This window comes from Rhamphochromis sp. 'chilingali' (genome assembly GCF_963969265.1).
Source record: "Rhamphochromis sp. 'chilingali' genome assembly, chromosome: 1".
Classification (NCBI taxonomy): Eukaryota; Metazoa; Chordata; class Actinopteri; order Cichliformes; family Cichlidae; genus Rhamphochromis; species Rhamphochromis sp. 'chilingali'.
In genome coordinates, this window is record NC_137929.1 from 54,504,274 (window position 1) to 54,648,452 (window position 144,179).

Sequence of the window (144,179 nt, forward strand, 5' to 3'; positions counted from 1 at the left end):
ACAATTGGAAGACAACAAAACAAGCAAAGTACTTTAATTTGTACTCTAAATGTTTTAAAGCGGCATTCTGGGAAATTAAGTAAATTGCTCAATTAAACAGAAGTGGATTAGGCATGTCTAAGGAACATGGGGGAAACAAACAAATTCCCTTAATTAGGGTTTTTCATCCTTCTCTGAACCAGTGAACGGCTAACTCATAATAAAGACATCCGGGGTGAATGTGTGAAATTTAACTTGTACGTCAGGTAGCTGATTTCCCAGCGGGAGCATTAAAGTTTCATCTCCTCCTATCCATGGTAGCTTGTCTTTGAAGTGTCTCCAGTATGTCACCTGAAAATTGTTACGCCATCCTCCTCCTGGTTTGACTTCTAGTGAGGTCTTGCACCTTTTCTTCCCTCTGAGCCTCACCACACTTCCTCCTTATTGACATTTTTTTTCCTGTACTTTCCTATCGTTGCTCATTTTCTCACTTCTATCATTTGTCCTTCAGCTCTGTCATTTTTTATCATTTTTTTCCCATCTATCCACCCATTAAAGCCCTTTTGGAGGAATACATCTGTCATCCAGGTATATTTTTCCCTCAGGATTTATACTATGCCTTATATCATTATTTTGATGCACCCTGTCCGACCATCCATTTTTCCATCTATTGCTCCCCTAAGGTCTGTTTGTCACTGACATAAAAGCAGAAACAACCCCAGTTACCGTGTCATCACGACAGGTGCATGTGTCTGGTAAGAGTATATGTACATACAGTAAAAGTATGTGATGTTTGTGAAATTAGCTGCATCCTGGGCAATGAATCCTTGTAGGGGAAAAGCAAAGCCCTGATCTATTTCCCCAGAGATATTTAAGAGGCAACTTAATTTTTCAGTAACACTGAATCAATTTCAAAAGCAAAATTTAAAAAAAAAAAAAAACAGAAAGGATGACTCAGAGGAAAGGTGTGATTTTGGTTTGTGGTTACTGTCTTTTTACGGAAAATAAATAAACCCAGGTTTAAACATAAACAGCCACCTTACAAAGACAGACTTAAATGGCTCATTTTTGGGGGCCAGAACTATAGTATTAGATTAGATTAGATTCAGTAATTCCATCGCTGATTCAATAAGCCTCCTTATAGGTGTAGTTTTACTTTCCTGTCTAAACCCTCTGCCATTTGTGTCCTTTCTTCTATTCATGGTCTATAACCTGCATTAAGAGCCCTTTTATCACTTCAGACCAGCAGAGAGTGATTTTTGATGCGTGGGCTTCAACTCAAACACAAAAGGTATTTTTCTGTAGTGGCTGAGAAGCTGACTGTTCCTCCTAATGTGCAGTTTTCAGCTTTCACCTTTTACTTGTCACCTCTGATCTCGTAGACTACACCTCTCCATCTCTGAGTTCTGTGGACTGGATTGTATAAACGCATGTAAAAAAAAAAATACTTGTATACATGATGTAGAATTAGAGTTTCTCAACCTGACTCACTCAGTCTCAGTGATTTTTTTATGATATTGCTACCAGAGATGGGCAGTAACGTGTTCTAAGTAATATGTCACTGTAATTCGATTACTTTTTACAAGTGCTTCAGCACAGCCTCTTCAGCACTTACAATGCCACTTGCTGCACATAGTGCACAGCTGTGATGTTCTATGTGAGGATGCTCTCCACAGCACCTGCATAGAAAGTCCTGAGGATCACTGGAGAGACCCTGAACTTCCTCAGTTGTCGTAGGTGGTACAGGCGAACATGTCTCACAGCAATTATTTGTGCACACACTGACCACATCATTTAAACATGTTAAATAGGAGCTTAAACCAATGTAACTGTGTATATATATATATATATATCTTGAGAGAGAGAGATGTAGCTGCCAGCAAAACAAAAAGTAAAACAATGTTTGTCATATAATTAATGCTACTGAAGGTAGAGATGCTTTGCCAAGGCTATAGAAGATGTAGATAAATTATGAATTCATGTGCACTGTATATGCAGCCAGCTCAGATTTTGTTTTTCCTCCTGCACATAAACAACCAGATGAGTGTACAGGCTGTCACCTGAGCTGACTCGGAACTGCATGCTGCTGCTTGTCAGGTTATGCTTCAGCGAGTTGGCTGCTTAGTAAGATCATCTGCAGATTGATGATTGTACGGATGGATGAGTGTGTAGCTTAAAGCCTCGTCATCTTAAGATTTACTAGCTGCGTACTGCTCAGGGCTTTGTGGTCATCAATCTGAAGATGACATGATGGAAATAAGTGATTTCAGTGCTGTGTCACATACCTGGCATCTTTCTGGCCATGCAGGTTGGTTCATTTCTCTTTTGTACAGCAGCTGTGACATCTCAGCGAGGTCACACTTCTCTCTGGTGTTACCGATTATGTTAAATCTATCAAATGTGATTAAAGCTGTCACAGATATGGAGTAATGGTAATCAGTTAACTTAGACCTAAACTTCTGGTCTCAGATTTGCTTAAAAACCTTTCATCTAATTAGAAATCCCAGTCTTCAATTAATTCAATACAAAATATTACATAGAGTGCACTATACAGGTCATCGGATGTTCAAGATGGGCTTTACGTCTACCAACAACTGCTCACACTGCCAAACCAATTCACCGGACAATTATATCCACGCTCTTTGGTTCTGTCCACCAGTTCAGAAGTTTTGGCGCGAGATATGTGAAGACTTATCGAAGTGTCTGAAATGTAACATTCCAACTTCCCCCTTAGTGTGTTTGTTGGGCAGCTTAGATAATGTCACTTCAGAAAAGAACATCGCCCATATGGTTTTCACTGCCCTATGCATAGCCAAGAAAACAGTCCTCATGAACTGGAAAAATAAAAATAATCTTAATTCTAACCAATATAGAAATTATCTATTAGATTACATTAGTCTTGATACAGCCTCTGCCACCACATCAGATCAATTGCTCTGGGCTCCTTTGATCAGCTCCATCACCTAGTGGGGGTGGGGGGTCATAGTTTGGTCCCGCCTTCACTGTTGTGATTGGTGTGGGGGTAGGGACAGGCTTAGGGCGTCGGGGGGTTCCCCGGAGGCATCTTCCTTGGGGGGCTCAACCCGGGGTAGCGGTCATGTCCGGTTAGGGGCTCTGTTGGCTCTCCGGTGACTGTTTCCTCGCGGCTGCGTGCAGCGGGGCTAGGGGAGGGTCTGTGCTGACGGACGTGGGTTACTGACCTGGTAGCCTGGCTGCCCCTGGGTGGGTCCGGGATGGGCGTGAGGTTCTGGGGGCGCTCCGTCTCTGGGCTGGGACCCGGACCGGGCCTCGGGGGCTTGGGTCCTGGTTGGTGTGTTGCCGGGGTTGTGGGCGGGTGGGTGCATGGGGGCCCAGCCCTGGAGCAGGGTGCCGCCGGTGCGTCGAGCCACCTGGGGGGCTCTTCAACTGGTGGGGGAGATTGTCACATCTTGCAGGAGCTTTCCTCTCCTCAGGAGCTGCCTCTGCAGGAGGGGGAGATACAGGAGAGGTGGAGGAAGATCTCAGCCTGGGTGTTTATTGTCTTATGTAGTCTGGAAGATGAGTGGATGGTGGGGTGGGTGCAGTTTTCTCTGTGGTGGGGTTGGGTGGACTGTCCCGGGCTCTGTGGGGCCGGGCGGCGCTGCTGCACTGGGCCCGGTCTGGATGGGCCTGGGCCCCCTTTCCCTGGCGGGTCGCGGAGTATGGGGGTGCCTACTGGGGTCAGCGGGGGAGCTGGCCCCAGGGAGGGGTCACTTGCCCCTCCCTTCCTTCCCTCCCCATCTCCAGCTGCCTCCCTCTTCCCGCTCCACCACAACCACCCACACATGCAGGGCCTTGGAGTAGGGGTATGTCACCAGGGTGCAGAGGAGGCTACCCCCCCCTCTGTCCCCTTCTGGCTGCCTCTGCCTCAATTTTATCCCACAACTTAGACATTCACATTACTCACACTCTCATTACACATACATATAGGATCTTGGGGGTGGGCACGATACACGGAGTCCAAAGTACCATCAGGGTGTACACCCCACCCCTGGCATCATTGCCCACCTCTCAATTTTAAATACACGTAGACATTGAGGGCTAGCAGGAGGGACCATGCGCTTACCTGCTGCTCTCTGGCAGGTAGCTCCAAGCCCTCCTGGGTTTTAAATGCACCTTAGAACACACATGCATCAACATTACAATGAGCGGGTGGAGGGAGGTTCGGAGTCTTCTCTCACCCCCGTTCTCTGCGACCTGCTGGAGCAGGGGGGCTAGGACTAGGAGGAGGAGTTGGCCGTCCGACTGCGGTCTGGAGTGTGGAGCCTTCCTGCTGCTGCGGAGTCAGGGCGGTCTGCCTCCCCCCACCGCAGGGAAAAGGGAAACACCACCTGGGTCTGGGTGCAGTTCCCCCCTCCAGGGGCGGGGGCACCTAGACCCGGTTTGTAGAGTACGCTTGGGGAGTGTGATCGTGTGTACAACGTCTCTTTATGTCTGTCTCCACGTTGGTTGAGTGTGGAGTAAGTGCATATGAGAGCATGAGGGTGGGAATGGATGTTTGTATCTGTGTGTGCCTGTATGTCTGTGTCTATATGTCAGGTTGGGTGTCAGGCGCCACCTCTCTGGGGACATCTCAGGCCCTCCAAGGTTTGGAGGCCTATCTCCCCCTACCACCACTTCCCCTGCCAGTGGCGGACCCCCTCAGACATCGGTGCGTTGGTGGTTCTTTGTGTCCGGGGATGGGCGTCCAGGTACACACCGGCTCACTCCTTGGCGGCCGCTTATCGGGGCCTGGAGCCTGGGGCTCGCTCGGGCCACTTCGGAGGTGGGGTGCCCCCGGCCTCTCGGCCTGGGGCTCGGTCACTCAGGCGCAGCTGGCTGCCGGCGGAGCTCACGGGCGCGTCACTGCAACTCCCCCTGGCTTCTGCTCCGCGGCTGCTGAGTGAGCCCTCATCTGGGACTCTCCTCAGCTCTTTCCGGGACAGTGGCGCAGCTGCCCCTCTGTTGGTCTTCCTTGGTCTCTTGTGTTCTGGGGGCCTCTGGATGTCTGGAGTTTTGATCTCCTCCACACCTGCTTCACGCCCTGGAGGACGGGGCTGTGGCCCCCCCACACCCTCTAGCAGATTATTACATGAAGGAACCTTTTAAAAAAACAAAAAACAAGCGCGTCCATGCTCACAGGTGTACACACGGGTGATCACACCCACAAACTACACCCTTTTTGGCTCCTACCTCAAAGCACACTGTGTTCTGTTGATCTTATGTGCTGCACAATAATGTTTAACATTTAGTATTTACTGTCATATTCCCATATATCATTGTGATGTTGTTTATTCTATTACTCTTGTTCTCTTCTGCTTGCTTTCTTTTTTCTTTCTCAGCAGGTGATCCAGGTGATTGATATATGCATTTTTTTTTCTCTGCCCGTTCTGTTGGTTTTTGTCTTTTGCCCTTCTCCCCCGTCCCTCTTCTCAGCTGTTTCTCTTTCCCTCTTTCTTTCTCCCCTTCTTTCCCCCAGTCAAGTCTGTCCCGTATTCAGTAAGTGAAAATAAAATAAACAATAAAAGGTGAATCAAATGGACCATTACGGCAAGGCTGGGATGGTCAGTTTGGTAAAGTAAATCCGTTGGGCATCTTTCTTTGCCTTTAGACAACAATTCTGATGGCAAAAGAGCCAAACGGGACAGGCCAAAAAAAAAAAAAAAAAAAAAAAAAAAAAAGATGTGACTGAAGCACAGACATGATTACAGCCATTTTTATACGTAGTCCCCCATTTTCAGAGTCTGAAATTAATAATTCTTCAAGTCTCCACGTGGTTCTGTGTGACATAAATCTGCCTGTACCTGAATGCTGGCAGCCAAAAGGACTGTTGGAGGCTGTCTGCAATGGCAACATGTACCCACAAATTTAAATTATGGATTGGATGGACTGGTATTTATATAGCAATTTATACTTGTCTTATTGGCCACTCAAAGCAATTTAAAGTACAAGCTATAGATACACATCTACACCCAAAGTATCAGAAGGTGAACATTATGCATCCACTTCCCAAAACTCCATTAGGTTTGGACGGGTGCAAGCTGGCTGTCTTCTCAACTAGAGTCTTCGGAAACTCTTAGGTTGCTTTTGTAGCATGCTTTGCACCATTAAGTTCTACCCGCTTAGTTTGGCATCATTTGGCTAAATCGGAGCAGAGAGTATAGAACTGCACACTTCAGCATTTATTTCTTTCACCAGTCACATCGTCAGTAAACACAAATGGCCTGGTCCCACCCGCAGCCGTAAATGCCCACGCTGTAACATTGCTTCCACCATGTTTGACAGATGATGCGGCATTCAGATCGTGAGCGGTTTCTCTAATTATCCATACGTTTCTCTTCCTATCATTCTGGTACAAGTTCATCTTGGTTTCATCTCTCCAAAAAGTTTTTCAGATCTGTGCAGGCTCGAGGATTTTTCTCTGGCAAGGTCTAACCTGGTCTTCCTGTTTTTCAATGCAGCCAGTGGTTTACACCTTGTTATAAACCCTTTGTATTTCCATTTATGAAGGCGCCCCTGTTTTGTAGACTTAAACAACGAGACGCTAACTACCTCGAGAGCACTCAACTCAAATGTTGTAAAGGGTTTTTCATCCCCTAGGAAAGAATTCTCTGATCACTCTGATTTCCTGTTTAATTCTCATCTGTGGTCTTTCCAGCCTTTTAGGGTTTCTGAGCTGGTCAGGGCATTCCTTCTCTTTAAGAATGCACCAGATTGTTGATTTGAAACCACTTTTTGTCATCTCTCAGCTCTGTTTTGGGTTTGCAGCCTAATGATAGCCTGCTTCACTTGCATCTTCTCTGTGGACCTCATAATGAGAGTTAAAGTGAAAAGCTACCCATGAGCTCAACACTTTCAATGGAGTCCACTCCAGCTCTTTTATCTGCTTAATGTGCCATACAATAATGAGGAAACTGATCTCACCTGGCCATGAAAGGGTTTATTATCAATTGTAAATTATCTAGTTAATTTTGAGCTTCTGAAAATGCACAGTATATAAAAATGGATATAATCCCTAAACAATCACATATTGATTGTTTAATTTAAAATCCACTGTAGTGATGTAATTCATGGACTTCAATGTATTCCTTTTGCAATTTGCTTGATGATAACATTAAATATCAAAATATGCAAATGCACTGAACAGATTTAAATCTTCCTCACAAGAGGCTCGACTTCATGCCTCCTCACGATGGTGCTTACAAAATAAATGATCAGAAAGTAAATGGAAGTTAACCAACTTACTGTGGAGACTTAGAAACTCAGAGGTAAATGGCAGAAAACAGGGTAAAACTAATTAAAGAAAGAAAAAGAAAAAAATAAATAAATAAATAAATCTATCAAATGTGATTAAAGCTGTCACAGATATGGAGTAATGGTAATGCTCTTGACAGAGGAGTTTAAGCTTATTTTTCTTATGAGGGAGTGGATCGGCAGAAAATGTAGATTAGATTAGTGAATGTATGGTTGAATGGATTGATGGCTTTATGTCCAGATGAAAGTAAGTAACGCCGCTTTGTTAAACATACAGTGATGGATGAAAGCTTGCTCGGATTAGAAATTTCTTTGGAGTGTGTCAGAGAAGATTTAAGATGGTTTCCCCATGAGTACAAAAAGGAACGAGGGAATGAGAGATGATGAGGACAGGAATATTTGTGATCTTAGAGATTTATATGTCGAGTTAATAATTAACATTCTGTAGCTGAAGAAAGGCAAAAAAGCAAGTAGGAAAAATAGCCACAATAACAATATTAAGGTTGTTAATTAGCACAACACTCAAACTACTACTGAGGCTAGTTTGAAAATATATATATATATATATATATATATATATATATAATAGAGAGAGAGAGAGAGAGAGAGAGAGAGAGAGAGATCCGCATGACAATAATACTAATCACACTGACATTGTGCAATAATAGTGCACCTGGATAGAAAAACACACAATAGTCCAGACCTGAACACTGCTGAATTAGTGTCGAATCATCCTGTTATAGAACAGAACAAAAACGACCTTTAAAAATCTTTTAAGAAGCCTGTAGAACTATTCCTGAAGACTGCTTAAAGAAATGACAAGAATGCTTGACTCAGTCTGTGCTGAAGAATAAAGGTGATCATACCAAACAGTGACTCTTAGACATAAAAGGGCATCTTTTGAGGATGAAGAATGGCAAATCATAGTGGTTTGGGCTTTGGTGAGTAGGGATTACATCTCAGCAGTGATCAGCTTCTTCTCCTTTGTGCCCATGCTGCTGCTTGGACAGCAGAGATTTTTAATGCAACAAAAAAATCCACATATCAGTTTGTCCACATATGAGTTCAATGTAATCAAAGTGAATACAAATCAGTAATGCTGAAGCATGAAATGTGGATTTGAGTCTTCAGTAAGGCAGATATTTATCATAGTCACACTGTTAACGGCATATGTAGTGAGGTTTTTAAAAAGGAGGCTGTTTGAACTTAAGCAAAATATAGAAAGTTGGTAGGAAACCAGTTAGAGTAAAGCAACATCCCAGTTGTGTTATTCTTTTAGAAAAACTTGTTCAAAGACTCAGATTCAAATGCCCCCTGTTGGCTTTTTTTTTTTATTGCAAACCAAAAGATCACAGGAAACACTTTTGCATTTCTTTTTGATTCAGTTTCAAAAACAGTCTGCTGAGGTTACAGGAGTGTAGTAATATTTCTACTTATCTGAGCATTATTAACATCATAACATTTTTCAGTTTTCCACATAAAGGGTGTTGATATACTCCTGATGCATCTGTTTTTCCCAGCCATATGTAAAACAGATACATCAACTTGAAAGCTATTCATTCAATCAAACTTTTTTAACTAGAAATAAGTGTTTCAATACTGGGGACTATTTCACTTTTACTATCTTTGAATACTATTAAAAGTTTATCAGTTTGTACTACATATATGAATTTCTATACAAGTTGGAGAACTACTGTTAATGACACCTTCAGTCATCAGTCACACCCTGTTATATCGTCTACATACTGTACACCTAAGTATAATGACACTAAAGTTGAATGTTAAATGATAATGTCTAGGTTGGAACTAGCTATTATGATTCCTGTTACTAGAGAAAGCAAATATTTTCATTACACATCTTGCCTGGTGTCATTACAAAGTTTATTAATGGCTAAACTAGCCACTGTTTGAGGTTATATAAAAGTTAGTACCTTGACTAAAGTTGGCTTGTGAAATAATTTGTCCAGCAAGCCAAATAGCATTTCCAACATTTTGATATATGATCAATCATCCTGGTAAAGAAATCCGAGAAAGCTGTTGTATTCCATCTGGATGTTGTGTTTTCAGCAGGAGAAATGTTTCCCTACTCATCCTAGTGACTTCATCAGAATGAAAAAATCACTTCAGTTAGATTTGATTCCAAAAACCAAACAGTCTCTGTGACTTAAATCCTTTGTGACCGCCAAATTCCAACATGATAAGATGTTAGCTAACATTGTTAAATACTCTCTCAAATTTTATCCCTTCTAGTGTAGTCTCTTCATGTGGAGTTTACAACTTAGTCTGTGTTGCTCAGTATCAAGAAAGTACTACCATCTGTCCATCCACTTATCGGGTCATGGGGGACTGCAGCCTATTCTAGCTGCCATAGGGCAATTGTCGGGGCACACCCTAGACAGCTCGCCAGTCTGTTGCAGTGGCTTAATATATATTAGTATTCTTCCCATCACATAAAAGTTCTTCAATAATCCCCATCTTATCTTAATGACCTTGTAGTACCATATCACCCTATTAGAGCACTTCACTCTCGCACTGCAGGTTTACTTGTTGTTCCTAGAGTAATTAAAAGTAGAACGGGAGGGAGAGCCTTCAGTTTTCAGGCCCCTCTTCTGTGGAACCAGTTTGGATTCAGGAGTCAGATACTATCTCTACTTTTAAGATTAGTCTTAAAATTTACCCTTTTGCTAAAGCATATAATTAGTGTGTTTTATTATGTGTTTTTCTTTCATTTATTAATTAATGAAAGAAAGAAAGAAAGAAAGAAAGAAAGAAAGAAAGAAAGAAAGAAAGAAAGAATCAGCACCTCCAATCTTGTTCGCGAGTGATGGGAGAAGGGAGCCGGAGATCGACAGATGGATTGGTGATGCGGACGCTGCACCGTTCCGTCGTGGTGAAGAGAGAGCTGAGTGTAAAAGCGAAGCTCTCAATTTACCGGTTGATCTACGTCCCTACCCTCACCTATGGCCACGAGCAGTGGGTAGTGACCAAAAGAACGAGATCGCGGATACAAGCGGCGGAGATGAGCTTCCTCCGAAGGGTGGTATTAATCTCAACACTTTACAGAGTTCTTTTGATTCTTCAGAGGCATCCCATGGAAGACAAAACACTGCTCAGTAGACCATTTAACACTTTAGTACTTCTAGAAGGGAGATGCGCCCTGCACAACACGCTGCCACGGATCTCAAAATGGTGGTGTGCCCCTGACAGTTTTATTCCAGAAGCTAAACAACAGCATTCCAGTAATTTTCACAGAAAATGGTTCCCTCTTATCTAGTGCTCTACATGCCAACGTGGGCGAGAGTCTACGACTGAAGGACGTCAATTCTAATGCCTTTATTATTCAGGGCTGTGTCCACTTAACACTACTTCTACATGATTATATGGCAGTTTTGATTAATATGAGATTAATATAAGGCACAGTAATAATGCACTTCAGGTAAGATCATTCCAACAGTGGCTGGTCTCTCCCTTAGAGATAGGGTGAGAAGTTCGGCCATCCGGGAGGTGCTCAGAGTGGAGCCGCTGCTCCTCCACATCGAAAGGAGCCAGCTGAGGTGGTTCGGACATCTGACAAGGATGCCTCCTTGGGCGCCTGGCATGTCCCCCCGGGGCAGACCCCGGACACGCTGGAGAGATTATATCTCTCGGCTGACCTGAGAACACCTTGGTGTTCCCCTGGATAAGCAAGAGGAGGTGGCTGGGGAGAGGGAGGTCTGGGCTTCTCTGCTTAGGCTGCTGTCCCCACAACACGGCCTCGGATAAAGCGGATGAAGATGGTCTAACCTCTTGTGCAAATGGCCAGTTTTTCAGAACTTCAAATATATTCTAAATTGTGATCTGATGACTGTTCACCAAACCACACTGAAATTTGATCAGTTAATACAAATCAGTCGACACACAGAAACCAGGAAGCTTCAGATGCCAAAACTTGCTTTCCTTTCCTGGAAATCTGCAAATTCATATGCAGTTTTTCTTTAAAAGATCTCTTGGGCACCAGTGTTTATCAAAGGCTTAAATCCATTAGTTGTAGTTCCACAGCTGGGATTACTCTCTGACCATAAAAAAAGCTACTAATGGATCTCACAGGGCAAGAGTTGTATCAGCAATGACAAATAGGCCCAGCATATGGTTAATCTGCTTTGCAAATGTTGAACTTTAAAATTGTGAGCACTAATACGTTTCTACTTAGTTTAGCAGCTGGGTGCAGTGTTGCCAACTTAACGACTTTGTCGCTATATTTAGCGAGTTTTCAGAAAAAAAGACGTGAAAACGTGTATCGCTTTTACTCTCAACAAGCAGCGGGTGCTGTAACGCAGTCAGTTCTTCTTTTACTCTTTTACTCTTATGCTGTTTTGTGGATCACAAGGTTTAAAACTACTTATAAACACACACACACAAAGTAACTCCACCAGACTGCCTATTTTGGGTCACTTGCCGGTCCAAGCTCGGGTAAAGGAGCAGGGTTGGAATTGTGACATAAAAAAAAACAATATTTGTTATAGATGTTATTTCTGAAAATGGAAAATTGATTGCACTTCAAAAAACTAGAAAAACGGTTTCAATTTGACTGACAATTTTTTCCCCACTCTTCCATCTTCTTTTGTATAGCTGTAGGTCATTAATTCAATCAGGGTTCAACATGCTGATGTTATGATAAACGTAATGAGTTTAAAGACTAAAGAAGAGCTTTTTCACGCTACACCTTTCCTCTCACAAGTAGGCAAAATGTTAAATGGTAAATAGCCTGTATTTGTATAGCGCTTTACTTAGTCCCTATGCACCCCAAAGCGCTTTACACTACATTCAGTCATCCATCCATTCACACACACTGGTGATGGCAAGCTATTATTCCATTTCAAAATTATTTTATTTGTAAGGCCGTTTTAGAGGCGGCAAGCAGGGTGATAAAGAGGAAAGAAGGTAGAGGGGGAAAGAAGATTGTACCTTGGTGGATGAAGGAGTCTGATAAAGTGATTAAACATCGAAATGGTAAATGGCCTGTATTTGTATAGCGCTTTACTTAGTCCGTATGGACCCCAAAGCGCTTTACACTACATTCAGTCATTCACACACTGGTGATGGCAAGATACATTGTTGCCACAGCTGCCCTGGGGCGCAGTGACAGAAGTGAGGCTGCCGGACACTGGCGCCACCGGGCCCTCTGACCACCACCAGTGGGCAACGGGTGAAGTGTCTTGCCCATGGACACAACGATCGAGACTGTCGCAGCTGGGGCTCGAACCTTCCGATTATAAGACGAACTGCCAACTCTTGAGCCACGATCGCCCCAAGTTAAGAAAGAGAACAATGAGGTAAGGGGCATAGATGAAGAGAGGAGTGATTTTATTATTTGCTAAATGAGGATGAAGACAAATGTAAAGAAAGGATGCAAAGAAAGAGGAAGGATCACTGCTCTGCCTTCCATCACTGAGAAACAAGTGCATTTTTACTATCTTGCAAAGAAGCACAAGATCGGGAACACATTTATATAATGCAGTACTGCACATTCATATTATTTCATCTCTCTGGATGCTTTGTATCAAACACTTGTGGGCAAGTTTTCGTGATGTTAATAAGCAAGCTGGTAAAAGGCCAGCAGCTTCTTTTTTTATGCTGCCTGTGCTGTTTGTTTTCTATGCTGCAGGTGTGTGCGTGCGGGTTTTGATTTCCATTTGAAAGTGTTGTGTGTCCTAGTTGTACATATTGGCACACTTTGGCACGCTTACATAACGGCCTTGCAGTCCACCCTTGAGCTTTGGTAAAAAAACAAAGTAGCTCTATCTGTAGATGGATCTTTTTTTACAAGGCAAATGTATCCAAATGTATCTACAAAATGTAGCCTGACTGATAAGACCGATGCAAAATTTTAGTTTCTGAAGTTTTTGAAGAATAAACCAATGATAAATCAGCACCATTGAGAAGAACAGAGGTACCCAAAGGGCCTACAAGACAGTGGAGTACAGAGAAATCTAAAATAAATAAAAAATTAAATCAATCCCAAACATACCTATGGTATGAATCAAACCTCATGAGCCAACTGTTGTTGTGATTTGGCGCTAGTAAATTAAACTGAATTGACTAGTAGATAAAACTAAATTGTAATTAGTGTTTGTCATTTAAATGTAAAAATGTACTATGCTATGTACACATGCAAAATATTCTAATATGTATATACAGAATACTTAGTGGCTCTAGATAGTAATTATTCTTTACTGTAAATCTACTCTACTGTAAAGTTCTTTGCAGTGAAAATAAAATATTGCTGGAAAAGCTAACAACTTTCCTAAAGCTGCCAATATGTTACTGAATTAAAATACTATAAATATACTATAGTAATTATGTAAATCAGCGGTCCCCAACCTTTTTTGCACCGGTTTATGCCCGACAATATTTTCACGGACCGGTCTTTAAGGTGTCGCGGATAAATACAACAAAATAAAACTAGTACCGGTACCGAAAAAAAAGAAGATTTATTCATAACACACATGAAAAGACCCAGGAAAACCGAGTTAACGATAAAAACGATAACAAAATAATGCTGAAAACTGATAAAAACCCTGAAAACTATACATTTCACACCTGAGCCTCAACTCTCGCAGCCCGGCACCAAACGACTCGTTGGGGTTCGGGAACCGCTGATGTAAATGACAAAATGTAATACAGTGGTCGCTCGTTTATCACAGGAGTTACGTTCTGAAAATAACCCGTGATAGGTGAAATCCGCGAAGTAGCCAACTTTATTTTTTTTTACATTTATTATAGGTGTTTTAAGGCTGTAAAACCCCTACACACTACACACTTTATACACTTTTCTCCGACAGGCATGAACATTTTTACACTTTTCTCTCTTCTTTAAACACTCTCAAAGTTCAAACCTTCGTAGAAAAATAAGTCCAGTATTATAGAATGAAACCAAAGATCAAACTATGTTTTCAGGTCCAGAACATACGAATAGAGCAGCTGCCAGAGAATTCAACATTAATGAATCAATGGTACAGAAGTGGAAAAGGCAAGAAGAATGAATTGAGTAAAGTTTGACTTACCTGACTGTTTTGTTTTGCTTAATGCACCTTATAATCCAATATGGTAATGTCTATCTTCTTTTAGCATGACCAGAGTCCAACTTTTTGTGCAATGTTTAGCATCTTCCTCTGCCTTTTGGATGCTACCGCGGTTGCCTTTGATGGTGCAAAAAGTTTCGTTGACATTGTTGTGTTTGTTGGGGAGAAAACTTACAAACATACAGTGCAGCACTTCAGAGTCACACTGCTAGCAATTGATGATTTATGTACATTTGACAAGCTGAACGCATTCTGTACTGTACAGGAGACATGGCACAGAGGAGATTGTTTGACAATGGTCTACAGCCAATCAGGACCAGTGTTGGGTAAGTTACTTTAAATTAGTAACTTAGTTACATTACTAGTTACTTCTATCAAAAGTAACTCAGTTACTTCAAGTTACTCGTTACTTTCAGAGTAACTAGTTACTAGGGAAAGTAACTTTGGTTTAACTCAGAATTCTCTTGTTAATGTGTTGCTTCCATAACTTTGCCAGTCTTCTAGCTTGCTTACTTGCCACAAGTGCACTGTGCCACCTACCAATAGAAAGGAAAAAATAATGTGCACATTTCCACGAGAGAAATCCCACGCCTGATTCTATCCTAGCCTGCTTTTTACATCCAACACAAAAACTGCAGTCGTAGTGCTTTCGATTGTACTCAGAACTCGGAAATTCTGCCTTCTGAATAGGAAGATGTTGGTAACACCAGACTGCAGATGAGCTGCACACTGGGCTGGACTGGGACAAATAAATCGTCCCGGGCATTTTGACTAGAGACCGGCCCACCATTATAGGAAAAATCATAAAGCCTTTGAATGAAAACAAACACTGTTGTGACAGTGATGTACACTGTTCTGATGGTATATATGTATCAATCTATCAATTGTTTGTTGTAAGACTCAGATAATTATTTTTTTGAAAGTGAGACATTTTAAATGAGAATAAGAAAGTATTTCTTTGTGCCCCCCTTTCCCTGTTAATGCCCTACATGGACCCCTGGCAACACTTTGCTAGACCCGCCCCTGCACAGTTACCAGCTGTCAGCTACCTAAAAAAGGATCCTGGGGTTATTTGTCTCTCAGAAACAGTTCATAACTTCCCTTCAACTCATTCATGTGACCTAAAAGGTAAACCTGTTTCTCCATCACAGTTCTGATGATTCAGTAAGGACATCTCCTGGTTTCATCTTCATGTTTCCTTCTCACCACATATCCAAACCGATATCATGACCAGCAGGTTTACAGCTGTGGCTCCAGCAAACATCAGCTGATACTAGAAATTAATATTAAATAAATTCTAACAACAGCTGATCAAGCTTAAAAGTGCTGCTGTTGTTTAGCGCGACATCCGCTGGTTTCCTCTTTCTGGCGCAAAGTGGGCGATAAACAAACAAGAGAGAAAAGCCGATCAGCTGATCATTGATCAGTTTCATGATGAAGTAGAAACAGGAGAGGGAGGGGGAGAGAATGAGAGAAGAAGAGGCAGCTGCAGCGTAAACACAGAATAACTCCAGCTTTGTGTCTTTTACATTGTAGCTGAAGTCCGGGACAAACTGTGTTTCTTTTCACCTAAATACGAAACGCGTAATAATTTATCTGAATACAAGACGATTCCGTTTTTTACGGGACGGTTGGAAACTCTAATAATTAACCTTATGAACAAAATAAAGTTCAACATCAGTAACATAGCACCCACCCAGCTGTATAGAAACTCCGTCATGCTAGCTAGCACGCAGTACGAAAAAGTCAGCACAACGAAGATAAACTCCACCTAAACTTGGTTCATATCTGACCCAGATGGACTGCAGGTTATAACTTCTTACCTGAAGTTCAGTTCACCTGACACTCTCGGACCAGCGGCCGCTTCGGGTCTCTCCTCTTGCCTCCCTTTTCCTTCATCCACCTGCTGGCCTCCACCACTTGCTAATGTTATTGAATCTGTGGAAGCTCCGCGATAGCCACCACACGAAGTAACGAATAACGAGCCTATCTAAATCCCAGTAACGAGTAACGCGTTCCCGGTTTTGGCATAATAACTAGTTACTGTGCTCGTTACCACAATAATAACGTAGTTACTGTAACGCGTTACTTAATAACACGTTAGTCCCAACACTGATCAGGATGCAGTTACACTGTGTGGTAGTGATGTGTCGGTCGCAAACGAAATGGCTCTTAGAGCCGGATCTTTGACGTGAACATCGCGAGCCATGGGTTTTTTTTTTTCCTTCTCTCACCCTCTCTCTCGCACTTTTTTTCTGCTTCACTTCCGCATGTGAGCCTTGTGCTTTGCGCTGGGCAGAGGGGGGAGGGGGCCAGGGACAACAACGTCACATTACAAAGGTATAGTAATCATCCACAACTATTTTCAGTTGCAGATAATAAAGGATTCAGAAAGTTTATTCATGCAGGTCCATATGACAGACAATGTGCATCTTCTTTTTGTTTTCATATTTTAATTTATATTTAATTGTGTTGTGGTTTGCAGTGTTTTGTGTTGTTTCACTTTAAATTTGTTTAAAAGGAAAAAGCTGAAAATGTAAATAGTTAAAAGTTGAAATGTGACTAGTTGGTTTTTGTATTATATGATTTATTTATTACATTTTATTTGGAGTGAATAAATAAAAATATATTTACGGTGGCCCCTACAGACAAAGCACGTACAAACTCCAAAACATGTACAAAACACAACAGACGTGCTCCAGAAGGCCCAGTGTTGAGCTTTTGTTACCTAGAGGCTACACAAGCCAGGAAGTACCAACGACCGTGTGGTAGTAACAGGTAAATGAACTTTTTTTTTTAATTATTTGAATATATATGAGTGCTTGTGTATTAATACACAAACAATACACATATGCTTTCAATCATGTGATTTAAGTGATCTAGTAGCTCTGCTTTGAAGTTCAGTTCATGCTAGAAATGTGTTTTGGAGTTTGTATGCGTTTTGTCTCTAGGGGCCACTGTATATATTTATATGCAAACATATATAAATATAACCACTTTTTTTACATTAGTAATTCCTTTTGTGCATAATTTTATATTATTGTTAATAATAAATTAATTAAAGCAACAAAACAACCTGAAGAGCCGGTTCGGAGCCGAAAGAGCCGGCTCTCTAAAAAGAGCCGGAAATCCCATCACTACTGTATGGGTGTGTGGGCTGCAATGTGCCCACCAGTCATTCGCTGCCAGCCTAGTCCATGTACAAGGAAGTTCATGGGATTGGGGGGAGAGTGTAGCCAAAGTAACATCTGACCCCACTCCCGCAAATCCCTTTATTGTGGCGGGAATGAACCCTGTATAAGTTCCGGGTCAATCAGCAGCATGTCCCCTGCTCCCATTGCTGCTGTTGTCCCTGTGGTTGATGTGCTTCAGTTTCAGTTTCAGTTTTATTTGTCATATGCAAGTTAGCACAGGGTCAAAATTTGCAATGAAATGTGTTTGACGAGCAGCAGTCACTCAGCAGCATGATACAGTAGAAGAAAATAAAATAAAATAAAATAAAATAATAAAGAAAATAGAAAAATAGTAAGGAGCAAATATTAGAGAGACATGGTAAAAGAGAAAAGATGACTAAATATATATGTATCTATAAAAATTAATATATGTACACTAGTGATTAAATAAGAAAATCTTGAAAAGAAATATGACGGGGGGGCAGATGGGATATTGCACAGGAATGAGCAGCAGAAAATTACAGTATTGCACTTTTAAATATAAATATCAATAACAATAAAGTGAAGTGACCAGTGCAGATTAAACAGAGTACTTGTGAAGCTGCAGGGTAGCTTCTGAGTGCTGTGTTGTGTGTGTTTAAGTGTTGTGGTTGAGGTGTCGTATGGCTTGGTGGTAAAAACTGTTTTTGAGTCTTGTAGTCCGAGCAGACAGACTCCTGTAACGTCTGCCAGACGGTAACAAGGAGAACAGCTGATGTGCTGGGTGGCTGTGGTCCTTGATGATGCTGTGTGCTTTACGGAGGCATCGCTGGAGATAAATGTCCTGAATGGCAGGAAGCCTCGTGCCAGTGATGTGCTCTGCTGCCTTCACCACCCTCTGTAGTGATTTACCAAACTGTGATGCAGCTCGTCAGCAAGCTCTCGATTGCACACCTGTAAAAATTTGAGGTGATGTTGGAGTTCATGCCAAACTTCCTCAGCCTCCTCAGGAAGTAAAGCCGCTGGCGAGCTTTCCTGATAGCAGTGTCTGTGTGAAGGGTCCAGGAGAAGTCCTCAGTGATGTTGACTCCAAGGAACTTGAAGCTTCTGACCCTTTCGACCTTGACACCGTTGATGTGGATGGGCTGTTGCTCTCTGACTGGTCGTTTCCGGTAGTCCACTATCATCTCTCTAGTTTTGCTGATGTTGAGAGTCAGGTTATTTTCCAGGCACCACTCGTACAGCGCCATCACCTCCTCTCTATAGGCCGTCTCATCGTTGTCTGTGATGAGGCCTATGATGGTTGTGTCATCCGTAAACTTGATGATGATGTTGGACTCTTGTTTAGCAACACAGTCATGTGTGAACAGGGAATATAGGAGGGGGTATAGGAGGTGCTTGTCAGATATTGACAAATTACGGACTACATATCAATTGACAGCGTGCAATAACCCGGCTGATTCATTCAGCTTTATACCTTTTTTGATCCACTCAACGGTGAGCTATTTGCTTGGTTTTTTGTCATAATTAATGTGGAGCCGCAGTCGCGCATGCTAAACGCTGGTAAGCTAACGCTAGGCTAGTGACAGTTAAGTGCAATTACTGGTTTTATTTATTGAATATTGTTGTTTTTGGTTTTTCAACTATGGCCGAATGTTAAAATTAATGTTTCAAGAGTTGAGTGAGTGATTTGATCTTTGTAGTTTTGTCCGTTTTGGATGTTTTTTGTTACTTTTCTGATTAAATGCCAAAACGGCCTATGGGACTTTTGAGTTAAATTCCTTTTAGGTTATTGAACTTGTTGCGTAACACCTTTAATTAAATCTGTTTTGTAAATATTCGATTAACCTTGGATAATGTTTATTAGCCTTATTGCCAATTTACTTTACTTTGATGGGACGCATGTGAATGTTTTTCAGTAGTATTTTCAATGAAATTTATTATAAGAGATTCACTGTTTGGTGAAAAAAAGCTCAGATTCATAAGAAGGGTTGACAATGAGTAATAGGCACAAAGCACATTTTAAACATGTGGCATGTGTTTCACTGTGGATGAAGCATCTGCCCACCACAGAGGAAGGTGTGTTTCTGTTTGTTTATGGATGCTGCCAGAAGCAGCTCGTCTTCAGCAGGATGCTTAAATCCAATGCGCCCCTGGAACATTTGTGTGACCCACATTTACTTATCTGCAGAAAAAAGATAATCTCTAAAAAGACTCTGACTCTCGCTCACTGTGTGTTCATGAAGTGTGACAAGTCTGGTGTTTTGTGTAGGAGGCAGCCAAACAATCTACAAGCAAAGCTAGCAATGTCCAAATCACCTGCAGGATGAAGTTTTGGTATAATTGGAAGATGATCAGGCGATAAAAGCATGCAAGCTACACATATGTTAGTTAATCAAGAGAAAAATACTAGTAATTCTACCAGGAATTTATGTGCTTACTTTAAAGCCTGGATATGAAGCAGATTTATTGTCGCTGTTGTTCATGTTTTTCTGAAATAGAAAACACCAACATGAACAGTAAAACAGCTTTTGTTTGCTTCTCTAATTAGCTGGGAGAGACCAAAAAGAGAGACCCATTGATGGATTTGTTAGATGCATTTGAATATTATGGGTATCACAACCCTCTTTAGAGTTTAAAGGGAGGCACTAAAAGTGATTGAGGGGGGTTCTAACTAACAGCTATCACCACTGTGCTTCTCTGATGCCCTATATTAAGATAATTATTTTCTGTAAAATATTTTATTTTTCACTTTTATGTTGAGGTGTGCAAATGAGGTCAAATTTATCTAAATGTGAGTGCACAGAGTTTTCCAGAACAGAAATCAGAACTTTAAAACCCAAGTTCAGTTTTCTTATTTCATTTTGTTGGCACTGTGACTGCAAATTTTGGATATCACTTTTTATCAATCCAAAAGTAAAAGAAGAAAGAAAAGCGATGCTCACCATGTTGAGCAGGAATGAAATGTTCAATAAATCTAAATGATAGATGAACAAACCCTTCTGCAAGAACCTTCAAAATATGGAAAGAAATCAGACTGTAAAGTTTGGTGATGTAAGTGTCCTGATGTCAGGATTTCTGGCTAACTAAGAAAATGCCCTTTAAAGTTTAGGTTTGTTCAGTTTATGTTTAGTGGAAACTAGTATTTATAGGCAAAAACAAACTGAAACTATCACCATCAACATGAATTCCTTGACTTAAGATCACTTTTGGAAAAACACATTGGTTTTTAATATTTTTTTTTTATTCACACATAGGTATCATATCGCTGAATATGCAATCATTTGGGCTACGTCTACACGTACACGTGTAATTTTGAAAACATATTTTGGGGCTTAGGCTGCCAGAAATGATTATTTTGATAGTCGATTAGTCACCGATTATTTTTACGATTAGTCGACTAATCAGATCATGTATCCATTGGATGTAAAACATTACAAAGTTACCCACCAGCTCGATAGCAAGCCAGGGGGTTCAATGCTTACTCCAGCCGGCGAGAGCAGCGGACTCCTGGCTTCATCGTTTTCAGACCCCCGCTCTTTCGCTACTCAGGTTGAACATGATATAAGTCACTCGGGTAACTTAAAAATGTAATTGTTTGCCTTTTTTCTGTGTTTTATTTGTTCCGGAGTAAATCGGTTTGGCTGAGATCAAAGTTATTAGATTAAATAAAACTTTATTAATCCATCGAGTGGGTTCCTCCGGGATTTTCACACAGCTGAATAAACGTTAAACAGAAAACTGATTAAACAGAAGTGTGAGACGGTCGAGAATTTACGCCAGTGTCCTGTTATATTTTAGATAGCAAGGAGCAGACGGCCGAGTTTATTAAACTCCACCGACACAGCGGTGACGCAAATCTGAAGGCTAGATGGTCCCATTTCACAGCCTCGCACTTCCGGCCTTCTCGGTCTTTGAAGGACCCAGCCTACGTAGACCGCGGAGGCCGGGTCCTCCGAAGGATGCAGCTGACGTTTTGGGACACAGCTACTGTTGCTGTTAATCTGACTATCTTCCGTTTTTCCACGCTAACATATACACACACATTTACTGTCCCTCCATTTAGAAAGACAAAGGCATTACAGTGAACTTCGGCCGTGGCTTCTACATTCAACACAGATGCTCTCATTTGTTTTAAATCACATTTAGGTATGCTGTATGTATTTTTGGCATTCCTAAGTTGTGAGTCTACACCAGTCATATTTCACAGTGCTATGATTATGAATCTGTCATGATGTGCTGTGTGGCAGGATGTAGGACACAAATGCAGGACTCAGAGACTGAATGATAAACTAACGGCGGCAGCTTTGTTGCTGGAGGAACAACCTTAACATGAAATACAGGAAAGCTAAACTAGAAAAGCAAACACAAAACTCAACGTAACAGCGTCAATGAGGCAAAATCCAAAATACTGTCTTTAGTTATTAACATTTGACGCTTGTTGTTGACCTGCAATTTTACTACACATGTTCGCATCAAACCTGTTTATCAGGTGGTTGAGCGGGTCATCAGATTGGAAGGCTGGTGGACCGGTCTCCTTCTTGGGCAAGAAACTAAACCCAAAGTTGATCCATCCATCAGTTTGTGTGTGCATGTGCAAATGTTATAACAGTGCTTAGATATAGATGGAAGCCCTGTATGAATTTGTGTCTGAATGAGACTTGTAGTAAAAAGTCCTTTAAGTGCTCAAATTGAGTAGAAAGGTGCTATGTAAGACCAGTGTTACTGCCTGGAAGGAGTGTTTGAGTCCCACACCAATGTTTAGGTACAGTAGCACGAACATGAAAACAAGGGTCCAAAGTTTTCCCAGCAGGATATGGTAATTTGTATAGTGCTTTTACTTGGTCCTAAGGACCCCAAAGCGCTTTACACTATACACAATCATCCACTCAGTCACACACACATTCACACACTGGTGATGGCAAGCTACATTGTAGCCACAGCCACCCTGGGGCGCACTGACAGAGGCGAAGCTGCCGGACACTGGCGCTACCGCCACCAGAGCCAATTACCTTCTTTTTTTTTTCTTTTTTTTTTTATATTCTTTTTTTTTTTCACAGACTACTGTCCAGCAGGAGCTGATGAGTATGAGCCACACATGACCTCAGGTGTCCAATTGTTGACAATTCCAGGCTTCTCAGACATTACTAAACCAACAGACTCACCCATACGTCTGCCAACGTTTATTTTATTACAGTTTCAGTGTAATCTCCTTACACTCTAAGAAACGTCAAAATTTTATGAATGTATTACAACTTTTTTGGTTACATTGTTGCCACTTCCATTCTTTTTTTCGTTTGCTGTGTCAAGACGTGCAATGGGGTGAAGAGGGGGGCACCCTTGAATGGGAACCAGTAAAGGGGTTCTCCATTATCTCCTGTTTGCCCTGCTTTATCCAGACTTCTCACTCTTCTTTCTTTCATCCTTCCCCCATCAGCCCTCCATCTGCCTGTTATCAGGGCTTTATGTTGTTAGCTGTTGAAAAGGACAGATAAGGGAAGCAAGTATACAGCCGCAGGCTTAATAGCTCATTCCCAAATCAACGCACACACATACACTAAAATGTACAATCAGTCGTTTAACTGTGATTGGCAGAGACAGCAAATGACTCAGCTCCCTGACTACTCTGTATAAGACGAGTTTAGGCTGGAAAAATGAGCACATGGTGCTGATATTTTTCAGATGCACAGAATAAGGGAATATATTTCTTGTGAGCCTGGGTGACTCATTTCTCAAACCTTAATTCTTAAATTCATTGATGGGAAAATAAGATAAAAGTCTGACAAATGTCCTCTCATTCCAAAAGTGTCATTGCTTTCTGAAAATGTCTTCAATTACATTTAAGGGGGTAAACTGTCCTAAGCTAAGAGAAAATGTCCTAATTTTCTACATTGTCCTGTGTCCTACTTTACCAGAAATCTCCACCTGTTCTCGTCTGAGGGCATCAAGTATGGCTGTTTTGTTAAGAGTTGCCTGCACAAGCACAAATACTTTGTCTTTGCTATCCTGATGCACAACCAGTACTGCTGAGAGACAGTTTATGTTGCCAGTACTTCTCATGTGATGACTAATATGCTAAAACAAGAAGATTGTAAAAGATTTTTAACATGTTTATCAAGCATGTGTTCAAAATTAAAATTTGTACTGTTATGCTGTGTTTGGTTTACACCAAACATGTATGGCCACATATTTCTACAGGGTGGGCCATTTATATGGATACACCGTAATAACATGGGAATGGTTGGTGATATTAAAGTTCTGTTTGTGGCATATTAGTATACAGTGGGGCAAAAAAGTATTTAGTCAGCCACCGATTGTGCAAGTTCCCCCACTTAAAATAATGACAGAGGTCAGTAATTTGCACCAGAGGTACACTTCAACTGTGAGAGACAGAATGTGAAAAAAAAATCCATGAATTCACATGGTAGGATTTGTAAAGAATTTATTCGTAAATCAGGGTGGAAAATAAGTATTTGGTCACCTCAAACAAGGAAAATCTCTGGCTCTCACAGACCTGTAACGTCTTCTGTAAGAAGCTTTTCTGTCCCCCACTCGTTACCTGTATGAATGGCACCTGTTTGAACTCATCATCTGTATAAAAGACACCTGTCCACAGCCTCAAACAGTCAGACTCCAAACTCCGCCATGGCCAAGACCAAAGAGCTTTCGAAGGACACCAGGAAAAGTATTGTAGACCTGCACCAGACTGGGAAGAGTGAATCTACAATAGGCAAGCAGCTTGGTGTGAAAAAATCAAGTGTGGGAGCAATCATCAGTAAATGGAAGACATACAAGACCACTGATAATCTCCCTCGATCTGGGGCTCCACGCAAGATCTCATCCCGTGGGGTCAAAATGATCATGAGAACGGTGAGCAAAGATCCCAGAACCACACGGGGGGACCTGGTGAATGACCTGCAGAGAGCTGGGACCAAAGTAACAAAGGTCACCATCAGTAACACACTACAACGGCAGGGAATCAAATCCCGCAGTGCCAGACGTGTTCCGCTGCTGAAGCCAGTGCATGTCCAGGCCCGTCTGAAGTTTGCCAGAGAGCACATGGATGATACAGCAGAGGATTGGGAGAATGTCATGTGGTCAGATGAAACCAAAGTAGAACCTTTTGGTATTAACTCAACTCGTCATGTTTGGAGGAAGAAGAATACTGAGTTGCATCCCAAGAACACCATACCTACTGTGAAGCATGGGGGTGGAAACATCATGCTATGGGGCTGTTTTTCTGCCAAGGGGACAGGTCGACTGATCCGTGTTAAGGACAGAATGAATGGGGCCATGTATCGTGAGATTTTGAGCCAAAACCTCCTTCCATCAGTGAGAACTTTGAAGATGAAACGAGGCTGGGTCTTCCAACATGACAATGATCCAAAACACACCGCCCGGGCAACAAAGGAGTGGCTCCGTAAGAAGCATTTGAAAGTCCTGGAGTGGCCTAGCCAGTCTCCAGACCTCAACCCCATAGAAAATCTGTGGCGGGAGTTGAAAGTCCGTGTTGCTCGGCGACAGCCCCAAAACATCACTGCTCTTGAGAAGATCTGCATGGAGGAATGGGCCAAAATACCAGCTACTGTGTGTGCAAACCTGGTAAAGACCTATAGTAAACGTTTGACCTCTGTTATTGCCAACAAAGGTTATGTTACAAAGTATTGAGTTGTATTTTTGTTATTGACCAAATACTTATTTTCCACCCTGATTTACGAATAAATTCTTTACAAATCCTACCATGTGGGTTCATGGATTTTTTTTTCACATTCTGTCTCTCACAGTTGAAGTGTACCTCTGGTGCAAGTTACTGACCTCTGTCATCATTTTAGGTGGGGGAACTTGCAAAATCGGTGGCTGACTAAATACTTTTTTGCCCCACTGTATGTGAGGGGGCAAACTCCTCAAGATGGGTGGTGACCATGGTGGCCACTTAGAAGTCAGCCATCTTGGATACAACTTATGTTTTTTCAATAGGAAGAGGGCCATGTGACACATCAAACTTATTGGTAATGTCACAAGAAAAACAATGGGGTGCTTGGTTTCAACGTAACTTTATTCTTTCATGAGTTATTTACAAGTTTCTGACCACTTATAAAATGTGTTCAATGTGCTGCCCATTGTGTTGGATTGTCAATGCAACCCTCTTCTCCCACTCTTCACACAGTGATAGCAACACCGCAGGAGAAATGCCAGCACAGGCATCCAGTATCCGTAGTTTCAGGTGCTGCACATCTGGTATCTTCACACCATAGACAATTGCCTTCAGAGGACTCCAAAGATAAAAGCCTAGGGGGGTCAGATCAGGAGGGGGCCATTCAACTGGCCTACGACGACCAATCCACTTTCCAGGAAACTGTTCATCTAGGAATGCTCGGACCTGGCACCCATAATGTGGTGGTGCACCATCTTACTGGAAAAAGTTTTGCAAGCTATATAGTTTATGTCTTCCATATTTCCAACTATATCCATAATCACATACTGTGTATGTGTCACGGCTGGCGGAGGGAGCCGTGTGGTGTGGAGGAAAAGGAGGACCCAAGATGCAGCAAACTGATGATACGAGTGATGTTTTATTTACAAAGGTGGCGGTGACAAAAACAGGCAACGAGGTATGAGTACTTTACAAACGGAAACCTAAACTGGGAGAAACTAAATAGCAAACCTGAGACCGTACAAAGGGGGTGCGGGGCAGAGGGACGCAGAGACAGGACACCATGGAACGCAGATGAATGCAGAGATACGCAGAAATACACGGATGAGTGCAGACGAGCCGACGAGGAGCACAGGCAGACACCAACTATAAATACACACACCAGGTAATGAGGAAATGGCACACAGGAGGGGACACAGCTGGAACTTAATGGGCATAACGAGACACAGACCTACAAAGTAAAACAGGAAATCTAGAACCCGAACCGGACACAAGGGGGGAGGACACAGAATAACTAGAACAGAGGGAAATAGTCACAAAACACAAAACGCTGGGTCAACGACCCAGGACCATGACAGTACCCCCCCAAGGGCTGGCTCCAGACAGCCCAAAACAAAAACAGACGACCAACCCAGGGCGGGCGGCGGGGGCCCAGGACGGAGGGACCAACACCGAACAAAACAAGCTCCAGCGGACCGAGGGAATTGTCCAAAACAAAAACACACATGCTGGAGTACCAGGACAAAACACAGTTCAGGAGGCCGGCCCAGAGGCTCACAGCTCAGAAGTCCAGGACAGTTTATCTTCTGAGGCCGGCCATGTCGGCGACACAGCTCCGAAAGCCGACCGAGTGGAAGGCAGCGGTGGCGGAGTGGAGGCAGTTCAGGGGGCCGACCGTGCACACGGCAGCGGCGGCGACGAGGAAACCGTTCAGGCGGCCGACCGTGCGGACAGCAACGGCGGTGACGAGGAAACAGTTCAGGCGGCCGACCGTGCGGACAGCAACGGCGGCGTCTAGGAGGTCGTCCATAGTGACGATGACGCTCCACCAGCGGCCTGGCAGATGACCGCCGATGTCGAGGCGGCAGTTTGGGACCCGAAGGTGGCGTGGCCGTCACAGCACCAGACGAGACCGAAGCAGAGGCTGGACCAGACGAGGCAGCTGATGAGGATGCTGCAGCAGAGGCCGGACCAGGCGATGCTGACGAGGATGCTGGAGCCGGGCCAGGCGATGCTGAAGACACGAAGGCTGGAGCCGGACCAGGCGAGGATGAAGCAGAAGCAGAGGCTGGACCAGACGAGACTGAAGCAGAAGCAGAGGCTGGACCAGACGAGACTGAAGCAGAAGCAGAGGCTGAAGCCGGGCCAGGCGTGGGTGAAGCAGTGGCTGGACCAGGCGACGGCGTGGGTGAAGACACAGAGGCTGCAGCTGGTGGCGATGATGGGTCTTGGGGCTGGACGGGCTCCTTGGGCCCCCCAGCTGACGAGACAGGAGGCTGGCTAGGTTCTCCTGAACCTCCAGCTGATGAGTCTTGAGGCTGGACGGGCTCCTCGGGCCCCCCAGCAGGCGAAGCAGGAGGCTGGACGGGCTCCTCGGGCCCCCCAGCGAAAACAGTCTCTGGACCAGTGGGCACCGGGGCCCCTGTCAGGCACAGTTCAGAGCCAGCAGGCGCACGGGCCTCTGGCAGGCACAGTTCAGAGCCAGCAGGCGCACGGGCCTCTGGCAGGCACAGAATAGAGCCAGCAGGCGCACGGGCCTCTGGCAGGCACAGAACAGAGCCAGTAGGCGCACGGGCCTCTGGCAGGTACGGGTCAGAACCAGCAGGCGCACGGGCCTCTGGCAGGTACGGGTCAGAACCAGCAGGCGCACGGGCCTCTGGCAAACACAAAGCAGACTGCAGCTGCACAGAGCATCGACTCAGCTCAGGCAGCGACAGCCGGATGCAGTCCTCAGCTGGCTTCTTAACCTCCAGGGGTCCAGAGTCAGCCGGGGGCTGGGACCCAGCCTCTGGGGAGGCCCTGGAGTGCGTCACAGTCTCTGGGCTGGCCAGCTGTTGCGGACTGACTACTGCGTTATGTGGTGTGTCTCTCTGCTTGACATGAACAGGTGAAAAACAGTGCTTTTCCGGTTGGATGGACTGGACTTGTAGTACAGGCGGAGCTGGTGAAGATGGTGGCTGAATAGGTGGCTGAGCTGGTAATAACGCTGATGAGTCTCTTGCCAACTGAGCTATTGACTGAGCCACGGATTGTAACAAGGTGTCTAATAGGTCTGGCTGTGACTGTAATGGAGGTGGAGATTGAGTGGCTAACTGAGGTAGCGGCTGCAGGGCAGCTAACCAAGCTACCGGCTGGGCAGCTGGCTCAACAAACACAGCCCCGGAATAAACAGTCATGCGAGCTGGCGAAACAGACGGAGTGTCTTTTCCACTCACCACAGCCGGCAGTTCCGAAGTCCCAACGTCCGGCTGTGGGGCGACGCGCCGACGGCGCGATCGTTGCTTTCTCCCGGGCAAAACCTCCGGCGGGCCGGGCAAAACCTCCGGCGGGCCGGGCAAAATCTTCACCGCCGGGCTGGGTTGGGAAGCGGTAGCGGCTGGAGGGTGGAGGTGAAGTTCGTTAAGGATGAAGTCCTGTGCGAGCGGGTGAAGAGAGTCGAGTAGCCAGCAGTGAGCAGACATCAGCTGCTGTAGCCTAGCTTCTACAGCGTGGTGAAGCTCTTCCTCCTCATGCTCCAGCCACAGGTTGACCAACCTGGAGACGCTGTCGATCACTTCCTCCCGAAACTCCTGGGATGGTGCGGATGCTGCTGGGTCCATGTTTGGTCGGCTCGTACTGTCACGGCTGGCGGAGGGAGCCGTGTGGTGTGGAGGAAAAGGAGGACCCAAGATGCAGCAAACTGATGATACGAGTGATGTTTTATTTACAAAGGTGGCGGTGACAAAAACAGGCAACGAGGTATGAGTACTTTACAAACGGAAACCTAAACTGGGAGAAACTAAATAGCAAACCTGAGACCGTACAAAGGGGGTGCGGGGCAGAGGGACGCAGAGACAGGACACCATGGAACGCAGATGAATGCAGAGATACGCAGAAATACACGGATGAGTGCAGACGAGCCGACGAGGAGCACAGGCAGACACCAACTATAAATACACACACCAGGTAATGAGGAAATGGCACACAGGAGGGGACACAGCTGGAACTTAATGGGCATAACGAGACACAGACCTACAAAGTAAAACAGGAAATCTAGAACCCGAACCGGACACAAGGGGGGAGGACACAGAATAACTAGAACAGAGGGAAATAGTCACAAAACACAAAACGCTGGGTCAACGACCCAGGACCATGACAGTATGCTACCATTGTATATAGTGTATTATCTTACTTTTTTCATTGATTGTACTTATTTGTATTTTTTTATTTCCTTCATATATCTGTACCTGAGCTGAGGTGACGCAAAAATTTTCCCCGTTGAGGGATCAATAAAGTCTTATCTTATCTTAACTCGGGGAACGTGCCAGCTTCAGTGCACAAAGAGGGAAACACATCATCATGTAGCAATTTCAAATATCCAGTGGCCTTGAGGTTTCCATTGATGAAGAATGGACCCACTATCGTTGTACCCCATATACCACACCAAACCATCACTTTTGTTGGTCCAACAGTCTTGGAGGGATCCGTCCAATGTGGGTTAGTGTCAGACCAATAGCGTTGGTTTTGTTTGTTAACTTCACCATTCACATAAAAGTTTGCCTCATCACTGAACAAAATATTCTGCGTGAACTGAGGGTCCTGTTCCAATTTTTGTTTTGCAAATTCTGTGTGCCGATCTGGGTCATCCTCGTTGAGATGCTGCAGTAGCTGGAGTTTGTAAGGGTGCCATTTGTGAGTAGCTAATATCTGCCGAAGGGATGTTCGACTAATGCCACTCTCCAGTGACATGCGGCGAGTGCTACGCTGTGGGCTCTTGCTGAATGAAGCTAGGACAGCCACTGATGTTTCTTTATTAGTGACAGTTTTCTTGGGTCCACATTTTGACAAAATCAACACTGAACCAGTTTCACGAAACTTAGCAAGCAGTTTGCTGACTGTAGCATGGGAGATGGTTGGTCTCGTAGGGTGTCTTGCATTGAAATCTGCTGCAATGACCCGGTTACTGCGTTCACCAGATATCGACACAATTTCGATCCGCTCCTCACGTGTCAACCTCTTTGACATGTCAATGGCTGTGAACAAAGAGAAACTTGTAAATAACTCATGAAAGAATAAAGTTGCGTTGAAACCAAGCACACCATTGTTTTTCTTGTGACATTACCAATAAGTTTGATGTGTCACATGGCCCTCTTCCTATTGAAAAACAAAAGTTGTATCCAAGATGGCTGACTTCTAAATGGCCACCATGGTCACCACCCATCTTGAGGAGTTTGCCCCCTCACATATACTAATGTGCCACAAACACGACTTTAATATCACCAACCATTCCCATGTTATTACGGTGTATACATATAAATGGCCCACCCTGTACTTTGGTCTCATCTGTCCAAAAGACATTGTTCCAGAAGTCTTGTGGTTCTGACAATGTTATCGTCTTCATTTAGAGTTGTTTGCTAAGCTTTTTGTTAATTTTTTTTTTTTTTACTGTCACTAATATGTTAACTGAAGCCTTGAGGGTTGAAAATGTAGCTTTGGGATCTTTTGCAGATTCTCACCATGTAGTGAATTTGCTGGGACGTCCATTTCTGGCGTTACGCTTTAATACTACAGAAGTAGCAAAATACCAAGATCTCTGCTTTTATAGACATGTTCACACTTGATGATGATTAAATAATCAAGTGCATTTGATTAGTAGCACCTTAATAGTCTTTACCCTTTTAATTTTTGTGAACAAACATAAAAGGAGAAGAAGCCAAATTCTGTTCATTTTCTTAAATGGTACTCAGAAATATAATTAATTGAAAATCTTGTACTTTTCAAATCTGATTGCACGGTCCATCATGTTTCTCCTCCAAAAGGTCAGAATAAAAAGGTTTCTACTTTCTAATCTGCCCTGTTTTTGTTAAAAATATCCACATTTTGGAAGAACCGTCACTCTAAAGCACAAATCTGAACCTCAGAAAGATACAAATGCAATAATGCACATAGTGGGGTTTTTCTTAGGCACTCCCTTCAGAAGAGGGAGGAAGTGAGCAGAGCTGACTGAGCATGTTCACTGAATCCACCCTGAAGAGACAGAGATTACAAAAAGAAATGATGTGGAAACATTTCCACAGTGGGCAGAGTTGAGACTGCTGCTCACGGACCAATGGATTTAAACATCAGAGTAAAAGCCAGAGCTGGTTGACATAAATATGATGCCATATGAACTGGTAAAAAAGGACTCTGGAGAAAAAGATAAAATAATAAATAATCATAAGAGATATTTTCTGTGATCAAGAAGTTCTTTAAGAGTAAAGATGGACGTTACCATTAAACCGAGCTGGGCTTGCCTGTTTCTGCCTCATCTCCTAATTTTCACCTAGAATGACTTCTGACTTTCTGCAAGACAGACTGCAAATCTTGACATTTACAGTCTGATCTTTTTTCTTTTTTTTTTCTTCTTTTTTTTTTCCCCCCCGCCATTGATTTTCACTGCAACTGCTGGAAAACACTGAGTGGCAGATTGAGTCAGCCTACGTCTAGTTGATTTTCTCCAGGAAGGAGAATGTAGTTATGGTTTAGTATGGTTTGTCTATTTTTCTTTTTTTTCTTGATGAAAGTTAAACAGTGCAAGAACAAGCTGTTTTTGTTTTTGTCTTTTTTAGGCTGAGCCATGTCATTGTTTTACTTATCAAAGTTTGAGAATATTTCTATTTTTAAGTTTTGACGAGGTGGAAAAGCAGTTTTTGAGTTTGCAAAATTATGCTTATATGTGTGGTCTCAGAATCTCATCTCTCCTTTTTGCAGATGATGTGGTTATCTTGACATCATCGGGTGATGTGTTTCAGCTTGCATTGGAGCGGTGGGAATGAAAATCAGCACCTCCAAATCTGAGGCCATCGTCCTCAGCCAAAAAAGGGTGCAGTGCCCATGCCGGGTCAGGGACAAGTTCCTGCCCCAAGTGGAGTTTAAGTATCTTGGCGTCTTGTTCATGAGTGATGGGAGAAGGGAGCTGGAGATCGACAGACGGATTGGTGCTGTGGCTGCAGTGATGCAGTCGCTGTACAGGTCTGTCGTGGTGAGAAAGAGAGCTGAGTGTAAAAGCTCTCAATTTACCGGTTGATCTACGTCCCTACTCTCACCTATGGTCACGAGCTGTGGCTAGTGACTGAAAGAACAAGCAGGAAAAAATGAGCTTCCTTCCTGTTTGTTTTTTTTCAGTGTTTTATTTGTTCCTGGGTAAATCGGTTTGGCTGAAACGGCTGAGTTTATTAAACTCCACCAAGACGGCGGGGATGCAAACCTGAAGGCTAGACCGTCCAATGTTACAACCTTGCACTTCTGGTCTTCTCAGTCTTCAAGACCCGGCCCACATATACCACAAAGGCCGGGTCCTCCAAAGGATGCAGCCCCTGAATTGAGACACAGTTTATATTTCTCAGCCTGGGAACACCTTGGTGTTTCCCCAGAAAGGCTGGAGGAGGTGGATGGGGAGAGGGAGGTCTGAGAATCTCTGCTTAGGGTGCTGCTCCCGCAACCCAGCTACGGATAGGCGAAAGAAGATGGCTGGATGGATGGATGCTTTTCCAAAATGTTGCCTAATTCTTGAAAGTGTGATGAGATTTTCCCCACTCTTTTATACTGTAAAACAAATCTCACTTCAAAAAGATGTCCTTAGTTTGTTAAAGTGCATTCACTAATGCGTGGGCATGAATGTTATCCTGAACAAAATTACTGTCAGATTTGTGAAACGTGTACCGGCAATTTTTGTTTTTACCAACATGAATCAGAATCATTCTTAATAAATGAGCTTGTGCTTGTACTGCCACACTCCCATTTCCCTATATAAGGAAACTCGTTTACCTTGATGCTGAGTAGAGAAACCAGTGATGATGGTGAAAAAGTATTCAGTTTCTGGGCACGTGGGGAAAAAAACACAAGAGCAACAAAACGCAGTGAAACAATAGTGCCAAATGAGGAAACCAGAAGCTTTCCAGTGGTTGAAAAACAAAAATTGTGCGCTCAGGCTGAAGTGACAAGGGTGATGAATATTGTTTCCCCTGAGACACTCACTATGGCACAAGTATAAGATATGAAGGTAGCACTTTATAATAATGCCACACTATTAAGCTTTATTAAGATACTAGCAAGTGCCTAATTCATCATTTATATATGATTACTTCACCTTATTATGCCATTTATAGATACAGATATAGTATTATGGTTATTTCTAGCAGTGATCTAGTGGCAGTGATAGATGCACATGGTGTAACAGTAACAGACAGTATGTCATGTTATAAATGCAGAAATGTTTATGTAAATCGTTAAAGGTGTTTTGCAAGATTAAAACCAAAATCAAAAGAGTAGCAGATGAAAAGATGACAGAAATTATACTGATAGCAAAAATAACAGCGACAATAAATATAATAAATATAATGCAGGGCTGTAGTCTAACTTATTGCCGTGGGCGTACCGGTACGCCTAACTTTTTAAAGTTAGGCGTACCGGCCCAAAAGTTAGGCGTACACAAATTATATAATAATTTATATAATATGTGTTTTTCTGGATACACTGCTTTTTCAGCATTCAAAGATTGATGACACCGTGTCAGCCCTCTGGCTATGAATTTCAGAAGGATCAGGCCTTAACTTAACAGAAAAGTTAGCAATAGTTCTTTTCCTATTACAGCTACATCCACTTCTGTCGTGCCTAGGCTGCTCATAGGGCTGGGTATCATCACTGATTTCTATAATCCATTCAATTCTGGTTTTCAAAGTCCCGATTCGATTCAACTTAGCCTCAGACAGTCAGAAATATTATAATTCTGATCATTTATCAGTACTGACTTCATCAGAATTGTGAACATCACAGCAGATGCCTTTGTGTGAAAGTAACTGAGAATAAAACAAAAAAACATGAAGGAGATTTTCCTGGTCTGGCTTTTTATAGCAGATAACCTTAAAAATATTCTACAATGTTCTGCATATAAAGTTTAAATTTCTTCAGTATTGAACAACAGAAAAAATAGGCTTTCTTGTCCGAGGTCATTTAAGTGAAAAAGAGAAAAAGAAAAGAAAAAGACAGCAGCCACAGCGTTGTAAACAACGGTAGACTGGTGGGTAATAAGCGAATGAATAATACAGAAAACAGAGATTGGAGACGGGAAACTGTTCTTCAAGTACAGAGAGAGAGAGAGAGAGCTAGCTGTGCATGGAGTGCGATTTTAATAGTCGTGGAAGCAAAACAGCAAAATTCATGGCGACATTGATCAAATGTGAAGCGCAGTTTGCTGCTTCTTTTGCTGCTGGCTCGGTGAATTTTGGTTGGAGAGAGACAAAACCTGCAGCGCAAAAAGACGTAATCACAGCGCGGACTGGACGCATCAGGATCGCTAAGCTCCAACAGCGTGTCCGTCTACGGGCCGTCGGGTGAGAAAGCCGAGAAAGACAAAGTTGATTCTGATGCGTCGGGTCTGTGTTACGTCTTTGCGTGGAATCCATGTACCTGCTCTCATTTGCTGTTTGGTTGTTGTTGAAATGGTTTTGTGAGCTCTAATCTGAGAATCTGGCGTCTCTGGCAAAACGCAGTTATATTTAAAAGTCGATTCAGGATTTAATGAATTGATATCGCTTTATTCAAGATACTCACCTGCACTTTCAACTGGACCATGGCCAATCAAAGAGGTTCCGCCCCTTACTATCTCCGATTGGTTTAGTCCACAATAGGGGCATAATGTGTGTTTGTCGTTGACCACAGGGAAGGTTGCAGATTTGCAAATTAGATACGTAGAAACTTTCCAGAAGTCTCTCTTAAAATGTCTTCAGGCTGTAAATTAACCATTGGGCAAAGCTAGGTGTATTAGGTATTGCTTTTTTTTTTCTTTTTTTTTTTTTATTAATCAAAGCTACCAAAACTTTTCAAGTGTCATCACTTTGCTGTAACGTCTATATTTTTTTTTTTTTTACAATATGATTTCAGTAATGTTACGCTCCTGCATACTGCATTTGCTGATTAATTAGATATTAGTACCTCTTAACCAAAAATGAACTGACCATTGGTTTCAGTATGTATGATGAAAAGTCTTCAACCCTCAGCTCTAGAATATTTAAATCATGGGAGTACCGAAGCCTCCCCTTCATCCTAAATAGAAAGGCTCACAGAGTCGACTCAGCCCAGTTCAAGGAAGCTCTGAATACCCGGATATGTCTCCATAATCTGCTTAGCGACTGGAAATGTCAGAGGGCTGATGGCCGAACATGAATCGAGCTGAGTTGGCCATGAGGGGATCGCCTACGGAGAAAGAGAGTTTAATGTTGGGGATCAGTGAGGGAAACTCACCCTTTAGAAAACATAATAGCTTCAAAGGTCGAATCTGTGACAAACTCTTTTGATTCTGCTGCTGTGCTCTGCTGTTCCTGTTCTTTACTTAGTATTTAAACAGCCACATCACTCACCTGCAGGTTATCAGGCTTATTCAATCCAGCAGAAAGTATGCCAGTTACTTTTATTCTTGACTTAAGCCTGACTCGCTGTGTCGTCAATGACAACCTCATGAGGTCAAGGCAGCTGCAGGTTTTGAAAGCCAAAGAGTCCTTATACATTCATATTTCCATATTTTCCTCACTATAAGTTGCACTTAAAATCTTTTAATTTTCTCAAAAATCGACCGTGCGCTTTATAATCCTGTGCGCCTTATGTAAGAATTCTGGTTGTGCTTACTGACATCGAACTGATTTTATGGGGTACATGACGCTCAAATCTGTAAAAGATGTTTTAGTACGACTTTGATAAGCTACAAACGGCTTGATGGATTATCGGAGCATTACGGCTGCTGTAATCAGGAGCCTCGCGGAGTAATCTGGGTCCTAAACCCCGCCCACTTCAGGTCCCAAAGTCAAACGAACACTACGGCATCACTGAGAGTTAAACTGTCTAAAGTCTTTCATCTTTGATAAAATGATCAGTGTTGCTGCTCTACCAGGTGTAACAATTAAGTTGAGCATCCAGGCATCCATGAAAACAGAATTTATTAAATTTAACGGAGTTAGAAGTTAGCAGGAAGTTAGCTCGCTAGTTTCCACCTAAACATGATATATCATGATCTGACTGAGAGATTTCTAAAAAAATTTGAACTTAGCGCTCTGCTATCACTTCCAACATAAATGAAGACAGAAAACTAAACAGCAGTGTAGGGTTACTGAAGTTGGGCTAGCTATATAATGATGTGTTAAGTCAGACCTTCCCAAAGAGTGGGGCCCGCCCCCTAGGGGGGGGCGCAGAGCCATTGCAGAGGGGGCGCGGCATGAAAAGGAGAAAAAAACAGAAAAAAACAACAACCCTTGGACACTGCTAGCATGGGGCGCCCACAGAAACGCAAAGCAGGAGATGAAGCATCGCTGAATATGTTTCCAAACCAACTTCATTCTAAGCCAAAGACTAGAAAATATGGTGAAGCATATCTGCCCTTTGGTTTCACCTGCACAAGTGCCAAGGTAGGTCTCCCCTGCATAGTTGGTCTTTCCTTCGTCGGGAGCACACGCTGGGCTCTCCAAATCACGGACAAACAGTATCCCACATTCTTGATTTTTAGTTCACCAACACTTGTTGCAATGACTAACTACTCCTGACATTTTGGAGATGTTTGCTCTTTATACAGTAACGTTACAGTGGGATACAAATAATATCAGGCTGATCCTGCCATGATTTGTTCCCCCTGTCTAAATCACGGACAAACAGTATGTCACAGCTGTTTGTTTTTAAACCCATTTTGCACACAAAGGCATTTTTTGTTAATTTATTGATAGCAATGTTGAATATTATTACACAGGAAAAAAACAACTACATGTAAAATAATCGCACCGTGACGCCTCTGCCTTTCTAAATAGAGGGACAGTAACTGCATGTTAATATGTAAGCCTGTAAAAACTGAGGATAGTCAGATTAACAGTATTTCGTCTCTATCTGCAATTCCTTTCATGTAAGCAATAACGCGGTGCACAGCTGACGTGAAAAAGGCACATACCTTTGACGTTGTGTGACGAACTCCGTATTCTTCATCCACACGTAAACACAAAAAAGGAGTTTTAAAAAATCTCCATTTTCGGTGATTCGAAACGCCGTTTACGTGTGGACAAACCAGCTGCGTTTTCAAAAATACCCGTGTAGGTGCAGACGTAGCATAAAAGAGTTAGTAGTTTATTTTCTTACTACCTGTAATTTATTGCAGGTTACTTGTATTTGCTTAATTGTTTACTAAATGTTTGAGGTGTGAAATAAACCGCAATTGAGCAAAATATGGGTGTGTGTGGTTGGAGGATGTGTTAGTGCGTGTGTGCGCGCGAGGAAGGGGCACGAGCATTTTTCTGTAAAACAAAGGGGGGCTCAGCGAAAAAAGTTTGGGAACCACTGTGTTAAGTGATCGTAAGTGACACAGCTATGTTAGCATAACATTAGCACAGTGAAGCTGGAGGATGAACGCCAACTTTTTTCTACTCGATAAAAGTTAACTTGAATGTCCCCGGTAGTTGTGGACAAATGCAATCGCATGACAGGATGTTGTAACTGGACCAAACTTCAGTCAGGAGAACAACTGAGATAATTCATCCACAATACGAGGTTAGTCATTAATATACTGCAACAATATTGAAATAGAGCAGCTGCCAGAGAATTCAACATTAATGAATCAATGGTACAGAAGCGGAGGAATTAAGAATGAGTTGAGTAAAGTTTGGCTTATCTGACTGTTTGGTTTCGCTTAGTGCGCCTTATGTATGAAAACAGACCCACTCATCGACAGTGTGCCTTATAATCCAGTGCGCCTTATGGTCCGAAAAGTATGGTATATTACAGGCCATAACATATAAAGTTGCCTTGTTGCCTCGGGACATACCCAGGCTTATTAGTTGTGGCTTTATATTTGAGAACGTTTCTTCACATTTCTTTGTATCCAACGTTTAAAACTGTGGATATGACACAAATTACCTCAGTTAAAAAAAATAATTAAATAATAAAATGTAACTTTGTAAGGAGGAGTTTGCATGTTCTCCCCGTGTTTGCGTGGGTTCCCTCCGGGTACTCCGGCTTCCTCCCACCGTCCAAAGACATGCAGCTTGTGGGGATAGGTTAATAGCTAGGTTTCATTTGACGTAGACGTGACGTCGACGTAAAGCGCGAAATTTGACTGGCGGTCGGAAGTGAAAAAGATAAGCGCAAAATCACAGACAGACAGTACGCAAAATGCCTATGTCCTGTTGTGTTTACGGATGCTCCAGTAGGTCGACCCGAGAAACTGATAAACGGTATTTTAGGGTACCAAAAATAGCCCAACGAAGAGGAGAAAAATGGAAAATTCTAACCGAAAAACGTAGGAAAAAATGGATTTTAAATTTACGTTTACAGTCGGGAGGAGCAGAGTCTGCCAATGCCCGTGTCTGCAGCGACCACTTCGTCAGAGGTAATGTTATGTTTGCAAACGAACTTATTAGCATTAGGTTGTCGTTAAATTCTCGTTTACTTAGTGCTTTTAAGTTAGTAGTCTAATATTGACTTGATTGGGACTATAGGCTGCCCAAGTGCTTTGGATGACGAAGAGTCGGAGGACTGGGCTCCGACGGTCAATCTCGGCTACGAACGAAAACCCAGATCGGAATCAGTTCTCAAACGAGAGAAAAGAATGAAGCTTAAGGCAGAACAGCATCGATGTGCAGAGGCGATTTTGGATATGCAACAGACGGCTGAGAGCCCGGATTTGAGCCTACTTAATTAGGCTACTAACCCTGCCATACAATTGCAATGAGCTGCAATCACTTCTCCATCCTCCTTTGCAATTACCCAAGTCTTCAGAGGTGTCTCGTTAGACCTCTGAGAATGGTTTACCTTGAAACAAACAACTGTCACTCTAACGAAGTCCTAAGGATGTGGCATGTTTGTTGACGTTAAAGCCGCTACCGCTAACTGTTAGCGTGTTTAAGATAAAGCAATATAAGAACAAACACTCACCCTTGCAAACACCAAACTGTATCCATCACGGAGACGTTTTGTTCCAAGGTTGTGGACCCACCCGCTGACAAAAAAATTGTACGCCTCCAGACTCTTGAAAGCTTTCATTTGCTGCCTAGTGTAGTAAGAAGTCTGGAGGACCAAGTAGTTGGTGATATCCACAGCCTCGATAGTAGGCAAATCCTTTACTTCTGTGGTGTATTCGGACATTTTCAAAGAATACGGATCACGTCCGATATATTTTTTAACTATCTGTTTATATCTCTCCCGAGAAACGGGGTCTAAAGTTGCACAATAGCTGCTCTCCTGACTCTCCACAGTGTCCTCCATGTTTACTTCCGCCCTCCACTCAAAAATCGCGCTGCCTCCGCACGTCATCAGAACCACGTGACCGCAACCCAACTATTGGATAATCCAAATTGCCACTAGGTGTGAATGTGAGTGTGAATGGTTGTCTGTCCCTGTGTGTTGGCCCTGCAACAGACTGGCGACCCTTCCAGGGTGTACCCCGCCTCTCGCCCCATGACAGCTGGGATAGGCTCCAGCGCCCCCCGCGACCCTGAAAAGGATAAGCGGAAGCGAATGGATGGATGGATGGATGGATGGAACTTTGTAAAGAATGTATTCACTTTACAAAACTGTGCTTGATGTCCAAACAGACAATTTCTTCACTTTGTAAAATGTCTCATTGTAAAAAAAAAAAAAAAAAGCACCGACATTCATATTTTGAGAGAAAAAAAAAAGATAACAAATTTAAAAAATGGCATATCTTGTACAATACATTTCCTTTGTAAAACTGTGCAATTTGTCTACGGTCCTCAATTGTTTTTTAGGTCATGACTTAAAAAAAAGCAAAAAATTTCCACATCTTCAATTTACAAAAAGTCCACAAGGTGGAAAATATCTAGAAAAGAACTGTGTAAGAACTTTACATGCCAACATTTTTTTTTTTTGCTTCATTTATATATTAATAAATTTAAACATTGGACAAGTTGAATTTGTTATAAAACACAAAACTCCATAATTGCTCCCAATAATTAAATACAAATTTTGTTTTCTTTTTTCTTTCTTTTCCCCCTTTTGAATGGATATTTTTGTTGTTTTTTAAATAAAAAAAAAATACATGTAACAAATTGTTGAAGTTGATGGTACTGTACAGTGATTCCTATAGGGCTTTGGAGCGTGATGTCACGGGGGTGGGCGTGGAAAGGATTTTGGCCCGATCCGCCATTTTGGGGGTCTAGCGCAAGTGAAAAGGGAGCGAAGGCACACACAACAGCCATGGTTCGTATTTGCTGTGTGGTCGGCTGCAATGTTCGATCACACGACCGGCAAGAGAATAAGCTTAAAAAGGGTTTATCTTTTCATTCTTTCCCAACCTGGAGGCAACATGAGGCAGCTCGTGTATCGATGTTACCAAACGAAGGCGTCTAGCCTGGATAGCAGCTGTGAGACGAGCTGACGTGCAGTTCTCTTCCATCTCCAAATATCTGTTGGTGCTCCAGACATTTTCATTCCGGTAAGTTCTAAATATGTTCATATCACTCTTTATAGCCTATTAGTTTTATTTTCAATGCGCTCTGAGCTCATAGCAAATTAGAACAAACATCCTACTGAGTGATTTTGCAGAACTACCTTCTATTTATAGAGTTGCTAATTATTTGGCATTATTGCAGCAAACCAGCCTATGAAATGGATGAAACCCATCATGACTGAGTTCCAGCGCTACACAAGGGACCTGCTTCAAACAAACCACCATGCCAATCATTACTTCTTCCATGTGAGGGTGAAGAGGTGACCCTCCTGGATAAGATGGTGAAGGTTTGCTGCGTTTTGTTGAACAGTGTGATAATAAAACCAGGGAAGAATGAAACCTGCTCCTGTTAAATATTCTTAAGTCTTGTGCTGTTAAAATTGCTGTATTTTTTTCAAAAGATAGAGTAAATAAAGTAATGTTAGTAGTGGGTGATGTCAGGTAAACGCTCATGATTTGGTGTAAACATTTTGTCATTTGTAAACTATAAATGACATTGATTCTACATTGTAACAGATGTGCTGTTCTATAAGGTGGTTTTAATAAAAAGAGGCAAAAATTAGTTTGTTTCTTTATTCAACTTTTGAACAGTGGTACTCAGTCAGTATATATTCAGTAAATGCAAATTATTTACACGGCAGTGCACTACAGGCATAAATCTAGACCCCTAGATAAAACATTATGGGTCATTCCCACAACCCACAGCTTTACTGTGTTCCAGCAAAGTATCCAATAGCAGTGACAACTCCTCCACATTAGCAGGTGGGATTTTTCTGTTTTGAGGACGGCTCCTTTTACCTGTCACTACAGATGGTCTGTTTATGTTTTGATTGAGAGCCTTTTTTTGGGCAGCTGAAGAGGAGAAGTCTATCTTATGTCCAACCTCTGGCTGTATCTTGGTCATATTACCCAGCAAAACCCAGTATGCAGGTTCATCTGTAACAGTCCTTGTGCCACAGATCAACACTGTTGCTTCTACATTAAACAGAAGAGCAGCGACATGGCTGCAGGTCTCTGTAACTCCGGCCATACAGGTGCAGTGGGCGGTTTCAACCTTCCCTGTGATGCTCACAGTGACCCATGGCTGCAATGCTGCAATTCATTCTTTAAGAGTGCAAGACCTGAAACACACACAGACAAAGTTCATTTAAAGACAAGAACGATGAGCCAAGGCCGACATAAATGTGTTTAATCTACTTTATCATAAATGTAACAAAGTGTTTAGAAAGTTAGCACATACATGTAATTTTTCATTTCTTTATGTGTCCATCTATAGAACGCTGCATGCTATAGTGTAAATCTGCCTGTTCTCTGTCAGAAACCTGCCTGCAGAAAATGAACCTAAAGTATGTAATGCAAGGATGTCATCACTTTAGAGATGGAGAAAGCATAAAGTGACAATTATGAATCACTTAATATGATAAGGAGATTCTGCAGGTCATTAATCAATGTATAAAACTAAAATAAAAAGTATTTTTAGTGACACAGGATACAAACATGGAAGCAAGATGTATAATTAGGATTATTTATAATAAATATGAATAAATTAGTGCAATTTCTTTAACCATAAATAATAACTAAATCTTTCAGGACAATGTCACATCAATGCACTGAACTCACTATGTTATCCACCTAACAGCCTCCACATGTTCTCACTGTAATTTCCCCTCATGAATGAATTTATGCTGCACTAATGTGAATGTTTGCAGGGAAATCAAACGCATTTCACTCGCAGTACTCGAGCTGACTTACCTTTGTTTGAATGACGACTTGTACGCGCTGACTCCACAGACAAGGTACGAAAATATGTCAGGCTACGTCAATAGCGGTTACTCCACAAACAAGATACAGTGGGGCAAAAAAGTATTTAGTCAGCCACCGATTTTGCAAGTTCCCCCACCTAAAATGATGACAGAGGTCAGTAACTTGCACCAGAGGTACACTTCAACTGTGAGAGACAGAATGTGAAAAAAAAATCCATGAACCCACATGGTAGGATTTGTAAAGAATTTATTCGTAAATCAGGGTGGAAAATAAGTATTTGGTCAATAACAAAAATACAACTCAATACTTTGTAACATAACCTTTGTTGGCAATAACAGAGGTCAAACGTTTACTATAGGTCTTTACCAGGTTTGCACACACAGTAGCTGGTATTTTGGCCCATTCCTCCATGCAGATCTTCTCGAGAGCAGTGATGTTTTGGGGCTGTCGCCGAGCAACACGGACTTTCAACTCCCGCCACAGATTTTCTATGGGGTTGAGGTCTGGAGACTGGCTAGGCCACTCCAGGACTTTCAAATGCTTCTTACGGAGCCACTCCTTTGTTGCCCGGGCGGTGTGTTTTGGATCATTATCATGTTGGAAGACCCAGCCTCGTTTCATCTTCAAAGTTCTCACTGATGGAAGGAGGTTTTGGCTCAAAATCTCACGATACATGGCCCCATTCATTCTGTCCTTAACACGGATCAGTCGACCTGTCCCCTTGGCAGAAAAACAGCCCCATAGCATGATGTTTCCACCCCCATGCTTCACAGTAGGTATGGTGTTCTTGGGATGCAACTCAGTATTCTTCTTCCTCCAAACATGACGAGTTGAGTTAATACCAAAAGGTTCTACTTTGGTTTCATCTGACCACATGACATTCTCCCAATCCTCTGCTGTATCATCCATGTGCTCTCTGGCAAACTTCAGACGGGCCTGGACATGCACTGGCTTCAGCAGCGGAACACGTCTGGCACTGCGGGATTTGATTCCCTGCCGTTGTAGTGTGTTACTGATGGTGACCTTTGTTACTTTGGTCCCAGCTCTCTGCAGGTCATTCACCAGGTCCCCCCGTGTGGTTCTGGGATCTTTGCTCACCGTTCTCATGATCATTTTGACCCCACGGGATGAGATCTTGCGTGGAGCCCCAGATCGAGGGAGATTATCAGTGGTCTTGTATGTCTTCCATTTACTGATGATTGCTCCCACACTTGATTTTTTCACACCAAGCTGCTTGCCTATTGTAGATTCACTCTTCCCAGTCTGGTGCAGGTCTACAATACTTTTCCTGGTGTCCTTCGAAAGCTCTTTGGTCTTGGCCATGGCGGAGTTTGGAGTCTGACTGTTTGAGGCTGTGGACAGGTGTCTTTTATACAGATGATGAGTTCAAACAGGTGCCATTCATACAGGTAACGAGTGGGGGACAGAAAAGCTTCTTACAGAAGACGTTACAGGTCTGTGAGAGCCAGAGATTTTCCTTGTTTGAGGTGACCAAATACTTATTTTCCACCCTGATTTACGAATAAATTCTTTACAAATCCTACCATGTGAATTCATGGATTTTTTTTTCACATTCTGTCTCTCACAGTTGAAGTGTACCTCTGGTGCAAATTACTGACCTCTGTCATTATTTTAAGTGAGGGAACTTGCACAATCGGTGGCTGACTAAATACTTTTTTGCCCCACTGTAGGTGAAGATATCGGGGTAGGACAGTGGCGGTAAGTCGTCTGGGTCTTTACTCCACGGCCGTATTTCATACGGGTCACATTTCCAATGCACGCGATTTTCTGCAAGTACCGCTGCTTCGCCTCTGGACGAAATCGGTCTCTATACGGTTCATTCTCTTTTGAGCTGCTTTTAAGCATCTTTCTTGTAGTCGTCGTTCCAACACAGTGTGTTTGTTTTGATTCGTAGACCCCGAAAATGGCGCTGCGCTCCCACAATGCATTGCGGCGTGACGTCAACTCCAAAGCCCTATATGTTAATTTTAAAAAAAAAGAAAGTTGTATACAACAGGCATCGATGGCAGATCTGTGAGTCTCTACACTGGTTTGCCACGAACAGCTGTCAGCAGCTGCTTTCTGTTTATTACTTGATGTGTACCTTTTTGTTTTTTGTTTTTCTCCTGTTTTGTGTTTTGTTTTTTTTTGTTTTTTACAGTTTTCTGGCTGACACCCTAATCACCCATCATTTCATTCATACTACTACTCACATAATTCATTATCACATTGAAATAGATGTGAGGATATAAACAAATACAGTTTGTTTTCCTCCCTGTGCATTTTATCTTCAGCCTGCAGCTTCATTTGTGCCTGCATGATGATGTAAACTTTCATCCCATCAAACTCTGCCTCGTTCATTTATCTGCAGCTACACAATTTAATGTGTGTACTGTATGTCTGTGCCTTTGTGTTGTTTTTTTTTTTGACATTAGAGACCATCTTATCTAAATGTACTGTATAATGAAATGAGCATGCCTAGGGTCGTGTTTGTGTGTGAGCCAGTACAAATAAAAATGCTAAATTAAATGGAGCCGCTTCTTGCTTCTACCACATAATGGATTTTTCGCACTCCTTACAACAGACGTGTATAAAAAGGAAAAACAGCACTGCAGGTGTCATGGTTCTGGGTCATTTTGACCCAGCATTTTGAGTTTCTTATGTTTTGGTTTACTTTTTGCATTATGGATTATTTTCTGATTGTCTGGTGCTTTGTGAATCATTATTATTATTATTATTATTATAATAAATCTATGTTTCAGGTATTCTTGGTGAGGGATTAGTTCTTAGGTTGTCTTGTGTTTAATATAGGTTTAGTTCAGTGTCAAGTCTGCATCTCTGTTTCTTGTTTCCTGTTTTATTGTGAAGGTTTGTCTCATGTCAGTGTGTCTCGCTTTGCTCCCCCTGTCTCGTTAGCCCTAATCTCTCAGAGTCCCAGCTGTGTCTCCCTCCTGTTTCCCATTCCTTGATGACTCCCTCATTGTATTTACGCCCCGTGTTTCTTTGTGTCAGTGTCGCGTTGTACCCCTCAGATCCTGCCTGTGTGTTTCCGTTTCTCAGCGTTCATTGTTCTGTTTGTTTTGTTCATTACCAGCAATAAAGCTGTGGTTTTTTGAGTTGAAATCCTGTCTCCACGAGTCCTGCATTTGGATCCTCAACTCCCCCTGCCCGCACACAGAGCCCTGACAGGAGGACTGAAAAAAATGAAATCTCAAATAACACAGGAAAATATTTAAATTCTATACAGCTTCAAGCTGAAAACAAACATAGATATTCACCTATCAGAAAGATTTTTCAAGTGCTCATGTTTACAATAGTTACAGTTTGTGATCTGCTTCTTTCATGTTTATTCTTTGACTTGTCAAGATGAAATTACAGTTAATATCTAAGAGGAAAGCTGATCATAGTTCAAAGAAGCAACATTTATTTATACAATGTCTTAGCAATCCAAGTTTTTCAAGGCTCTTTTTTTCTTGAATTTAATACCTTGTAATGTTCAAAACAAAAGGGTAAAAATAATAATAACAATAGTAATAATAGTATGTTTAACAGTAGTTGTAGTATGGATGAATAAATCCATCATTTATGGACATTTTTGTACTTTATATTAAAGGCTTTCGCTGATATGAGGTCCATGCATGTCACAAGATTTTGGTGTGTCCACTTTCACAAATCTGAGAAATTATTTCTTTTTCGTGTCCTTTTTTTCTGATGGCAAATCAAAGAGCGGAAGCAAAGGGAAATGGGTATTTCCAGGGCTATCTTCTTTTCTTTCTGACGGGATTGTAGAAAAACTATCAAACCTACTTAAATGAAACTCAATGGACAGATGAAGTATGGGCAAACCCATATGGAAAAGAAATAGTAAAAACCTATATGATTTACTCATGAAAGTGGCCACTTTCTCATTACTTTCATATATTGTTTTAGTAAGTATCCAAAACATACAAGTTTAATTATATAATTTTTCAAGGGACCTTATATCTGTTTTCACTCTTGTATGCTTTTCATACAAGTTTCACACAAGACAGATAAAAACTTTATAAGATTTATATATCTTGTCCATATGGGAAGAGGGAAGCCAGTAAAGTTTTATGCCTACACAGATCTTTTAACACTGCAGGTGATGGCATTGGCAGTGGATTGTGCTCTCAGGTTCTTGTTGGTCAAATAAAAAAGTAACATCTGAGATCATTTAGTAAACAAGGAACTGGTCAAGTGACAGTAAATGGCTCAAATCATCAAGACTGTTAATAAGTTAAGATACAGTGTTGACCTGCAGTATGTTTGCTTTATTATTGTTATTTCTAAAATTAAATTTCCTGTAATGTTAACCAAGTCTATTAGTTGGCTAACTCTAAATATTTAATATCCATGTAAATATTTGATTAGAATAAATACACACTTGTGAGTTACATATATAGTTATTTCAAGTTTATTTCAAGGGAAGTGCTCTGTAGTTTATGTATGTGAGTTTGCAGTTCCATCCATCCATCCCCACATCCTGCCGACCTCTTTCAGCCTATCACCAAGATGTTCCCAAGCCACCAGAAAGACGTAGCAATCCACCGTGTTGCATTTTTATGGTGCTATAGTAACAAAATGTAATTACCTGGCCTTTAAGACTGTTCACATGTGGTCCCCTATGGTGCTATTTTTGAAACATAAAGATTAGATAATGGTTTTCTCTCTCTCTACATTTCTCTGCTTGTGTTTCAGTATGTTTCTTTTAATCTCATCCTCCCTTTATCTGTTTGTCTCACTTTTACAGCAACCTTCGTCTTCTATGCCCTCCCTGTCAGCTTCTGTTGCACAACAAGCTGTCAAACTGCAGAGCCAGGAAAACAGAAAGAGGGAGGGAGGAAAACTGGAAGATAAGATGAAGGGAACAAATATGGAGATACACAGATAAAGGTGAGATTTTTAAAAAGGCTAGATCGAGAGTATTCTGGTGTAGCACAGTCCCTTCAGAGGCCATTATTTCCAGAAAAGATGTAAACTTTTTGTGTTTTCGCCCAAACACGCCTCTGTTTCTTTCACCTAGTCTTAAGTTGAATTCCCTAAAACAGTTTTTTAACACTAGCTTTAGCTTCTCAAAAACTAACAGGTCACGTTCTTGGTCTAAGGCTACAGGTGGGATTGGATTTTTGCCTGCCTTGAGTACCCAATGGAAAATCTTGCCAGCAGCACCTTGAATCACAGTTTGGCAAACATTTATATTTTATTTATCACCATCCACCCCATAAAAGGATCTGGGTCTTGGGCAACTCTCCACAAGTGGTTCGCAGAAATCCTACAATGTACAAAAGAACAACAAGCAATAGGGCTGTTCAATATAACGATATATATCGGATGACGATATAAAAACATCTATTGTTTCATTTTATGCTATCATTTGTTTCGTGGTGTCACAAAATAAACAGTTTACGGCAATATTTTTTCATCGTTTTGATGGTCACTGTAGTGGCTATATTAATTTCTTAAAGTTCTCTCTTTCGCTTATATTTAATATAACCACACTACGGATGGACAAGCGCCTATTTTTTATGCGTTGTGGTTAGCAACAATGACGGTAAAACCATCGCGTGTCCGCTTGTTTATTTTCCACATAAACCTTTCACAATAAAGCTCAAGATCCTGTTGAGACTTTTCAAAATAAACTGAATCATGTGTAAGAGAATGCAGAGTGTTTACAGATGAGAAGCAACAAAGCTGCCAGGTGCTAAAAAATAAACCTTAGACACAAACGTTAGAACAGGCTTTTCCCCACAGTACACCGTGTAATAAATACTTACAAAGAAAACGGCGGCCGTTACAATTTATGTCTAAAAATGTATCGTTTCATACAATGTTAAAACACTCGACTCCAGCTACATGACGCGCAGCTGGAAACACTTCACGCAGGTCGAGCTGCCCGAGATTCACAGAATTTACAGAAAATGTTACATTTTTGTGATTTATATCGTTATCGGGACGATAGATATCTTATATCGGGGATATGAGATACTGGTCATAGCGCACAGCCCTAACAAGCAACACACAATGCGATGCAACTGAAATAAATAATAATTGTGTTTTACAACACTGTAAAATATAAACAGTCAATTCCCAAAAGTCAAATGCTCATACAACAGTGTAATGTGTACTTAAGAGACTTGTACTTGTGAACGGTTAAATCTGGCCAATTCTTGGTTCCTCAGATTGTGGTCATTACTCTCACTAAGAGACACCAGAACTCTGGCACGAGTATAATCGAATTACTTGCAAATTTGTTTTTTGAAATTGTGTTTTTTAAAGAAACCCCCTAACAACTATTCTCAAGACTCATTACTTCTGTGAGCTGTAGTCTGTGAACTCCAGTAAGCGGATGCAAATGTTAATTACTGTGTTGATTTTGTTTGCTTCCTGGAAACTAATTGAGGTAATCAAGTCTGCAGACACAACAGGTCACTTCAGCTTCCCCTTTGTTTGCAGCACTAGTGTTCATTCAAACACAGCTAATTCTCCACTGGCCCTCCACGGTGACACCTGATGTGTTTGCCAGGTGACCTGTGATGACTTTCATTGGACAAAGTGAATTTGGTTGGAAGTGACATGTGTAAAAGATGAGCTGTGGTACATAGTTGGGTACACAAAAACAAAATGAGAAAAAGGAAAGGATGGAGGGTGAAGATAAATGATGAATGGATGAAAAAAAAATAGACAAGGCGTGACAGCTGCTCTCGCTCATCTCTGTAAACCCCATCAATGATGCAACAATTATCCACAGGCACATAATCCCATCCTTTAATACGGCTAAGCGTCATGGCCACTCATGCACACAAACAATTTCACTGATGTGAATATTCAGTGAATCTTAATGGTGCTGAAGTGTAAACAGTTACAACAGCCACACAGGACATACCATAGGAGAGCAGCTGATACACCTGGAAGCTGTCCTTATTATGTCTAAACACAATCACTAAAATGGTGTATGGTCCCATGCCACTAAATTGCCTTTTGTACAAATGCTTAGAGGGATTCCCCCCCCTCAGATGACACTTTGTGGTATTTTTTAAGATTTTATCAGGCCTTTCCTCTATTAAAGGATTATCATTTAAAAAATAAATGTAATTTTGCAGTTAATAAGGCTGAGAGCAAGAAATCAAGGTGTTTTTGGATAGACTTCTATAACATCTAAGTTATGGGATTTGGCCAATGGAAGGAATGAAGGTTTAAGGTATGTCTTTAATCCAAACCATGAACTGTTGCTAAACCTAAAGTGAAAAGTAAAAAACACTGGAAACTGCCAGTGCTACCCATCAACCCACTAGTAGACAGACCTGTGGCATCAGTTTCAAAATTCAATGTTGTCTTGCTCTCAAGTTCCCATTCACAAGAATTTCAGAAAACTTACTCTGACCTTGCGGTAGCTACATCTGATGTAAAACTGTCCAATTTCAAAAAATTGAATAAAATTTTACTTAAGATGATTAAGCTAGGGCAACTTGCTCATTTTGAGTACACTGTACAACCTCGTTAGTTCCCAGAACTCAAAAAAACTATGCAAACTCGTTGCCTCAAAAAAATGAGTAAAGTTTACTTGAGATGACTAAGTTAAGGCAACTTATTCACTTTGAGTACAGAGTAGAGATGGACCGATCCGATATTACGTATCGTTATCGGTCCGATACTGACCTAAATTACTGGATCGGATATCGGAGAGAAATAAAAAATGTAATCGATCAATTAAATATCAAAAACGCACCTCACAAAACTTGCGACATGGCATAACTCGGCTCATAACCGTAGCACATCGGAGCAGTATGCATCATGTGATAGAACGGCTGTGGCGTGCTGGACCTGTCAGCGGTCTGGTTGAGTATTTGGAGCCTCGCTACCAAACCGGCATTTCATCTCTGAGAAAGTTATCCCAGAGAGAAGTAAAGCAAGTGTGTAAGTTCATCTCTGAATGTTTGTAAAGCATTCCAGTGTTAAGCTTAACAACCGATATATGGAGCGACTGCCTCTTCTCTCTCCCTCCCTCTCCTGCTGCTACTTCAATTGTGAAACTGATTAATGATCAGCTGATCGGCTTTTCTGTCGCAAGTCTGTCTCTCTTGTTTGTTTTTGACCCACTTTGCGCCAGAAAGAAGAAACCAGCGCCTGAACAACAGCAGCACGTTTAAGCTTGATAATCTGTTGTTAGAACTTTTTTAATATTACTTTCTACACCAGGATCTTTTTCTACGCAGCTGACGGCTGGTAACTGTGCAGGGGCGGATCTAGCAAATTTTAGCCAGGGGGGCAGATAGAGCATGAACAGGGGAAAGGGGGCACAAAGACATACTTTTCTTTCTTATTCTCATTTAAAATATCTAGCTTTTAACTCATTCACTGCCATTGACGTCTATAGCCGTCAATTGCAGTGTATGAGTCAATGGGTTTAACTCATTCACTGCCAATGGCTGGCAGTGAATGAGTTAATAATTAATTATCTGAATCTCACACCCAAAGTTTTAATCTGATGTAAAATGTATAGAAGTCCATTACTGTATAGAGTAACTATTAAGGCAAGGCAAGTTTATTTGTATAGCACAATTCAACAACAAGGTGATTCAAAGTGCTTTACAGAGACATTAGAAACAAAAACAAATAAAAAGCCTGATTTAAAATTGATTAAAACAAGCAAACAAACAAACTAACTAATTAACAAACAAACAAACAAACAAAACAGTATATAAAATCAAAACAGATAAAATCAGTAGTTAATGTAAGTTTTGAAATTTAAGCTTAAAAGTGTGGATTTGGTGCTTTATTCAAATGCAGCTGAGAACAGGTGAGTCTTCAACCTGGATTTAAATAAACTGAGTGTTTCAGTTGATCTGAGGCTTTCTGGGAGTTTGTTCCAGATATAAGGAGCATAAAAGCTGAATGCAGCTTCTCCGTGTCTGGTTCTGACTCTGGGAACTGATAAAAGACCGGATCCAGATGACCTGAGGGATCTGGAAGGTTCATACTGGGTCAGGAGGTCACTGATGTATTTTGGTCCTAAACCATTCAGAGCTTTATAGACCAGCATCAGAACTTTAAAGTCTATCCTCTGACGGACAGGCAGCCAGTGTAAAGACCTCAGAGCTGGACTGATGTGGTCCACTTTTTTGGTCTTAGTGAGGACTCGAGCAGCAGAGTTCTGAATGAGCTGTAGTTGTCTGACTGATTTTTTAGGTAGACCTGTAAAGATGCTGTTACAGTAATCAAGCCTACTAAAGATGAATGCATGGACTAGTTTTACCAGGTCCTGTTGAGACATCAGATCTTTTATCCTTGAAATATTCTTGAGGTGATAGTAAGCTGACTTTGTTATTGTCTTAATGTGTTTTTCTAAGTTTAGGTCTGCATCCATCACTACACCCAAATTTCTCGCCTGGTTTGTGGTTTTTAGGTGTATAGATTGAAGTTCTCTGGTGACCTGTAATCGTTTTTCTTTGGCGCCAAAGACTATTACCTCAGTTTTGTTTTTTGTTTAGCTGGAGAAAATTGTGGCACAACCAGTCATTAATTTCCTCAATGCATTTACCAAGGGCCTGTACAGGGCCTCGGTCTCCTGGTGACATTGTGATATATATTTGTGTGTCATCTGCATAGCTGTGGTAGTTTATTTTGTTGTTCTTTATAATCTGTGCCAGTGGGAGCATGTAGATGTTAAACAGAAGGGGTCCCAAGATGGAACCTTGGGGAACTCCACATGTGACACTTGTCTGCTCAGATGTGAAGTTACCTATTGATACAAAATATTTCCTGTTTTCTAAGTATGTTTTGAACCAGTTTAGTACAGTTCCTGAAAGACCTGTCCAGTTCTCCAGTCGTTTGAGTAATATGTTGTGGTCAACTGTATCAAATGCTGCACTGAGATCCAGTAAAACTAAGACTGACATTTTTCCACTGTCTGTATTCAGACATATGTCATTAAACACTTTGGTCAGAGCGGTTTCAGTGCTGTGGTTCTGTCTAAAACCTGACTGGAAGGCATCATAGCAGTTATTCTTTTTTAAGAAGTAACTGAGCTGTTGAGAAACTGCTTTTTCAATGATCTTACTTAAAAATGGGAGATTTGAGATTGGCCTGTAGTTGTTCATTTGTGTCTTTTCAAGATTGTCCTTTTTCAGTATAGGTTTTATTACAGCAGTTTTTAGTGATTCTGGAAACACACCTGATAATAAAGAAAAGTTGACGATCTGTAACAGGTCTGACTCTAAAGTCTTTGAGACCTTTTTGAAAAAACTTGTTGGCAGGACATCTAAACAGCAGGAGGAGGAGTTCAGTTGACCTAAGATGTCCTCCAGGTCTTTGCTGTTAATCGGGTGAAACTGTTTAATAATAATAATAATAATAATAATAATAATGGATACTTTATTGATCCCCATGGGGAAATTACTTGTTTTTCTCTGCATTTGACCCATTCACTCAGTGAAGCAGTGGGCAGCCCACTAAGCAGGCGCCCGGGGAGCAGTGTGTAGGGACGGTACCTTGCTCAGGGGTACCTCAGGGTAGCCGTTAAGTGGATTCGAACCGCCGACCTTCCGATCATGGGGCGACCACTTTCATGGTGTTTAAACAGTTTTTTGGTGGACACAGTACATATCCTGGATCTGCTGTTGATGTACCAATTGCTTGTCTAATTTTTTGGATTTTTTCTGTCTAATATAGTAAACTGGTACTTTTTCCTTTGGGAAGGTACCATCTGTGCAGTCTGCAGTTCTGTTTAAGAAAGATGTTGAATCTATTTAGTTATTCTTGAAAGATAATTGATCTCTGTGCATTTTTTTTTCACACTGCATCAAATTAAAGTTGATTACGTCTATTAAGCATCACGCGGTGGTCAGTGGTTCCCTTTTTTTTTTTTTTTTTTTTGCTGGGAGTTTGCAACCCTATTAGTTAGGTTGTTTACTCTTTAAAATACCAGAATAGGGAGGATGGAGTAGGTTTAAGTTTATTAGATTGATCAGTATTGCTGAACTATGGAATATTTTGGGTGCAGTGTATTTTTTGCATACAGGTATAACAGAATAGCTTTAGTGGGATTTTTAAAAAAAAAAACTTGAGTTTGAACTTATACAAAATGTAGCAAGATGTCAAAAAAACAGTTTTATTGATTAAAACACACTGTATCGGATTCATATCGGTATCGGCCGATATCCAAATTTATGGTATTGGTATCGGACATAAAAAAGTCGTATCGTGCCATCTCTAGTTCTAACTAACAGCTATCACCACTGCGCTTCTCTGATGCCCTATATTAAGATAATTATTTTCTGTAAAATATTTTATTTTTCACTTTTATTGAGGTGTACAAATGAGGTCAAATTTATCTAAATGTGAGTGCATAGAGTTTTCCAGAACAGAAATCAGAACTTTAAAACCCAAGTTCAGTTTTCGTAGTAGTTTCGTGGTATCGTGCCATCTCTAGTACAGAGTAAAAGCCTATTAAGTTTCCAGAACTCAAAAAAACTATGCAAACTCGCAAAAGCTTACCGTAAATCCCGGACTACAGAGCGCACCTGATTAAAAGCCGCATGCTCTAATTGTAGAAAGAAAATCAATTTTGTACTTATACAGGCCGCACCGGATTTTAAGCCGTATGCGTTTCACCTGTAATATGAGATATTCACACAGAAATACTACACGTGAGGATTTTTAACGTTTAATTTAATCTGTAAGGTAACATAAACATGGTAACATACAAAAATACATACTGCAAATACTTTTTTTCCTCGAACAGCGCCTGTAACACGGCTACCTTTAAGTATACGTACGTATCGGTAACACAGAAATTACGTTGCTTATGGTTTTTTTACGAAACAGTGCACAAACAACATTACAACGTCTCTTAACAACCGATAAAAATATATACTGTATATATACACTACTTATCATTTTGATTGGTCGCATGAAAAAAAATATGCATTAGCCGCACGTCAGTATAAGCCGCAGTGTTCACAGTGTGGGGGGGGAAAGTAGCGGCTTATGACCCGAAAACTACGGTACTTAAGATGACTGTTAGGACAACTTATTCATTGCAAGTCTGCAGTATTAAGAATAACTTGATATTTCTGGCTGTACAATACTAATTGTTTACCTACTGACAAACATTTTAAGTTCAACTAAATGAAAAAACAATTTGTGGTAACCTGAATATGATTAAAAATAATTAACAACACTTTTTGTAATGATGTTAAAATCAGCCCAACTTTTATTTTCAAACACAACAAAGTATAACAGCCAACATACTGGACACTGTTCTGCTGAACAACAAACAATTATATTGCCATCACTGTTATAATCTTATAATAAAACAAAGTCTCAGATGTAATTATTCTGAAAATAAGCTTAGGCCTACCACAAGTTTGTTTTGCACTTACATTACTTATATAATCAAAATAAAATATTTATTGTTCTGTCACAAGTGCAGTCTTTGATTTAAACAACACATTTGTTTTTCATTCCAACACAGGAGCTGGAATGTTGTAATGTTTTAAGGATGGCTTGTTTCCAGTCCAGGCATTACTGCCTGAATGACTGTCATGGATCGAGGTGATCCAAATGTAAGTGCAGAAGAAAGTCTTTAACGTCCCTTAAGTACAGTGGCAGTGGATGTGGGTTAGAGATGCAATGAGCTTGAACCTGCAGGTGACCATCTTCACTGACCACACCATCTGTGACGGAGGACTCATCTCTCCTGGTGTCCTGCAAGCAAACAATCATATTTTTTGGAACACAAACTTAATTACTTTCTTAAAACATTTTTTTCTGCATTTGGTATAGAACAGACTCCAATTTAGACAGTCTCAGGCCCCCTCCCCACCGGAGAGGTGACATTCAATGTCCCACTTGTCAGTCCCACCCAACATAGAATAATGTCATGAAAGCATCATTTTAAGGATCAAATCAGCTTCTAAAGAATTTTCCGTTTTTTCCCTCTTTGCTTCTTACTGTCTTTGATGCTCGGGACTAGCACTACTGCTGTTGGACAGAAAGACATCAACTCAGTGAATAGAATAGAATAGAATAGAATAGCCTTTATTGTCATTGTACAGAGTACAACGAAATTGGAGTGCCACTCCCTTGGTGCAAGTTTCAATAATAAATATAAATGTAAAATATAAAAAGTACAAAAAAAACAAAACAATCGTAAGTACTCAAACAATAGTATGTACAATATATACAGGATAGCAGCATTAATATAATGACAGTATGAATAGCAGCATAATATAATGACAGTGACGGTATGGAATAGGTTCAATTGTTTTTGTGCTTATTTACTACGGTGATAGCTCTGGGAAAGAAGCTATCCCTGAATCTGTTTGTCCTGGTTTTATGTGACCTGTACCGTCGGCCTGACGGTAATAGTTCAAACAGTTGATTGCTGGGGTGAGAGTGGTCCTTGATGATATTGCCAGCTCTGCTGAGGTACCGAGAGTTTGCAGTGACCTCCAGGCTGGGCAGAGAGCAGCCAGTGATCTTCTGGGCTGTGTTGATGACCCTCTGCAGTACTTTCCTGTCTGCAGCTGAGCACCCTGCATACCATGTTGTTATGCCGTACGTTAGGATGCTCTCTATGGTGGCTCTGTAAAATGTCACCAGCAGACTCTCCTCCAGGTTGTTCCTCCTGAGCACTCTCAGAAAGTGGAGACGCTGCTGGGCCTTTTTAACCACCGCTGTAGTATTTGCAGTCCAGGAGAGGTCATCAGATATCTGCACGCTGTCATGGTCCTGGGCCATGTGGGCCCAGTATTCTTAGTTCCTTGTATTTTTGTATTTCGTTCCTTATTTAGGCCATGTTTTCTGAGTTGCCCTGTTGTGTTGTTCCCTAAGTGTTTTCCCTTCATGGCCTTTACCCCCTGTGTGCCCCTCTGTGTATCTGTGAGCCCTCGTCTCTCCTTGTGTCTTATTCCATGTTTCCCCTGCCCATTATGTCTAAGTTCTCCCCGTGCTCTCTCTCCTCCTGTCTGAACCTCTGTGCCTGTACATGTCATGTTCAGTTCACCCCGCCCTGTCTCGTTATGATTATCAGTGTCACCTGTGTTCCCCGTGTGTGCCCACTTTCCTCGTTTACCCTCTGTGTATTTCTGTCTGAGTCTCCCTCTGTTCGGCGTCGCGTTCTCCCTCATGCTGTGTGTGATTCCCCCGTGTTTCCTGGTGAGCTTTACGTTAGTTTTTCCCAGTTTAGTTTTGTATCTCCCATTATCTTTTGTCAGCAATAAAGCTGCTTTTTGAGTTCATCCCCGTGTGTGTGAGTTTTGCATTTTGGGTCCTCCTCCTGCCTGCCACACAGCCGAGCCATGACACACGCCCAGAAACCTCATGGAGTGTACCCTCTCCACACAGCTCCCGTGAATGTAAAGTGGGGCCGGGTCTGCTCTGCCCTTCCTGAAGTCCAAGATAAGTTCTTTAGTTTTCGTGGTGTTCAGTTGGAGGTTGTTAACTGAGTGGTGTATTTTGTGGTAAGTATTTTGGTTTTCCAATATATTAGCATTGATATATTGGAAAATTGTCAGTGACATTTATATTAATCAGGCTGAACTTTAATCATACTTTAGATCAGCCTGTTTTACTTATTGTTTTATTTGTGCTTTGGTTTGGGGAAGTTGTTTCTTTACTCATCTTTTTCTGTCTTCTGTTATTAGACTTGAGATATGACTGCACTATGCTGTTGCTGGTGACTCAAGTTAATTCTACAAGGCATGCTGTGTAAGTAAACAAACAGCAACAGTTTGGTCTGCATTTCTTGAATGATCACATCCCCCAAACTTAGTTTAAAGGGTCTACACTGTATATAGTGAAGTCTGCAAATTTTCTAATAGCAAAATTAGTTTTGTGCCCAAATCATTTTGCACATCATTAGAATGAAAGTTATTGGCCATGTTTGCATAGCCCTTTTTAATGGCTGTGCAATCATTATAACTTACAAGACAGAAGGTCAATGTATCCATCCATCCATCCATCTTCTTCCGCTTTATCCGGGGCCGGGTCGCGGGAGCAGCAGCCTAAGCAGAGAAGCCCAGACCTCCCTCTCCCCAGCCACCTCCTCCAGCTTATCCGGGGGAACACCAAGGCGTTCCCAGGCCAGCCAAGAGATATAATCTCTCCAGCGTGTCCTGGGTCTCCCCCGGGGCCTCCTCCCGGTGGTACATGCCCGGAACACCTCACCCAGGAGGCGCCCAGAAGGCATCCTTGTCAGATGCCCGAACCACCTCAGTTGGCTCCTTTCGATGTGGAGCAGCAGCAGCTCTACTCTGAGCCCCTCCCGCATGACTGAACTTCTCACCTTATCTCTAAAGGAGAGGCCAGCCACCCTTCGGAGGAAGCTCATTTCCGCCGCTTGTATCCGCGATCTCGTTCTTTCGGTCACTACCCACAGCTCGTGGCCATAGGTGAGGGTAGGGACGTAGATCGACCGGTAAATTGAGAGCTTCGCTTTTACACTCAGCTCAGTCTTCACCACGACGGACCGGTGCAGCGTCCGCATTACTGCAGCTGCAGCCCCAATCCGTCTGTCGATCTCCGGCTCCCTTCTCCCATCACTCGCGAACAAGAGCCCAAGATACTTGAACTCCTCCACTTGAGGCAGGAACTCATCCCCGACCCGGAGTGGGCACTCCACCCTTTTCCGGCTGAGAACCATGGCCTCAGATTTGGAGGTGCTGATCCTCATTCCCGCTGCTTCACACTCGGCTGCGAACCGTTCCAGTGTGAGCTGGAGGCCCTCACCCGATGAAGCCAACAGAACCACATCATCCGCAAAAATCAGAGATGAGATTCTGAGGCCACCGAAGTGAAAGCCCTCCGCCACTTGGCTGCACCTAGAAATCGTGTCCATAAAAATTAGCAATAGAATCAGTGACAAAGGGCAGCCCTGGCGGAGCCCATCACCCACTGGGAGTCCAACTTATTGCCGGCAATGCGAACCAAGCTCTTGCAACGGTTGTATAGGGATCGAATGGCCCGTAGCAATGGGCCAGCCACCCCATACTCCCGCAACACCTCCCACAGGACACCCCGAGGGACACGGTCGAATGCCTTCTCCAAGTCCACAAAACACATGTAGACTGCTTGGGCAAACTCCCATTCACCCTCAAGTAGAGCAGGGCGATATGACCAAAAATATTTATCACGATATACATTTGAAAATTTGCAATAACGATATAACTGATGATATAATTGACACTTGAAAAAATACTTTACAACTTTATTAGTGCAAAAAAACACAACCCATCAATGTATTTTCACTTAAACAAGCAGCTGTTTTATGTCCATTAAAGTTATATAAAAATGTAATAGTGCAAATGCAAATTCCTTGCTAACAGTTTAACCAAAAGGTATTTCCAGTGGAAATTGGCCGACATATCCTCAGCATAACCATGTATAATACCCACAAAACTTAAAAAGAGCTTATACACACAATACGGTAATATTATGTTGAAGCACAGTACGTATCACTCCGCGAGGCTCCTGCCTACGATAGCCGTAATGCTCCGACAATCCATCAAGCGGTGCGGGTTCGTAGCTTAGCAAAGTCGTACTAAAACATTTGACAGAGCACCGTGTATGACATAAAATCGTTTCGAGGTCAGTAAACACAACCAGAATTCATACATAAGGCACACGGGATTACAAGGGGCACTGTCGATTTTCAGAAAAATCAAAGGACTGATTTTAAGTGTGCCGTATTTTCCAAAAAACACGGTAATAACGATGGCCTGCTAGCATGCTCTACCAAAAATAGTGCTTTGTTGTGTATCTGACGGACGAAGGCTAAACCAGTTCCACACCACTGAAGTTGCAGCATTTTTACAAACCAATTCTGGTTCATCCGTTTCATTTAACAATCCGCTTTCGCCCTTCTCATTCTCCGTTTTCCGCGATGTGCGTATGAAAACAAAGGCACTGTGCATTTTATCCATATTCTATCACGATATTTCATTTTCTTATCGTTGCCCAACATTATACCAGTATTACTGTGAACGGTATGATATGGCCCAGCCCTACCCTCAAGTATCCTTGAGAGGATAAAGAGCTGGTCCAGTGTTCTGCGACCAGGACGAAAACTGCATTGTTCCTCCTGTATCTGAGGTTCGACTAGCAGATGAACTCTCCTTTCCAGCACCCTGGCATAGACTTTCCCAGGGAGGCTGAGGAGTGTAATCCCCCTGTAGTTGGAACACACCCTCCGGTCCCCCTTCTTAATGATGGGGATCACCAGTCCAGGGGTACTGCCCCTGATCTCCATGCAACATTGTAGAGGCATGTCAACCAGGACAGCCCTAAAATGTCCAGAGCCTTCAGGAACTCGGGGCGGACCTCATCAACACCAGGGGCTCTGCCACCAAGGAGTTGTTTAACTGCCTCAGTGACCTCGCCTCCAGAAATTGGCGGGTCATTCCCCTCATCCCCAGACTCTGCTTCCTCCTCGGAAGACATGTCAGTGGGATTAAGGAGGTCCTCGAAGTATTCCTTCCACCGCCTGACAATTTTCTCAGTCGAAGTCAGCAGCGCTCCGCCAGTACTATACACAGTGCAGGTAGAGCACCGCTTTCCCCTCCTGAGACGCCTGACGGTTTGCCAGAATCTCTTCGAGGCAGTCCGAAAGTCTTTTTCCATGGCCTCTCCGAACTCCTCCCACACCCGAGTTTTTGCTTCAGCCACTGCCCGAGCCGCATTCCGCTTGGCCTGTCGGCTGCCTCCGGAGTCCGACAGGCTAACCAAGCCCGATAGGACTCCTTCTTCAGCCTGGTGGCTCCCTTCACCTCTGGTGTCCACCTCAGTGCCGCTCGGCACTGAGGAGAGTGAACACAAGGAAAGCGGCGGGGCCAGACGGCATCACCGGCCGTCTGCTGCGCTACTGTGCTGACCAGCTAGCAGGTGTGTTCACTTACATCTTCAACGAGTCCCTGGCGAAGTCTGTGGTCCCCACATGCTTCAAAAGATCCACCATCATCCCTGTGCCCAAGAACAGCAAACCCTCATCCCTGAACGATTACCGGCCAGTTGCACTGACCTCGGTAGTAATGAAGGTGTTTGAGAGGCTGCTGAAGAACATCATCTCCTCCTCCATCCCAGACACCACAGATCCGCTGCAGTTTGCCTACAGATCCAACAGATCCACAGAGGATGCCATCGCCCACGTCCTACACACCACTCTCAGCCACGTGGACAAGAAACAGGGTAACTATGTGCGAATGCTGTTTGTTGATTACAGTTCAGCGTTTAACACAATAGTGCCCTGCAGACTGTTCACAAAGCTGAGGGATCTGGGACTTAACAGCTGTCTGTGTGCATGGGTGTTGGACTTCCTCACTGGCAGAACTCAGGTGGTGAGGGTGGGCAGGTGCTTCTCCAACAGCATCACCATCAACATAGGAGCACCTCAGGGATGTGTCCTCTCGCCACTGCTCTACTCCCTCTACACTTCAGACTGTGTGGCCACCCATGGCTCCAACACCATTGTGAAGTTTGCTGACGACACAGTGGTGTTGGGTGCCATCTCCAACAACGATGAGGCGGCCTACATGGATGAAGTGAAGAATCTGGCATCGTGGTGCCAGGACAACAACCTCCAGCTGAACGTCAGCAAGACCAAGGAGCTGGTGGTGGACTTCAGAAGGGGTCAGCACAGAGACTACAAGCCTATTATCATCAATGGAGCTCCAGTGGAGAGGGTGCAGTCCTTCAAGTATCTTGGTGTCCACATCTCCTCAGACCTGACATGGGCTGCCCACATTCAGGTCCAGACCAAAAAGGCTAGGCAGCGCCTGTATCACCTACGACAACTGAGGAAGTTCAGGGTCTCTCCAAAGATCCTCAGGATTTTCTATACAGGCGCTGTGGAGAGCATCCTCACACAGAACATGACATCGTGGTTTGGGAACAGCTGTGTGAAGGACCAAAAAGCTCTCCAGAGAGTGATCCGTACAGCAGAACGCTGCTGCAGGATTGCTCTCCCCCCGCTTCAGGACACCTACACCAGGAGATGCCGGACTAGAGCAGCGCAGATACTGAAGGACCCGTCCCATCCTGGCAACAAACTGTTCCAACTTCTGCAATCTGGTAGAAGGTTCCGCATCTTCCGGGCAAGGACAGAGAGACTCAAGAGGAGCTTCTATCCCCAAGCCATCCGTGCCCTAAACACACACACCCGCCCTCTCACATCATCTATAATTGACTGAGGCAGGACTCTCTTCCAGACACTCTAAACCAAGGCACAATGTACATTTCAAATTCCTTTAATTTTAAATATGTTTATATTGTCTATCCTGTAAAATAGTCAGATGTCTATTCATATTAATGTACAGAATTCACCTGCTTGCTGCTACTACTGCACATTCACCCAGTGTATATACTATATATATATATATATATATATATATATATATATATATATATATATATATATATATATATATATATAATGTTCTTCCTCTACACCCCCCCCCCCCCCAATTTTTGCACATGTCGAGGAGCGTGTCAGGCTACATTTCACTGTGTGTTATACTTGTATAACTATGCATGTGACAAATAAAGAACCTTGAACCTTGATTTGGCTCAGGGATTACCACCACGGCAGGCACCAACCACCTTGCGGCCGCAGCTCAATGCAGCAGCTTCGGCAATGCAGACGCTGAACATGGTCCATTCAGACTCAATGTCCCCAGTCTCCCTCGGAATGCTGTTGAAGCTCTGCCGGAGGTGTGTGTTGAAGATCCGGTACCTCTCAACCTCACTCACTAACTCAGGCTCCTTCCCCACCAGTCAGGTGACATTCCATGTCCCAATTGCCAACCTTGGCAGCCGGGGATCAGTCCGCCAAGGCCTCCGCTCCTGCACCCGACCCCTATGGCACCTCCTGCGGGTGGTGGGCCTGCGGGAGGATGGGCCCATGTCCCCTTTTCGGGCTGTGCCCGGCCACCAGGTGCTTGCCCTCGGGCACCCTCCCTGGGCCTGGCCCCAGGGCAGGGCCCCGGTAACCCTATCCCAGGCAGGAGAAACTGTTCCCTCTGTTTTTCTCATAACGGTCTTCTGAATCGCTCTTTCTCTGGTTCCTCACCCAGGACCAATTTGCCATGCGAGACCCTACCAGGGGGCAAAAGCCCCCAGACAACATAGCCCCTGGGATCCCTGGGACACACAAACCCCTCCACCATGATTTACGGAGAGGCAATGTAGACCCCATACAACCAAATTAGACTAACACATATAGTATTAAAAACACCATCTACTACTGTGTCTGAATGTGTGGTATTGGCACTGTCAGTTTAGGCCTAAAGAGATGTGTGTTTAAAATAATACCACCTAATTTAAATGTAATCATTACATCCTTGTTAAAAGTTAACTTCCAATATATAAAGTTTCTAATAAGCAAAATGACCAGATTTAACATATGGCAGGGTTTATATGTAACATGTTTCTTATGATTCAACTGTGGAATTTAACTTAATTCTATAGAAGGACAAGCTATATTAATTTATTCTCAATTATAAAGCCAACCTAGACTTTAACCATTTAACAGGCCACTAATCTGGATTATAGCTTTCACAACAAAACTTTTTTGTTGTGAAAGCTATTGTTTTTAACAAAACAAATGCTATTGTTATTATCATCATTTAAAATGTAATTAAACAGAAAAGTTGGTTAAATATAAAAACAGTTTGCTTATGTTGTTAAAGAAAGGCTAGATTTGACATTAATAGATGCTACAGATGTTCAAAAGCTGCCACAAAGTGTTAAAAAAAAAAGACATCTCTGAAAACGTCGGTGCATTTTTGCAAATATGTGATGTCTTGACAAATCGAGCAGATATTTGAACTTTACATAGCTACATTCTCGCCTGAAAATATCTTAAAAGTTTATTTTGTGACCCAGAAAAAGTAATATTTAAAGGTTTTTTAACTGCGCTCCTCCGCCATTGCCGCGTTTGAGTTTTGGACGAAATGCATTCTGGGATATTTAGCTGTACCAAGTCCCTCGAAGTCCACACAAGTCACCACCGATACATGCTTGATAAAACGGGAGGAGCAAAAACACATCCCGTAATTTTTGGCGTTCTTAGCTTCATGTGTATTTTGAATTGGAGCAGCACTTGGTCTCCGACGTATCACAAGACCACAAGAACACACAAGTACAGATACACAGGCTCCGACAACTGCGGCGAGAAATGCGATCCTCCTTTTCCCCAGATTACCCTTTCTGGGTCACAAAATAAACTTTTAAGATATTTTTAGGCGAGACTGTAGCTGTGTAATGCTTAAATATCTACTTAATTTACCAAAATATCACATATTTGCGAAACTGCTTCGACGTTTCCGGAGAGCTCCACCAGCGTGATAGCTGACCGGGAGGTCAAGGCTTGCTGGAGACGGCGAGCACAGCTAACTCCTGGGGTATTGTTTTCAACCCCCCTGCGGTCTACTCAGGTCAAACATGATATATATAGTTAGTTAGTTATGGCTATGGATTGAAAATACCCCCCACACCCCACCCCTAACGGCTGCACCTCCCGAAGAATTTTGTCTGGGCTCTTATCTCACTTTATTTTCAAACATTCAACAGAAAATTTCAGACATATTTTTATATAAGTTTTTTAAGGCTGTGGTGTTAATTTTTAAGTAACATGAACCCAGCGGCAGCAGCAACGCTAGGCTAACACTAACTAGCTAACAAGATTATAAACCTGGTGCTAAACTAAGAGAAGCCACAAAATCAGTTTGAATAAGAGTAAACATGTACTCACCAAGTCAGTGTATCAGGTAAAGATCCACAGCAATGACAACAATAACCTCTTGAGCTGAAGCTTCTCCAGGTTTGCTCAACATATTCTAGAAAAAAATGCTGGCACCATGAACATGAGGACTGATCCGTGCGAGGGAGGAGGACGGTAGTGATGGGGCATTTTCAAAACACATCTTTCATCCTTCCGCACTGAGAAGCAACATTTCCAGCTTAGTTTTTCTAAGTTAAGACAACTCAAATAAATTGAGTTGATTAGAGTTTTTGCATAAAAAGTACTGGTAACGTACTTAAATTGAGTTCTAATAACAAATTGATAAAAATTGAGTTCAGCCTACCTAATATTTTTAATTAAACACAATATTAGACTTTTTACAGTGATACTCCACGGCTGCTGAGTGAGCCCTCATCTGGGACTCTCCTCAGCTCTTTCTGGGACAGTGGCGCGGCTGCCCCCCTGTTGGTCTTCCTTGGTCTCTTGTGTTCTGGGGGCCTCTGGATGTCTGGAGTTTTGATCTCCTCCATACCTGCTTCATGCCCTGGAGGACGGGGCTGTGGCTCCCCCACACCCTCTAGCAGATCATTACATGAACGAACCTTTTAAAAACAAGCGCGTTCATGCTCACAGGTGTACACACGGGTGATCACACCCACAAACTACACCCTTTTTGGCTCCTACCTCAAAGCACACTGTGCGCTGTCGATCTTATGTGCTGCATAATAATGTTTAATATTTAGTATTTACTGTTATATTCCCATATATCATTGTGATGTTGTTTATTATGTTGTTCTTTTTTTTCTTCTGCTTGTTTTCTCTTTTTTTTTCTCAACAGGTGATCCAGGTGATTGATATATGTATTTTTTGTCTGCTTATTTTGTTGGTTTTTTGTTTTTTGCCCTTTATCCCCGCTGTTTTTCTTTCCCTCTTTCTCCCCTTTCTTTTCCCCAGTCATGTGTTTCCCGTATTCAGCAAGTGAAAATAAAATAAACAATAAAAGGTGAATCAAATAGACCATTATGGCAAGGCTGGGATGGTCAATTTGGTAAAGTAAATCCGTTGGGCATCTTTCTTCGCCTTTAGACAATAATTCTGATGGCAAAAGAGCCAAACGGGACAGGCAAAAAAAAATAAAAGATTTTACAGTGATGTAGCAGCTGGCTGGATGAACTTATTCTCCTTGCTTGCTAATGATTTTTACAATAAAAATAGTGAATACGAGAGACATGTCAGTATTTGCTTTTCTTTCAAGCTAGCATTAGCTTCTGTTGCTTACTGTTGATGCTGAGAGCAGAAGAGACGCTCGACAGTGAGCATACAGTATGACTCACATCCTAGATTTTCACAAAAGAATTGACTTAGACATTAGTTTACCTGCAACAGAGAGTGTCAGTTCAGGGTCTCTTTCTTAAGTTACACTATGATTAATTCCCTTAATGGCAATAAAAATGTATTAAAAAATTGTCCAAGCAGCCCACAGGCTGGCAAAAAGGATTAGACAGGCTGTAAAATAACTGTTTCGAGATATGCTTGAGCAGATTTTTGTGGGGATTTTCTTTTTGTTGAATCCAATAATCTGCCCTCTAAGTGCAGAAGGATGAGTATGAATAGAAAATTTCCATATGGCATCTATGCTCTCCATCGGGAAGTTGGGGGATTTACATAAATTTACACAAACTTGCACAAGCCATATTCAGTAACCACAACGTTTTGTTTATGTTTCTGTTCATTATTTCTTTTTCTTTTTTTTTTGCATTGTAAGAAATCACTGATATATCGTGAACATTACCACATTGGAGAGAGATCAAAAAAATGTAATAAGCGTGAGAAGGAGGATGTGACGGATTTAAAAGTTGGATACAGACGAAAAGAAATGAAAGCTAAGGATGAGGATAATAGATAAGAACTGTGAGCTTCTGAGTAAGCAGCTAAAAAAAAAAGAAAGATCACAATAAGAAGGGAAAGGGAGAGATAGGGTGTGGAAATTAATCAGAAAGAGTAAAAAGATCTCACCAAGATAACGACATGAAGAGCAGTGACCATGGTCAGAAGAAAGCTGAAATGGACGTGAGTGTAAATGATGAAGAAAGGATTTAGAGAGAAGTGATTATCAAGTTTCACAACCAGGGAAGGCAGGAGCAGATAGAATAAAGAGCCAGCAGAGCAGAAACGGAAGGAAAGTTAAATTGAGATGGTTTCAGTTGTGGAGGGGAAATTGGGTTCATTCAGATTAGAAACGACATGAGGGCTGAGTGAAGCGGCTGCGGGGGCAGAAAAAGGTTCAATAGTCAAATAGATATATGGAATATATAAATATATTAACATATTACATTTACATGCATTAAAAGAAATTTCACATGGCACAGCTCTAAGTTCTGACACATTAATGGGTTTTGGATTTTAACATGACTGAAAAGACACTCCAAATGATCAAAAGCATACAGCAAGATAAAGATCAGCTGGCGAACCAATTTAGCCAGGTTTCTATGCAATAATTATAGAAGTTAATGTTGTTAACGCTACTGCTTCTATTTATTTCAAGCAGATACACAAGCATGTATAAATTAAGAAAACAATTACCTGTTCTATCATTCTTATTTTAGCTGACTGCATGGCAGCCCGCTCCTCCGTGACTTGAAAGTCTGCAGTTATTCCACATAAGAAGATGAGAAGCTGGGCGGTATCATGCACATCGCAGCTCTCATCCAAAGCCAGAGAAAAACATTCAAAGTCTGCAGCTCTGTTCTTCAGCTGAAGCTCCAAGTTCTCAGCGATGTCCTCAACCCGCCTCGTCACAGTACGTCGGGAGAGTGAGACGTTCTCAAACGCGTCCTTTTTCTCTGGGCATATCAGTGCAACTGAGTCCAATAAACTCTCCATCAGAAAAGGCCTTATTTTTCCTGGCGATTTTGTGAGATATTACATACTGTACATACTGTATACTGTATATAGTATTTTATTCTATTCTGTACAGTTGTGTACTGTATTTATTCTTATTGTATTCTAATTTTTGCCTCATAACTTTTGCACTGTCCACTTCCTGCTGTGACAAAACAAATTTCCCACGTGTGGGACTAATAAAGGTTATCTTATCTTATCTTATCTTATCTTATCTTATCTTATAACTTGTCCGAACAGCTGCTTCTCTGGTGGTGTGAAGTTTGGTGAAAAGTCCTTGTTGGGTTTGCAGTTTTGCTAGCAATGCATCAGACAATAAAAGCAGTACTGTTGTATTGCACGCACTACATATATTTACATAATCTATCTAGTGGTAATTTATTATTGACCTCACGCGGACCTCAAAAGGATACACAAAGGGCCAGATGTGGCCCCCGGGCCGCAATATGCCCAGGTCTGCCATATGGCATAGCAGGTCTCACTAACACCATGGAAACATTCCCTTTCACTCTTGCCTACACTCTTTTGACCCTGGGTATTTAAACTTGTCCATCTTCATAACCTCTGAACATTTTAATAGTTTTATATTCTGAAGCCAACAACACATGCATAATAAAAAATTATGATTACTTCTTACTTTTTCGGGATGGACTCAGGCATCTAACATTTCTATGTGTGAGTTTGTGGGTGTGTCAAAGTAACATAAACCAACAGTGCCTCGCTGATTGTGTGAATTCTTCACCTCGTTCAGGTCTCTCAATTCCATTTTCCACAATCGTGCCTTGAATACATATTCAGCAATGTGAGAGATTCTCAGGCTCTTTGTAGAAAGCAGACAGCTTCTACATTGCTTTGCCCGCTGGATAGATTAAAGCCTGGGACCGCAGGCATCAAGATAAGGTGAAAAAGGGAGCTGATGAACCTGCTCGTTTGGTGGCTCTTAATTAAGGAATCATTAGTAGTCCAGTGGTGGCACGTTTGTCATTCTGCTAAGAATTGTTTGGAAAGATTTCTAATGAGGTTCCTGCTTTGGGGATTTGGTTTTGTTTTCTTGGTTGATGGATTCATTATTTATTCAAAATGGCAACCCAAAATGAGGTCAGTAGTTCTTTATGGTGTGGATAATGTGTATAGTTGTCTATCTAAACCTTCAAACTATAGTTACATGTATTACATTCAGGTTTATTTGGGGGTGTTGAATAAAATATTTGGTTTTATCATTGGGAAATTGCAGAATTTCATTTTGTTTTTTAAGAGCTCAAATGTATCTGTTTAATTCACTCATCAGGTGTTTAATGTACAGACGTGGGTCAGTTCTTCATAATCTATTTATCAATTAGTTAAACAAAAGTTCCATTCGTGGCATTTAAATTTGGAAGCTTCTGTCAACCCACAACATGCAGTATGGGAAGCTATAAATGACAATCAAACCAGCCATCCTTAGATTTCCAAAGCAAACACATCCATCACAAAGGAAGTGGGAAAGTTAGCACAGAAAAAAAAAATAAGAGTTTGGTACACTGAGACAAAGAAAACATTTGTGAGCTCATCAGCAGAAAAAGACTTCAGCGAAAAATAAACAAAAGGCACAAGTGATGGATGCTTGCAGGATCCTTGTCATGGTAAAGAAAAGACAACATATTTTGAACAATACCCAGGAGGAAGGCATACAATTATCCAATCCTGTCATATAAACAAGACCTCAGGTGAAATTCTGAGGGTTTAGCACAAGTTGCAAAAGAACATTCATTAGCCGGAAAAACAGAAACGCCAGATAGGCAGATATAAGTGACATCACCTTATGCCAGGATAACTGGAAGAAAAAAGCCATGAAGACATAAAATACATTGGAAACAATGTTGTACGCTGGTGCCTTACTGATGATTCAGATGATCCTTAAATGTATTGAATCATATTCTCCTTTAGCTTTAAGCCAAATAAAGTAGAAATGACAGTGTTTACCAGTTAAAATGGACACTGAGTGAAAACAATCCAGGAAATTTTGAGAGAAAATAAGTGACAAGAATATTTTGCAGTGGTGTGTGATGGCAAATGAAAACCCGCTGACCACAACCCAATACAGCTGCACTGCACTGGCGAAGGCAAACCTTTAGACAGTGGGAATATTTTCTAGTGGTGCATGATCATAAAGTCCTTTAAGAGCTAAAGAAAGTTCCTAACTTCAGCTTGATGGAGCTACATTTCACCAATAAAGACAGAACTTGAAACTAATTTTTGGGTTCTAGACTAAGGAACCCGTCAGCTGAGGGGTGGTGGGTTTAGAGCAGGGGTGGGCAGTCTCAGTCCACGAGGGCCGGTATCCTGCAGGTTTTAGATCTCACCTTGGGTCAACACACCGGAATCACATGATTAGTTCGTTACCAGGCCTCTGAAGAACTTCAGGACATGTTGAGGAGCTAATTTAGCCATTTACAGTTTTTTCTGATTGCTTAAGCACCTTTTTTGTAACTATTGGCTAATTTTGCAAAACTCTACACACAAATAAAAAAAACCTGTCACCCAATTATCAAAACATTTTAGTTCTCTTGCAAAAGTGAACACAGCTAGATTAACTCTTCACACCTTTATAAAAATGGTGTTTTCGTATCAAACAGTACACACAAGCCATCATCTACTAAGCACACAATGCGCCAACTGCACACTGATGGTATGAATACAAAACACATCTGGCTTTTGCTTTCTCTGTGTACAGATGTCAATTTGAGGTCACACCTTTGTCATAGTGTCATGTACACATACAAGGAACCAAACGTCAAGTATTGGTGTTTATTCACACTCATCAAAACCAAGACAAAGTCAGAACACAAAATAGGAATTCCACAAATAAAAGGGAAAAAAAAAGACAATCAGCCTACATCATGTCGTCTTTCTGGGTCCGGCCACAAAATTTCGTCCACATCGCATGCGATATCCTCCAGTCCAAGGCACCGGGGAAAATATCTCCTTGAATGCCGTATCCAGGCCTGACATGATGCCTGGTCAATATCTCCACATGCCTCCTCCATTGCCTGTAAAAGGGCTACCTGTTGATGAGGATGACGGTCATATACTTTCCAGCGCCAGGCAGAGAAGAACTCCTCGATGGGATTCAAGAATGGAGAGTATGGAGGGAGGTTGAGTGCCATGAAGGATGGATGGTCTGTAAACCAGTTGCGGACCAAAGCAGCCCTATGGAAACTAACATTGTCCCATATGATGACATATCGGGCCTGCTCTGGTCTCTGAACAGTGAGCATGTCATGCAAGGTGTCCAGGAATGCAATAATGTGTGCAGTGTTGTATGGGCCTATGGTTGCATGATGGTGAACAACACCATTTTGGCTTATAGCTGCACACATGGTTATGTTACCACCACGTTGTCCTGGGACATTGATGATGGCACGGTGTCCAATAATGTTCCTGCCACGTCTCCTGGTTTTACTGAGGTTAAAACCGGCCTCATCTACAAAAAGTAGCTCATGTCCCATTGCATCTGCTTCTAGTTCCATCACTCTCTGGACAAGACAAAACAAATGCAACACATCAGGCCCATGCACAACACTACAGTATGCACTTCCAAATTCAGAACCAATGACACTAGCTTACCTGCACATAGTCATATCGCAGTTGCTTTACACGTTCTGTGTTTCTGTCGAAAGGAACTCTGTAAATTTGCTTCATTCTTATTCTGTGGCGCGCAAGTACACGACTTAGTGTAGAAATGCTTGCACTGTGTATATTTTGAAAGATGGTGTCATCATCCATTATGCGCTGCTGTATTTCACGCAGTCTTATTGCATTATTGGCAATCACCATGTTCACTATATGGGTCTCTTGCTCTGGAGTGAACATTCTGCCTCTGCCCCCAACATCTGGACGTCTAGCAATTCTGTAAAGTAACAATTTCTGTATTTTTGCATGTATGGTACTGTTGTGTTTCCCATTAGAGTATGGCAGTGCTACAAAGTACTTACCGATTCTCATTTCGAAATGTCCTAATGATGCTTGCCACAGTGTAGCGGCTCAGTTTAGGCTGAACACGTTGGCCAGCTTCCCTCAGGGTCATCCCATGGTTGATGACATGGTCCACTATTGTAGCTCTGGTGTCATCAGTTATTCTGTTTCTTACTCTTCTTACCCTTCCTCTTTCCCGTCCCCATCCTCTTCTTGCTCCTCCACGTCCTCTTCCTCCAACTTCTTCACCTCCACGTCCTCTTCCTCCAACTTCTTCACCTCCACGTCCTTTTCCTCCAACTTCTTCACCTCCACGTCCTCTCCCTCGGCCTCCTCTGATTCTCACTCTTCTCACTCTTACTGCTCCTTCCATTGTACTCCACATAGACAGCTTACCTGTATTATAGTGCTTAGGCTGATTGCAAAGTGGACTAATTATCTAAAACAGTTTTCACATGTGAAAGTGTGCCAGACAGTTGGCAAATTAGTGTTAATGATAGACATACATGTGTATACTTTTGCTAGGAGTGTGTTGGAAATTTGGTAATTGGGTGTTGTGCAGTGAATTGTGCCTACAGTTTTGCAAAGTGTGTGTTACAAAATTGCAAACTGAGTGCAAAGCAGTTTTTGTGCTTTTAGTTTTGCAAACTCAGTGAGTGGTTTTGCTATAAGTCTGAATAGTTTTAGAAATTGTGCTACAGGAATCACAGTTAGGGTTTAAGCATTCAGAAAAAACTGTAAATCAGCTGTGTTGGTTCGAGGACACATCTAAAACCTGCAGGGACACCGGCCCTCGTGGACTGAGATTGCCCATCCCTGGTTTAGAGTCTATCCCAACTGTCAGAGGCTAAGAGCCAGGGTACACACACTGGACAGGTTTGCAAACTGTTGCAGGGCTAACACAGAGTAACAGAAAACCATTCACAACTACAACCAATTTTGAATCACTTACTTAACCAAATGCATGCCAGAGTACCCAGAGAGGACCCATGCAAAATCAAAGACAGTTAAAAATGGGATGTCCTTGCTGTGAACAAACGGTGTTGACCACAGTACAACCGAGCTAACAGCCTACAAATTAATTCTCCATAAATTGATCAAATAAACTCTCAAATTAAAGCTGAAGCTCTCCAATTTATGCCCACGTTACAACAGCTAGGGTAGCACAGTGGTGCTATGGTTAGCACTCTTACCTGAGTTCGACTCGACTGCCTTGTTCTCTGGTACTTCGGCTTACGGAATACCTTTGATAGCTGGCATAGGCTCCAAAGGGCGAGCCAACCCTGATAAGTGGAAGAGAATGGATAGATAACAATGACTAACTGTACTATAGACCTGTTTGTAAAACAGAAATCAATAACTTACTCACATGTAGCCAAGTCTGACACCACTTGCATTTTTATTTATATATACACTATGACCTTCAGCAAACATAATTTCCCATGAGCCTTGGTGGTAAATGTCACAACTTGATATCATTATCCAAGACCTCTCTGGCTTTCTGTGGTGCTTAAAGGCCCCAAACAGTTATTGATACTAAAGATATAAAGATATAAATCTTTGAAAACTATTATGAAATTCCCTTTTTGTTTAAAAAGGAGAAAAGCAAATAGTCGCTGACATTTTAACAAAGCAGAGGAGGAAATTGCGCATTTTCAGCAGCAATCCTTATTTGGGGCAGCAGCATTTCTCCATCTATCTCCAGGGTGTGCAAGAGTAAATGAGATGTTGCAGAACGACCTTCATTATGAAACATACAGTAATTGAGAAAATAAAGACGTTTTACCTCTCAGCGTTAACTGGGTTCATCAACTCATGTCAAGTGTGGCTTGAACTACATTAGAGCATATGAAAATTTTCCTCAACAGACACATTGCCTCTTTTGCAGCATCCTTCTGGCTAACACAATCTTTAACCCGCCTTCCAATCAGATTCATTTCATCAGGGATTAATTTCTACAGTTTCTCACCGGCACAGTTTTGTTTTTTTTACTGCAGATTAGTGTTCATTTATATTCTGTACTGAGCTTTTTTTCATTTTTAATTCATAATTTTTACACCTTAATGTTCACTCAAGTCTGGATGTGATAGTTGGTGACTAAGTTAGGTATAATTGTAGTAAATGATGGAGGATTTGATGGACATAAGCAAAAAATCAAGGCTAAAGCCCAACAAAAGTAAACTGAAGGAAACGGTTTCCAGGGCCTAATCCGTGGATCGACTTCCTTCGAGGCGTGGACGTCTATCAGCAGAGAATGTACCTTCACCTATCAGCAGAGAATGTCCCTTAGTCTGTAACACAGTCAAATATATTCTCAAGTAATATTCAAGCATGCCATTCAGCGTGTTAGTACGAGCTCGGGAGCAGCTTGGGAGAACAAGAAAACAGAGACTGCTTCAGATTGTCTTCCCAAAGTGACTCAACTTTATTCACAAGTACAACAGTTTATATAGAGGGTAAAATTCATGAGACAGCAGATTTATCAGTTTAAACCAGTACAGACCAAGATAAGGCAGCGTCTTCCTGCCCTTGGGTGAAGAAGCATCCTTTGTGTAGTGTATCAGTTCAGCTACAATTGTGATTATCTCAGCGACATATTTTCAAGGCACAAAACAAAGAGTTCTTACATTAGTGAAATCTGAAACAAACCATTTGGCCTTCAACAGGCGTCTCCTAAGAGATTTAGAAACTAATGTAGCTGAGGGAGTGATCTCTGTGGTATTTCAACCTTGTACCAGCCTGTGATTCTCACACATCAATTCTTGGGTCAAAGAGAAAAATAACTAAAACAAAGGGGCCTTATTGAATGACAGAGTTTTCCTGCATAATGTCACTATAAAACAATATCCAGTAAATGCTACCATGGTACTAAAATACCTAACATAAACCATTAAAGAAAAAATGAGGCACTAAAATGGTTTTGCTTGTATAAAAAGTTCCTGCTTCAAAACACAAGCCCACTGAATGTCAATGATATCCTCTTTTGACTTAAACAAAAAAGGATTGGATCTAAATAAAACAGCAACAAACAATTTCCAGAAGGTCAGTGCCTATATTAAATCCAGCTGAATGCATTCTCCTCTCTGTTTGGAAACAATACGTGCTTATTGTTCTGCTTTTCATAAAGTGCTGTAGCACTAAACAGTGCGTCAAGTGAAACCTTGTATTGCCTTGACATTATTATTAACAATAACAATAGTGGATTGGATGTGATCTTCTGCTACACTTGGTGACAAACATACCACTCAGACCTGCAGGCAGTACATTTACTGATATAATGGGAAGTTTGAATGTTAACAGAAAACCTATTCCCCATCAAAATAGATGTGGAAATAGATTTAGTAAGCTCCGTAGAGCCGAATGCTTGAGCTAAAGAAGAAGAAAATAAAATAAAAGGGGAGATAAAAAGAAGAAACCAGAGAACAAATTAGGATTTATCTTTCTTGAGTATTAGGGTTACTTGAGGACGAAGGAGAGGAGGTACCATACACATCTGCTAAAGAAACCTTTCCACACAGTCAGACACACTGAAGTCTCCCCCCCTGACTCCCCTTCATGTCTGTGTAACAATCAAAGTGCTTCAGTACCTGCAGAGAGGCATCAGAAATGTATTTCCTTTGTGTCTCTTTGAGGAAGAATCGTGTTGCTTAAGATCAAGAGCCAGCTGTTAATACTTGCTTTTTTAGAAGATGTTCTGATGTGGACAATTCCAGATCTATCTGTGCACAGCATCTGGTCTGCACTTTCAACCAGCATCTAGATTATGTTTGTTAATTTAGTATAATGTGAAAGACTATTTAAAAGAACCAAACTATCGGTAGTAATATAGTCCAATATTGGGTAACCAGTGTTTCACCCCAAACAATGTCTTCCTCTTTCAGCTGGTCCCTTTAGGGGTCGCCACAGTCGATGATCTTCCTCCATCACACCCTGTCCTTAGTATCCTTCTCTGTCACACCAAATCTCTTCATTACATCAGCAAATCTTCTTTGTAGTCTTCCTCTTTTCCTCCTGCCTGGCACAGAGTCAGCTTCTAAAGGGTTTACTCTGCGTCATCCCAGCCCTGAATATGGGCAGAAATCTGTGCCATCAGAAACTGAATTTGAATAAGTTCAATTTGAATTTGAATTGCTCAGATTGAATCTGAATTGTAACTTGAATAAATGCTTTTGAAAACTGAATTTGAATTAGTCTAATTTGAAATTGAATTTATGGTTTGAAAATGATCATCACTAAATTGAAATTGAAATTTATATTTTGAAAATGAATTGATTTGCTTTGAAACTGCATTTTATCCTTTAAAAATTCAGCTCTCGAATAATTTCAGTTTCACTTCTCACCATTCAGTTTCAGTTCTACAATTCAGTTTTTTGGAACTTACATCCGGTTCCGGTTCAAGAGCAGATTAATAGAACTAGGTTTTACTAGCGGACCGAAAGTGTTACCGACGGGAATCTACAGCGTCTTGAGCTGAATTAAGACTTCAGAAGTCATTCGTCATGTCGAATGACCAGCGGATAAACTCTCAGGTTGGTAATAAATGTATTACATGTATAAGAACAAGCGTCGTGTTAACAAATGATAGCCGTACAGTAACTGTTATGCTTATTGTAGCTGTTAGCTAAAAACGCTAATTTAGCGTAGTTTGCCCTGAATTCGGCTTTGACAACAAATATGATCGACTGTTTCTAGTAGAATTCCAAAGTTGTCATCTTGTACCCTCTCAGAGTACCCCCTCTGTATGCTTGCAGAGACCCCTACAGTAGGGAAACATGCAAAACGGTGCCCAAACCTTTGTATTTTAGCTTTATTTATGTCTTACACAGCATCCAACTCTTTCGCTAACTTAATAACTTTAGCTAAAGTGAATAGTTAGTCTAATTCATTAGTGCAGCATTACTGGATCACCTCTGTTTGAAGTGATATAATATGATATACAACTATCACTGAAACAGCAAACTTTGTAAATAAGCAAACAACACTTCTCATTCTCTAAACGTTTGGCCACAGCTGTAGATTACACTATCAGTGCTTGTTCACTCTTGACAATAATAACATTTCTAAATTTACTTTGTGCATTTACAGGTAAACAATATCTAATATTTTATCTAAATGACTGCTTTGTCTTTGAAAAGGGTGAAGAGCCTGAGACAGTCCAGTTCTACTCTAAGTACATCCTTACAGTGGCTCACAGGACAAGGCTACATTCCTGTCCTGCCAGAAGAGAAGAGAAACTTCAGAGTCTTCATGCATCTGCCTCTGGATCAAGGACTTCCTGACAAATAGACCAGTCTGTCAGACTCGGCCCCCACCTGTCCAGCACCATCACACTCAGCACCGGGTCTCCACAAGGATGTGTTTTGAGTCCCCTGCTGTTTACGCTCTACACATCCGACTGCTCCCCTACCCATCTCTCAAACACCATCATAAAGTTCGCGGATGACACCACAGTGGTTGGACTCATCTCAAGGGGGGATGAGTCGGACTACAGAGATGAGGTCAACAGACTGACTGAGTGGTGTTCAGTTAACAACCTCCAACTGAACACCACGAAAACTAAAGAACTTATCTTGGACTTCAGGAAGGGCAGAGCAGACCCGGCCCCACTTTACATTCACGGGAGCTGTGTGGAGAGGGTACACTCCATGAGGTTTCTGGGCGTGCACATCTCTGATGACCTCTCCTGGACTGCAAATACCACGGCGGTGGTTAAAAAGGCCCAGCAGCGTCTCTACTTTCTGAGAGTGCTCATGAGGAACAACGTGGAGGAGAGGCTGCTGGTGACATTTTACAGAGCCACCATAGAGAGCATCCTAACGTACGGCATAACAACATGGTATGCAGGGTGCTCAGCTGCGGACAGGAAAGTACTGCAGAGGGTCATCAACACAGCCCAGAAGATCACTGGCTGCTCTCTGCCCAGCCTGGAGGTCACTGCAAACTCTCGGTACCTCAGCAGAGCTGGCAATATCATCAAGGACCACTCTCACCCCAGCAACCAACTGTTTGAACTATTACCGTCAGGCCGACGGTACAGGTCACATAAAACCAGGACAAACAGATTCAGGGATAGCTTCTTTCCCAGAGCTATCACCGTAGTAAATAAGCACAAAAACAATTGAACCTATTCCATACCGTCACTGTCATTATATTATGCTGCTATTCATACTGTCATTATATTAATGCTGCTATCCTGTATATCAGAATCAGAATCAGAATCAGAATACTTTATTGATCCCTGGGGGAAATTATTTTTTGTTACAGTGCTCCATTTTAAACCAATATATATATTGTACATACTATTGTTTGAGTACTTACGATTGTTTTTTTTGTTTTTTTCTTGTACTTTTTATATTTTACATTTATATTTATTATTGAAACTTGCACCAAGAGAGCGGCACTCCAATTTTTTTGTACTCTGTACAATGACAATAAAGGCTATTCTATACAGTTCAACCACACCTGTCATATTCCGTATGACAGGGGTCTCAAACTCCAGTCCTCAAGGGTCAAAGTGTCATGCAACTTTTCCATGCCCTCGAGGACTGGAGTTTGAGACCCCTGCCGTATGGTGTTCATGCTGTTTTCTACCCCACAGTTACAGCATGTCTGACTGCCTGTTCAGCATATGCAAAAATATATGATGAGTTTAAGCATGTGATGACTAAGGCCTTCCATTATGGTGTTTGTCATCACATGTCACAGACATCTGGATGATCATTTGGAATAAACAAAAAACTAAAAACTTGTTACTTCATCTGTTGTCTTTATTATTATTATTATTGTTCTTATTTTACACTTTTCATTGTTAGGTATTAGGTTTATTTGTAGTAGTCCTTTCCAACGTCTTTCCCTCTTCCATGTTACTGTGTCAGCTTGTCAGCATCTATTTGGGTTTGGAAGTGGAACAGAAAGTAAAGAAATCCAAAGTGCCATTAAAACCAGGAGAGGTTCTTATATTTCAGAAGAAGGGATTAATTCAAAAGAAATGACCTCAATGCCATATTTTATTTAGGAACCCTAGAGAGCACTTTGCAAAATAACACATTCTTATAATTTCACCCTCAGATGAGCCAAGCTACGACTGTCAGGGAAGGTGATGTAGGTTCAGAGCATATGAGAGTGGTTAAGTTAATGTCTCTTGTCTAGATGAAGGCACAAGAGGGATCAATGGCAAGGCGTAGAGATTCAGTATCTTCAGTCTTCAGTGGACACTCCATTTCTGGCACAAAACACCTGTAAAAGATGGTCGATTTAGGAGGTGACCCGACAACTTCAGCCTGTCAAACATAGTAATGGAGCAGTATGCTTTAAAAAAAAAATCTAATTAAGCATGCACTCAGTACCCTAAGAATTATTATAGTAGTTAAACACAGTGATAGTTGTATATCACATTATATCACTTCAAACAGAGGTGATCCAGTAATGCTGCACTAATGAATTAGACTAACTATTCACTTTAGCGAAAGAGTTGGGATGCTGTGTAAGGCATAAATAAAGCTAAAATACAAAGGTTTGGACACCGTTTTGCATGTTTCCCTACTGTAGGGGTCTCTGCAAGCATACAGAGGGGGTACTCTGAGAGGGTCCAAGATGACAACTTTGGAATTCTACTAGAAACAGTCGATCATATTTGTTTGTCAAAGCTGAATTCAGGGCAAACTACGCTAAATTAGCGTTTTTAGCTAACAGCTACAATAAGCATAACAGTTACTGTACGGCTATCTTTTGTTAACATGACGCTTGTTCTTATACATGTAATACATTTATTACCAACCTGAGAGTTCATCCGCTGGTCATTCGACATGACGAATGACTTCTGAAGTCTTAATTCAGCTCAAGACGCTGTAGATTCCCGTCAGTAACACTTTCGGTCCGCTAGTAAAACCTAGTTCTATTAATCTGCGCTTGAACCGGAACCGGATGTAAGTTCCAAAAAACTGAATTTTGGAACTGAAATTGAATTGTAGAACTGAAACTGAATGGTGAGAAGTGAAACTGAAATTATTCGAGAGCTGAATTTTTAAAGGATAAAATGCAGTTTCAAAGCAAATCAATTCATTTTCAAAATATAAATTTCAATTTCAATTTAGTGATGATCATTTTCAAACCATAAATTCAATTTCAAATTAGACTAATTCAAATTCAGTTTTCAAAAGCATTTATTCAAGTTACAATTCAGATTCAATCTGAGCAATTCAAATTCAAATTGAACTTACCGTAATTGTCGGGCTATAAGCCGCTACTTTTTGCACCAGCTTTGAACCCTGCGGCTTTTAGTCAGGTGCGGCTTTTCTATGGATTGTCCATGATTTTTGTCATATCGTAAGACGATTTGTTTTGTTTGTTCCGGTGTTGTACGGCACTACGTTGCCTGGCGGAAGGGCATGTGATCAGACACACAGTATCGGGTTCAAGAGTGGTATGTTGGTCACATGTCCATCCGCCAGGCAACATAGTGCCGTACAAGTAGCGCGAAAAACAAACTTCAAAGTAGCGCTATGCGTTCAGCGGGAGTCAAATCAAATCAAATCAAATCAAATCAAATCAAATCACTTTTTATTGTCACATCACATGTGCAGGCACACTGGCACAGCACATGCGAGTGAAATTCTTGTGTGCGAGCCCCACAAGCAACAGAGATGTGCAAACACAACAACACAAACGAGCAAAATACAAGAATGGCCAACCTGAAACTAATAAATATATGTACAATATATAATAGTGTATGCATTTCTGGATGTGTATACTAAATATTTTCCTACGTGTGTGTGTGTGTGTGTGTGTGTGTGTGTGTGTGTGTGTGTGTGTGTGTGTGTGTGTGTATACACATTTTTACAAATTAAATAGTAAAAAAATAAAATAAAATAATAATAATAATAATAATAATAATAAAATATATAAAATATACAGAGTTGAATATGTGCAAATATGAGTCGTGGATGATGTGCGGCGATAAACGTGCGAAAAGCAAGTTATGCTCAACTCCACCGGTGGAATCTGACAGCGTGGAAAAGTGTGAAAACATCCATGATCACCAACGGATTTTGAAGGGCTGGACTGCTGCATGATGGAGAGGAGGACACCGCCACGGCCCTTCTGAGGGTGTTCGACTCTGACACTGACAACAAAGGAAAGGAGCTGAGAGTGGATGACGTAGCCATCCTGAGCCTGTTCGTATCCGACACTGGAGAAGAGGACTTTGGTGGTTTTAGTGTGCAGGAAGAAGAGAAAGATGGTGGTGAATGACTGACTTTTCTTCTTGTTAAAGCCGTGTCACTGCACCTGAGCCTAAAAGGTAGTCCAATCTATTTTTCTGGCGTGCTGTAGGTTATTGTTATGTACTACATTTGTTACTCATTTATGAAGCACAGCACATGTTTCCTACTTGTAATTACCGCTACTTGTACATATACCTAAAAAGTTATGCAAATATGTACCCATAACTTGTTTTTCAAAATTTAAATAAAAGGGATGTGTCTCCAAACAGCCATCTCTTTCCTGACAATTCCCTTTGTGCATATTCTCTTACATATGATAAGTCAACATTGAAACACCTGCGGCTTTTAGTCAGGTGCGGCTAATGTATGTACAAAACAGGATTTTTCCCCTGATTTTAGCTTGTGCGGCTAATATTCAGGTGCGCTTTGTAGTCCGGGAAATATGGTATTCAAATTCAGTTTCTGATGGCACAGATTTCTGCCCATACCTGAAGTCCTTACTAATTCTTTTATTCTGCTGGTTATATTTTTGTTTGCTGTCAACATGCCTGCCTGTAGTTATCTCCACCAGTCAGAACTAACACTGTTTCATTTATGGGCATCTCAGAGGCATAACATGGCAAAGACACTTCAAGAATTTAGAATATAAGTCTGCATGTGAATTTCTTGATGCCAAAAGGAGTGTTTGTCTAAAGATACAGTGTTGTGAGTTTGATGTCACTAGCCACACCCAGGCCTCATTATCGTTGGACCTGTTGAAAGAAGAAATATAGAACCTGTCTGAAAAACTTGAGCAGGCTAAAAGATTTCAAAAAGCAACACATCATGTTTCGATCTAAAAAGACACCTGAGAAACAAAATAACTGATATCTATCAGTCTGTAAAGAACACTTGGGAAGGTTTGAGTCCCGTTACATCAGACATGAAACTAACACAGCATTTCATGAAAATCATACCAACAGGCAAACATGTTGGTGATACTGTGATGGTCTGGGGCTGTTTTGCTGCTTCATGACCTGAATGACTTCATTCTGCTCTCTGTCAGAAAATGGCTACGTCAAGGACATCATTGTACTCAATTCATGCCCTGAAGCTCAAGCATACTTGGGTTATCTAGCGGGACACCAGCAAGTCCACCTTTGCTTAAGGTCATGTCAAAGCATTTTTTTTAACCGTTCAGACAATTCATACTTGAAAAACCTCCAATATCGACCAAAATTCTTCCACAGTGATGTGAAACATTTACTGCCAATTATCACAAATGCTTGATTGCAGTTCTTTCTCCCAGGGGCAGCACAACCAAGTTTTTAGGTTTAGGGGCAGTTATTTAGCCACTGCACCGTATTTCTCTTAGTGTCAATGAGCAATCTAAGCAGAAGTCCCCAGCCCTTCCTTTGCCTGAACACCTTCTCCAGCTCTTCTGGTGCATACTAAGACCTTCCCAAGCAAGGTGAAAGACATCTCTTCAGCATTTCCCAAAATCTACCCCAAGATCTCCTTTTAGTTTGACATGCGCTAAATACTTTATCTGACTTCTTCCAATGTGAAGGAGCATCCTGAACGGCTTAACTCCCTATCCAATCTCTAAGGGTTAGCCAGAATTCCTCTTTCAACTGTGTGTATCCAGAATTGGATTCTGTCAGTTGACTGAAGCACTGGGTGAGGACTGGATTCAGTGTGCAAGTTGTGTCATCACAATCGTGTCATCTCTCAAAACAGTTCAGCATTTTCTGTTAAACCTGCCTGAATCTCCAGAGTTTGGTGGCATGTCAACATACTGACACCAAGACACTAATTTTCATTAGTACAGAAAGTCCTCTAAACCAAGCAGGATCACACTATGTTAGTTTTTATATTTAAACATGAAATTATAGCCTACAAAAAAACAATCAAACAAAAAAAACTATAAATACTTATAATTAAAACGTTTGTTTACCTGCAATATAAACACTTGAAATTTAATTCAGCTTGCAAATCTGTATAACGGCCTTAATTTCCTTTCTCTCAAAAATAGACACTGTGGAAAATTAAATCCAAAAATGTTTGTTTCATCGTGAAACTCAGGCACAGCTGGATTCTTGAGGAGGAGGATTAAGAGTGGTTAGCATTCATGAGGGCAAAGGCAGCTTTCACTGCTGTCTTAATGTCACAGCTCACCCACTCTGTGTGTGGAGGTGTGTGTGTGTGTGCATGTGTTTGTTTTTATTGCCAAGGTTTTTAAGGTGTGTGACCTTTTGTTTCTGAAAGATGGACTTTCCCTTAAGAGAAGAAGAAGCACTTTTAATGGAAATCAGCTACACACAAACACACTTTTTTTTTAAGAGATGGCAGTAAGACTCAAGCATATGCACACACACCATATATGCAAGGCTCTAGGCTCCAAGCAAAATGAGTCAAAAACAGTGACTATATAGCAAACATGGATGTATCCAGTGTGATATCATCTGTTGGTTTTTGACAATTATCTACATTTTAGATCTTCTGCTTTGATTCTTAAAACTCACATATCTATAGTGGCACTGATTTTTCTCCAGAAAAAACCCTCATCCCAACACAAATATAATGTTATTGATCCTTTTTCGTGAGGCTCATTATTTTTACCTTCAACAAAACATTTTTCGACTAATTTGTTTGGAACGCATCTTACAATAGAACTTTATATGAAAAAGTTGGTAAATATTAAGTCCTTCCTCATTTTTTTATCCTAATCTTTTAACCTGATTGAATAAAATCATCCTTTTTTCCCACTCATGTAAAGGTGGGTCACTTTGGTTGTAACAGTGCAGTCAAAATGACCTTTTTCCCAAAAAATATTTTTCTGTTCTCCTGGGCAATCAAGAAACACTCGCAGGCCACATGAGATATATAATCTCTTTGGAAAGTTCTGGGTTTAAAACCTCCAAAGAAGAGTTGGTTAGAATTCCTCCACAATGATGTGTAAGACAAAGTCACACAGAAAAATGAAAAGTGTATCTTTACCACCACCTTCACCACAGACTGCACCTGGGGTCTTGCCTGGTGTGATAGACTCCTGCCTCTATGGATCTTGTGCTCAGAGCTTGTTCCTGTGCTGCTATATATATATATATATATATATATATATATATATATATATATATATATATATATATATATATATATATATACAAACGCAGATATATAGATAGGTTATGTGTTGTGAGAATGATTCCCTTTTTTGTGAGTATGAGGTCCAAAGACATGCTTGGTCTTTCAAAACTGGCTGTAGTTTTGACTCTGACTGAGACTGATTGTCTCTTGTTGTTAGTCCTGTGATGGTCTGATGACCTGAGATAGGCTCCAGCCCCACTGTGGGGGAGCACCCTGAATTGGTTCAGTGGTTAAGAAAATGGATGGATGAATAAATATACTCTAATGCAGGATATTTGTCAGACTTTATAACTGAAGGCTTGTTTTCTGGAGCTAATTATCGATCACAAAAACAGGAACTAACTTTTAATGAAATATACTTTCTGTTTTTCCAGTAAATAAGAGTTTAAAAATGCCAGCTGTGTTTATCTTAATAATTTAAAAAATAAAAAATAAAATAAAAATCGTCTACACCAGTCTGACTTCAATTTCCTGTCACCAATCATTATGTAACCCCAGGTGTCACCTTTCCATTTTGGTGCGGAGCAAAATGTTATTTCCCATCTGAATGTTCCCATGAAGGGAAAAAGAAAAAACAATAAAAGGTGGTAGCGTGGGGTGATGAAAAAAAGAAATCACTGCTCTGTATGTGGTTTTTAAGTTTTTCTTATTTTTTGAATCGTCAGGTTGAGAACCACCACAGAGTAAATGGAGACGGAGCTGATGATGGCACTCAGACAGATGCTCCGGACTGGGTGTGCAGACGGGGGGAGGTTAGTCAGACTGAAATGGGGTAAATTAAAGCCTCTGAGCATCAGTAATGAGCTGGACACTCAGCGAACAGTCACTCAAACCACAAACAGTACAAACAAGCACAGTTTCATGTCAGACAGTAAGAGTAAACAGACTTACTCTGAGCTCTGCCGCTGGCATTTAATGTGAAGTTCAGAAAGACTTTCAAACAAGCCTGAGCAATGACTGTGAAAGAGACATAACAGCCTGCTAAATGTTCATCACAAAAACCCATTAATGGTGGCTGTGTACACTAACTGAGCTATTTTGTGGAACAACCACAGGTAGTATATAAAAGATGGTGTCACCTTTTGGGTTTGACTGCACATTTTCAAACCTCAAGCCATTTTTTACCATTAAAAATCCTACATGTGACAACAAAAGAACAAATAAGGTTGAGAGGTCCAGCTCAGTGAGTCCAATCTGATGAAATGAAGCCTAGCACTCATCTATTGTTATGAAGGGGGAAACTGTCTGTAGAATTTCAGTTTTTTGGCTCTTCCCCATTGGTTAAATTTTTAAGTCACTTATGCTAAATAGACTCCAATTTGTTCGTGTAAATGGGGAGTCTTCTTCACAGACCAAGATCAAATATGGAGTTCCACAAGGTTCTCTGCTAGGACCAATTCTTTTTATATTATACATGCTTCCTTAAGCCGCATTTGAAGTCATAGTATGCATTTTCATTTCTATCCTGGAACAGCCCCCCATGGAATACCTCTGTCTGTCAATGAAACCAGATAACCATCACACACCCACTGGTTAAATTGCAGGAATGTCTTAAAGGCATAAAGACCTGGATGACCTCTAATTTCCTGCTTCTAAATTGAGAAAAAAACTGAGGTTATTGTACTCTAATCTTGTCTCCGGTAACACTGTGATGAATCTTGGAGTCACTTCAAGCCAACATATGTCCTTCAGTGAGCACATCAAAGAACAATTAGGGGTGCCTTCATACATTTGCATAATATTTCCAACACTAGAAACATCACATCTCAGAGTGATTCTAAAAAACTAGTTCATGTATTAGAACGTCTACTGTCAGAATTCAATATTATCAGTAGGTGTTTTTTATACAGGCGGTTGCCCGGGGCGGCATCACGGGCATCGGCAAAAAAAAATTGCTCGTACTCATGCTGCCCCGACATCAGCCGGCGAATATTGGGAATGGCATAGGCACCGATCGGTTTTCTATCACCCATTTGCTGGGAGTAAGGATGCCCTCTGTTTGCGAGGTGCGCCTGCTCGCTGCTGAAGTCAAAGTAAACTTTATTGTCATCTCCGCTACATACAGTCCAGTATATAGAGAGACGAGACGACGAGGCTCCAGTTACAGCAGTGCAAATAAACAAACAATAAATATAAGAAGAGTAAGAAAATAAATATACACTTTAGGACCAGGGGTAAAGGGATCAGTAACAATTTAAAATTTATAATTTACAGTTTGATGATTTAAAGTCTCACACACAAACCGTCGAAAGGGGAGGGGGACGGCTGCTTCCAAATAGAGCACATTTCATTCATAATGTTGTAAATCCAAGCCCATTATGTATTCATGATTTGAATCCTGGGTTGTGTGAAATCCCAAAAATAAACCCTAGACAAAGCAAATCTGTGAACTAAGGTGTAGGTCTATTAGGTTATGTTGTGGTGATCCTCGGGTTGGGGGATGGGTGTTCATACTGCAGTCCAAAATTAAAACCAATGGAAGATGGACAAGAAAAGTTCAAAGCCATCAGGTGCTCAGTTTAGAAAAAATAGAAAAGAAGAGGAGGAGAGACGAGCAAAAGATACAGGTAAGCAGATGTGTCATTGGATAATGGCAGGTCATCCTGAAACGATCAGAATCAGAATACTTTATTACTAAGGAAATAATGTGGATTACAGTTACTCCAAGAAGAAATGGTAAAAAATAGTAACAATAACAGACTAAACTCCAAACAATACATTATGTTACAGATTTTAATATTAATTAGTCATTGTCAGTTGTTGATTCTTCCTGTTCTCAATGTATGATAAATTATAATGGCTGTTTGGTAGCTGTTTGCATACAATGCGTACTCTCCCTCTCTTCATATGTGTGTGTGTGTTTCTCTGGCGAAATTCAGTATGGTTCTGACAACAGTTTTATATTAATGTAAAATCTTTAATATGTTTTGTGTGTGTGGGTGGGGGGTGGTGGGCGCCCGCCAGAGGGAGTGTTCACCCAGGGCGCCAAAAAGGCTAGGACCGCCACTGAATATTATCATGGATTTCTAAAAGTTCTCTGAAGAGCCTTCAGTTCATCCACATTGCTACAACAAGAGATGTAACAGGGGTTATAAAGAGAGTATATATTTCTCCCTCATTGGCTTCTCTTTGTAACTCTAGAATCAAATTTAAAATCCTTATATACAAGCTCTTGGCTAATCATAAAGACCTCACAAAACCATATCACTGCAATTTTAAGTTCATCTTATCATAGTTCTTGGATGGCAAACACAGCAAAGGCGTTAGAGAAATATTATCTCTGCCAAAATCTACCAAAACCGAATCCATGTGAGGCTCTAACACTATTTTCAACTTCATATTTGCTCCACGAGTCTCTTCCCTGTCTTTAAAATCTGCTTGAGTTTCACAGCCTGAAGCTGAATAAAATGGCTCCTGTTCACATGAGTGGCTTATTATGATTCCAAATAAAACTGGCTTTTGTGTTTGCCACAAGGCACGGAAAAAAAACTTATTTCATGACTCAATAAAAATATGAAACAGAGGAGCAAACTATCCATAAAACCTGATTAAAACAGCAAAGACGGCCATAAAATGAAAGCTAATTTCTGAGCTAGCAGACAGAATGACTCAGTGTCTTGCTCAAAGTACGTAGAGCAGAACAAATGCTTGTTAAATAGCCTTATCCTGAAACAGCAAACAACATGAAATCTCTTCTTTGAAACCATGAAACTGCAAACATTCTTTTAATTTGTTAAACTCTTGGATGATTCCCACAAGAGGAAGTCATCAGAGCCCTTCCTCGATGAAAATAAAATGCAGGTTCAACGGACTCATGATTTCACCACCAACACCAATTCATAAATGACTTGTCAGGGGTTGGAATACAGATGTCTTTGTTGTTATCTCCAAGTTAAGCCTCAGGCTATAAAATTCTAAACTAAATATTTGACAACTCTTCATTTTTGAGCTTGTTTTGTAGCAGAGATAGATTGATGACTCCCAAAGAGAATTTATACACATACATCTACCTTATCCAGACTTACTCACAGGGCCTTACTATGAACTCCAACCTGCTCAATATAAAATGCCAGCATTTTTTCAATGTTTTGTTGTTTTTTCTAATAAAAGGAAAAGCAATATTAGGCAATACAGATTTACTGTAGAATAGGTAACAAATGTTAAGTTTGGTAGATCATAATAAGCCAGTGGTTCTCAAACGTTTTACATCATTCCCCACATGGCAGGAAGAAATATTTTCACGCCCCATCTAAATCTGTGACTTTATTTAGATAATAAACTCATTCACAATGAATCCTTCAGTAGTTTTCAGACAACTTTCATTTCAAACAACTGCAATATTTGTAATATTTGTCACTAGTCGTCTTCATTAGTCTGCAGCACTTCTTCAAAAAAGCAACAAGTTAAAACAGAATGTGAACATTGCCAAACATGGAAAAATCAAGTTCAGTCTGTTTTATTTAAAAAAAAAAGAAATCCAGAAACTTGCGAACAGAGATGAAAAAGCCTTTGCAATATGACCGGGATACAACCAGATGCCCTCCAACTGAATCTTGCCACCAATTCTAAAGAGAATAATTCCAAACGAACTAATGCACTGATCTGCGTAAACCGACTTGGATGGATTTCAACATGTTGGTAATCTGTCTGCTTTTATTAGTCACACAGCAAACCTTCACCAGTTTGTCTGAGAGTGATTGCAGTCAGTCCAGTTATAATGGAGTGCTGCGTTTCTCTCCTTAATTAGTGGAGTTGGGAGTCCTGAATTGAGTGACTTATTTTATGGTCAGCTCACACTCTTTGTTTGTTATTATGGTATCGTATTTTTTGGACCATAAGGCTCACCGAATTATAAGCGAAACAAAACAGTCAGATAAATCAAACTTTACTCAGTGAACTGTTCTTGCTTCCTCCACTTCTGTACCATTGATTCATTAATGTTGAATTCTCTGGCAGCTGCTCTATTCCCATGTTGTTGCAGTATATTAATAACTAACCTCGTATTGTGGATGAATTCTCTCAGTTGTTCTCCTGACTGAAGTTTGGTCCGTGTATAGCATCCTGACATGCGATTGCATTTGTTCCTAACCATCAGGAACTTTCACGTTAACTTTTATCGAGTGGAAAAAAAAGTTAGCGTTCATCCTCCAGCTTCACTGTGTTTATGTTGTTATGCTAACATACCTGTAGCTGTGCTGCTAGTGACCACGTAGCACATCATTATATACCAGCTAGCCCAACTTCAGTAACCCTACAAACGTCACTGCTGTTTAGTTTTCTGTCTTCATTTCTGTTGGAAGTGACAGCAGAGCTGTAAATTTTAATTTTCTCAGAAATCTCTCAGTCAGAACATGATATTTTACATTTAGGTGGAAGCTAGGTCAGTAAGCACAACCAGACTTCATACACAAGGTGACCAGAGTATAAGGCGCACTGTCAATTTTTGAGAAGATTTTTGACAGATTTTAAGTGCGCCGTATAGCGCAGAAAATACAGTAGTCTTCTTTCCTTCTTTCTGTTCAATCTTTGGAAGTTCTTGTTTTTGTTATTTTCTTGAACTCCGATAATGTTTTGTTTTTCTTGTTTTTTTTGGGGGGGGGGGGGGGTTGTGTCCCGTTTGGATCTTTAGCCATCAGAATTGTTGTCTTAAGGCCAAGAAAGATGCCAAGCAGATTTATTTCACCAAGTGGATCATCATGGCCTTGCCATATTGGTCCATTTGATTGACCTTTATTATAATTATGAATTTATTTTATTTTCAGTTGCTACAAACGGGACAGACATGACTGGGGGATAGGACAGGGAGAAAGAACGAAAGAAAGAGAGGGAGAGAAAGAAAACCAAAGGGGAGAAGAGACGGTGAGAAGGGGAGGAAGAAAGGAAAAAAAAATAAACAAAAGACAAAACAAAACACCTGGGTCACCTGTATGGAGAAAAAAAACAGAAGAGAAAGCAAACAACAAAGAGCAACATAGTAAAAAAAAAAAGGCACCATCACAATAAACTAGCTAGCAGTATATATCAGTAGATACTAAATAATAAACGATATTGTGCAGCATGCAAGATAGACAGCGCACAATGTGCTTTGAGGCAGCAGCCAAGAAAGCTGTAGTCCGCGTCTGTGAATACCCGTGTGTACACCTGTGTGCATACCTGTGTGGATCAGCATGCTTGCATTCCAAAGGTTTCTCCATGTAACGATCTGCTAGGGAGTGTGTGGGGGGGCCACAGCCCCGTCCTCCAGGGTATGAAGCAGGTATGGAGGAGATCAAAACTCCAGACATCCAGAGGCCCCCAGAACACAAGAGACCAAGGAAGACCAACAGAGGGGCAGCCGCGCCACTGTCCCAGAAAGAGCTGAGGAGAGTCCCAGATGAGGGCTCACTCAGCAGCCGCGGAGCAGAAGCCAGGAGGAGTTGCAGTGACGCGCCCGTGAGCTCCGCCGGCAGCCAGCTGTGCCTGAGTGACCGAGCCCCAGGCCGAGAGGCCGGGGGCACCCCACCTCCGAAGTGGCCCGAGCGAACCCCAGGCTCCAGGCCCCGATAAGCGGCCGCCAAGGAGTGAGCTGGTGTGTACCCGGACGCCCACCCTCAGACACAAAGAACCACCAACGCACCGATGTCTGAGGGAGTCCGCCACTGGCAGGGGAAGTGGTGGTGGGTGGAGATAGGCCTCCAAACCTTGGAGGGCCTGAGATGTCCCCAGAGAGGTGGCGTCTGATACCCAACCTGACATATAGACACAAACATACAGGCACACACAGACACAAACATCCATTCCCACCCTCATGCTCTCATATGCACTTACTCCACACTCAACCAACGTGGAGACAGACATAAAGAGACGCTGTACACACGATCACACTCCCCAAGCGTACTCTACGAACCGGGTCTAGCATCTGTGAAAACATAATGATAAATAGAGGTGAGTGCCATTACTGCACACCTTTAACTAATAAAGCTGTCAGAAGCATTTAATCTGAATTAGCAAGAAAGAAAATCAGCATAAAAATGTAAAATGTCAAAAAAATAAAATGATTGGTACCCTTGCCCCTGGAGGGGGGAACTGCACCCAGACCCAGGTGGTGTTACCCTTTTCCCTGCGGTGGGGAGAGGCAGACCGACTCCGCAGCAGCAGGGAGGCCCCACACTCCAGACCGCAGTCGGACGGCCAACTCCTCCTAGCCCCCCCGCTCCAGCAGGCCGCAGAGAACAGTCACCCGAGAGCCAAAAGAGCCCCCAACCGGACATGACCGCTACCCCGGGTTGAGCCCCCCAAGGAAGATGCCTCCGGGGAACCCCCCGACGCCCTAAGCCTGTCCCTACCCCCACACCAATCACAACAGTGAAGACGGGACCAAACAATGACCCCCCCATCCCCACTAGGTGATGGAGCTGATCAAAGGAGCCCAGAGCAATTGATCTGATGTGGTGGCAGAGGCTGTATCAAGACTAATGTAATCTAATAGATAAATTCTATATATGTTAGAATTAAGATTGTTTTTATTTTTCCAGTTCATGAGGACAGTTTTCTTGGCTGTGCATAGGGCAGTGAAAACCATATGGGCTACTCCGATAATGTTAAGGATTTCATATGTTGGGTTCCTGTCATCCATAGATTTAAAGACAGTAATAATTAGCACTCATATGGTAAATGGCCTGTATTTATATAGCACTTTACTAGTCCCTAAGGACCCCAAAGCGCTTTACATATCCAGTCATCCACCCACACATATTCACGGCAAGCTACATTGTAGCCACAGCCACCCTGGGGCGCACTGACAGAGGCGAGGCTGCCAGACACTGGCGCCACCGGGCCCTCTGACCACCACCAGTAGGCAACGGGTGAAGTGTCTTGCCCAAGGACACAACGACCGAGACTGCCGGGGCTCGAACTGGAAACCTTCCGATTACAAGGTGAACTCCCAACTCTTGAGCCACGATCGCCCCTTATATACACTTTCCAAAGTAATTTAATCAGAATCAGAATCAGAAAGGGTTTTATTGCCAAATGTTGAGCAGGTTTACAACATTAGGAAATTGCTGCGGTGCTTCAGTGCAAACATACTGTCATAAAAATATAAAAATAAGAATAAGAATTAAAAGTGCTAAGTGGATAGATATATACATGATATATACATGAGTGCAGGTGGTAAGACCATCAGGTAAGGCAAATACTAAATATTAAATAGTCATTTAGTAAAACACTATTTTCCAGGTTGATTTCTCTTCTATTTTATTTCAAATGTGCTCTTGGCTATGGAGCAAAGGCAAGAACACATCTGAAATAAAATATTTAACAGTACTTTTAGTCTGATGTCTACTGTTCTTGAGTTCTTCCAGAGGTTTTAGAAAAGACATTTGAAGATGTTTACTTTACTTTTCATGGTGTCTCCGTATTATGTGCTGTTTTAACCTAAGCAGTCATATCAACACAGGCGTCATATTCATCATTAAATAGCTACTTTCTTAACAAGTTATTGGAGACTCGTTAAGAAATGTTCTAGGAAAAAACTTGACTGTAACAGAAAGAAAAACATTTTTTGTGAACAACTGAACTGTGGAAACTCTGGCAAAAGAAACACCGGTGTGGTTGAGGGATAAAAAAAAAAGTTCTCTATATGCACTTCAAGTTATCTTTTTCACAAAGGCACAAGCGTCTGCTGTTTGTAGCTTTGTGTCTGTCACAAACACCTTCATCTATTGTTGCCATCAAAGCTTTCCAGTGTCAAAGGAAATGCTATTCTGCACTAAACCTGACATTCAGGAGCTGCAGATATTACAGCTGAACTCCTGTGAAGCAGGAATCCACTGCAAACATTCTCATTCCTGTGGTGTAAAATAATCCGTAAGTGTTATTGAAAATCAGCTGGGATCACACATGGCACACATAACAGGTGCTGTCACTTCCAACTTGCATAGTGTATTTTAATCCATGCTAAGTATTTTTCTGGTCCTAAACCTGACAAAGTATTTTTAGAGCCTAAACTTACAATCAGACTTCTTAATTTGCAGTAAAAATGTTATTATACAGCATCCAAATATATTCAGGTTGTTTGATGAGTCTTATGAATCTTTGCATATATTAAAAGCTCTAACATCTTGGAAGCTTTTGCAACACTTCAAATAGAGGAAATTAACAGCTGGAAATAAAAGAGAGTGTCAGCCAACAAAGCAACAACAGATGTCAGTAAACAGTGAACAGCAGATACAGACGTCAGGATGATGCAGTGAAAAGCCGACAGAACTAAAACATCAAACTCATAAAAGCAGCAAGAAAGGAAATCTTAAAGATTAAAAGTAGTTTAACTGAGATTAAACGAAAATAACATTTAGTTACAAGATGATACACCAACAAGGACACGGAGAAAGAAAGTTTTAAAAAAGGAGGCAGAAAGGTAATACTGAAGGAGAAAAAGGGGGTAGAGAAGCAATGTATAGAAAAGGAAACAATGAAGTGAGGAAGGAAACAAAGAGGCAGGAAATGAAACAAGGAGGTAAAGATTCAAATAAGGAGTTAGGGAAACAAAAGGGTACGTAAAGATGCAAAATAGGAGATAGAGAAGATAAAAAGGACGTAGAACAGTGAATGGTGGTTAAGAAAACAAGGCAATAGAGAAGATAAGGGGCCTGTTCTTCGTACGTCGCTTACTACATCCAAGATCAAATGACACATCCAAGACCAAACCATCGCGCTAACCGTGAGCTCGCTAATCCGGTTCCCCGAACACGCCTGCTGTTGACGATTAGTACAGCTGGACGCAGTAATGTGACATCACTGGGTGTCGTAAAAGGGGCTACGCATCGATAGTAGAAACATTGATCGGCAACCCGCTGATTGGTCGGCGAAAATGTCGAAGGGGCGTGCTCGGTATTTTCCGGCAGCAGAGCAAGAACTCATGAGTGAGGGATTTCAGGAGTTTCAGAGTTTAATTAAAACGCAAGAGAACACTGCAAAGGCTGCAGAAGCAAGGAGAGAGGGCTGGCAGAAAGTTGCTGACAAATCAAACTTGTAGGTAATTTAATAATACTAATAATAATGGATTGGGTTTATATAGCGCTTTCCAAGGCACCCAAAGCGCTTTACGATACCACTATTCATTCACTCCCACATTCACACACTGGTGGAGGCAGCTACGGTTGTAGCCAGGCTGCCATATCGCGCCATCGGCCCCTCTGGCCAACACCAGTAGGCGGTAGGGTAGATCTATCATATGACACTATATTGTCCAATATCATATGGCATTATATTATATTATAATATGTTATATTATATCCCCTTTCACATTAGAGCCACAACAGGACCCACAAGAACATGGGAACAAGTAAAAGTGGAATACAGGAGTATTCTACAGAATGGTAATATTTATCTCTTAGATTGCTTTTCGTCTCTTGGCAAGGTAATACTGGCCTGTAATACTCTGTTAGTTTGTTCATAACAGCAACCAAGAAAAGGGCAGAGGAAAAAAAGACAGGTGGTGGTCCTGCACCCCCTCGTCAACAAGTTGGTTAAGTGAATAATACCCTCACGGGAATATCGATATCTCTCAATGAGCACACTGTCGCGCTGAGCTAAAGGATCCTGTCTATCCCGCAATATACGCTGAATTCTGAGGACTCTCCTTATCAATCTTGCACCTTCCGCAATGGGCTGCTCGCGTATACGGACAGGACATGGCTGCGACAGGCTTCCCAAATCCACCTTCGCTTTTATAGCCGTGGTCTCTCATCTTGATTACACGAAGTAATTTACAATTACTACTCTGAAATATGAATTACATCTGTAATAATCACATACATGTAATAGAATGTTAATAGTTCATTTCCCTTTTTTAGGAAATGACCTGTATGTATCTGTGTGACATCAATAAAAGGATCAAGTGCTGCATTATCTTTAGTTACATTGATGTTATTTATTTATGGTGAAACGGTGGAATATCGCTGTTGCTTTCGTATAAATGAAGCGGACATACCTGCGTGGCCGCGATCTAATCCTGTTTACATAAAGTAAACCTGCTCCCGAGCAGGTTTACGCTTACGGCTCTGTTGCTATGACAAGTCCCGGATGAGCTTCGGGGAACCGAACGATCCGGGATCACGCGAAATCGTCAACAATCTAATCCAGCTAACTTACTTAGCGAGGTACGAAGAACAGGCCCCAGAAGTAAGCAAATAAGTAAACAAGGGGTTAGAGAAGCAAAAAATGAGGAAGAAGAGGAAACAAGAAAAATAAGAAAACATACATTTAGCTAAGAAAATGTGAGAAGGAAACAAGGGGATGGTGAAGGGAACCGGGAAATGTCAAACTATGCTTGAAAGATGAACATTAAATGAGGACACAGCAGCAGGGCTATTCTTATGCAGCTTCACTGTTTGACTCCTGCAGGACATTTGTGAAGAAAGTGGTTGTTTCGCTTGCCCACTGTGAGGAGACGCGTCACAGACAGCCGAACAGGTGAAACAGGGCCAACACAGAGAGACAAATGAAGAAAGAGCAGACAGAAATGTAAGAGGAAAAGAAAACAAGTATGTGATATGTGACAGCGCAGTGGAACAAATGGAAAAATGAGAGCCAACAAAGAAGGAAAACAACAGTTTCAAATTGACAGATGGAAAAAAAGATAAAGCACAGACAGATGTGTCCTCAGTCGTGCACAGAAATGTCTGCAGCGCTGCAGCATTTATTAGCTCTGAAAATTTGGAGCAGACATTTATTCAGACACAAGCTCCATCTAAGCCCAGAGACACGAAAATTGGCTCTCACACACTTCTGCTGGTGCCTTTTTATATTTTGTAAGGCCCCTTAGTGATCCTAACCTCACTATGACACACTTTACAGCTATTTAAAGAGGAGGGCAGGATCCTAACATTTTATTACATTTGAGAAATATCTTAATTTGCAGGAAAGAAAAAAGTTGTTGCTTTCTAACAAATCACATCTGCTCAGATTCCAGATCTATCAGTGAGTCTTATTTTTCAACAGTGTACTCTTCATTTTAAAGAGGTAGCAGATACTTAAACCGAGCATCAGCCTTGGAGGCTTAGAAGCAAAGCCAATGCTTAAACGCCAACAACTGCAGTTCCTCTAATGTCCACTTGGGGCTCCAAAACGAGTCATTTCCCATAAACTCACATCATTAAAATGTCAGTGTTTACAGCAGTAATAAACGTCCTGCTATCAAACGAAATGGTTGCGGTCTTTATGGATAGTTTCCTTCTTCATAACAGCTGTACAGGGTTATTCTTTTAGATTTTATCAGGGCTGAGGAGTGGATATGCAGATGCTTTAATTGGTTGCACTTCATGCAGTTATCTAACAAAGATACAGCTTGCTGTGTGGTTAATTGTAGTTGACCACCCAAGTCCTTCGTGCTCCAGCTTTTGGTGAATAGATTTGCAGTGTTTCATTCCTGATGAAGCCCTAATCTCCTTTCCCTGCTCAAAACCGGTAGGAGATTAAAAAACCTGAATGAATGTTGATGTTGCTTCCACATAGAATGCAGGAGGATACAGTTGGAGTTCAGATCAGATTATTGCAATGAAGGAATGAGACCCAACTGTCTTTGTTGCCGTTTTTTATTTAACAGCAACTAATCTGGTCAGTTCACTGTAGTGAACAGACATCAGAACAACATCTTCTTCTTTGAGCCTTTCTGATTTCTGAGCTTCCTGCTTGAAAATGTAATGCCCAAATTTAATTGATTATTTCTCTGCAATTACAAACTCTGTCCTTACAATCTTGGTATCAAAATAAAGCTAAAACTTGGGAAATTTCATCAGAGATGTAAATATTGAAGCAGATATTACTGTGTCAAAGTTACTGAGATTGGAACACAGAAAAAGTAAGTAGATTTTATCCTCGCCTAATTTTATTTTTAATTTTTAGCATATAACCCTTTTAAAAATATGCCTCAGATCACATTTCATTCCAGAAATTCAGTAACTAACATATAAACATCATCTGTGCAAGGATTTATGTTTCTAAAGTGAAACAGTGAAAAATTACAGCCCTGTCAATACATGAATATCCAGACGTTGTACAAATATGTCCAATTTTGGCACACAATTGGACACCATGCCAGTTGAATTTTTTAGGTATTAAAGAGGAGAAATTAATAAATTTTATTAACAGGCCTAAAAATGCTTTTTTTTAAAGTATATTTTTGAAGAATTAACCACACATTTACATGGTAATGGCCCTTTTCTGCCGTGCGCATGGAGCGTTTGATTGGCCTCTGGCGCTTTAAACTCCAAGGGGCTGTAACTTTGTTTTTTTTTGGTCAATTTGCGTGATTGACACCTCTTTTTAATCGTTTGAGCCAATAGATTCACAGTAACAATGCAACGTTCACGTCATTTCAACCAATCAGACGTTGTAATGCCAAAAACCCACGTGGGCCCATATTTACTGCATGTGGCGTCTGTCCAGTCACGTGTCTGTAGGCGGGTCTAAAATGGAGCATGTTGATGGAAAACGGCTCTGATATGGCTAGGTAGGCATGGTAACTACTGATAATCACGTGGCTACCGGCTACCGGCGAAAATAACGGAAGGAATCGGGAAGCCAATTTCTGTCTTAGCGCATTTGCGCCGCTGTGTGTTTTTGTGGTCTTCTTTTGCGGCTCATTCACTGAATTTTGGTCAGAGTGTGGTGAAACTTGGTGTGTGGAGTCAGTAATAGCTCTGGAAGCTAACCAGCCTGTCTTTAGCCGGTTATATGAAGTCTGAAGAATTTCTGGTTCGGTTTTGTTTGTTTAGCGGACTTCTGCGCATTTACATAACTGCTCGTTTAATCATGGCTTTTTTTCGGTGTGTTTGGTGGTTGTAGAAATGGTTTATATGAGATTTTAGCTGAGATTCAGAGGTTTCTGTGGATATCACACATGTCTGGACTTATATTTCTCAACCCATGTTATAACCGATTAAACGTGATCTCCTCCTTTTTGCCCCTGATACCGGGGGCGTGGGGCTTAAGTGTACTTTGTAATTTGTTGCATTTTGGATTTTCACTCATGGGAACAGGGTCTAAAGTATTCATGCAGGATCAAATATACACATACACCCCACTTACATTTGGTTAAATGTCCCTTAGCAAGTTACACTTTGTTTTTGGTAGTCATGAGCAAGGTTTTTTGACTTCTATTATTTGACTACTCCTGACGGAATTGGTAGAGTTCATTGAAGCTGGTTGATTTCGTGACATAGACCTAGCTTTTAAGCGCAGTCCACAAATTTTCAGGAAGGTTGTGCTTTGGGCTTTGGGAGGGTCATTCCAGAAGTTTAATGTTACTGTTAGTTAATCTTAGCATGCTTTATCCATTCCAAAATCATTTTTGATTTGGTATCAATGGACAAGTTGTATCCAAGTTTCAACCATCTGGCTGCTGATTTAGAGTGAAGTTGAACAATTTGGAGGTCCTCTTTCTTTATTATTCCATTTTGTTTTAATGCAGTGTACCACTGGCACCAAAACAGCCCCAGAGCATGATGCTACCATCACCATGCTTTACAGTTGGTACAGTGTTTTTAGGTTTGGAACATTCAACTTTACTCCTCCAAACATGTCACTTGCCCCAATGCCCAAAGAGCTAAATTTCCATCTAATCAGACCATTAGAATTTCAAATTTCAGTCAAGCTTGAATGGGTTGATTTCAGAACAGGGGCTTCTTTCTTCTCAGTCCATAGCAATGTAAAACTGTCTTCACTGTGGACAGTGACACTCGTTTTCCAGCAGCTTCTGGTTCATGGCACTCTTGAGTCTTGGTAGTTGCTGGTTTGTTTCTGAACATCTAACCGTGTGTGTGTGTGTGTGTGTGTGTGTGTGTGTGTGTGTGTGTGTGTGTGTGTGTGTGTGTCATTCACACCCATGATCACCATCAGGTGGTTTAGATCACTTTATTATCAATTAATAGATAGAAGATAACAATATATGCAGTACTTTGAAACAGCATTTTCTGTATCTGAGTGCCGAAGCTATACAGCAAATGGATGCAGCTTGCTAACCAAGCTAGCTACAGTAGGCTGATAACTTAGCACTCTGTCCTCTTATGAAAACATGGTGACTTCTTGCTATGAAACAAACTGCTAATGCTGAAGCTTGTGTAACCAACGCATTGCATGCTAGTCTATCCTTTACATACAGTCTGTGATTTAAATGCATCACACAGACAAAACAGCAGCGTGTGTGTGTGTGTGTGTGTGTGTGTGTGTAAACATAAAACAATGAGAGTTCTCTCAGTCTGACCTTCCCACAACCTTCCACAACACAGTCATCTTTTCATCTTTATTTTTTTCCACATTACTACAGATGGCATTATCAGCTCTGCACTGTCTGTGAAGAAGCACTCAATGCTTTAAAAAATTGCCCCGGGACTATGTGATTTAAATATAGATGTAAAATGTATGTTTGTTTTTTTTTATTTCTTTTGAATGTGGAATAAATGAATAAAACGCATCTGTATTAATTTCTTAAAAACACTGCTGGCATCTAAGCCTGTTTTTCCATTGCTCAGTTCTTTTACCTTCAATATATTTACATTAATTCAAATTCACTGGTCAAAAAAAGGAAAAAGTAAGAGGAGATGTGATCCATTTAACTGAATAAATAATAGGAATATTAATTGATTTATTCATTTTAACTGAGCATTACCAATTAATTTGCATAGATTTATTTTCTCCAGCAGTCATTTCATTCTAGGATGTTTCCATCACCTCCAGCTGTTTGGTTTCGTCTGATTCTCTTTCTGTTTGCAGTCTGTGTGCATTCAGCTGCAGATTTTCACGTATAGGTGGAGAGGCACAAACACAGCAGCTTGTCCAGAGATACGACAGCATAATGTTGACACTAACTGCACTCCCAACCCTGAGCGAGTAACAACAAAAATTGGTATGTGACCTCCAGTACAGCAAATGCCACAACTGAATTTCTTCTGTAGCAACACTATAACACTCATGAAATTAAAGCGATAAACAAAACACAGTGAGAATAGTGCAGGCTGCTCACTTACAAAGTCATTCTCAGTCACAGGAACCAATATTAGGCAGTGGGGGACATTTTACACACCACTGGAATCACTTTACAACTCATACCAGGGATCATATTCTCAGTTCAACATGGTGAAGACAACAACAGCAGTAACAATAGCAATCATAACAGGTAGAAGCAAAATGTTCTGTTAGGTTAAGGCAATAAAGTAACTACTTGATCAAGGTTATGTACTAAAACTGTTACATTCAGGAAAGTTCTTCTGACAATGTGTGTGCACAAACTTGAAATAATCTTCCTACTCTAATATATTCCTTTCAAAGTTGTACTGACAGTAACGACACCAATAATCATAGAATACGTCACATTGTGCCATGAGGCTAATATTCAGGACTTTAACTGCACCTTTAAATGTTAAACGCTACGAATAATTTAATAAGTGAAAGCTTTCTTTAAAAAATTTTTTATTTTTTTAAGTTTTGTTTCCTTTTGTTTTCCATATTTATTTGTCTGCACTCTGAATTCAAATGCTTAAAAAAGGAAGAAATTCATTATTTCATTAATATTACCCAAAAGACAGAGAAATTGTGACTTTGTTAGGGCCGTGAATGTGTGGTTTGATTATATTTGATTAACATTGTTGACAATGTAAGAAAGCAATCCCACAGCTGTGTAAAATTAGACAGAAATATTAATCAAGGCTTACTGAAAAAGAGGTGCTCATTGTTTGATCTCAAAGGATCTGACACTGAAGTCTGACATTTGCAGTTGAGATTTCAAACCAAGCAAATGTTAAAAATACTGTAACAGAGTATGATGTTACGTAGAATTAAAATACCCAGTAATCACTGATTACAAAGGACATCAGGAACCACATGACCTGTGCTGGAATGGCTTTTCTTTCTCTGTGTTTCATGTCTACAATGTGACTTTCTGACTTCTCCGTTCATCGTCAGTTCTCTGAAACATGTTAAAGACCACATGATTAATGGACAGCCTTTCTCCACATCTCCTCTCCATAGTATGATGAACTATCGATTAACCCACAGATCACCCCTATCTATCGATCGCCTCATGTTCTGACACCCGTAAAAAGTGCAGAGAGGTGTGGAGAGTGATAGTCTCTGATGCAAGAAGTGGAGCAGACAATTAGGACATATGGCGGCGAGATAATGACAATGATTAATTAAGATGTACCAAATGGTCAGTAGCAAGGAAATTAACTTTCAAAGAAGTTTTCAGACAGAAGCCCAAAGTTCACAGACATCTTTGTAAGGAAGCGCTATGAACTGTCAATCTGTGGACAGCAGAAGAAAGGGTGTTGTGAAGGTGTTAGCAGCAGATCCTTTGAGCCCTGGGAGTTACGTTGTAGGCTCTACATGGATCAGATTCTTTCTTTCCTAAATACTCGGTTAAATTGAGACTTAGGTAATACGGAGGTTGAGTCACAAGCTTGAACTCTTCATTCACAAACAATGTTCACAGTTTGCAAGGACAAAACCTGCTGCTGGAAACAACATGATTCATCTTGTATTATTGTACGGTCTTAACCTTACAATATAAAGCAACTTGAGGCAACTCTTGAATCCTCTTCCGTTGCATCATGGTCCAGTTCCAACAGCCATTTTCTCACTATAAGGAGGTTCAGCCAAAACGTTTGAAGACAAGCCCATGCACAACAAACTCTGAAACACTGTTCTGAATCCTTTTCACCAAAACCAGCATTGTCAACCCAGGCCTTAAGGGGACTTTGAGAATTTCTTTTTCAGAATGTATTAGATTCAATGATAAAGGATTCCCATTAATGAGCAGTTGAATTAGTTTAACTAGCAAAGGTCATTAACACAAATATTTAATCAGCCAATCACATTGCAGAAATTCAGTTCATTCAGGCATGTAGACATTAGTCAAGAACATGCACAGTCATACTTCAGTTTGACTGTGCATGGTTGTTGGTGCCAGATGGACAAAGAATAAAGGTTTCTGGCACAACTTCACCTGTTTCCAAGATGCATGAGGAACAACAAGGGCTCTACAGCAGCAGACCACACCAGGTCCCATTCCTGTCAGCTATGAGCAGGACAACTAAGGCTAAGTAGGCCTAAATTGGACAGCAGAAGAAAAACATTAGTGTGATGAGTGTCAATTTCTGCTATGGCATTCAGATCTAGGATCAGAATTTGGAAAGTATGAATCCATCCTGCTTTGTATGAACAGTTGTGGCAGCTGTTGATGTAATCCTGTGGGGGATATTTTCTTGGAACACTTTGGGCCCCTTTGAACCAACTGAGCATCGTTTACAACTGCAGCCCTTTTGCTGACCATGTCCATGTTTTTATGGCCAAAATGGTTGGAAGCAGCCATCAGAAGGCATCAGAAGATGGATAATACACGTCACAAAGCTGAGATCACCTCAAACTGGTTTCTTGAACATGAGTTCAGGTTAGCCAAACTGCCTCCACCGACACCAAATTTCAATCTAATAGAGCTCCTTTGTAATGTGGTCATATTATAGATGTGAATCTGACAAATCTACAGCAACTGCGTAATACTATCATGCCAATATGGGCCACGATGTCTGAGAAATGTTACTACAACTTTGCTGAATCTATGTCATGTAGAATTAAGGCAGTTATAGTCACCTGTGGCTCAGGAAGTAAAGTAAAGTAGGTTGGAAATGATAAGATCTAATTTTGAGGTTGGTAGTCTGATGTTTGACTCCTCTAGGCTATATGTTCCAATATCCTTGGGCAAAATACTGAACCGCCGCATTTTCCTGAACGCATCCATCAAAGTGTGAGTATGTGAAGGCTAGGTTTACAGTGTTTAGACATGGAAAGAATGTGTGTTGATTGCTAAAACAGAGTAGAAAACTGGTTTATAAGCAACAGTTCATTGTTTATAAAAGCAAAATAACTCACTATAACACTAATATTCTCACAAATTTCTCTGTAAACATAAAATCTCTCAATAGTATCATGTATATTAGACTGACAGTATAAGAGTAAATAATACTTACATTGGTGTACAAACTTTCTCCATGTCTTCACACTAAAATTGAATAATAAACACGATGATTTCACTATTCTTTGTCACCCACAAAAGTGGTCCCTATAATGTGACAGATTCCCGGCTCCACAACATTAATACCACAAGTCCACAACATTAGATGCATGCAAATCATCTAATAACAACAGCGCTGTACAACCCTACTGCTATGAATTCAGACCCCCACATTCACAGAGGATACATGGAATATGTGTTATGTAATGTGTGTGTAATATATTCTGCTATATCTGTCAATAAACCCTCGGCTGCAGCAGGATGTAATTTCTGTTCTGCTCACAGCTGCAGCTGAAGATAACTGGTCTTCATAGCAGCATTGTAATAGTCTGAGGTGACAAGTTCAGGTTTTCATTTCCAGCAGCAGACATTTTCACCTTCAGCAATGTTTTTAAAAGCTACTATTGTGCTTTTCCCCCTTCTTTTTGTGTATAAATTGCTCCCGGGTTAATCGGAATGCTTAAAATTTCGTCATATTCAAATCCTCACACTTTATACTCACCACCTTCTTAGGTTCATTATGACCCCTTAAGTCCATGAGAATTCATCTTGCTTACAGCTTCTTGTGAGCAAGAATCTCAAGATAGGCCACGTTTGAATGCTACATAATGTCTTTACCCTTGAAGGCCTAGGTGTGCTGCATCTGCTGGCAGCCAGTCATCTTCAACAGTAGGCCAGGACTTCCTCGAAGACAGTGTGACACTCCTACAGGGGAGGTTCCACAAAGAGGTTTAGGTGCTCAAAAACTGCCTGATAGCTTCTGAAATGGCCTAATGTTTGCAGTGTGGCAGACAGATCATTCTGCTAGAAGAGAACATTGATTACAAGAACAATTCATCAATGAGGGACTCCTATGGTCTCCAGCACCATTATTTTGACACTGTCCTTGGATTCTTGTTGTTTATGAGGTGGAGCCTCCAGTTAGTGTCTTAAACTCTTCCTGAGAAATGCACTCTCCTCCTGCTATTGGGTTGTTGCCTGCAGGAGATGTGTGGTTGGCAGCAATATTGAGGTTAGTGGTACATGTAACCACATAGACCCAAACAACATCCAAATAACTGTCAGGACTTAAGGTTTCCCCAGTAAAGGCTGTACAAATACAGCTCATTTGCAGTGATACTGATGTGGCTAAAACACACCATGCAGCTCATAAAGAAGCTTAACAAATATGTATAATAAATTATGTAATAAAGACATGAGGACATCTTTTCAGTGACAACAGCTCTTTTTTCTCTTTATAATCCTCACCTCGAGGGAAATGGAAGAAATGTATCACAAATACCAAAGAGCCTGAGAATTATTAAAGTTCCTGAGGAATAGTTAAACTCCTCTAAGACCTTACATCCAAAAATAAACACCTTCTGAGGCCATTTGTTTCTTCTTCTTTTTTTCAGATTCACAAACCTTAAGGGATTTTTGCAAGGCCTGGGAACCCAAAAGGAGGTCCAAGGCTGAAGAGTTTGGATTATTCAAGTATTATTTCTGGTCTAAGTTTAGCAGTAGGAGGTCTGGTTTTATCCTTCAGCTGCTCTGCTAAAACACTGCTGATGCTGGCATGGTCCCAGGACCAGAGTTCATACAAATTCTGAGTAGTTTTAGAACTCACCATTTTTACTTTGACTAAACAAATGAAAGTCAGTACGACAAATTATAAAAGGAGGATCAAAACACTGGTGGAAGACGTCTTAACGAGGATTAAAAGAAGAACTGGGAAAAACAAAAGGAGAATATAAAACTGAAAGAATATTTTACTTCTGTTCAGATGTTTAACTTGACAAGTAAAAAGCCACTATTTATGACATGATATATTATGCATGCAACCAAAGTCTTCCTCAAATGGGACTGGTCAGGTCCAAAGATCCTGTCCCATCCCAAAAACTGCTGTCCCTCTGATATGCTCAATTTTAATCTCATCCATTCTGGTCACTCCAGGTGAAATCTTAACATCTTCAGCTCTGTAACATTCAGCTTGTTCGTCTCTATCTTTGTCAATACTATTGCCTCCAAACCAGACATGATAGCAGGTGTCACAACCATTTTGTAAGCCATCTCCAACAACTTCACCCTTCTTCACCTATGTTGTGCACTCTTTGTTGCTTCGGATTGTTTACCCCAGATACTTCAACTCATCTGTCTCCACTACCTCTGCTCCTTGCATCTTCATCTTCCCCCCTGTCTCCTTCACATTCACACACATGTATTCTGTCTTACTTCCTCTGAATTTTATTTCTCTTCTCTCCAGAGCATACATCTACCTCACCAGGCTCTCATCCAACTGCTCTCTAATTCTCACAATAGATAACAATGTCATCTGCAACCATCCTTACCGCCACCTGTCATACTGTCATACTCATCTGTCATACCATAGATGTTCTTCCGTGTATAGGAAACATCAACCACCTTCTTGGTAATATCCCTCACCACTTCAAACTGTACTTTCTCAGTCCCCTGTTAATATCCCTACCACCAAGAGCCTATCTCAGCTTCTCCCTGAAGTCTGTACAAAATTCTTCCATATTCAAAGTCTTGCTTGTACCTTTAGTTACTTCCTCTTCTTTTTTAGGATCTTGAGGTTAAAACATATTTATTTATACTAAGAGCTGGACATTTTAACATTGGATCCTATGGGAACTGACTCACTTTTGGAGCCAGCCTCAATTTGATTTTAGATGAACTGCAGTTTTTGGCATTTGCACTTTGGTATCATTTTTAATGCTTTGTTTAGTGAAATAAAAGTGTGCCCTTTCATAATCCTTCTAACAATTACACAACATAAAACAAATTGCTGTCAGCAGGTTTGCAACAATAGACACATGCAAAGCACAGAGAAATATTCAGGTTTTTCTTTCTTTAAATAGCCACCCAACAAATGAAGACAAGCTCACAGTAAACAAAACAACAGCACACAACACAAAAGACAGTGTGTTGATTCAATTACAGAGGTCAATGTGTATTTACAAAGTCAAACATTATATTACACCATTAATAACAGTTCTCAGAGCAGAAGGCTGAAGAATTCTCTGTTGTGCTGATACTGTGATGTTACCTCCTGTTCAAAACAGAAGCAGTGGACAGGATTCAACAACTGAACATCTTCCAGGTTTGGGGGTGCTGACGTAAAATCTTTAGAAGGCCTTTTAAAAGGCAGGTTTAAATAGGCTGACGGACTGGAAATGGGCACAGAATGGAACAGTCACTCGCTGATCCAAGTTACAATGGTAAACTGCCCAAAATCCTTTAGTAACGTGAACCTGGTTAATTTAGGGGCATGCACCTGATGTGGGGGCTATCCCATTATATGAATGTGATTGACACATCTACATTTAAATAGAGGAACAACTTAGCTAAATAGAAAAATCTAGAAGACTGGGTTTTCCCTTGTCTCTATCAGCACCTTTTCTCTCTTCTTCCACAAACTGTATCTTCCTCTGATGATTTGTACTCACAACATGTCCATATGTCTTAAAGGACAGTCTGAAAATTAATCCTGCTGCCTGAGCCTGATATCAGAGCTACACAGTGTCCATCTGCCCAGAGCAGGGTGGATTTTCATATCAAACCTTTATTTAAAGAGGCAGAATTCAGTAAGCGTGAACATCTTTTTGTCAGACTTGTCCTGCTTCATATTCGTTCACCTCTTAGATAGTGACACAGAGGAGGTGCCAAAGTCCGGCGAAAGTTTTGCCTCAAGTTTTGACTGAATTTGAAGGCCGTTCTGGTCTGTTTTTTCTTAGAAAACTGCTTTATCACCTCAACCCCATCAATCAGATTTGAAAATGTTCTTGAACTGACAGGTGAAGGATGCAAAATTACATCCTTGCTCACATGCGACACACTGAATTCAGTGTCTGTCGGGTGTATTATTTTACAGTCCATAGTGTCAACATTCTCACACTTTGACAACCTAAAACTCTGTTTCTTCAAAGCGCATTCAGTTAATTTTTGTGATGTTTTGACTTAAAGCAACTTTAAGGTGCTTTAGGTTGTAAGGAAAAGACCCTAGAATAATAGAGCACACCTGACAACTGTGGGGAGGAAGAATTCCTTTTTAAAAGGAAGTGACCTCCAATAAAACCAAGCGAAGGGCAGGGCAATCATTTACCACAACTAGTTTGAGGTGGGGCAGAGACAGCTCTGATTGAAAGATGGATGATGATGACACCTATCTGCTAGGCCTCACCTCAGTTAATTAGAGTCCCTAACTGGACCTCTGGACCGAGTTCATATTGTTGGAGCATTTTGTAATATTTTTGATTCAATTATTTGATTTTAAAAAAATCACATGGCTTACTGTGCCGTATTGTTTAAGTCAAAGTTCTATTACTTTATTAGCCTCTTAACACTAATTAGCACATGTGTGCATGTGCATTGCCTCTGTGTAGTTTATAAGTGCAGGTTCCCAAAAACAGTTTAATAAGTTGTAACACTACTCATGTCGATTTTAATGCAAGGGTTGTTTCTATGTAGGTCTCACTAAAAGGATGGATGGGTGGCATATCTGTGAAAGTTCTCAGTCTTCCAGGTCATCGTAGTCAAAGGAGCTTGGAAAGAAAAGCGTCTGGACTTCTTTAAGTTGCTTGAAGACGTTTCACCTCTCATCCGAGAAGCTTCTTCAGTTCTAAGGTCAAATGGTGGAGAGTCCCAGATTTAAACCTAGTGGGAGTGCCTCCCCAAAGAGGGACAAAAGGACCCCCTGATGATCCTCTACCTAATCACATGAGCCAAGGTGTGAAAACAGGTGTAGGTCACAATCAGCCAGGGTTTCGGGTGAGTTCATTGTGAAACCTGGCCCCACCCTGCATTTGAAATGTTAGCTACCATAGCAGTATAGTATTGCAACATGGCATTTGGGTCTTCTAACTAAAATAGGAAAATAGGAACATAAATGGTGCCATCATTGCCAGAATAGGCCCACATCTGGTTGACATACAGCCTGCCATGACACCCAGTCAGAAGTGCCAGCTTAATGCCGAATCCGGGCCAGACCTGTTTTCTATGAGCCTGGGCCCCATAACCCAAACCACAATCGGACATAAAGCACTTTATTGAATGGGTGAATAAGGCTTATAGTTTTTTTTTTTTTTTTTTTTTTTTTTTGGTTAGCAGGTTGTTTATTACTGTAAAGGTCAGAGCATGACAATTAAACAAATGTAACTGAACACACAGAGAGACTGACACCAGATTTGACCATCTCTAATTAATTTATAAATTCGGTTTGAAGTCAAAGAAGATTTCTTCCTCCTTTCTCCGCAAAAAAACAAAAAAAGGCAAACAAATCAGAGGGATTACATCAAAAAGCTGAGAAATTCACATGCTGCAGTGAGCAGCCAGACAGTATACACTTAATAATCTTAAATAAAAGATCACAGGAGGACTCTTCCAGTAGTGCGAGGGTGGGGTCTTGTGTCATTGCTTCGGAGGTAGAGGTCTTCTGAACAGAAGGATGTGTGGCTCTGGTTCATGTATCATATAGTGGATCCATCCCTGGGACTGTTGCACTCCCAGCTGTCTCCACTCGTCTTCAGACATCAGGTGGGATTTTGGGATATATTTAGTCATCTCCCGAGGCAGAACAACATGTCTGTACTCGTAATGGTCGTCACTGTACCTGTTGGAATAAGGCTTATAGTAAGAAAGTGCTTTGAGTGCTCGGATAGTGTGGAAAATGACAATATAAGGACCAGTCTGTTTACCTTTTCATTTTTATTTTTTCTATCGTTCCCATCCACAAGCGAATTCAGGGACACCAATTAAATCCTCTTTTTCTTTTACTTCTAAGACAAAAATGCTCACAAACCAGCTGGTGACATCACAGTAGCTACATCTATCTTTATATACCTAGGCTTGATTGACACCAGTTGACATACTATTATACCTCTGTGGATGTTGACTGGATTGCCCAAGTTGCATGCTAATGCCAGGTGAAAACTAGTTCCTCTCAATGGGATGAAGCAGAACAGTCCAACAGATCAGTCCCTGTTCTCATTTCCTGTTTTTGACATGGAGAAAAAATTCTCAATTCAATATGAAAATAATTCACAATACACAGACTCGTGCTTCACACAACATGAGCCAAAGAGTCAACAGTTTAAAAGAAAGGAGGTGAAGAAATAAGATGTGAGAAAATGAGAAAATAAAGCCTTTGAGCTTAATGAAGTGATGTGACTGTACTATTACGACAACACAACCCGCAGCCTAATGTTAGAAATGGTCAGTCAGACTAGCAAAGGAAGCTATAGACTATTTTTCAGGTGCATTTTGGTGAGTCATATAGGCCCCTGCTGCTTGTGGGCGAAAAGAAGTATTTGATTTCATCAGACCTGGCGTCAGTGAAATCCTTCCATCAGCTATTACTGCTGAGAAAACAAAGGAGGCAATTTGGAGGTTAAAAGCCAATAAATCCGTACTGCTTCCCATCAGCAGTACACAAACCTCCGGGATAGAGAGAAGGTCTTTAGTCCATCATCATCATCATCGTCCTCTCTCAAAAAGAGCCTTAACGAGAGGTGAGTCAGGCCATTATGAAATGAGCACTCATCAAGTACATGGTCATAATGTGAAAGTCCAGATTAAAGGTTAACATTTGCACATTTAAATGCAATAAATACAAAGAGTACAGCACTATTAATTTCCAACATAAATTGTGAGTTTAAAGATTCATTAGTGCCTTAAATTCAAAGAGTCACAGTGAGGGACTGCTTTAAGACTACAGGTCTAAGTCATCATCAGTGAATGTTAAGAACCAAGAAGTAACTCTGACCCTTTTTACATCTTTTAGTAGTTTCTTTGTTTTGTTTCCTGACTGCCAAATCTGGGGAGAAAAGTTATCAAAAGCCAGAAATTCAGAGTGCGCAGGGTGAGTTTTATGATTGTGGAGTTATCTAAGTGACCTTCCCTGAAATGGTCCATTGACGAATTCAGTTTAGAGCAGAGGTCCAAAGTCAACACACGGGTCAGTTCATGTCTCTTTCTAAGATCTCTACACTGTTTGTTGCTGCACCAAAGGGGATGAGAGGAGAGAGAGAGAAATGGGAAAGAAATAATAAAACATAGAGAGAGAGGTTGCAATGATCAGAACTGGGTAATTCATCTGCACTGACAACTACAACTGTAACACAACTCCCTGCATCTTTGTCTTCTTCCATCAGCAGAGTCAGAATCAGATAACTTTTTGAATCCCAAAGGAAACTGAGTGGTCACAGAGCAACTGTGTCTCCAGTAACAAACAAGTCAAAGTACCAATATTAAATAATAAAAATATATTACCTAATGAAAGATGGGTTAAGTCAGCGGTCCCCAACCCCCGGGCCATGGACCGGTCCGTGAGTTGTTTGGTACCGGGCTGCGAGAGTTGAAGCTCGGGTGTGCAATTTATGGTTTTCAGGGTTTTTATTGTTAACTCTGTTTCCCTGGGTCTTTTCCTGTGTTGTAGCTGTGTGTCTTATTTTGAAAGAAATATTTATGTGTTACCATAGCGACCAGAGAGCATTAAGGGGCAGAGAGGAGGATGTTACTCTCAATGTTGTTGGTGCATTTCAGGAGGACGCTGCTAATAAAGTTACACAATCACACAGTGAATTTGCGTTTTTTATTATATTTACAAAATACCAGTTTTTGTCTTGGTCGTATCATTTTATTTTGTTGTATTTATCCACGACACCTTAAAGGCCGGTCCATGAAATTATTGTCTGACATTAAACCGGTCCGTGGAGCAATTAAGGTTAACCGCTGGGTTTAGTGATAAGGTAAATGATGAAAGATTTGGGACACAGTGTTAGGGTGATGGGGTTCTGGTTTAGGTTTGTACAGTCCCACGTTCTGTGGTCCTTAAGGTTTGGGGTTAGAGATACTTGGACCTCAAATTGTAAATAATAATCATAATTTATGGGCCTTTAAGTTGTGTATTGAAGGGGTGTAGGAAACGTGTATTTTTGATTCTGTATTGACAGATACAAAAAGTAGAAATGAGTTTCCTGAGATTTTATTGGCTCAAACTCTGAAATAGTGTGAGAATGGTCACTCAGGAGAGATTCAGAGGTTCCAACTCCAACAGGAAATAAATAGAAGCAATCAGATAGCTTAGAAAGTCAATGAGATTTAGCTACTGCAGAAACCACTGGCAATGCAAAGCAAGCAATGCAGTTCAAACCTTTCTCAAAGAGGCTGCCAGTCAGACCAGAGGGCAGTGTTGATTGATTGATGGTTGATTGCTAGTGGACATTTTAGGCTCCAGTTCCCTAGCCTAAAATGTCCACTAGCAATCAACCATTGATGTGCGGTGTGCATTGATCACTTCCACTGTGGAATCCTCCATGGTGGTGTTCACTTCTTATGTTGGCGTGTGAAACAACTGAATTGCTCAGTTTAAGGTGATGGGGACTGGCTCTTTTCACAAAATGATATTAGTTTTACAAAATGTCAGAATCGTCAGAAACAGCACTCTGGTTGCTTGTTAACACAATGAAATGTAATTTATAGTTAAGGTCAAAGCACATCAATGAATTTTTGAGCCAGGCCCTCAGAGGAGGTTCATTTGCTCATGATGATAACGTTTCCTTTCCTACTATTGATTAAAAGTGATTTCCATTATTTAACACATGACTTCTTAACTTCAAGCAACATGATGGGCTCTTTGCTATCTTTATGCAGCTGATGTAGATGACAAGATTGTATTTCTGAGGAGAGAAATGTACCAAAATTTGTAATGTACCATTTTTGTTACCAACAGCAGCAAGGAGGTCAAGGAGACAGATCTAAATCTCTGTCTCTAAGGTAACGCTATTCACTTAGTTTTATTTGGTTCAGGAAAGTTAAGGATTCCAGTTAGATTTTTTTACTTAGTTATTTCTAATACTTACAGTAAGATGCACACATAAAATTTAACAAAGCTTACACATGACTGGCCAGCTTTAATGCAGAGAACATAACCCAGAACACATACTGTTTGCTGATTTTGTTTTTTAAATCAATCACACAGTCAATATTTGTTGATAGCTGTGGAAGGGTTTCATTCTGGATTGATTCATTATTGTTTTGTTGTTACTGATCGCTAGTTGCTGCTTGTAAAAATCAATCAGCCTGCTGTTGATTCTCCTTTGAAAACCGTGCAGCACAAAATGATGACAATCCACCTACCGTGTCCTGCAAGGTCACAACTGTCCTTTTAACTTCATGTCATCTTTTGTTTTCACAGTCTGTCTGCTTCAGTGAGCAACCTTCAGTCGAATGTATTAGCAATTACCCTCTTTAAATTTTACCAAAAATACCACTTGATGTGTTTAAATTTTCTCAGTTTTCTGATTTTGACATAAGGATATATTTACTCACTGCCACCATGTGGTTTAAAGAGGTATTACACAAAGCTTGACCCTGCTTCAGCTTGAGTTGATAACTCTGCAACACAATACATTTTGAGCATAAAGTCGTAGCTACTGATTTTTTTACACTCTGTTGTCGCTTTAGTTGATTTACAATAAGGACCTAAAAAATGTCCAAGAGAGGAGAAGCAAGATGCAACAGGGTTTTATGCTGTTTTTAAACACTAGAATTTATAATAGGGACCTTTTAACAGGGACTCATCCCTCCAGTCATTAGTCTTATCCATTTTCTATTGCCTGTCTGGGGTAGCAGAGAAGCTCAGACTGAAGCAATGCTTATATTTATGCCTTTATCATTAAAGGTTCCCTACCTTACAAGCAAAAGGGAAATAACACCAACAGACAGACAGGCAACAATATTCTTATATGTAACCCTCAGCTTTCTTTTGAAGATCACAAATGAACCTACGTCATTCCACAATATAAACTACAGGGATCAAAACAAGACAAGCAAAAGAAGAGGAGGTATTTGGAATGAGCTTATTGGTTTCTATTGAGATGAGGGGGATGGGAAGATGTGGTGCTGTGGAAATGAATAGTGTAGTATCCATGTGCACATCCGTTCTCTTTCGCTTATCCTTATCAGAGTCGTGGGGGAGGGGGCTAGGGAAGCCTATCCCATCTATCATAGGGCAGGAGGCAAGTTACACCCTAGACTAGTTGCCAGTCTGTTGCATTCGTATAAAAATGCAAAACATTGGGTTTGTCACTTTGATTTAGACACTAAAACCTCAAAATCTTACTAAAAACATCATCAGTGACAAATTTAATTCTACTTTTGTTGCAGTTGGGACGAGAAGAGTAGACAAAAGTGAGACCTTATGGTTGTAGCCAATTTTAATTAGACTATTTGTAATAATTTTCCTCCTATAGCTGAATCGTTCACATATAGAAGCCCTTTGACTAATTTACATGTAACAAGACAAAAACAGGACACTGACCTGGTCACAGCCCTGTGTGTGTCCGTGTGTGTGTTTTACAGTCCACCCACATCGCAAACTTGTGGTTGCCATGTCCTCAGCAACGGTCTGTCACTAATCAGCATTCACTTTCAGACGACCTTTGGTTGATGGGCTGTTCACACACTCACACACACACATGACTCAAACACACAAGAGATTAACCCACTATCACGCACACAAAATGTATTAGTGTTTGAAGAGGGAACATCAAGGACAAGGCGATCGAACACACGCACACACATCTTCATCAGCATCAATATTAATGTCTTTCTTGTTGACACGAGAAGAGCCAGTTAAGAGCCGAGTATTTATCATGTATCTTCACATTGATCAAAGTTAAAGACGAACACGGTTTATGGAGCAGCAGATAAAAGCTGACACACAGAAAACATTCAAATATGCCACCTCACGACACAAAATAACCACAAGGCTCCAAGGGGCCCTTACAAAGCAATTTAGGAGTGTGATGGAGCTCATTCTGGTTATGTCTGATGTTCAATGGCATCAATGTCAAAGGACACATTTTATGTTATGTTCTGGGACTGAGAATGGGTATAAAAACACTTCAGTCTTTCCACCATTACGCCTTAACATACTGTAGCAAATGTGTTGGTATCTTGGTAACTTGGGCGTCTCACCTGATACGTCACAGCATCCAAGCTTAAGAACACATTTGTTGAGTGCTGCTGGTGAAATAAACCTGTGTGTTGCACTGGGAATGAGAAAGAGATGTTTTTCTTCTTTTGCTTTGAACCAATGTTGTTATTTTTCTTTAATACCCGGCTCGCAGAAGCTTAAATAAAAGATCCATGGTGCAGATTTTTCACAAAATGAAAGGGATATGGATCTAGTTATTGACCAAACGATCTTCAGGGGCAGATGTGATGAATACCTACAGAAAGTCATACACCAAACAAACGGCACAGTCTTGTATCTTTACATCACACAGTGGCATTTTTTCTCGATGTGATCTCTGCAAGCAGTCATAGAAAGTCTGACTCAACAAAGGTCATGCCAAGGAGATAAATGAAGAAGGAAACATACAGATGTGTATTCATCTTTTCTTGGGGGTGGGGGTGAGGTGAACGCTGCCCTGACGTCACAGACTTGACCTGTGACCTTTGACACACACTTTGTCATGTGTCATCCATCATTACTGTCCTGCCAGGCTTTGTGTTGTATCGGTTCCTAATAAGAAATGCCAAGAAGATAATGTCAGATAAATGTTTCTGGGTCTTCAGCACAACAGCACAGGACACACTGGATTCAGCAGGTAATTCTTGTGTAATTTAAACTAAGTTTTTTTTCTAATCAGACTGGATGACCTTGAAGAAATTTCTCATCCACTTCCAGTTTCATTTTTTTTAACTCAGCTCTATTTAATGTAGCCCGATGATCTGTTAGATTTAATCAGATAATGACCATGTTCCTGGGATACACATTACACAGACCATTTGTGGGAGCTATTAAGAAGTAATTTGTATCAGCATGTGTTATCTGGATACACGCATAGCAGCAGCAGCTGTCTGAGCAATTTTGATCCGATCAGCCATGAGAAACTGACGATAGGATCTCAGGCTGAGTCAGAAAACGCGGACCGAATGCGGCGAGCGACAGAAAAAGTTCTGAAGGACGGAGAAATGTCTTTAAAGGTCATCACTACAAAACAGGACTTGATCTTGGAGGTATATCAATCTGCAGGCAATCGATTACACCTAACCTTGCAAAACCTCAAAATCCCTCTAAATATGTTTTCAGAAATATATAAATAAAGATTTTATGGAGGAATAAAATAGAAAAACAAAAAAGTAAATAAACACAAGCTAAAAAAAATACATAAATTAGATACACATTGATGTGAATACCACATACACAAGCCAGCAGATTCTGCAGTACTTTGATGTAGAAACCTCCTGACTGGAGCAACAAGTGTGTTTGCTAAACACCAGTTACAAAGGGAATACATGTGTCCCCCGACCAGTTACAAAGTCGTTACTGGAGGTTGCAAGGTGAAATTTGTCAGAAAGAGGTATATACCAAAAATCACTAGCAGATTACCAGTTACTACAGTTGCGTGTAGATTGCAATGAAGGCACTAAATGGGGTGACGACAGTACCCCATCAGTCTTTTACAGCTGAGGTGTAAAAAGTGCAATATAAACTGGAAAAGGATACTGTTCACCTTCAAAGTAAAAGCTCTGCCTTTTAAAATGTGTTGGCTGCAACAGTGAAACACAACTTTTACTTTAAGGTGAATGGCTCCCTTTACCAGTTTGCATCAAGCTTTTTTCACGATTTACTACCACTCAGCTAGTTAGTGACTATTGAGGGACAAGTTGTTTCTTCCACGTGGAAACCACGGCAATCTGGCCAGAGTGATCACAAGGAGGTTTTTTGCATGGCGGCCTCTTTGCAATTAATGCTGCATGTTTAGTAATATCCAATGGAAGTTGGGATTGAGAACTTGGGAGTGACATCACTCCCAAGCTACCCACATAGCAAAATTGGTATTGCGCAGATACCACAAAGAATGACGGCCACATCACACACTTTCTCTAAACTGAGTGCTTCCTAACTACATTCATACACATTCACAACATGCAGACTGGAGGAGCCAGGGATCGAACCATTAACCTTGCAATCAGTAGGTGACCTGCTCTACCTCCTGAGCTACAGCCATCCGGTAGTAAACATGAGTAAACTTTCACTAGGTTTTGGATAAAATGTACACTCACAAACCTGGCAAACCTGCATTTGAAATGTTGGCTACCATAGCAGTATAGTATTGCAACATGATATTTGGATCTTCTAACTAAAGTACGAAAATAGGAACATAAATGTTGCCTCAATGCCAGACCTGGCCCACATCTGGTTGATATTCACCCTACTATGACACCAGTCAGTCAGAAGTGCCAGCTTGATGCTGGATCTGGTCCAGACCTGTTTTCTATGAGCCTGGGCCACATAACCCAAACCACAATCGGGCCAGATGTGGCATGCCATCACATAAAAAGGGCCATCTATGCCGGGGGGGGGGAACTAAGAAAAACAATAAACAATGGTACAGAATATGGTCAGGTTATGCATTTAGTGCTTGATATTGGACCTGACTTCAGAAGTCAAACTGAAGAAATAAACAGGACAAGCAAGTATAAGCGTGGCAACAGGTCTGACTGCTTACGCTGTTGATTTCAGTCCAAGAAAGTTTGGAAAACTTCCCAGCTGAGAAACAATCCTATGTTCTCTGTATAAAATGGCTCAGGCCCATGTGAAGTGCAATCAGGCACCTGTGTAAATGGACCTCTGTGACAGAAAACACCACAGCCCCATTCCATCAGAGACAAATGTCGAAGAATTACCATAGAAACTGGTCATTTCACTGATTCACCGCTATGCAGTTGCAGGACGCCCGGAGGGAAATCGTGCAGAACATTTACTGACAGCGTCGCCTCGCCTCCCCGTCCCTTTGGTTTTATGGCTTGTATCGTTTGGCTTCGCAAAGTGATGTCTCTGGAGATGGCAGAGTGCTGAAGAGGCAGCTGCTCAGACTGAATAATGTGCAGTTATTTCACCGTCAGTTTAGGCTGCAGCAGGAAGAGTTAGAGGAGGGACTGGGGCAGAAAATCAAATAGAAAGTTACTTCATGACCCTTCACAGTTTAAAAAATGTACACAAGCAATACAAGGAAAACATCTTAGATGAATTTGTAAGTCAAAATCTGATATTAGCATCTGGACATGGTAAAAATAAAAAGTTAACATAAGGTGTAGTGGCATCTGTACACAGGAGGCTCAAATATTCTGTTTTTATTATGGCCGCCATGCAGATACTCAGTAAGCCACCATCCTAACTTTTGGAGCATAGACATTGTTTCACTTATGGTTGTTTTTAATCGTTTCCCTTGTTTAATACTTCAAGTTTTGTTTCCTCCTTGTCCGATTGTCTTGATCACTCTCACCAACATCTTATTTCCCACATGTCTCCAGTTACCTCAGAGTGTATAAATGTTCCCGTGTTCCCCTTTGTAGTTATTTGTTGTTCACCCTCATTATCCTGCCTGTTTTTCAAACCTTGTGTCCTGCCTTTTCCTTTCTGTTTCTTTGGGCCTCAGTTATTTCAATTTATTTTGTTTTGTCATCTGTTTGGATTGTACAGTTCATCCTGCTAGTGCAGTGCCTTCCTGCCATCCTGGTCAAAAAATATACTCAGCAGCAATGTCTCTTTTCAGAAATCATGTTAACTGAAAAAACCTGAACAATCCTTGCTGTGAGTGGTTTCATGTAGGAGCTACAGTCTTGCCTCATAAAGAAACTGTGCTTTAAAAACAGTAAAATGCAAAAACTCCTTATTGTATTCAAAAAGTAAAGTTTAAATTAATTCAAATGCAGAAATCCACACTTAAATTATGTGCTCTTGCTTTCTGTTCCAGCATCATATTTTTTTTGTGAGGAAAAACAATTAAAAGATGAGCGTCTGACATCTGAGAAATGTCACAATTGAGCTGATTATCGCGGCTGAGGGATCAGTCCGCTGAGTCACGGCGCCGCTGTGGCGTCTCATCTGGGGTGACTCAGACTGAAGCAGTAAGGTTTGAGCTGTCATTCGAAGCAATCAAACCTGCTTTTTCTTCAGCTCCACTGCACAAATTGCCTGTGCCTGAATGTATGAGTACAACGTGTCATTAGATAAGTTACGATTACAGCTGCGCCTCTGAGGGATCAGCGTTCCAGAGAAAACTTCTAATTACATCCCAATATCCACCACATGAAGATGGTCTTATAAACGACTTCTGCTGTTATTTTTTAATATTGTCTTAATCCTTGTGTGTCAAGAATGTGTCAAGGACTCATTCAACGATTCTCCCAGAGGGAAAGTTCCTCATTATTATTCAAATTCATTATTTATTTCTCTAAAACTCTGGGACAGTTAGTCTTGCAAATGGGAGCTTAAACCAGACATTTCCACGGTCCATCTGTGAATATTAATGTGATATTGTTTAGTCCATGAAAGGACCAAATAATACCCTTACATCAAGGAAGGAAATATCCTTGAAGTTTCCTGTTTCCATTCAGGATTTTGAACTGCACTCTGTGTCTGTAGATGGTGTTTCCACTGCAAATGTGCTGTTGCAGTTCTGAATGTGGTAGGCTCAAAAGCATGAATCATAATGAGGAAACACAGTAGGCTGTGGTCTTTACCTGCAAAACATTACAGAGAGTCACAAAGCAACCCCCAGTGAACCGTGACAAAAATTCAATTGAAAAAAGAACCGTCATAAAATGATAAAGAGCTACACATGATGACATAAATAACCAACAAGTGGCAAAAACTGGCCACAGTGAAAAGGACAACGACTGCAGTGACACAAAATGTGAGGCAGAAAAAAATCAAAAACACACAAAGCAACCAAACAAAGACAAAACAGCCAAAATTCAGTTGTGTACACAGAATTAGTAAAATTAGATTCAAAACAGCTAAACTATGATTTATAAAGAACACAGTGGCTTTCCATGAAGAGATGCAAGCAGAGCAAACAAAGATCCATGATTGATCTATGCTGCAAGCAAACCCGAAAAATATGCCCACAAAGGAATAGGATACGACCTAAAAAGGATCCAGAATCAAACTGTGTCACAAACTGGCTATCATGTAACGCAAAAGACTGGCAAAGCACACAAAGCAACAAAACTGACAAAAAGACAAGCAATTCAACATATGTGATCCACCATAGTGAACAAATGAAATGCCATAACAATAAATAAATAAAGCGCAAAACCACCAGCAGTGGGATACAAAGCCACTAAAGTGTAATATTAGATGGCAAAAAAGATAAGCAAATTGCACAAAAATGAGGTGCAAAATGCCCACAATGATACAGAATAACCCCCCGAAACCACTGAGAGACAAATTGAAAAAAGAAAACTGACAAAATGTAGTCACATAGGCATCCAAAAGGTGGGAATTCAATACAGTATGTCCCAACAAGAAACACACTGATCAAAATAAAACACAAAATGGCCAAAACAAGGAGTAAAATGGAAATAAGGTTATATAAAATAATATGTAAACCCATTATTATTCCAATCAGCCAACAGATAGCATAATTAATTTTAAAAAATCTAAATATGATTAGAAGACATACATACACTCAAGGTGTAAACAAAAAAAAACATCTGCCAAAAAAATTATTATCACCCAAAATATGCAATCACCCTAACTGATTGCACAATCATCTAGTGGTGCAAACTGGCCGCAAAATGATGAAAATGTGACTGAAATTGATGACAAAGAGAAATAAATTGACCAGAAAAAGATATAAAACAAGTTAAATGAGGTGCAAAATGCCCACAACGGGAGAAAATAACAAAATAACCCCAAAAATCCATTAAATAATAGTGGACATGACAACCAAAAGCTTCACAAATTGGCCATAAAATGACTGCAATGCAATGCAGAATTATTACAAAAACTATATATAGCAGCTACAATGACATAAAATTGCCACACAAAAAAACTATAAATTACAAAAATAACCAACAAAAGCACAAAAAGCAACCAAATTTAAACACAGCCACAAAAAACTGTAGCATAACCAGAAGAAGACAAAAAAAACCAACCAAAAATAAGTCTAAAATGTTCAAAATTGTTTTGGCTGCTGCCCCCGCGACCCGGCCCCAGATAAGCTAAAGAAGATAGATGGATGGGTGCTCAAATTAGATATAATATAACAGAGGGAAACTGATCCAAAACGACATGATGCCAAAGAAGCTCACAAATCCTAACAAGAATCACAGTGATGACCAACACACAAAATAGGCACAAAGTCATAGTGATTACAAAACGATGAAAAACAAAAACAAAACGACCACAAAGAGGCAACAATTAATGCAAAGTGACTATAAGAAACAGGTGTTACTTGAACACTGAATCTTCTGGAGTTAATATCCCTTTCTTTGGTTAATCTGCAGTCACGTTTGGAAGATTACATCAACGATTTCATAATGCGCTGCCTGTAAAATCATGCCTTTCACTTTGAAACACAGCAGTGATGTCTCACGTCAGTCCACCATTCAGTGTTTCTGCTTCTCTGCACAGAACAGCTGTAGGCATCATGACATTTTCTGCACTGAGTTTTTCATCACGTTGCACTGTACCCCAATTGTGTTGTGAGCCATCTGGCTCACAACACAATTATATCAGAGATTTCATATGTCAGTATTTTAATGGCCCATCAGTATATGAGAGCTGAATCTTCATCCCTGCTGAGAATCTACGCAGGCAGGGGTGGAACTTTATTTTCATGGGCACACCATGCAGCCAATCAAATGCAAAGACAGACTGGGAACATACCATTACGTAAAAGAAGAAAGGGTGCAGACGTTCCAAGACAACAAGTGTAGTGTTACAGGCCAGGTACACAGAGGGAAGGGGAGCCGGATTTAAATGCAAGTGTGTCAGGATAAGGTGAAGAAACGCAGTATGAGCAGCATCTGTCTGCATTTCAATGATATTCGAGACTACAAAGGTAAGTGCAGGATTTATAAAATTAGGAGCTGGCTAAAGTAACACCTGTTTTTATTTTCAGCCATTTTTCTGTGTGGATGATAAAAGGTTTCAAACTTCTCCAGGCCTTAAATCTTGACCATTGGTCACCATCTCAGTCTAATTTAAGTCCTAACTTCAACTAGAAATTTTCTAAACCTTCATTCTGTTTTTGTTTTGTTAGGTATTTTGGGTGATTGTCCTGCTGCATAACCCAGGTGTGCTTGAGCTTCAGAGCATGAACCGAAGGGTATGGCTGGGCATCCTCCTTCAGGATTTTCTGGTGAAGATGCAAAATTCATGAATTCATCACCAACGTAAAGTCGCCCAGGTCTTGAAGCTGCAAAGTATTCCCAGACCATCACTCTACCACCACCATGTTTGGCTGTTGATGTTCTTTTTCCAAAATACCGTGTTATAAAGTCATGGGGATCATTAAGGATGTTATTGGAAATGTGTGCAATGAGCTGTAACAAATGTTTTGGCCCACGGATGCCATTTTTGTCCCGTCTCTTTCCTATTGTTGAATCTGAACACTGACCAAATGAGGCCTGCGGCTCTTTAGATGTTGTTCTGAGTTCCTGTTAAAGTCATTGATGCACTCTTGGAGTGATTTGGTAGGTCAGCAACTCCTGGAAAGGTTCACTACTGATCAACGTTTTCTCCATTTGTAAATTATGGCTGTCTCTGTGGTTCACTGGAATCCTAAAGAATTCCCAACTGATATATGTCAATGATTTTGTTTCTTTAAATTGTGGCATGATGTGTTAGGGTTTTTTAATCTTTTACCCTGCTTCATGTAAACATTTAAAAAAATCACATAGGAAGAAAATAACTGAGCTCTAAACTAACTTTCCAGTATTTAAGAATTTTGTAGGAGAGATATATTTTTTCTTTTTAGACCACCTTTGATTACTCAGTTATGGCAATGTAAGGTTCCCATAAGATCCCCAGACTATCTAAAACATGAGGCAATAATAAAGTAACAATAATAATAATTTTCATGGGCAACTGAGGAGTTAACACGGTTTTCTTTTTCCACGTGAGCGAGCTGACTGCTGTGGCGCATCGTGGCACCTTAAATTCGATGGGAGATTAACTCTCTTATTACCCAGACACTCCCTCTTGTCTTGTGGAAAAAATCACTTCACACATCTAGCCCTCATTTTGCATCTTTATTTTGACAGCTTCCCGTGCAGCTCCAGCAGGAGGTCTGGTCATTATTTTGTACTTGTGAGTTGTCAAGTAAAGTTAAGAGTCAGGCTCTGAGCTCTTTTGGTATTCATTCAGCAGCCCCCGCACAGCTCCTCCGGCTGTTTGTGTCAAACCTTGAGCTGTGTCTTGTGCGTTTTGTCTGTGTGGGTCTGTTTTCGTGTGCACGTGTGTGTGTGCACATGTGTGTGTGTGTGTGTGTGTGTGTGTGTGTGTGTGTGTGTGTGTGTGTGTGTGTGTGTAAGAAAATGAGGCAGATAAAGAGCTTATACTTATCCGTGGATTGAATGAGAAGCTGTTTTGTTGCAGTGAGGGGCTTTGGGAGATGTTTGTGTTTCTGTTGTGAGTCTGTGTTTCATTGTATTTGTGTGCTCTCCAACTTTGTGTGTGTTTGTGCCTCGGCTTGGAACAGATACCAGCAGTAATTGAGAGATAGTCTTCACTGATGTGTCTTCTCATCGTGATGTGCTGCTGACACCTTATTAGCCTTTTCTGTGCTTCAGTGGATCTATTTTTGTCAGAGCAGAAGATTCAGTGATGCGGGTGCCTTCGAACAGTCGCTTAAAGTTTGCCACCTGTAGAGGGATACACCCACACTTGCCTTTTTGTTCTGTTCATCGAGGAAGAGGTGACTGAAGTGAAATGGACAGATTTGCTTGTGAGGGCTGGCTGCAGCTGCTGACTCCTGTTTATCCAATTCTGTCCAATGGCACCTTTACTGGGAATTCTGAGTTTACAGTCCAAGAGACAGAAGTAACAACTTCTACGACAGGAGAAACCTTCCTGCAAAATCTGGGGGTTTTTTGATAAAGATTTTTTTAAATAGTTAACATATTTTTAGACACTAAAAACATTTTATGACAATCTAACTGGTAGCTGTTGATTTTCATCAAGCAGGTTTAGAACTATAAGATTTTGTTGTTTTTAACTTTATAGTCTGCAAATATTACATTTATTAAGTATTTATTTTTAGAGTAGAAATAACAGAAAAATATCCACTGCATTGGACTGCACCTGGGATTCATGGTTGTTTTTCACAGCAAACGTATTGTCCATGACAGGTGAGGATGAGATCTTTCTTGGTGAAGCTGCCAAGTTATATCTGTGTATGATATTAAAGGCAATAACAGAAAGTGTCAGGGCTAGCTGGTTAACAGCAACATCACTTTAAGAATGAGAGTGAGGTAAATGCTAACTAGTAAACTGGATAGAGCTGGCATCACTATCACAGGTGGATAAAAATGCCTGGCTAGTTGTTTGATAATGGAGTGCTGCAGGGATGATGTTTTTATTTTTTTCTAATTTCCAAAGTTCCAAAATTCCAAAACCTGGAAATGAGTATTGCAAGAAAACGGGCAATGGGGGGTTTTCATCCATCCATCATCTGCCAATGTAATGCATAGCATTGCCAGTACACTAAGTTGAAAAGTCCAAACCTCCCTCTTCGCAGACACCTAATGCATCTACTTTAGAGATACACTTTGGCATACCAGGCCACTGAAGACATTTAATATTGCCAGCAGGTCCAGGGTCTACCCAAAGCTCCTCCAGACAGGACAAAAACTCTTTTTCCTCCTGAATCTGTCAGATTGACTTTCTTCTCTGGTGCTTTGGTGTAGACTTTCCCAAGGAGGCCAACAGACTCCAGAACATCAGGATGGGACTCACAACTCCTCCACCCTCATTCTGAACGTAGGCGTCCCACAGGGGTGTGTCCTCAGTCCCCTCTTATACTCCTCACCCATGACTGTTCTCCAATTCACACCAGTAACACCATTATAAAATTTGCTGATGACACCACCATCATCGGACTGATCAACAACGACAATGATTCAGCCGACAGAGAGGAGATTCAGCATCTGAAGCGATGGTGTGACAACAACAACCTGCATCTGAACACAGCCAAGACCAAGGAGATGGTAATCGACTTCAGAAGAACAATGCGATCTACCTCCTTTACATTGATGGAAAGGAGGTAGAAAGGGTAAAGAGCTTCATGTTCTTCGAGATTCACATCTCGGCTGACCTTACCTGGTCCACAAACATTTGGTAGGAAAACAAGTAGGAAAAGCACAAAAAAGGATGTACTTACTCAGGAAGCTGCGTCAAGCTCAACTACCGATCGTGGCTCAAGAGTTGGGAGTTCGCCTTGTAATCGGAAGGTTGCCGGTTCGAGCCCCGGCTTGGACAGTCTCGGTCGTTGTGTCCTTGGGCAAGACACTTTACCCGTTGCCTACTGGTGGTGGTCAGAGGGCCCGGTGGCACCAGTGTCCGGCAGCCTCGCCTCTGTCAGTGCTCCCCAGGGTGGCTGTGGCTACAATGTAGCTTGCCATCACCAGTGTGTGAATGTGTGTGTGAATGGGTGGATGACTGGATATGTAAAGCGCTTTGGGGTCCTTAGGGACTAGTAAAGCGCTATATAAATACAGACCATTTACCATTTACCCCAGAGTCCGCTAATTAACTTCTACCGCTCCACCATCGAGAGCTTTCTGACCTACTGCTGAACACTAGTTCAACTGCTGTACTGTGGATTACAAGAGGATGCAGCAGGTGGTGAGAGCGGCAGAGCAGGCAATTGGCACTTCACTAACTCCCTCAGAGACATCTATACTGGCAGATTTCAGCAGAAAGCCAGCATCATCATCAAGGACCCCTCGCACCCTGGGCACTCACTTTTCTCCTTCCCTCTGGTAAACACTACAGGTCCATCAGGTCAAAGACAAACAGACTCAATAGAAGCTTCTACTCACAGGCTGTCAAACTACCTCCACCCTGATTGGAGGATAACTGTGCTGTTTACATTCATGGACATTCACACTGTATTTATAAAATGTATTTATTATACTATACTGCAACCAACACTCCTACCTCCATCTACATAACTGTATTTATTATAATAGCAACCCAGCATCCCTACCCCTCACTCAATGTGCAATATCATATTTTGTGTGTGTGTGTGTGTGTGTGTGTGTGTGTGTATAACTTGTACATATCTTTTTTGTGTAGATAAAAAAAACAACTATGTTACTTTGTAGATACTTACGTTGTAAGAATCTGAATGTAAATCTACATGCTACCAACGGCGAGATGCCAAACTGTGTTTCGTTGTTCCTGCAACAGTGACAACAAAGATCTATTCTATTCAATCCTATTCTATTCTCAAAGTACTCTATCCTCCCTGTATGTATGTATATAAATGTAGACAAATACTACGTAGATATTACCATCTAATAATTTCATAATTTGACACAATTTCATCTGACAAATTTCATGTAGACTGACAGTCAGTTAATGTAATTAAAAGTAATGTGATTAAAAACTGACTACAGTATCAACCTAAACTTTCTCCTCTGGAGACAAAAAGTGGCACAAAACAAACAGAATAACCTTTCCTCAAAGATAAACTTCAATCAAACCACAGATGCTATAATTTTAACTCATTTTCAACATCCTTACTGAATTATCATTTCCCCTTGAGTGGTTTTATGGGATCCAGCTGGAGAATTGGTGCCATTGGCTCATTATGTCCTGATGCATGCTCAATCATCCAGGTAAGTAAATCCCAAAGGTTGATTCTGTTCATCTGGATGTAGCGGTTTTAGAGGGAGAAACGTTTCATCACTCATCCAAGTGGCTTCTTCAGTCTCAGCTGACTGCAGGTTTTCCCAGCCTTACAACATAGCTACAAGGCTACAACACAGAGTGAACACCATCCTCACAGACAGGGAGGCCAGGGAAGCAGAAGAACATCACGTCAAGAAGGCCCTGAGTCTCATAAGTCAAAATGATGGATATAACTTAGTGTCTAACTGAAATGTTGCTAGTTCCGTTCAAAACCAGTGGGTGACATTGCAGTGGTTTCTTTTATGTAGAGCCCGTGCTTGGGACTAAGCAGAACTCATTTAGAAAGAGATTATAACTGACCCGATATCACTCACTCTGAATTACAATTAAGTGCAGCAGCACTCCTGAATGTAAAAACTGTCCTGTCCTGTGGCACTTATGTCTTGTAAATGTACCAGAGTCTTACTTTTATGTCTGTTGAACACATGTTTACATTACACCAGAGATAATACATGGACAGGGATTAAATTGAACACACACCAATCTATTTCACAACACTGAGACAGCAGGTATGCAGTGTTATTCCTGCTTTACGTATTGATACCAGAAGCTGAATTAAGTTTAGTTCAGCCGAGTTCAGTTTGGAAACATTTGATAGTGATTTAGGGAAGTTGCACTTATAAGTACATGTTTAAACAGCAGATGAAGTAATATCAACTATTCCGGTCACTGAATGGACGTTAGAAGCTAAACAGTTTCCCTTCCTGTCTTTCCAGGCTGATAAAACTGCACTGCAGAGCCTCAGAAAACACCTGAAGTGGTGATATTGTGTCCAGGAACCACTGTTTATTGCTGTTGCTGTCTGTTATCTTGGTAGAGTGAGTCAAAGTCACCCTGAGGAGTGGCAGCTTGTTATATATTTGCGGCGGCAGCTATGTTCTCGGGACATAAAGAGCAGTCACGAAGAATCTGGTTTTTTTGCCAGCAGTAGCAGCTGTAAAACCTCGGCCACCCAAGTCAACATCTCTCTCTCTCGCACATTTTCTGTCTTCTTTGTGTTTGGTAAGGGTAAGGATTCATCTTTTTTTTCAACCTGTTTATCACTGCATCAATCACAAACACCTCTCTTGGATTTGAGCACTTCAGCACTACTGTCTCATAAGATGGACGACAGGAATATCTTCACAACCCTGGGTTTCTAATGAAGTCCTGCTTCAGGTTTTATTGCCCCCCTGTCATCAATGGTTGGGTTGTGATTTAAGCCAAGGTAAACCTGCACTGGACTTGCAAGAACAGCAATTTGTTAGATGGTGTCAAAAGACTTAGTCAGCCAAATGGTGAAACCTGGAGGGGCAAAAAAGCCTGATCATAACAGTGTATGATTTCTCTCCTCCACCATGTAAATAGTGTTGCGTTCACAAAAATTGATGGCAGCCAATTAGTGCATGAAGCAGGGATGACTGGCACATTGACAGTTTCACAGTGCTCCCCATAACCTTCTCTTTGCCAAAAGGATGCTGTTAGATGATCTGAAAAGTACTTTGAAGGAGCTTTGGGGTAGGGATGGTCATAATTTATGAATATGGGAAAAGTAAAAAATGTATAAAACTAAATAATAGCTTTTGGTATGGACAGGTATTTTTCTAGTGCATTTGCAGTCTTACTAAGCACTCAGATGTTTAGACTACAAGCCATATTTACCCAAACATTAATATACAATCACATTCTGTGATTTAAGCACCATCTACATCACATCTATAGTCAGTTTAGAGTTAATGGCTCAATGGACCTACCAAGCATGTCCTTGGGCTGTGAGAGGAAACAAGAATACCCACCAAGAGGTTTGATGGCACTAATCAGTTGTCCCGCATGCCACTGCAAAACATACATTTCTACGTCTCTTGGACGCTAATGGGCATGGAAAGTGTAATCCTGGCTTTAGAATCACGATGGATGAAATTCACCCATGTACAGCTGATAAGGAGGAGCAAAATTAAAACTTTGCCATTTCTGCACTGCCTCACATTCAGCCCTGAGGTTCACTGCTAGGTATAGACCCAATCTGTTTTCAAAGAGAATATTAAGCAATAAATCTTCACACTTACATGACAAAATTTCATTCTGCCAAAGTTTTATTGGACTGAGAAGGAGAAAATCAGAATTCTCTCCATGGTTATTCAGAAAGGCATGACTGAGTAAGACAACTCTGATCCTGAGAAAACAGGTAAGATCAAATGGATTTTTTTAAACACTCAAAACACTGAGAGGAGGCCTGAACGTTTGTAAAATCAGGCTTGTCCCTAGTTTTAACAATTCAGCAAAGCAAAAAGTCTGCTCTGAAGGAAGACAATCAGCTCTTGATGGATGTTTGAAAGCTCATGGCAGAAAATGAATGATTTAGGTTGAACTGTTGGGTTAAAGAGAGAAAAGTAGGTGATATGAAAAACAAAAGCCTGAGGTACAATCTGAACACAAAGGTTTCAAAGTGCTTTTGAAGGCTCAGTGAATTTTTAGATGCCTCATTTTGCTGTTGCAGTGTTTTGAATCAAAGATTCCCTTGATTTCCTTAGAAGCACACCTGTTCCCAAAGTATTTCCACAACAATTCACATCTCCACATTTTCTAAATTTATGTTTTCTTGCTGCATTAAGATATTCATGGAAATTAACAGCTTGGCTGAATTTTAAAGGAAATTTTATTAACCAGATGTGGAGTCTTACCTGTTAACATAGAAATTCATTCTGAGACTGCAATTGTTTTTCTGTTAATGTATACATCATATATCATATTATTATTGTTGTTATTATTTTTCCATCACTTATTTGAATGAAAACAGAAAACTGATGTTCTGGTGAAGAGTTTCTTAAATAGAATGAATGCTCATGGAACTTCTATTATGTGCACTTGCAGATATTAAAGACATTATTTTACCTTTTTTTTTTTTATTTTACTAGTCCAATCCAACTAAATGGTAGGTTTTAATGAACATAATGTCCCCTTAAATTGCAGAATGTAATGCCTCATTATAACCTCTCAACACTCATCCCAATCCATGTTATTAATAAAGACTAAAAGCATTTTGTTGTTGGACTCTTATAGTGGAAACAGTTGTCATTGTGGTGTCTTTATAAGTGAGACCATTTAAAATGTTTATCTTTAGTTCAGAATGAGTCACGGAGTGTTTTAAGGGGTTTAATGTTGCTCCTGTAATTCAAGATGTAAGTCGTAATGTCGTCAATTTCATGTAATGTATCTAATCTATCTGTATGTTCAAATGTTGAAACACTCTACTTTTTTGGTAAGACCAAAATTAAAGAATGAAAGTTTCTTTGTTTTGTATTGTCCTAAACACAGTTATTTTAATGACCCTCTTGCTGCCTAGAGCATAGCACCTTAGTTATAGCAATAAGCTGGCTGTAGTCTACAACAACAGTGATATAAAACAACATGGTTCTTTGTGTTTTTTTAATATACATGCATATATTTTTATACAATAACCTTTCTTCACCTATGTACATCCATAACTATACAGCCCACGGTGGAAGGATGGATTCATCCATCCATGATATACAGAACCACAGACAAAAACTATATTTCCATCTATCAGTCATGGACTCTCATATGTATTGATCTTTGCATTGATTGTTCTGTTCATGATAGATGAGATGAAGGATGGTAGCTGTATGGATATATATGAATCATAGGTAGAGCTAAACACTTTATACAGCGGTGTCCTAACACAGCCACTGTCTGATTAAACCCAGCTTTGTGTCAAATTTAGGGTTTTTATTTGAACACTTAATTAAAACAAAAACAAGTATTCACCATTTATTTAACGATTATTTTCTGTGCAATTTGCAAATATTTTTGACAGGACGGTAGAGTAGACTGGAGAGGATAGAGAGCACACAGGACATGACATGGGATGGAAAAGAATCTGCGGCCCTGCAGTCACCTGTTCACCCAGCGAGTGTTACTGGCACCCTTTTCCCCACAAATTTTAATCTAACTTGGTCTCCCACAAAGATTGCCAAGCTCTCTGCTACGTCCCAGGAGCCATAGGTTTGATCCCCAGACCTACACACCATGCCAACAGCTATGCACTGCTGATGATGGATGAAACCCTACAGCAAACTGTGGCCATGACAAACCTGCATGAAAACATTCAGTGGTTTATGTGGACACGGAAGAACTGCAGGCTTATGTAGGGATGCTCATTTTGGACGGTGTTTACAGTCAAAAAATGAATCAATTTATATCTGCTGCAAGCCCCTCTCATCAGCAAATGTAAGAGCAGCGGGACTTTTGTATGGACAGAAAGAGAACAGCTGGCAGCACCATGAAGTGGAATTTACATACAAAGACCACAAACTGTCCATTTGCAGCCTCTGCTCTGCCTCTCTCAGCTGGAGTCCCTCTTCTTTAAAGGGTTAAAATCCAGAAACTATAATTAAAATTAGACATGTATATTTTGGGATTAGGAAGTTTTACCAGACTGTGTCATTTAAAATGGGAAAAAATATTACTACATCATAAAAGTTGCATTATTTTTGAGTTTATGTAAAATAAAATAAAATAAAATCTGATACTGTTGAAAAAGTAAAATTGAAAGAAAATCAGATTGTGTACCACTCATTGACTCGTTTAAAGGCATAATAAAAATTAAAATCAAACACTCCTTGAAAAGTAGTTGTTGGTAGTTCTATCTAAACATAATGGCCTTCACGGGGTTAAAATAAAAAATTATTATGAATAATTTTTGATATGTATTTTCAGGCTTAAATAGTTTTAAAAGATCAAGTCATTTAAAGTGGAAAAAAATATTACTAAAAAATATTTTTACAGCAGCTTTAGGAAGGTGGCCTTTTTTTTTCCCTTAGGGTAAAAAAAAAAGTCAGAAGGACTAAGGGTTCGATAATTTTAACACTTCCAAACAAATGGCCTTGGTGCATCTGTTTCTCATTGAATACTCTTCTGAAGAAAGTCAAGATTTACTCCCTCAGGGATGTTTGGAGAAGTTGGTCAAGCAAGTAATCCAAACACATGCACTTAAGAAAGAAGTAATGACGAACAGTAGCTTCTCTGTTTCTTTACATGATACTCTCTTGTAACCAAAGAGCTGTTAGACCAAAATACTTGTAAGAGTTCAGCTAAAGGGTAACATCTTCTATTTTATGAAGCTATGCTTGTTTAACACATGGCTAAAACCTTCACCCTACATCTAAGTGGCTGACAAAGGATGTTAAAATATTAGCTCATAATTTCACAAGTTCATTATTTTTATGCTGTTAGATATTGCAAGAATAACATATGGGTACCTGTGTTGGACTGGAAGCCTGTCCGGGGTGTATCCAGCCTCAAAGTCTGAACTGGATAAGAAAATGGACAGATGGGTTTATGGGTACCTCCAGAAAAATCCCAGTGTATTTTAGCCACTACTGTAGAGTGTCTTTCAAAAACATTGTTTTACAGAAGGTGAAAAAATGCATTTGAATGAAAAAGAAAATCTATTTTAAAAAGCATAAAAAAAATTGAAAAAACAGATTATGAACAACTGGGATATGGATATTTTATTGTGGGCTTCGGGTTTATGCTCCCATCTGAATGATTGTATGGACTGACAATAAATCCTCTGTAAGCAGCTGTCCCCAAGCAAAAAAGCGACACATTTCTGAGCTGAGAGTCAGCGGGAGTTTGGCAGCAACAGAGGAGATTCTGGGGTTTGGTTGCTCGCAGCGCTGGAGAGATTATCAAGGCGGTCAAGCAGCTGCTGTGGCTTTTCGATTAAGTGGAGTGATTCTCTGTGGTTTTCAGAGTTTATTTCTCAAATGGAGCCATGTTGGGAGAGTTGACTAACAAACAGAGCAGAAAAAAGTTGCTCGATCAGACAATGTCAGGAAAGTATGGACAAACATCTCAGGGCAAAAGTCGATGAAGTATGATGTGGTGAAATACTAGATACAAAATGTGCCTTAAACACAGGAGTAGAGCCAAAAAAACATCCACACATTAGGTTGCATGAGGTCGTTGTTGGATTTTGAAGCATTTCTACGTTTCAGTGCTTGACAGTTTTTATTCCAAAGTTTGCTTAAATTTGGAAAAGAAATACAGTTGAATGGCTAAAGCATGAGCTGTTTTATGAACAAATGTGGGTCCTACAAAACCAAAACATATCGTTTTGTCCTCTCTTCATCTACTTGTCCCCAACTGGTTGCGGTGGATGGCTGCACCTCCCTGAGCCTGGTTCTGCTTTAGGTTTCTTCCTGTTAAAAGGGTGTTTTTCCTTCCAATTGTCGCTAAAGCGTTCGCACAGCAGGTCATATATTTGCTGGGCTTTTGTTTGTCTTGTATTACTGTAGGATCTTTACAATATGAAGCACCTTGAGACAACTGTTGTTGGGATTTGGTGCTGTATAAATAAAATTGAATTGAATTAAATTGATTTACATCTGATTGGAAGTCTTTCCACAAGGTTGAGGAGCATCTTTATGGGAATTTTTGAGCAGAAGTGCAATTGTGAGGTCAGACACTCCAAAGGGTATCTTCAGTGCAGGCCTGTCTAGTTCTTCCACAATAAACTCGCTCATGCATGTTTTATGAAAGTGATTGAATTCAATTAATTGGATAGGTAAATAACTACTGCTTGGCAACATAGTGTAGTAAGTTGGTTACTATAAGTTTGCATGGAATAAGCTAAATTGTCTGCAAACACTCTGAAACTACATGCCAAGTGGTAATGAAACATGAAAAGTGCAACATGCAAACTGGAATCAGAGAGCGTTTCCCTTTAAAAGGAAATGATGAACTCTTTGAAATGGGTTTGTTTTCAGCAGGAAGGCACAACTTTCTATAAAGGCTTTTATACAGCTTCTATACAGTTTCAAGTTTTGCTATCAATCAAACCTAAATAATATCCAGTATAGTGATAAATGTTAAGTCTGACAAGTCTCTAAAAAGTAACCAATTGAATTGAACCTGAAGTGAAATTTCCCAGGCTGGAAGAAAGGGAGTTTTACCTGTTTTACTCTCTCTGCCAGTGTACGCCACTCCGACCGTCCTGAGTCAGGTACAAAAAGCTGTCGGCACCGAGAGAGAATAACACTTCAAATCCCCTCATTCAACTGTAATCTGCAAGAGAGCACAGGGTCTTAACAATGAGGTACGTCAAGGACACTCAGGCTGATATTCAGGACATCTGGAGGCTGCTCAGTTGACTCTCAGGGACAGCTAGAGGTGTATTTTGGGATTTCTGGCAAATGGAGTGGAAATTCCATCCACTCAAGCGGTGAGGTGACTCCTTGAAGACAACACACAGGGAATGTTTTTATCTATTGTTTTGGTCAGTTTGGCTGGTGTTTAAACTTTTTAGAAACCCAGGCAAAATGAGAGGGTGTTCTGTCAGTGACAAAGAATAAGCATCACTCATGCTAACAGGACATAATGCAGTCTGCAGTCATGTGTAGGTGTCATGCACATCCTTCAAAGTGTTTTATGTTGGCTCTGACCAATGGTAGCAGACGTTATAACATGTTGAGTTTTATGGACCAAGTGTCAGTGGGTGATTTATAATGCTATGCACCAGAGTAATATAGTGTGTGTCTATATCTGAGCTAGGTAAAATGAAATACAGAAAGAAACAGTAGAAACATAAAAGGGATGAGGGCAAGATCATAAAATCATTCGATTCAGTCTGGAAATGTGTGGAAAAATTGTTTGAAATACATTTTTATTTCAGATAATAAAAAAGACTTGCATGTTTTCCCATATTGACAAATGAGGTAATACATAAAAAACCTCCACTGTTGCGTACTAATATTTAAGATATTTTAAAATAAGGTGTTTTAAAATAGTCACAAGGTAGCGAGTCACCATAAGTCATCCCCCCTTTCTTCTTTTCATTCTTAAGCCACAATTTTATCGTTATCACTAAAAAATAACACCTGAAATGAGCAACTAAGACTGTAAATGCATCTTGTATGGGTTCATTTATGTATTGAGCAGTGGGCTTTTTATCACATGGGTCAGCTGGGCATTAGAAGAAGTCCAGATACTTTTCTTTCCAAGCTCCTTAGAGGAAATACAAACTAGCAAAAAAATAGATATGAAAAAATGAATCATTAGGGTATACTGAATTGGCCTTGTGCTGAAAACTTGACTATTGAATGAAAAGACGACGACGACGACGACAACACACACACACGCACACACACATATGTTTGTGTGTGTGCGCAAGAATTATGTAGAAAGATAATCAAGGTCAGTGGAGACACCTGGGAAACTAAGCACAGCTGAACTAAATCTAAGTGATGAGACAACAATGTGAAACTATGCACAAGCGATAAGGACTCACCAAAATAACAGAAATATAACTGGAAATGTAATAGCAATAAAACTAACCTGAAAATAACTAATATAAATGTCACAGCAAGAAAAGTACTGGTTTGAAGTTGCTGGATGAAATCAGTCATGAAGAGGGTGAGCCTAAACTCCTCCTTGTGATCTCTCTGACGGCTAGCAGCAGTTTCACAACCACACAGCAAATAGTTTGTGAGTCACTGGAGATAAGCCAGAGTCTTTCATACAACACGTCTGGTCTGAACGGCGTTAAGAAACTCCATTTTTGTTTTTTGCTAGTTTGTATTATCTCTATTTTCTCAGTTCAGATTTCTCTTGAACTAGAATGTTACTTTTTGGGTAAACAGTTTTAAGGTTTATTTTTGGTCTTTGGTTTATCTATCCACTGATTGCCAAAACTACTGAGAATATTTTATAGGATCTAAAGAACCCAAAGTGGCCAAAGAAAGCTGATGGTGGAGAGGGTGAAAGAGTGAACATTATTAGACATAAGAGTTGTGGGGTAACTAGCGGCCTGAGAGGCAGGGTTGAGTTACGTTGTCCGTTGGTAAAGCAAAGAAGACAAAGGAGGTGGTGACAAGTAAATGCTAAAGGAAAGGTCATTTCAGATCATGTGGACGAGAACATGAACCTCCGGTTCTCCATCAAGCAGCCAAAAGCCTTTTCATAATGTATATAATGTAGTCCTGTAGCATCTGTAATGTAACATGAAGGGAAGGACATTTCCTGCTCTGTTTAAAGGTGTACTTGCCCTTTACATCCATCACTTCTAAAGGCCAAAATCAGTGTTTTGTACTTCCATTTGTTCATTTTTAACCCGTGTTTCTGTCTCCTCATGCTCCCCCTCAGGTAACGTCACCACAACACTCCCTTCATGTCAGCGGTCACCTTGCCCTCAGCTCTGTCTTTGGTATTTTCCTATTTGTCTCTTTGTATTTCCACATTTTAGCACCACAAACACTCAGAAACTAACACAGCCATGAGTGTCCTGCCATTGGCTGCTGTTTCATCTTTAATTAAAATGAGTCACCGATTACAGCCGGCAGTTAATGTAATTGTAATGTCACACTGGCAGTTGTTTTATTAGGTTTTGTTTTAGTTAAAGAATTGGTTTTACCCTTCAGCTTAGCATCATTAATTAAACATCCAGGTAATGATTTTACTTCATCATATTAGGAATTCAAATAAGTTGTGAGACCAGTCAACACAAATAATTATCTGATGCAGTTTCTATCCCAATATTCTCATTTACTTACTGTTTTTGCCATGATAGCTTTACATCATGGAGATGTTTTATATTGATGCAACTGGTACATTCAATTCAATTCAATATTATTTATAAAATGCCATGAACCATTTGTCCGGTTACTCTTATAATTCCTCATTGTAATTTACATTCACCAGCTACTGCCCTTCAGGAGAAAGTAAACGTAACATCACACATTTGCTGTAGATTTGCTGACTGCACATCCAATTACAGCCTGAATTTACATCCTGACAATTTTTTTATCTTGGATTTGAGTTTCAGATCAGATGCACAAAGTTTTTAAAAAATAAACTCAAAGTGAGAAATGTGCAGAGGTTTCATTTTGAATCATCCTGTGAAATGTCATCATTTCAGTGCTTTTGAAAAGAAATTATCAGTTTTGTGTATTGAAAAAATAAAACCCATAAAGAAGTAGAAATGAAAGAAAACTGTCTTCTGTTGCAGATGTATTTGTGCTGTGAGTTTTCTCTCGGGTTGCTGTGGATTTGATTGTTAAAGTGAGAATGACAGCCAAACAACAGAAGAACATTGTGTTTACCAGCTGCTCTCTGCTGTTTTCACTTTATTTTCAATCTGTGGCCAAACAGTTATGAATTTATTCAAGTTTATCTGCAGTCTATCTGCTTTTTATGAGAATATGAAGGGATTTTGTTTGTTTGTTTGTTTGTTTGTTTGTTTGTTTGTTCCTTACCAGAGAAGTACTACCAAACACCTCAGTATGTTAGCACATTTTTTCAATTTGTGAAAATGTTAAAAAGTCATTAAAAAAATCCTCAATATCTATGAGAACCTCTATAAAAGCTGAGGTTTTGGCTTTTTGACTGTCTGAAACATTCACATGAACTTCACCCCAATGTCAGACCATCCAATGCTCATAGAAAAAAAGGAGAAAAAAATAGCTCCCGGCCTCAACTAGCATGTTAAATGTTAATGTTCATGAAACCACAATTTGAAAAAGACTGTACAAGTAAACTTCATTTTCAAGGATTGCCTGGAGTCTTTTCTTTTGAAAAAAAAAAAAGGATATGGCAGAATGGCGTACTTTAGGCAAAGTTACATCAAGACCACAGTGGAAATGTTAGGCCACAGTACAAAGTTTGTTGAAACCCAAACACAGCACATAGGCACAAACACCTCATACCAATTGTCAAGCACAGAGTTGGAGGGGTGATGCTTTAGGCTTGTTTTGCAGCCATAAGACCTTTGTGTCAACTATGACCTCCAGTGTGTATCAAAGTATTCTAGAGTCAAATAAGCCTGTTGATGTGACAGCTAAAACCTGGCTGAAACTGGGTCATGCAACAGGACATTACACAGTCCCAGCATCAAATCTACTTTTCAGGCTTTTTACATTAATTAGCTGGCTTAACAATTACAGCTGGTGTCTAAAAACATTTTACAAAGCCAGATTACAGAGGTGTAATTCTGTTGTTACACGGAATAATTCAGCAACAACCAAAGATAACCAGACTGGCTACAAAGAGGGAGATTTGAATACTATTTTGAAGTACGTTTTTGATCAGGAGTTAGCTTAAACCCTATTTCATGTTTTAACCTATTTATATAACTTCTAAGTGTTTTTTATGGATCACCATCATGTGGCTCTTTTAAAAGGCACATTTATGTTCATATAAAGGTACATACACGGGTAGTCATGTCTCTTGTATAGGTGAATATTTTGTTAAATGAATAATAGTTATTGGCCTAACTTGAAAAGCTCCACTCCTCCAGTGAATATCTGTGAAAGGTTCCTTTAAGCTGAGGAGTACCGTGAGTCATCCTCATGCCCTACAGTCCACACTTCACGCTCGATGATAAACAGCCACACAGGAGCAGAGCGGAGCGAGGCAATAAACAGGCGACACAGAGCAGAGGGAGGCACGGGTCAGTTCACTTCATTAGTCGAGCTATCAGGAGGGCCAACGCCTTCTCAAAGATTCATTTCATAGAGCCGCTGCTTGGAGAGGAGACGGAGAGTTTTGAGGTCAGGTCTCAGCAGAATTGATCCCATGATGTCAAATTGTTGAACCTCCAATGGGGAATTTTTTTTATGAAACGTTGGTATGCAGCGTGGTCACTGCTTCTTGCTGCTGTCAGAGAGAATTGTGTGCTAAAGAACAGGCGGTGCTGAGTGGTGTATGATAAATGTATTTGTAAAATGGCTCCTCAGCCTGAGGACTGCTGCATTAACACATAGAGGAAATGACAGTGCTTCAACTCAACAATATCAGGGCTGCTCCCATGTTGGAAATATAATATTTCAACAGGTTTATCTGGGCAAGTGTCTGGTATATTAAATTATTTTTAAGCCTGTGATACATTGTTTCCGTGCTTCTTATGTTGACATGTGCGGACAAAACCTGCATCCAAACCTATGTATTTGGAGGGAAAACATGAACACTTGAGAAAGCTTAAAAAGGCAGTTGTGGTGATCCAGAACTGCCACTTGTATGATTATCAATCAGAAGTTACATCTCTTCAAAAGCATACCCTGCACTATCACCACTGCAGATGCCAACTGGGACCATAATTTGCAAAATTAGCGTGTTATATTCCACAAGACTCGACCTGTGTTAAAGACCACAGACTCATTAGAGAGACAGTTTACTCAAGTCATAAATCAAGTAAGCAATAAGGAAATTCTTTCCTTGACGCACAGTGCCATGAAAGTCCCCTTCTGGTGTGTTTATCAAAGGAAAAACACTATCCAAACATACCTGGGCCTAGTGGATAAAGTAAACCCAAACCTAATAACTAGTGGTGTCACCCTTAGAAGCAATCATTTGTAAAAACTGGCTATAAGTCTTTGACATCACCGTGGATATAGAATTATTTTAACTCAGAAACATTGGAGGGAGGAAAGCGGATCACCGGAGGCGATTCAAACCATCAATCCCGACAGTGATAATGGGCAACGTGAACTCGCTACCGAATAAAATGGACGAACTGTGTGCTCTGAACAACCACCGACTATACCGTGAGTGCAGTTTGTTTATCTTCACGGAGACGTGGCTAACCGAGCTAACGCCACAGGCTATGCGGTTTCATATCCGTGAGAGCCGATAGGGACACGCAGGCCAGCGGAAAAAGCAGAGGTGGGGGACTCATTGTCTACGTTAACAACAGATACTGCAACCCCGGACACGTCTCCGTTAAAGTTTCGGTATGCCGTCCGGACCTGGAGCTGCTAGCTGTTAGCTTGCGGCCATATTATCTACCTCGGGAGTTCAGTCACGTGATCTGTGTGTGTAGTTACATCCCTCTGAGGGCTGACTCAACAGCTGCCTGTGAGAAAATACACACAGTCACAGCAAGACTTCAGACACAAAACCCCGAGGCTTTCATTATTATATCTGGAGACTTTAATCATGCCACACTGGATTCTACTCTGGTTGCTTTTCACCAGTTTGTGAATTGTCCCACAAGGAGCAACAGGACAATTGACCTACTGTATGCCAATGTGAGAGATGCATACAGAGCCACCCCCCTCCCCCCACTAGGGAAGTCAGACCACAACCTGGTTTACCTACAGCCACAGTACACACCCCTCGTCCAAAGGCAGCCTGTCACAACACGCTCCATCCGGAGATGGACCCCAGAAAAGGAGGATGCTCTGAAAGACTGCTATGACACCACGGACTGGGATGCGCTCCTGAGCCCACATGGTGAGGACATAGAGGGGGCGACACACTGTCTTACAGACTACCTCAACTTTTGTGTGGACACAGTCGCCCCTGCTAAGACGGTAAGGTGTTATCCTAATAACAAACCGTGGGTAACACAGGAAGTCAAAGCTGTCCTCAACATGAAGAAGAAGGCTTTCAGGAGCAAAGTGAAGGAGGAGATGAAAGCAGCACAGCAGGAGGTGAAACGCTGCCTGAGGGAAGCAAAGGACACCTACAGGAGGAAGGTGGAGCAGAAGTTGGAGAGGAACAATATGAGGGAGGTCTGGAATGGTGTGAAAACCATCACAGGCCACAACACCAAGAAAAGCACAGTGGGGGGGGACTGTGGAGAAGGCAAACGAACTCAACAACTTCTTCAACAGGTTTGACCAGCCCACAACCCCCCACCCTCACCTTTACTACAGAGCCCTCTCCCCACTCTCCTACCTCCCTCGCTCCCCCCCTTCCTGACACTATGATAACACCCCCCTCCTCCAATCCCTCTCTCAACAGCAAAACATCTTCCCCCCCTCCTTCCAATCATCTCCCAGTGTCACAGTGGATCAGGTCAGGAGACAACTGAGGAAGCTTCGCCCCAGAAAGGCAGCAGGCCCAGACAAGGTGTGTCCTAGGATGCTAAAGGCATGTGCTGCTGAACTTGGGGAGCCGCTACAACGAGTCTTCAACCTCAGTCTGCGACTGGGGAGAGTGCCCGCCCTATGGAAGACATCCTGCATCGTCCCGGTCCCCAAAAGGAACCGGCCCAATGAGCTGAATGACTTCCGATCGGTGGCACTGACGTCACATCTTATGAAGACTCTAGAGCGGCTCTTCCTCAACCTCCTCCGACCACAGGTACAACATGCCCAGGACCCACTACAGTTCGCCTACAAGGTGGGTGTCGGAGTGGAGGATGCCATCCTGTACCTCCTGCATAGAGCCCACTCACACCTGGATGGGGGAAAAGGCACGGTCAGGATCCTGTTTCTTGACTTTTCCAGTGCCTTTAATACCATCCGGCCCTGGCTGCTTCAGGAGAAACTGAACAGGATGGAGGTGGACCCCTGCCTGGTGGCTTGGATCTCCAACTACCTCACCGACAGACCACAGTACGTCAGGCTGAAGGACATCACGTCTGACACTGTGGTCAACAGCACAGGAGCACCACAGGGAACTGTGCTGTCCCCTCTTCTCTTCACCCTGTACACCTCTGACTTCTGCTACAACTCTGAATTATGCCATATTCAGAAGTTTGCAGATGACACGGCCATCATGGGGTGTATCTGGGATGATCAGGAAGAGGAGTACAGAAGTCTGGTGAGGAACTTTGTTGCATGGAGTCACACAAACCACCTGCAACTCAACACCTCAAAGACTAAGGAACTGGTTGTGGACTTTGGGAGGTCCAGAGCAGGTCCACTGTACCTCAGGCTGTGGGTGGACAACAAACTGGACTGGTCATGCAACACAGAGCACCTGTATAAAAAAGCCCAAAGCCGACTGTACTTCCTCAGGAGGCTGAGGTCTTTTAACATTTGCAGGAAGCTCCTGAGGATGTTTTACCAGTCAGTGGTTGCTGGAGTACTTTTCTATGCTGTGGTGTGCTGGGGGAGCAGCACAGCAAAGAAGGACTCATCCAGGCTGGAGAAACTGATCAGGAAGGCTAGCTCTGTGGTCGGCATGAAGCTGAACACTCTGGTGACAGTGGCAGAGAAAAGGACACTAAAGAAACTGCTGGACATTATGGACAATGCTGGGCATCCTCTGCACACGGCCATAAACAACCAGAAGAGTCTGTTCAGTGACAGGTTGCTTCTCCCAAAGACAAGAACTAACAGACTTAAAAACTCCTTTGTCCCACACGCCATCAGACTGTTTAACTCCTCTCTGGAGGGGAGAGTTAGGGGAAACAGGAGGACAAAGGAGGGGGGAACAACTAAGCTGTAGTGCCTCTTCACTTCACCGTGCAATTACCTTTTGTGCAATACTTTTCGTTAATAGTCAATGGTGCAATAGACTCAATACTTGAAATGTGCAATTCACTTGTATTTTTATTTTATTCCTATTTATTCTATTTATCCCCTTTGTATATTTTATCTATATATGTCTTTGTATCTATATATGTGTGTATATATACATAATATTCTGTAACTCTGTAACTTCTGTCGGTGCTGTGCTTTTTTGGAAACCGAATTTCCCAGAGGAACCCACCTGAGGGATTAATAAAGTTTTATCTTATCTTATCTTATCTTAAATTCACCTAGTGTAGTCTTGATTGCTAACATGCATTTTCAAAATGTCTGATTATATATCTTCCAGGTAACCAGAGACCCAAATAAGAGGTTGTTTTTTTTGTTTTGTTTTGGGGTTTTTTTTTGGGGGGGGGGGGGGGGGGGGTTGTTGTTGTTGTTGTTGTTGCAGTAGCCGAAAAGAGCCTATGCAAAAAAACAACTCAGTACAGTATACAGTAAGTCTCACAACTATACTGGTACAGAGCTGGCTGTAGTGTTCATATTAGGTTAATATCAAGGGGAGCAAACAATTTATATTTAATTAGATCGTTACACCCGATCTTAAAACATTCATGGTGTACAGCAAGCCATTTTATTTGACGGAATATCGCATTAAAATTTGCTCTAAAATAAACCAACAGTCCATTTCAGTGACTCAAATTAGCTGAGGTGAAGCCTAGCAGCTACAGCTAACAGCTATAACCACCTGTGTGACCCATCCACCTGTCAATCAAAGAGGCCATGATCCTAATCAAGATTTTATATTACTTGATATAATTGCTATAAAACAATCAACCCTTGAGTGCTTGTTATGAAGGGGGGAATTAGACCAAAATAGTTTTTGTAGCAGCCTATAAAAAAGTTTACTTCTGCTGTGAATTTGAACGCTAACATCGAAGTCTATGAGGACAGACTAACTTTAGAAACTCAAGTGGCAGCTTGAGTACAGCTGTAGGTACTTTAAAGTATACTTCACTTTTCTGCTCCATAAAGTACATCCAACTTTTCTACAGTCTGTTTTCAAGGACATTTGAATTATAAAGATGGGATTTTAACCAGCATAATCGTGTTACATGATACCTTTAAGAACTGAAGACCAAGAGGAATTTCAAAATATAGCCATCATGTTGGTATATTTAGGAGAGTTTTTTTCCTCAATTACAGGCACAAATTGCAAGAATTGGTCCTAAACTGTCAGCGACTGTGAAAATAAAGGATCTGTCTGTTTTGTTTAAGAAGTTCAGTCAGTGATTTTAAAAGTCAGAATCAATGTGGTGATTAACAAAAGAAGGGTACGAAGACGGAAACAGGTCAGAGCTATGATGATGTTCAGTCAGCTTCTGAAATAAGAAACAGAGCCTAAGGAAGCCTAAAAAAGTGTTTCGAAGGAGAAAAATATAAAGTGAACTTTAGGAGATAAACTGGCACAGAGTGAGAAACAGAAATAAACAGACTGCCTGTGAGCATATGCCCGCCGTCTGCAGAGTCCACCTTAGCAGCAGATAATGGCCTCACCGCAGCATGGCGGGATGGCACAGCAGCTTCACGTTTCTACAGCAACTCGCCCAAGGGTCTCATTTTGATGGAGATAACTGTCAGACCTCCAAACTGCCCCCAACCGCTGAGGGGCCCCTGTTCTGCTGATGATTGCTGTCAAATAAAAAGCTTCAGCAGGTCTCGGCCTGTCAAAGTATGAACTGGCGGCTGAGTGGTAGAAAGGATGAGGTAGCTCTGAGAATGTTTTTATTTACAGGGATGGAGTTCCGGCCATCCATCTAACATTTTTCACAGGTGCATAAAACAAGGGTCAGATGTTTATGGCATCCTTAAAGATAAATTGTAATAACTGACTTTTACCCCACACAAGGACAATCATGCCTCTAGCCCACTGACTAACAATGTGAACATGAAATATCTTGGGACTAAAAAAGTTGAAAGTTTTTTGTTGAGTTAAACTGAGTTTCATAGAGACAGAGCACTTTTTACGGGTACCGGCTGTTTCAAAGTACCGGTGTGGCAAAGGACTTTGAAAAAAATGTAACATCGCTATTGAGTTCTGTTAAACATATTCTCAGTCATTTAGGGCACTAAGGAGGAAAGAGTATATTCTCAACTTAGGCAATTAAAAATGGCAAAAAATATATAAATGAACAAAAAGACAATTACTCCTCCCACATTTTCCTTTTCTGTCTAAACTGTCTACTCACTAAAGGCTTAAAAATGGCAACAAATTGTCAAAAAACTATTTTTTGTATATACAATGAAAAAAAAACTCCAGTCCATGCTTTGAAATGATCCTTTTCTTTCACCTATTTCATGAAGAACAGATAATCAGGGAATATTTTTCATTGACGTTTTCTTTTACAAACTGCTCTGCAGGCTTACCTTCTTGTTTGCGCGAACTGTTTACCACCATTAATGTGGACTGACATTAACATGATCAACAGTGGTGCATGGAAACACATTCATTTGCTTTTTTCTGATTTTTCAAACTGATTGGTTAAATTCACACTAAATTCCAGTTAAAACTTGAGCTCTGACGATCAGTTCAGAGAAAAGCTCGAAGTTGAAGTTTCTTTTGATCTCACCCCTTTGATTTGTGGCTTTAGCTACCCTGAACTCTACTCATTAAATCTTCATTTTAAAAGCTGCTAAAGAGGGAGGAAGGAGAGGTAAGTGACGGAAGTGACGGACAAGGTAAGCGACTCATGTTGTAACTGACGTCAGACGCCGGAGATTTTGGCGGAAAATTAAAGCAAATGGTAGTTTAGATTTGAACAAATTCATTTAAGCTTCAGTATTACCAAATACACTTATCAATTGTCTTATAACTAACACTATTTGTCTAAATAATCTCTAACACCCTGGAGAACAACGAGGAGAGTTTAGAGGCTCTCCAAGATTATATTGATCAGTGCTTTCAGGATCTCGTGATGAAGAAGACCCAGTGTGCAGCTTCCCCGGCCAAACCTGAGACGCCGTCGTCGAAAAGACAACGCCCGGCAGATTCCCCCGGCTCAACATCGCCAGCCGGCAAAGATATTGCTGACATACTGGAGTCAATCGACAAGCGATTGTCCAGTTTCGACGCAAGGCTGTCCTTGGTGGAGATTCTTCACCGAGAATTTAAATGCTTGCGAGAATCCCTGGAGTACAGCCAGCAGCAGGTGGAAACGCTTGCTGCTGAAAATGCCACGCTAAGGGAGTCGGTGAAATGTCTCACAGAAAATGTTACCCAGCTCAATAGAGAAAAAAAAAAAAGAAACAGTTATCGATCTACAAGCTCGTAGCATGCGTGATAATCTGGTATTTTCTGGTATTCCAGAAGCCGCTGGAGAGGACGCGGAGACCACGGTAAAAAGCTTCATCAAAACCCACCTGAAGCTGCCGGAGGACACTGTGAAGAACATCGTCTTCGATCGGGTACATCGCCTCGGCCCCATTCGGGCTACGGCCGGGAGACCACGTCCTATCGTGGCCAAATTCGGCCACTTCAAACAAAAGCAACATGTGAAAAGCCGCGGCAGGGAATTAAAAGGAACGGACTTCAGCGTGAACAACCAGTTCCCCAAAGAGATCTTGGAACGACGCAGGGTCCTCTTCCCAATCCGACGCAGCTTCATCCAGAAGGGCTCCCGCGCTGTCATCACTGTGGACCAGCTGTACGTGGACGGACAGCTCCACCGCGACCCCAACTTCACTCCGTGGCTGTATTAACCTCACACCAGATAAGAATCAGCTACACCCTTTCCCTATCCACTCACACTAACTTGCATTAACATCTGTTTAACTTACCAGTATCAAATCGCATCTTAAAGTGTGCTTTCATAGCAGAATTAACACCGTCACTCTCCGTCAGTGATTTAATTGGAATGTTTACGTTTTGTTTTTGTTT